A 144,179-nucleotide genomic window follows, 5' to 3' on the forward strand; every position below is an offset into this window, starting at 1 on the left:
ATTAACCAAAAAGCCTCCATAAAGGGAGGGGCGGTGTTCCCAGGCTTTATGACCCCATAAAGCCCTCATAAAGCCTCCACCACGGATGATCTTGATTTGATAGGTGAAGTATCCCCTTTATAAACATGTTATCCATGATCTATTTATTAAATGTGTTAAACATGACAATTCAAAATTTGATTATTTTCGTGTCTTATTCTATTCGTGTCGAAAATTACCACCCATAAATCCGTAATGAATATAAAATACATCCAACCTAAAGAGAGAAAAAGCACAGTAAAAACATATAAACTGTGAATTTGTGTGTTTATATTTATAAATTACATGCTGTAATAAAAACTGATTCACTTTTCTTCAAGATCATTATCTGAAGACCTCAAAAACAACACAAAGATTATCATAACATCTTTGATTAATTAAGAATGAAAGAATAAACATCCTTCCACTTCCATTCAACCACCACCCGACTCGACTCGACTCCAACTACCGCTAAACCATTCTTTATCGCTCTTAATTTACAAACATTAACAGCAGGCTACAACTTGTTGCTGTGTGGTAATCCTCGGCTTCCTTCGGGTGCTCAACAAAAAGCACCTTCCTTCGGGTGCTCGCTCAAACAGCAGGCTACAACTTGTTGCTGTGTGGTAATCCTCGGCTTCCTTTTATTGATAGAACCGAACCATGTGCAGATGCCCGGTTTGTTATTGGCGGGTCTAGAAACATGACGACTACAGTGATGTCGTCATGGAAATGTCTTCTAACTCCCCTGTCAATTTTCTTCAAATCTGAGTATCTCATTTCTCGTTTCTTGGCTGCTATTTTAAGTGTGGCTTTAACTAGTCTTCTAGCAATCCCCTACACAAAATTAAAAGGTTCCGATTAATTATAGTTCTCAGCAAAGTTGCAAAAGTCGCTAGGCGGCCGACTGGGGAGTTGGGTGTACTCGGAATACTCATGGAGTACTCGGAGAGTACTCGGACATGGAAAATATAAAGAAAATTACTTTTTGGATATTATATATATGTCAAATATCATTAGTTTACTAATATTTATAAAAATATATGTGAATATCAATATAAATAATATAACTACATTTTTAAATAATAAATTATTATTAAAATTGCTAATCATTAATTAAAAAAAATTATATTTTTTCTTTAACATTATATAAATACGAATTATGCATTTTTTTTAAGTCAAAACCGGCTCAAGTTCACGGACTAGATGCGATTCTGGCTGAAGTTAACCACCTTTTATTGAGTCTTAGTAACTAGGTGGAGTAAAAGAAACTCCCCTCGGTGACATACCTTGTAGCGAGTACTCGCGGAGTACTCGGCCTTGTAAACCTACTTTTACAACATTGGTTCTCAGTGTTTAAAACCAAAGATAAGATACCCAAACACGTCTAACGTGTGTTTTAGATACATGTATAATAATTAGTTTTAGTGTTTGAATAATATATTATATGCCAAATTATTGGTTGTAAAGAAAGGTAACATAAAATTATCAATTTGTGTGATCTTTCAAGTTTCAACTAATTATTTATTTATGATTATTACATATATTATATGTTTTTACATCTGATATGGCATACTGACTTGATCATCGGAGTGTCTATTGTCTACGTGGCCTATGTCGTCTACACAACCTAACTTGAGATACTTTTACTCCAATTTTGCCAAAAAAAAAACAAAAAAAACTTTCACAGTAAAAAAATATATTCTTTTTGGTTACTTAATAATATATTATTTCTTTACTATTAAGAATAAAGCAAAAAGAATGAATATATGATAATGGATAATAAACTTACACTACGAGGATAATTATGGACGATATCAACTGCTTCCTCGTTTGTAAGATGCTCCCATAAACCATCAGATGCAAATATTAGAAACTGATCCTTAGGATTTAGTTTGTGTATTAATATTGACGGTTCAGCGTTAAGAATCGGCATTGAAAAGGGTTGGGGCAGCCTAAATTTCGATAATAAAGGCTCTCTGTTGAACTCCGCCTTCTTTAGATATGCGTCACCAATGGATCTTGAAACCTGAAAACCAAAACAAGTATTCACATAGAGTTCATGGTTGAAACAGTCAAAGCTAGATTGTTACTTATAAGTCAACAGAATTGACTTTCTAAAGTCTAAACTAACAGTTTCTGAAAGTCAAACGAACTTTTTTCATATCTAGTCTAGGATATTAAAACAGTCAACAAGAAGTAACGCTTGTTCTAAATTGATTTAAAGTTGAAGACCAAATCTTTTTTCAAAGAACGAAAAGACATATTCACAAAGAAAGAGTTCACAGTTGACTTTTCAGAGTCAAATGAGCTACATTATATCTTCAAAACTGACAAAAACAATTATGATTATTGAAAAGCTAAAAAATGGTATTGAACTTACAAGAAAGTTACTGTAACTATGAAAGAATCGGACCCAAAAAACATCAACTAATTTTTCATTTGAAAAGTACCATGTTTGACTTTCTAAAAATCAAACTAACCTGTATGATGCCCTTAACACGCCACACATTATGTCTCAACACAACAATCTTTGGATCATCAGGATGCAAAGAATGAAGTTCATCTCTTACAGAAGCATAACTTGCATTATGCTCGGTTGATAACTGTATAGCAGAAACGCCTCTAACACCTCTGTCAGCTCTTCCTAACACCACTCGCGAGTCTCCAGCGTTAGCAACATAAATCAACCCGTTGCAAATAACACCGACCAAACAACATGTCCCCACAGAAGCTATTTGCGGGCACATACGCCATTGTTCTCTTACAACCGAAAGAAACTCATCTTCTGTCGCTAAAAATGCTTTCTTGATAACATTTGCAGACATTTCTTGATCTTCCGATGCAAATTCTGAACCGAAACAAACAAAGAGTTTATAAAGTTCCATAATTGAAAGAATTCAAAAGAACCGAAAAACCAGTGGCGAAGCTTGGACACGAATGTCGGGGTGGGGGGGACTCAAAATGTATTATAAAAATCATAAACGAGGGGGGCTGGGCTCAAACTTTTGGCCGAAAACAGGTCAAATTACACTACGTATAAAAATTTCCAGGCAAAAAACAACTAAATTTACACTAATGAGAGAAAAAACAGGGGGGGGGGGGGCACCCCTGGCCCTTATATCCTGCGCCCCTGCGAAAAACTGTATTCGTGAATAATATTCAAAACCGGATCTTTTTATAGATTACTAAAAAAAAGTATTATCATAAAGTTAACTAACTAATGATATAAATCAAATAATAATAACTATTATAAATAACAAACTTGGCTAACATCAAATCGAAATCTTGAAATGACATTTGCAGAAAAATCTTGAATTCTTGATCTTCAAAAAAAATTATAAAGTTACATAAATATAGAATTCAAAAGAACTGAAAAACTGTATTGATGAATAATATCTTCTATACCGAATAACCAAAACCAGATCTTTATATAAGCTAATTAGTAATATGAATCAAATAACAATAACTTACTCTTAAGATTAGCGAAAAGATTTTGATTCACGAATCTTGAAGTCTCCGGTCCACCATGCCCATCATAGACGCCGATAAACGTTCCAAACGGGCCCGAACTCAAAGAACTCAGCGGTCCCGATTCAACCTGACTCTGATCTTCCAACAAATTATTTGCTTGAATCACAGCCATCGAAAACTCACCACTAACATGAGCTCCTAAATCTTTATACCATAACAACCCATCTGTTCTTCCTATTTGATCTGCAGATTTTCTACCACAACCTTCATCGCCTTCAACCGAAGCCTTCCAACACGGTTTGACCATGTTTAAGTAATTATTCCCAGACAACATTGATCAACTTCCCACCAAAATCACACCAATTCATCACCTCATAAACACCATACTCATCAAAATTCCAAAAATCAAGAACCAAGGGTCAAAACTCAATAAAGCCCTAAACTTTGACCTTAATCTAAGTCAAAACACTCAAGATTCTTGAAATTATGAACACCCAACAAAAAATAAACCCTAAACACCATTAATATCAAGTGGGTATGTGTAAAGATTGGTGAAAAGCTAATGAATAGACAAAAAAGATAGTTTTTTTTTTTTTTTTTTTTTTGGAGTTAAGAGAATAATAATAATAATAATAATAATAATATGGAGGTGTGCATACCTTGAACTTAATTCATGTGGACCTTCCTATTGTGCCAACTTACAAGAACAGTATTAGCTGTAAAAGCCCATATAGATTTGATTGTGACAGAGTTTGTTCATAGATCAGAGGAAGATGGCAATGGATAATAAGAAAATAATAATAAATAAATAAAGGGTTTTGGAATTTTTTGGGCAGGAGATCTTTTAAATTGGTGTCAGATTGGGATCTTAGAGGTTTAAAAAAGAAAGAAAAGGCTACTCATTAACTTATCAAACAACGGCTTTGGTTTTCATATTCCAATTTTCTTTCCTTCTGTATTTGTTTGTTTTACGTGAAAACTAATGAATTGACTGATAATAATAATTCTATATTTTATTGTATTTATTTCCAACGGTCCATGACTAACTAAATGTTTACTTTGTTAGTTTCATGTCGCCGGAAAAACATTTTTGAGCAAAAAACTCAATATTTTCGTCACAAACATCTTTGAAACCTTAGATCGAATATTTAAGAACTTTTTTATAGTAAAAGTCTTAACTATTGAGGACATCGAAATCCTGGAACCATCGTTAGAATCGGTTGGTGCTCAAGTGGTGGTGAGTCAATTGGTTGTGGTCATGGTTTTCATGTTGAGTTTTCTGGCAAAAAAAATGTGACTTTTCCTGTCAAAAGTGTTTTTTCGGCGACATGCAACTAACGGCGTTAGTGTTCTGTTAGTTGTGGGCCATTGAGAACATTATCAGCCAATTTGTTAGTTGGGACCGGCAACGACCAAAAGATGATAGTTGATAATAAAAACCAATTCGTTAGTTGGCCAATGAGCTGATGGCGGAGTAGTATGGGAGAGACTTGACGTTTCATGCGACCCAAATTTGATTCATGCCTCCATTGTTTAGTTTCGGTGGCACCATGTGATGATGGAAGACTAGGCGAGTATGCGGTCGTTCACTAGTTGAATCCTTGAACTGAACTAGTTTTATATCATTTTCGGGCGAATGTTTACGGACGTTGGCATTAGATAAGGGTTTTCTCGAAATCGAAAGACGAGTATACCTCGATATTATAATAAATTTAACTAATAATCCATTTGAATGATTCGTGGGACGTTCAAAAATAAACTATACTATTTTTTTAAAAAAGGTACAAATATTGTTTTTGTTTTTTTTTTATATTTTTGTTTGCTTTTGATACTTTGTTTTGATATATGTGATATGTCAACTCAACTTTATTATTTTAATTGAAGAAATGAAATATTAAATTGAATCTTGTTTTGTATTTCAATCCATCCTCTTCGAGCTAGTCCCACCAGCCACCAACTTCTATCTGCCATCGCATACGGGTCAACACCACCACCATTGGCATCAGCCAAAAACCCGAATAAACACGTTTTGTAAACTTATAAGAGCATCTGCAGTCTAGAAAGTCAACATCCGTAAACTTTTCCCAAACAATTCTTTCATCCACAAACATCCTTACATTTTCACGTTATTACTATACTGGTGAAATTAGCCAAAGAATGCATGATCATGACATGCTCGCATGTACAAGTCGTTAAAGTCAATCAGCCACCGTAATTGTTAGAAGTTTAAGATAGCATCCATACTTTCTTAAAAGTTAGGACTAAATGTAAAATATAGAAATAACATATGGATCATTTGTGTAATTAATCGTAATGTTATTCGGGTTTTTGCTTTTATTTTATAGCTTATTTGTTCCTTTTATTTTCGGTATGGGGGGTGTTAAGGCCTTAAGCAGGGGGGCGTAGGCAGCTTTAGGGGAACGGGTTCGGTCGAACCCGTACAAAATTTTGTTTTAATGTTATATATTAGTGTATTTTGACATCGAACCCGTAGAAATTTCAACATCGAATCCGTAGAAAATCCAAATCTAAGTGATAAACAATTGGTCGTTCGTCCCTCAAAATTTTCTGGACCCGTAGGAAAAAATCTCTGACTACGCCATAAAAGTCGTAAACTAGTAATTTCCTCTTGAGACTAGCTTTTATTCTTATAGTAATCCGTACACATGAAAATCATGACTAATTCTTTAATAAATAACTTGGTTTTGGTGTAATTTTATAATTAGCTAGATAAGTTGAATCTAGTCACCCAAATTATACATGAGTCAAAATGAATCACTCATATAAATTAGTTAACTTAGATCTAATCACTATACAGACTCAATAACCTTTTTAAAATGCGAAAAATAGGTTCTAAATTTTGGACACAAAAACAACCAAAAATTGTTTTCATTACCAAAACATAACTATCATTTCATTTACAAAGCATTATAACTAGTATGATTAGCTTCATAAAACATTATTAAGTGACACCTAAGGACAATCCATACGATACTTTAAGATGTGTCGTTCGTGTTCTAACCTGAGCACTTGATCTTTGCACCATCTAATAAGTGACTTTAACTAAGGCATTTACAATAAAATGGTTAGTATAAATATGTATAAACATCATTAAATAACGGGAATACATATAACAAATCGAACTACACAAATTTGAAACAATACAACATAACTAGACGTACGATACGCCAACCTGGTTCTTTTCGGTGTATGATCTTTATGTTGGCAACCCATTTAGGAGTATCGGCTAAGTAGGTTAGCGAATAATATGCCAAACTTCAAATCTGAAATTTATATTAATGAACCAATCTAATTTCGTACGACTTGTTAACTCTTTTAATCATTGTCCCAACATATATACCAAACATGTTTATAACTAAAATCTAACCAATTTCTTTGGCATAACTTGACTTTCTCAAATCTCATAATCAATTAATCAAATAGGTCACAATTAAAAAGTCTTTGACACCATACCTTAATTGGTCTTTCAACCACCTTATGACTCTAAAAATCTATCTATTAGTGATTACTCATCTTTTACCACCCCTTGAGTTTAATTAAAAATTAATGTGCAATAAAATCTTTATTTAAACATGTTACTACAATCTATAAATTTAGTAAAATTCGTGATGCTACAACCGTCGCCATTGGCGTAACTTTCATCCATGCCACCAAATATGTTGGCCTAGGCTTTGTTGCGTTTGGAAAACAGGATATTGAAACATTTTGGTTAAACAAAAACAAACAACACATAATATGGCATTGTAACACACTATGGGAGCTAGAAATTAGCATATTGAAATAAAAAGTTATAGCTATATGGGAGATATTTTATATTTAATATTTAATATTTTAATATAAATAGTCTAAATGTGCACGCGAGTTTCTACACCATCGATTTTAAAAAACACGCGAACCTCTGCTCCCATCAACTCTGATCCACTGCTCCATCGATTCCGTACACTTTCGCCTTCACCTTCACTGTCACCGTCCAATGATTGCATCCACCGTCGCGACCGTCGAGGTACCGTCGTGAACACCATCTTCCTCGTCACGCCTTTTTCATATGTCAGTTGATAAAATTGACCAATTGAAATTGAAATTGTTGCACTAATTGATCAATTAAACTTTGAAATTGGTCCAATTAATCATCAATTTGAAGTTTCAATTGATCAATTTTGAGTTTTGCAGAAACCCAGTTGTAAACGTTCACTATTTTGTTCATATGATCGAATCAATGATCAAATTAACGGTCGATTGACGATTGTTTTATGATTATGAGATTATATGAAGTGATTTCAGTGTTCAATTTCATGTTTACAGGTGTTTAATTTTTTTTGTTAGTTTTAGAAGTCTGAACACCCAGAACTTCTTAGAACTCCTAAACTTTATCAGAACTTCTAAACCTTTTTGAACACCTAGAACTTCTAAACTTTATCAGAATATTTAAACTTTTTTAAACAACCTGAACTTCTTAGAACGTATTAGATTGTTTAAAGATTTTTTGAACACCCAGAACATCTGTGAACGTATTAGAATGTTTAAAGATGTTCTTTTTTGGCCAGAATGTTTAAAGATCTTCAGTTTTGTTTCAGAACGTTTAAACATAATATTTTGAACCCTAGTCAGAGCTCTATTGAGTGCGTTATTTCTGCAATTCCATAATCGATTGATGTTTTTGTTAGAACTTCTAAACTTGAACGTTTAAAGGTGTTCGTTTTTTGTCAGAACGTTTAAATGTACAGTGTCTTCAGTTTTGTTTGACATCTAAAATAAGTTGCAACTGCAAAATTGAAGGCTCAAATTTGTATGATTAGGCGAAAAATTGAAAAACAAACAACAATCGTTTGTTTAATTGCAAAAAAAAAATTGACCCATTGTGTTTGAAGTTTATCAGCAGGTAACGAACATTTTTTAGGTTTAGATAACTCAATTTAGTTTGATGTCAATCTGTAGATTAGTTTGTTATGGATTGACGATTGAATTATACTGATATGGATGGACGTCTGATGAATCAATTGATGAATTAGATTGTAGAATTAGATTGTAGAATTATTCACGATTATGCCACAGCGTAAAAATTAAATCGACGTTTATAAAGCTCGCGTACCTAATGTACGATAACTGACCCACCTATATATATATGTGTGTGTTTTTAATTATATTACAAATTCAATGAAATTTTTGATTTGATACAATCATTATATCAACGGAAAAAATACGTTAATTTGACCCCTCAAGTTGCAAGCATGGTCGGGTCAAAAATTATTATAAGTGGGTATATTCACATTAACTACTTGGGGCCAGATAATTAGATTGGATTTTTTTAGACAATAACTTTAAATCTAAAAAAAGTTGCTATTAAATCAATGCGTTACGACTTACGGCGTGAGATAACGAGAATTCGGTCGATACATTCAAGTTTGTAATGAGTTTAATAAAATTATTAAAAAACTGCCATCTAATTCAATTAAATTTGTCTAGTCAGACAATTTGGTTTTATCCGATTGAACATTTTTATATTAGCCGGCACCTCCATTAACACTATTAAATATATAACAGAAAAATGACATATCCATTTAACCATGTGATTAATCTTTCTCCAAACAACCCAAAACTTTATTATGCACCAATAAATATAACTATAGACGGTTATCCACTATGAGATGCATGAAAACTTGTAGAAAATAAAAGCTATGTGTATTAAAAAGCTATGTGTAGTTTGGTTTGTGTAATGTGAGTACTTAATAAACAATAAAAAAAAAGCATTAACTAGTGTTCTTTCTTTCCATATACAATTATACTATCTTTTCATAAAAAGATAAAAAGTTCAAGCTACAATATAGTCTTTTGACATGACAAATGTTTCAAAATCATATTCGGAAAATGTGCTTAAATGTGTACGGTTCCTATTCACTCTTGCGTATCCTTTGGGAGTGCTTTAAATTCGGCAGCGCTAGCACTATTTCTCGTTTCTCAGTTATCAGGAGTTTGGCCACTTCCCTAACGAGTGTTATGAGTCCATGATATCAAAAACTAGTTATCCACATAAGCAGAATGATAGGGTTGGTACTTGAGGATTCGAAGACGCTCAAATGAAACTAGATGGAGCAAATTCGAGCATTTGAGTAGTTTTGCAATGTCAATGTCACATTGTCACAATGTCAAAAGTTTCTAAAAGTGGTTGAACAAATGGTAGGGAAAGAAGCTAAATTTAATAGGCATGTGACAACAAGTGATGCTAGTGGACAAAGTTATTTACTCCCTAGAGTGTTATAAACGGCAACATGATGCCACATGGGGTTGGGATGAACTATCGAAAAAGACAACCCCCCCCCCCCTCCTCAAATCAGCCTTGAAGAAAGGAACCTCACGCAAAAAGGGTTTGGCTGATGCACTGCGTCCCAACAATCGTTGGTTGAGTCATCCACTCGAGTTTTAGAACTTGAAAATGGATGTCGAAAAAAGTAATCAACCAACCTAAGGGAGGGATTTTGTTTGTGGTGGTCGAACTGTCGAAGGGAGTTTTGGCATAACGGATTCCAAGGAGAAAAGACCACACCATGTTAGGAGCAAGTGTTTATCGAGCATCCCACTAGCCAATGCAAACATGAGTTTATGAGGTGTTGACGCAGACAAGCAATGATGCATGATGACGTGGATGTTTTGGTGATGAGAGAATCTGACAAGCCAAATGTTTAAAAGTTGTATTTAATAAAAACATGCTTAAATCGTATATTCCAAGTCACTCATGTACATCATTCGGGAATACCTCAACGATTCATTTAAGATGCTTATCAAAAGCACATGCACAGCTTCTTGTATCCCATAGATCGGGAGTTGGGGCCATTCTACTGATGAGACTATGATCGAAGAAAATTAGTGATTCATGATCATAAAAGGGACAAAAAAAAACATTGTCCTCACTGATCTACGGATGTTCACAACTCTCACAAAACAATTTGTAACACCATGGTGAGATACATTGATAAATATTCAACTTGACAAGAAACAAGACTTACAAATTTGTTGTGAGTTGAGCAAAGAAACATTTGGGAGATTAAAGAGTTTTGCAACCCCATTCAAAAAAAATAAACATTTTCAAGGTATGTAATGCATTTTTACTTAAAAAAATGTAAGCTTAGCACATATTACTCATGAAGGCGTGCAACATTATTTCAAGTGGTTTTGTAAACATAATTTTATAAATTTGACTTATTTATTCCAACGATTTAAATGTTTTGTGTGTGTGTGTGTGTCAAAATTGTTAGTATTTTCAATGTTGATAGTGATTTGTTAGTGACTTTTTCGTTAATCTTGGATGTAATCCTTTGATAATAAGTAGTTTGACAATTTAAATCTGTTGACATGTATGATTGATATATAACACAATTTGTCTAACGTTGACAATTAATAAATTGCGTCTATGTGACACAAGTTAATAATATGGTTATCAATTAGCTATATTTATGAATTCCTTTTTTTTATAATCAAGGTAACACTATAGTACTATGCATAAATTTTGTTAAATTTTGCATCACATACCTATTCTACATGACTTTGTAGGAAAATTGGATTTTAATAATCCCAATTTAACGCAGTTGGCCGATAATAATCTCAACTTTGAAAATAGCTGTCACTGGTCCCAACTTTCATACTATTTGTTTTCATTGGACCTCCGTTAAAATAAAATTGACGACGTTAAGTTTTTTCCAAATTTCAAACAGATATTTTAAGGCTTTTGATCGGAATGAGAACACGAGTCGATTGATGTAAAACTTACCTCTAAAAGGTGGTCCAAACGACCAAAGGATGCTTCAATTCTGGTGTTTAAACTTCTAATTAACAAAACTCAAGTTGTTTGAAGCGTCATTTCGAGTTAAGTTTTACAGCAATCGATTCGTATTATCATTCCGATCAAAAGCCCTAAAACATCATTTTGAAATTTGAGAAAAGGTTAACGTCGTTAAAAAATTTTTAACGGAGGTTCAATGAAAACAAATAGTGTGAAAGTTGGGACCAGTGACAGCTATTTTCAAAGTTGGGATTATTATCGGCCAACTGCATTAAATTGAGATTATTAAAATCCAATTTTCCGTAATATGTTTTAATTATTTTTAGATCAAATTTTTAGTGTGGCTAACGCATCACAATTTGTTTCACAAAAATAATAAAACATCTGAAAGACATTAAAAAGGAGTCCCATGAGGGAGGTGAGAGTGTTCTCAAGGTTGGGCTTAGGATGCCCTCGGGACACCGGCAACACCAACCCGAGTCCATGAGAACCCATAGAAAACATCAACTCGGGAAGGATACAAAGAAGAAAAGGGGGGTAGGCGGGAACGTCACCCCGGGATGGTCGGGACTGAACGGGCTTTGGGGAATCGGTTAAACCACTCCCACCACCGTGATATGTACTCAAGATCGGTTTAAAAAACTTAAATGGCGCACAACGACTCATCAATTAATTTCCGTTGGTGTGTGCCTAGTTAAAATGAATTAGATCAACAAGTAAATTTTGTTCTTTTAAACTCACTAATAAAAATTCTAAAAGCTATTACAGAATAATTTAAAACAATACTTTTCGCTAAGAAATCAAAATAAAATAGATATTTCCATCTCACTTGACTTAAAATCTACATATAAACTTATAACACATTACGTGAAAGAAAATGATCTTTAAATGTTTGGTCCTACACCACCATTATAAATTTATAATGACTCAGACGTCTCTCTAATTTTTGTCCACTCTGCTAAGAAATACAACATGGGCTTGATTTTGACATTTAAATCCAAAAATATGCATATATTTAGAAAGTAATCACTGTGTTTATATATAAACTAGTATTAACACCACCCGCGTTGCGGCGGGGTGTAAAACCGTGTGTTTACATATCCACTCACACCACCGCTGCATTCGGTCACCTTCCCATCACCAACGGCGAGTAACTTTCATTAACCATTAAGAAAAACGAACAAAAAGTAGACGTAAAGAATGTTAAAGCACACACGCTCATTTGCTTCGTAAAATTAGACTAAAGCATAATATATAGAAAAAAATAACCAAGTCAACTTAACATCTACGCGTTGTGGCGGGACCGTTAAACTGGAAAATGGACATAAAAACGATGAACCACACACACGCGTTGCAACGTGTTAACTAGTTAAATTTAGATCAAAATGTTAACAAAAAATTGTAAAAGATGAAAAGTATATGAGAACAAAGTTGAAAGTGAAAAATATTAAGGATTAAAACTAAAAAATATTGTGACATATTTGTAAACTATGAAAATTGTTGGTGCTAAAAATATAAAACCAAAAAAAAAAAAAATCACAACAAAGAGGGTACAACAATGTAAGCATGAGGAACAAATTTAAAAACACAATACTCTCACTTTTATTATTATATAAATATTACCAAAGAAAATGATATATACATGTAGAATTTTATATACAAATATAATTAGTGACGGTAATTTTGTTAAATATAAAATGTATACATGAATAGATAGACAGTGACGATGCCAGAAAATTTTAATCATGGAAGGCAGAAATTCAGAGGTCGTTTATCTATATAATAATATTTGTTGTCTGGTTCAGATCGGATCGGTCAAGTTATATTAAAATAGATAAACATAATTAACAAAAGTACTTCAAATGTCATTACAAATGCATAATGAAAACTTAAAATCTAATATATCTAAACTTGTGTACTCATACAAACAATGTATAAATCAAAAGTTCATAACTTGTATAATTTTTTAAAACCCAATCCATATTCACCAGTCAAATAAATTAAAACAATAAAACAAATCATCAAATGAGTGATTCACTTAATAAATTACCTAAAGTCAGAAGTCTGTCTGCCAGTCGGTAAGCGAATGGGGCACTCTCTGTCGCTACTCGTTGTTCTTTTACTTTGCAATTGCGGCTAGATTTTTTTAATTATTTTAATAAGGACTAAACTTCTTAAATCGTGGGCTAAGACATAAGGGTAAAGGGCCTAAGCTTACGGCCATAGGGATATTAAGTTTAAACCATTTTGTGGCTTAAATTACAATGGTTTTAACATTTGGATATTGGTAACAATATTAATAACTAGTGTTTATGTTAAAATTATATTTAAAGTTTTAACATTTCTAACTTGTTTTTTCTTAACGTTGGTTTCTAAATTTCGTGACGGTTGGTTTTAAAAGTTTAAGAGTGACGATTGCAAAATTTAACGAAGAGCTCTCAGGATTTTCGGGTAACTATATTACTAAAAATAAAAAAATTAAGCTTTTTATCTCACTAGGTACACCATTTTAGATATATTGCAATGTGTTAATTGCCAAAATTTTGCACATGAAAGAACCTTAATGGAGTAATCTAGACATGAGCGTTCTGGCACTAGGTTTGGCAAGAAGCCTAAAGAGATTATTTTTTTATGCGTCCTAACATGTGTAAAGGTCACAACAAATCGGTCACTAGTGATATGTCGCAGATGATACCATCGACCGATGAAATTAAGTTAAATTTTTTGTGATTGGGGTCTTGAAAGTTAATGTTTGTTTTACCCGTCTATTTTCTAACTGTTGAAATTGTATTACTATTTTTAACTAACGACAGGTATTTAGTAGAACTTTAAACACCATAACGTGTAATTTATAAAACAATAAACATATGATGTTCTTTTGAGTATTTTAATATAAATCACTAAAATCGAAAATTATTGACAAGAGAATGTAATGTACTATTGCAAAGACTACAATATTATCAACATTATATTATATTATTTTTATTTTATATTAATACATTGTTAAGCTAATTTTATTCATAATCTTACTATCATATAGATTAGGTATCTTCATCAGAATAATGCTAATCACGAATTCTATAGTATAAACACTTTTATGGTATCAAAGCCAAAACCATATACCTAGCCTTCGTCATCGAACTACTCTGAGCCGCCAACGACGACCTTCTTCTGCCTATTTTCTTTGTTCCATTTATACCATGGTAGCCAAATATGATAATGATGCTACAACGTACATCCATCGCAAAACTAACGGCTCTTCTACCTACTTACATAGTAGCCAACATCCATAACAAGGTTTGAATCCTTGACGACACTATAATAGCATATTCATCCAAGGTTAACTTCCCAAAGAAAGCATGAGGCTACAAGGTACTTGATCATATTGATGACACACCATCACCAACTAACACTCACGTGACTCACAACTAAGCCACGAGTGAAATCTATGCTATTCTTCTAAAACGGATATATGACACACTCTCTGATGATTTATTAGTTCGTGATCTTGAAACCGTCACTACCGCTAGAAATGCATGGACCACGATTCACGACAGTTTTTTTTAATAACAAAGGATCATTCGTCGTAACAATGGAACATGAGTTCATCAATCTCACTTGCTTTACGTGTTCATATGTGCATGAATATTGTTAGAAATTGAAAGACCTCACTGACCAACTATTGGATGTCGACAATCCGACCAGTTCCTCTTAGTTGTTTCATTAACTGGTGTGAGGTCTCCCTGTTAAATTCGGCACAATGACATTAGGGGTTTTAATTAGTGGCACGACATGAAAACACGACATTAGCCTAACATGAAATTTGTGGGTTTGGGTTTGCTATAAATGAGTCCAGGTCAATTTTGGATCAAACTAACAAACTCGTTTAGCTCAATGAGTCATGTTCAGGATAACCTGATGGTTAGCGGGTTGACTAATTTAATACGTTAAATTTTTATTTATTTTATAAAATATGTTTTATGTAATTAATTGAATTTGTTGGGTACGCCAAAATCTATTACTAACAAGGGAATTGACATAAGATTTTATAACTAGAAAAAATTATATATATTTTTGCTAAAAAAATTGTAAGTTTGTAAAGTCTTAACATGTGCAAACAATAAGAAAAAAAAACCTAAAAAAAATACATTCAGGTCAAATGAGCCGTGATCAAGTTAACCCGCAAATATGTGTATCGTGTTTGGGTTCACGAGTCTAACACGATTTGCAGGTTCAGGCGTCGAGTTAGACCCGTCAATCCACAAACACAACTCGTTTAACACGCTAAGTAGCATCCTTATTAATGAGAGTTCCCTGACTTGAGATACAGACGATTCCTCCTATATCACGGACAGCTGATCCATATAAGATTCAAACACCTTGATTAATTATTAGATATAGACTTATAAATAACAAAAGTAAATTATAAATACATGCCTTGATACAAAACGCCAAGATGATTAAGATGATGTGTAAGATATACATGTTACGGTTTTAATTTTTGTTAGACCATGTGTAGTCATAACGCCCTACCCATGGGCATTATGCGTCATGTGGCGTCCGGTCAGAGTTATGACTTTTTGCGAAAAGAGGGTGTAGTCATAATGCCCCAACCCTAGGCATTATGCGTCAAGTGGCGCCCAGTCACTTTTACATTTTTTTAATTTTTATTTTTTTACAACTCATCTCCATCGTCACCGTCGTCGTCGTTACAAACTCAATAGGTTTCATTAAAAGTAAAACTGTGTGTCAAGACGGCGAGTCTATTCAACTCAACCGCTTTCACTGCGGTACCGAAACTAAAACAAAACAAAACAGAAGCAAAATTGGCATTTGATCGGTCTCTGACACGTTTGTTACGATATCGAAACAAAAACAAAATTGACATTCGATCGGGTTTTCGTTAACCACCAAGACTGTAACATCCCCAAAATTTCGATCCAAATTTGACAACTTAGAAAAGTTGGAGGATCAAAAAATAATTTCAAGATAAGTAATGGAAAAATATTAATAAATAAGAAAATATAAGAAAAATAAGGAAATAAAAATATTTCCTAATGTTAAGTTTACTTACATGAAAGAAATTCCATCTCACATTGGAAGATGTAAGAAAGTGGAAGCATTCCACTAAGGTATAAATAAGGAAGATGTAATCCATTCCACATGGAAAGTGGTAAAGAAATGAAAGCTCTTTATAAGGAAGAGATTTTCTGTAGTAATATTCTTTAATTAATATCATGCACCAAGTAGTCTTAGCGGAGGGTGCGTAGCACCCGACGCGCACGCGCTCGCGCTCGGGCTCGGGAGAGGACGATGGCGACGGCGACAAAACTGAAAAAAATAATATATAGGGACCCATCGCGCTACGCGATGAGTCCAAGGAGACGGCCATCGCGTACCGTGATAGGCCGTGATGACGCATCAGACACGTGTCACACTCTGGCGACACGTGGCAACACACCAGGACACGTGGCAGAACGTGTCGGGCCACGTGGCAAGATCTCAGAACTGTGGGTATCGCGATACGCTACGGAGTCAGGGAAGAGCCCATCGCGTACCGCGATGGGACACAAATTCAGCTATAAATAGGGAGGGGATCGGCTTATTTCACACACACCTCCCATACTCTCTCTCTAAGTTATTTTCTCTCTCTACCTCGGTTTGCGTGCCGAACATCATTTTGCGTGCCACCGACCCGAAAATATCACCTCGAAATCCGTGCTAAATACCGACGTTTCCTTGAAGTGCGTGCCACCCAAATAACCCACATTCTGTCTTGAAGTACGTGCATGACCCGGCGACATCTGAACATTGCCTCGATTTGCGTGCCAAAAAAGAGTTGATCAAGAACGCCTCGATAGACGTGCATATAGTAGAAGTGCGGGTCGTATAAACTTAGGATTATCTAACTCCGAATGCCCGTGCGAGGTAAGGGGTTCTGCCTAAGTTATTATTAATATTATAAATGGCTTAGACCATAGTTGGAAGTATAGCCGAACCTTGATTACAATTAAGAATAATGTAACTTTTCTTAAGATAAGGTTATAGTTAAAATAGAATTTCTTTATGATTAAGAAATATAATATTCATATAGAAAGAATATAAAGTTAATGTTTCTTCTTGAAGAAGAAATATAGTATGAAAATGATAAACAAACAAAAGGACTAAAGGTCCAAATGTTTTAAATAAACAAATGTTTTTATCAAGGATTAAGCTATACAAAACGGACTGAAGGTCTGAAGCTAGGTCGTTGATCTAGGTTATTCTCGTATTATAGGTCCGAGGTAACAAAACAAGAAGAAGGAAACAGAAAACAGGAATCAGTAAGAGAAACTGATTATAAACAGAAAAGGTGAATACGCCCCAAAACTTTTATAATGAGTCCGAATGTTTAAAACTTTGTGTTACAAATACTTACAATAATAAGAAACGGACACTCTGATTAAGAGTATACATGTGTCTGGATCCAAACATACATGGTGACACGGCATTTCCCCGAGGCCTTGCATATCATCAATATGCCTCTGAAGGTCTACGGGACTGTTCAGAGAAATGATATTGTGTATATAATTAATTGTACATGGTACTTAGGGTAATTTGATCCCAATTTAGTTGGGTGCCTAATGAGTAGTCACAAAGGTATTATTGTTGGTTTCATAAAGGTATTGAAAAGAGATTTTAGAGTCAGCGTTATTCACCAGCTTTGTGCTGACGTATTTTCCCACCCATGTTACAGGGAAACAAGAAAGGTTAGAACATACAAGCAAAAAGGAATAGAAGATTGGAGTTATAGTCATTAGATGCTATCTGATGGCTAAAATATTTTATTTCAAAATATTACAAAGAGTTATGTTTTTCAAAGAAATGTATTTGAAACATTGAACAAGTATTTTAACCCGAGAGTTAATAAGTTTTCAATATAATATTTTATTTAAAGACTTCCGCTAAAATAAAACCCGCAACTCTGATGTATTTACAAAATTGGTACTAACTATTGGTCACACGCCTAGGCCCTAAGTCGGGGTGTGACAAAGACACCAACCCAACACCCATCCAAAGAGTTTCCGTTAACCACCAAGACACCAACCTAACACCAATCCCAAAGGTTTCCGTTAACATCCATCTTTCTTTCATTCAATTATGTCATCCCCAAACCAAATCTTTCTTTCGTTAACATCCTCCTCCTGGTAAAACACACACAAGCCAAAACTCTTCCATTTCATTCCAATGATTCTACTACCGTAGTCGCCTCCTCCTCCGCTGCAAGCTCAAAGCCAAATCAGAAAACAAGGTCTCCTTCCACCACCGCAGCCGCCGCCGGAATTACTCACCGCAGGTGTCCAAAAATACCCATCTCCAGAAACCCTTCCACGGCTCCCAACGGTAACCTCCCCCAACGGATACTTTTTCTGATTTTTGAGCCATATCTCGCGTTATATGCAAAACGCTCAAAAAAAAAAAACAAATACCCCAAAACGCGGGGGGGGGGGGGGGGGAGGGGGGTGCCCTCGGCCTTATGCACCAAAATAGCGGCGATAACGAGTCATTACGAATGGTCTTATCAACACTTCTCTCAAGTACCCTAAGACCATTTTTCTTTTTTCTTTTTTTAAATTAAAATTAAACATATAAAATAAAAAGTATCATTCCATTAAAACTTAAAGCATTTAATTCAAATATGATACATTAAATTAAAAAAAGAAACAAACAATTACGAAAAGTTTAAAACTCACAAAGCCAACCATATTTCTCCCTCATTTGACGTTTTCGTGTTCGAACGGCCTCTACTAGCACCTGAACTAGCTCCTGGTCCGGTTGAACCACCTCCTACGGCTTTAGAGGATTTTTTGGTTGCTTGGTTTCGTGAATTTTCCATGGAGACTGTAGGTTGTGTGCAAACTGATTCGTGTGTGTAAAATGTTACAAAAAGAGGTGGGATTTATATAGGATTTTTTTTAATAATTATTCCACTCCCAACGGCTATTTCAACGTTCACTAACCCGATTTTTGATACCCGACTTTGGCTTCCAAGGGCGGCGGCAATGTTCAATAAACCGGGTACCATACCCGATGGTGGGTACTCGCAAGCGCCTCTTCTCCCCTTAACAAGCATGAAACAAACAAACAAACAAAGTAAATAGATATTCTAGACAGTGTATATATGTGTGAACCCTCGGGTGGGCAAAAGTAAAATTGCACTAATTTTGACGTTATTTTACTAATCTCATGAAAATAACGTTAAAAGTGGCGGAAGGTTAATCAGGCATCATGTGGTGGTGTTGATAGCCGAAAGACAAGGGCACATGCACCAATCAGCCGGTGTCCCGATGATTGAGTGCTATATGCCTTATGTCCAAGGCTTGATGCAAAACTACTATCGAGTCGGGGGGTCTCACCGGAAGCAGCCTCTCTATCCCTATGGGATAGAGGTAAGACTGTCTACATCTTACCCTTCTCAGACCCTACCATAGCATTGCTATTGGTGGGATATACTGAGTACGATGATGATGATGATGATGAGACAGTGTTTTAAATACCGGTTCAAACCGGCCGGTTGAACCGGTTAAACCGGATTTCACACAGCAGACCGGTATTTTGAGTCTGGTATTTTTCACCGGTTTGCTAGAACATCGTACCGGCGGTTTTTGTCTAAAATACCAGTTTTTACCGGCAAACCGGTTTTAAATCCAGGAAACTTTTGATTTTTGCGGCCTATATTTTTTCAAAATTACTTTAAAAAAAATTACTTTTAACCCAACAATTAACATTCAAACGTGTAAACTTTAGGACAATTTTTTTTAAAGTTGAGTGCCTTTGCATTATTTTTTTAATATAGATTAACTTTTAAATTATTTTTTGTTATGGAATCATTTAATTTTGGGTTATTTTTGGATTAAAGTTACATTTATATGAAATTTATAATGTAAACTGTTCAATCGGTTGAACCTCCCGGTATAACCCGGTTCAACCAGTTGTATCATTTTTTAGCCCAATTCAATACAAGTAAAATACCGGTTTTTAAAACATTGATTCTAGACACTGAAATTGAGTAAGCATAACATGTTACGGGGTTGAATGGCGAGTTGTAACTTAAAGAAAGTCATAGACTAAAATAAATGTTGGGCTCAGAAGTTGTTCTTCACGTTGCTAGACACAACAAAACATGTCTTTTCCAAAATAAAGAGATCTGATTATTTTCATTTAGCATAGTTTTTTTTAACTTTTTTTAATCTTAAATAGACAGAATGTTTCTTTTATGTTTCTAAAATGAAGGTCCAGTTAGAAATATGCATCCAAGGTTTTTTTTATAGGTGTTGGGCTTTTAATATTGAAAGCATTGTGGCCTTGTGGGGGTTATTCAATAATAGAATACAAATTAAACAAAATTTAGAACCATAAGAAGCAATTAAGAGGTATCGTTAGACCGGGTGTATTGGAGCAACGTCCCTTGGCAGATCACCAGGCATGGACACTAAATAGTAAACACCATTACGTGATGGTAAAGATGGTAAGTTTTTCACTTTTAGTTAAACTATAATACATGGTCTTATATTGCATCAAGACCAGAATTTTTTCAGTGCAACAAAAAGATTCTTTAAAAATAATAAAACATCAAACGATCCCAATTTTACATTTGAAATATAAAATAAATGATAATGTTACTGAAATAGAGTAGTAATATCAAAATTCATAGCTTCTATACGAATATAAGTTACGACAAATTTATTGAAGAAATCCAATAAAATTATGTTTTTAAGACATAAAAGGCACGTGTGCACACACACAATTTGAAAGTTTAGAAACTGAATTTGATATTGTAATTCAAGTTCAGTTCCAATCGAATTTAAATTTTTTCGATATCGATTTAAACACTAAACACCCCTACACATATGTTTATGGGTTGAGGTGGAAGAGAGAGGCAGTCAAGTGGAGGAGAGAGGGAGAAAATTCCCAAGTGATTAAGGCACATCGATGCATAATTGATGCTTGGTCAAGTGACCATGCACGCTTTTAACTTTTAAGTATTAGTATATTGATGATCATATGGTCTAACGAGCAAGAAGAATTTGTAAAAAAGACTAAGTTAGAATATCCTGTCTTTGCGCGCAAATTATAAAAGAAATTCATTTCGAATACTAGATATACGTACAAAGGTTATTAACCAGAAGCACCAGAGAAAGCTTAGACTTGTAGTGCCCAACAGTTTAAAGGAACAGGTGAAGTCTCGGGATCCGCTCTAGTCGAGTAAGAGATTTCCCCTGTAGATTAGTCTCCGTATCAGTCCATGGGCTAAGGCGCAATTGCAGTCTAGCAAAGGGTGAAATCTTGATTCTTGAAGTGCATTCACATATAAGCAAACATTCAAGTTGTACATATTCGTGTAGAGGGCACCAATTATATTTATTATTGGGCAAGGAAAGTTGCAGTAGTATACGTACGTAAAACTGTGATGTAATAGACATATAAATTACCTAGGTTTAAAATGTGTACGTACGGATAAAATGTGATATATTCATATCATGATAAAATGTGATATAACTTGCATGCTTTGAGCTCTTACAGATCAATGGAAATTAAGATGCTTATATTTATAATAGAACTCCTATTTTATGTAATACAAGCTTTTATCCTCGTATTACGAGATTGTTTTATATTATTTGTTTCGAATATTTATATATTTTTTAGAATTTTAATTTTATTTATTGTACAAAAGTTAATAATATGCTTAAGATTTGATGATGAAAGGGTTTCACAAATAAATAAGATGTTATGACCCAGTATAAAAGCTATCTGAGTTTGATAAGACCCATGACCCGCTTTTTTTTTACTATATATAAAATTGTTTCTTAATTATGAACAATATTAATTTTTAGTATATTCTTATTTTATAGGATTTTTCGTATCAAATATTTGATGAGATTAATTTTTTAATATAATGAGATGATATAACCAGTTTAAGAGTTATTTGGGTTTGGTGACCCATACCCGTGAATTCAGGTCAAATGCATGACACGCCTTCATTTAAAATAAAACAATTTGTTGACTTAAGAGAATTTAAGAATGTTTCAGTTATATATATTTAAGAATTTTTAAGAATATATAGTAACACACTTTTACTTTTACATGATATTTCAAATAATGTAAAGAACAAAATAAATTCCGTATTAATAAAAGATAATATACATATTTTTGTATCTTAATTAGTTAGTGTTTTGCATAAAAAAAGTGAGGGTGAAATAAGTAGTATTGACTTTGCTATTAAAAAAAAACAAGAATAGCTTTTTATATGACGGAGAAAATACATTAATTAAACTAAAATAGGTTTGAGACCTGAAATTAAAAAATACATTATACACGATAAGTTTTGTGAGGTGTGTATACACAAGGATTATCATTTGCTCATCCATTGGCATCCAATATCATGTCACTTGCAATCAATACTTGTAAATTTGATTTGTATGAGTGAGAATGGTTTGTATACCACCAAATGTCCAAATTATAAGACACGTCCCTACACTTAACTTAATAACATTTGGTCTAATACATTCAAACGTAAATAAGTCTATCAAAATTCTAAATCTATACGTAACGAAACTTAAACACGACTTATTTAACTTAAAAAAACTAAAATTCAAATCAATGAACTTAACTTTAAAAGTATGTGTATATACTTCTATATATACCGTATTATACATACGTAAAAATATACACATATTGATTATATGTTACATTATATTTAGACAAGTAACATGTTCATTTAGAATCGATCACCTGTGAAATCAAACTCTAATATTATATAAGTTACAATTTAGGCTTGAGTTTGACTCGAGCTTTTTAATTTGAGCTTGGTTGCACCTTGATCTATATACAACGTTGTCATCTAACGATTAGTGAGAAAATACTCGATAAACGACCTATGTATCTTTTTAGATGTGGCCATTTTAACATACATACCGCATTAATGAGTTGATATAATTATATAACATATACATCATACACGGACTAGAAAAACTAAAGTTAAACAAGTTGATAAATATTAGGATCATACTATACGCACACTACTGATAGATTATACGACCCGTATAACATTTTCAACATAGTACATGTAATATAAGTATTTTTACGGACCCTTATAAAAATATAATAAGATTCTACTCAACACGTATAACTTTATTGAAACTGACTGATGTGATAATAGTATGCGGTATAAAAAGTAATATAACCTCATATGACCATTCTAGAAAAGTCATACGACCCGTATGATGTGACAGACATGCTATTGTGTAGATTTTGGAGTGGTGTATGCAACTATGCATAGTATCACTTTATGTATGCAACCAATATGATTGTATTTAACATATTAGGCTATAACGATGGAGACACTAAGGAAAACATATTAAACATATAAAGTTTATCATACAACTAAAAATAACTACCACCTATCTTGACAAGAACCTCCCACTGCCGCTCAATCTCACCGTAAACATCATCCGTAGGCAGCCGGTGGCGGCAACAAGGACATGTGTTCCGTTTAACCACCCATGGCAATATGCACATCCAATGAAACTTATGTTCACAAGGCAGTTCACACACATCTCTCCCTTGCTTCATCTCTTCCTTACATATAGCACACTCCTTCCCTTGTTTCACCTCAACCGACGGCAACGCCACCACTGCTGCCACAGATGCCGCCACCTCTTTCCGTTCCTTCCCATCTCTACACCCCATCACATCAACAAACTTCTTGCACCTTGTCACCATGTCAATGTACTTCAATAGTATTTCACTATTGGAAAAACCAATGCCAGAGAGAGTCAACGTGGCGGCTGAGACATGGCGGGAAAGGGATTCCCGCCAATGTGTTGGTGATAACGTTTTTAACGAATTGGGATCATGTTGGTGGAGTTCACATAGTAGTAGAAGTAGTAGAACCGAGTCAAGATCACGGTCTTTAAGAATGGTGGTGGTGTATGGCAACGTTCGGGTGGTTGTCGGGTGGATGAAGTTAATAAGTTGAGAGAGGATCGATAAAAGATGGCGTACGATGAGAAGGGATTTTTGGTGGAGGGAGAGGGAGTGAAGGTGGTGGAGGGAGAGGGAGAAGATGGTGTGTGAGGATAAGAGGGTGGAGAGACGGTGGCGGTGGCGGTGGAAGAGGGTGTTGATTGTGGTGGTGAGGGTGGAGATTTGTGGTGGTGTGAGGGTGGAGAGGGCTGCCATGAGGGTGGTTTTGGTGGTGTTTTCTTCCATTATGGGATCATGTGCCAAGAAATGAGATAAGGGGTTTTATTCTTGTAGTTAAGTGTGTGGGGATGGGTGTTTCTAAATTTGTGGTGGGATCTAATTGAGGATATATAGTCAAGTGTTGACTAAAAACAATATGCTTTTGTAAACTTTTGTAAATAGAGTAGGTTTATAAAATCTAAACTTTAGTGAATTAGGATAATTTGTTGTGCTTGTGGGGTCTAAGGTTTGACACATTTGTTGTGCACATCACATGGCATAAAATCGAGTATGAGACATGATTTTACAATAACGTATGAAATTGAGACGATCAGTATCTGTTGCATTACCATCCTTACTGTAACACAACCCAAATTGATCGATTAAAATTATGAGACGAATGAAAAGGCGTTTTAATAAAGCAAATAATGCAATGATGTTGTAACACAAAATCATGGTACATTTGGAAATTATGAGATGGTCATTGGATACCATTTAGCAATTAAAGGAAGGATGTGAAATAATATATATGAAAAGTGAAAGGTCATGAATTAATATATATGAAAAGTGAAAGGACAAAAAAATAATATATGAAATTTGTACATATATTATGCTTTTGAACATATGGTTGTAGTATTTTAGATGATCCTTGCTTGTTAAGTGATCCTATATCAAGTGAGTCACTGAGTTGATGTGGAAACTTAACAAGATTCATGACCCCACTAAGCTTATTAAATACATATATTGATTTATATGTATATCATATGTTATATTTTGGACCTTACAAAGTTGCACAATCACAAAACTGTACTTCTAAAGTTTATCATGCTCTTAGACTTGAATAATTTTAACTAGGGGCGTTCATAAACAGTTGAAAATTTTTACATTTCGGTGTTTCAGTTCACGGTTTGAAACTTGAAACCCGCCATTACCTTTGTTATCATTATTTTTCCTTTTTGGAATATGTAATTATGACGTCATATTCGTGTACAATATTCACTTACGGTATACATGTACAATATTCATGAACCATATGTAACATTTTGTAAGGCTTTTAATACAAACTAATAACTATGAAAATAACCAAAAAACTTATTCAAACCGAACCGGTTAGGCCAACCCTACCAACCCGACCGGACTAGTTTGGCCCTTTTCAAAACCTTAGTTGATGGTTCCACCTAAAATTTTTGTAGGTAGCAATGTCCAACTACAAAATTTCATAAAATGATATAAAAATATACAAAAAACATCAAAGAAAAATATTAATTTGACATGTTAAATAATAAATCAACATTTTCAATTGTTTAAATCAAGCTTAAAAAAATAAGGGTAAAATGATAAAAAGTTGAGCTCATACACCCTTGATGCTAAGAACATAATCAATCATGTATAGTTAGTAGATAAACTAGAAAACATAAAGTCACATCAAGGAAAATGAGAATGGAAACATGCTAATCAATTTATTGTAAGCAGAGGTGCAAATGAGCCAAACTGCTCGCGAGTTACTCGAGATCGGCTCGTTAAAAAGGTCGATCGAGCCTAAAAATAAGCTCGTATAATAAACGAGCCCGAGCCCAAGCTTCACTTATTGAGCTCGAGCTGGCTCGCGAGCCTAAACGAGCCTGCCATCTATATAATTTTTTTAAAATATATATTTATTCATATATATAATGTAAAGAAAAAATAAATAAAAATAACTAAATAATATATATTATTTTATACATAAAATTATAATAAAAAAAAATATATAAAATAATTATAATTATATAAAAAATAATTGATAAATAGTAATTGAGCCGAGCCCGAGCTGAGCCCGAGCTTCAAAATCCATTCGCGAGCCGAGCTTGAGCTTTGAAATTAGAGCTCGAACCGGCCGAGCTCGAGCTCTGTGTAAGTTAAACGAGCCGAGCTCGAGCTTGGTCGAGCTCGGGCTCGGCTCGTTTTCACCCCTAGTTGTAAGGTTATGCGTAGTGGGGCGACACTGGAGGGTGATGGGGCCGACAAAATAGAGGAACCCCCCCCCCCCCCCCCCCCCCGATAATGAGTGGGGGATGAATATTTATCGCCTGGTTTGTGTTTTGTGTATATTATTATGTGTGTGTTATATATATACATATATATATATATGGGCCACAACACCATTACACCCCTAAAACAAAAGCCACCCTTTGCTGACTGGGCGCCACATGGCGCAAGTCGTCCCATTTTGTAGCCCCTCCACTACAGCCTAACTTTGTATAACTAGAAGTCAGTAAGAGGGCAAATATGTCATATCCAGAATCAATCATCCTCCTACTCTTGATTCAGAGAAACTAAAACTTAGTATATGTTTGTGTGTGTAAATGAGACCTTTCAGAGTATGAATGGAATGGAGTTGCTGGAAATGTTGGAAACTTGTCCATAAGTGTATGTTTGTGTTCTACTTTAATTAATTTATATTTCTAATCACTAATAAGGCAAGCAGAAGTGAATAAAAAACAATTTGGCCCATTCATGCATCTCTTTACATCCTACAGCAGGTCTTAATAATGGGAACATGTGTAATTGTCAATTGTAAAATTTACTATTAAACTATAAGTTGGTATTTGTGCAAGCTGCATATCCCTATTTAATCTCTCAATTATGCATAGGTAATTGTAATCGAGAAAATCGAGAATAATAATTTTTTTAGAATATTTATACGGGAGACGTATGTCATACAAGATTTTACATCTAAACAAACGAGTATCTACTTTATATTCACGTATCATCAAAAATGTTTTGGAATGTGTAAGCCTGACCCACGTTTGTAGAAAATAAAGTAGATGCGTGAAAAAGCAGACACTTGACGACTATTTGACGTACAATAAAAGAAAGTAAAAAGCGGGCCACGTTATATTCCAAGGCACTTATGATGATACGTAGTCATAAAGTAGATAGACGAAATAATTTTCCATATATCATTGCTTTAGCGGTAAAAAAACTCATCTCACATGATACTTGTATATATTCCCAAAAAATGACTATTGTGGTTTTCTCATTGTATAATTAGTAAACTATGCATCACTAGTTGTGCCAAGTATTTTGAGGGTAGTTTTGTCATTTATAATATGTAATTTTTTGATTACACATATGTAATCACAAGTTTACATATATGTGTAGTAACCAATTAACATATGTGTAATCATGAGATTACACATAATAAATGATAAAACTACCCTCAAATACTATTAAACATATACATTAAGTACATATAACAATTGTTGTTAAAAGTCCTTATAGTTCTTAAACTATTCGGAAGTACATAAATGATCCTGATCTATATATATATATATATGCGTAAGGATCCTAAGAGAACCCTTTGAAATTAAGAACTTTGAGAACCATTTTGAGCCAAAAAAAACATCTAAAAAAATTATTTAAAAAATCATAAAACGAAAAAAAACAAAAATTTTTAAAAAGTAAAAAACCAAAATTCTTATATTTCATTCCGGTTTCATAAAAAAAAAACTTTGTATTATACAAATGTGTATAATTACATAAAATCTTTAGTTACGTAATGTACACATATGTACATTATCATTTACCTTAAATTGTACATATGTGTATAAAAAAACGTGTATAAAATTTAAAAAATAAGTATTATACATATGTGTATAATTTTGTTAAACCGATATTTTTTTTTTCATTTTTTTTTATTTTTTTTATAAAGCCGGGATGAAAAATAAAAATTTTTGTTTTTTTTACTTTTTTTTTATTTTCGAGTTTTTTATTTTGTTTGATATTATTTTAAATTTTTTTGTTAAAAAAAGTGTTTTTTGTGGTTTGAAATGGTTCTCAAAGTTCTCAATTTCAAAATAGTTCTCACATTATCCTATTCCTATATATATATATAAAGTGGTTTTGTTAAAACAAACAATGCCATGAACAGATGTACAATAATTTGCCAAATGAAAGTGATTATTTTTTCTTTTTTCATTTTCTTGAGATGCAGGAAGCAACTACCAAGAATTTCAAGATGATGCCACAAGCTAATTAATTTTAATATCAATAATCTAACAGAAAATATAATACAAGAAAGATGAAAACCTTACCTCTACAGCCGGATTGAATGATTTCGTTATAAACTTATCATCAACATACAATTTCTTCATGAAAATCTTCACTTACAGCATATTTTTCATCTCTCATCAAATTAAACAATCCTCCTAATGTGGCATATATTTCCTCTGTTTTCCCATTCGATACATCCTTCGCTATAAAACTTTGCATACCACCTGGCGTTTCAATCCAACTACAACCCGCAATCTTCTTCAACCCGACATTATTCAACATCACCCTAACATTTTCAGCCTCTTCCCATCTTCCCGCTTGTGAATACAAATTAGCCATTATAACATAATTCCCCGTGTTTTCAGGCTCAATCTCAACCAAATGATCAAACGCAAATTTCCCAATTTCCACATCACAAGAAACCGACGCTCCATTCAGCAACGCGCCCCAAACTCTTGCACTCGGTTCAAAAGGCATTTCCTTTATGAAATCTATAGCTTCTTTAAGCTTTAACGCTCGACTTAACACACCTACCATACAAGCATAATGCTCCATTAACGGATGAATATTATACACTTTTAACATACTGTTAAATATCCTCCACGCTTCATCCACTAATCCAGAATGAGCACAAGCCGACAAAACTGATGTGAATGTAACAGGATCCGGCAGTATGCGTTCGTTAATCATGTTATGAAACAAATCAAGAGCTGAATTTACCTCACCGTGAGCAGAATATGCAGATATTAACGACGTATATATAACAACACTCTTCTTATTCGATCGGTTAAAAACTATTTGTGCACCTTTAAGATAACCTAACTTAGCATACGTATCGATAATTGAGTCGCTACATAAATATTTTTGTCATATATGTTTCTGATCGCATACGCGTGCATCTCTTTTCCTCCTTTTAAGTTTGACAAATGTGAAAGTGTAGGAAAAATATTCGAAAGCGTTACCGTATCCGGTTTGAACGACCCGTTCATCTGCATTTCATGAAATAAATCGAGCACTTCTTCATAGTTTCGGTTTTGAAATTGGCCCGATATCACAGCATTCCAAGTACTTAAACTCGGTTTATCCATTTCTCTAAACAGATTCATCGCTTTATCCACAAAACCATGAAGCATGTATCCGTATATCAACGATCCATAACTAATCTCATCTTTCTCACTCATTTCATCGAAAATTTGTTTAGCGTAATCCAAACTACCGCATTTCGCATACATTGCGATGAACGCATTACAAACCGCGAGATCTAATTTAACTTCATTATCCAACACATACTTATCAACCTTCATTCCCAAATCAAGATCGTTCGACTGCGCACACGCTTGCAGAACACTAATAACAGTGATCTCGTTCGGTTTCACATTATCCAAACACATCATCTCGAAATACAACTCTTTACATTCATCAAAAAACCCCGCTTTCGCATACCCCGCCACCATCGAATTCCATGACACGAGATCTTTACACTGCGTACAATCAAACAACTGTCTCGCCAAAACAATCTCATCGCACCGACAATAAAACGTTATCAACGCGTTCACAACAAAAACATCGTAATCCAACCCGTTCCGGACGATATAACAATGCAACACTTTACCAATAGTAAATTTATAACCTAAACAAGACAAAGCCTTTAACACACAAGTAACAGTAAAATTATCGGGTTTAACCCACATCGAGGAACAAGATAAGAACCCCGAAAAGAGGTTTAATGTATCGGTATACCGGGTATTCATCGAGTAGCCCATGATCAATGCGTTCCAAGAGAATGTGTTTCTGTTGGGAATTTGGTCGAACACATGGTGTGCGTAATAAAGATTGTGGGTTTTTGAGTAACAAGTGATGAGCTTTGAAGCTAAGAAGTTGTCTAATGTGACGCCGGAGATGATGAGCTTGGCGTGGAGGGGAGGTGACGGTGGTCGGTGCAGTGTTGGATTAAACGGCCGTATGCAGTGTAGTTGAAGCTCATTGGCGTGTGAATTGGGTTGTGGCGGGTGGGATTTGAATTTGCTAAAGTTTTGTATATCGGGTGTGGCATAAAACCCAAAAAAAACGATCTGAAATAAAAAAACCCCGAAAATTCCAAATCAGAAAAAGAGAATTGATATAAAAACCAACGTCAATTAACGGTTTGATTTCCGTTTTGGTTTTGCATGCAATAAAAACCGAAAAAACCGATCGAACCAGATTTTTAGATTTTTATTTTTTATTTTAAGCAATTTATAAGAATTTAATAAATATGCAACTCAAGTACTTTTAGTCAAATGTATAACAGTCTATTAGTTAGCAATTAACAAAATTATTTATATTTATAATTCATTGTTATTGGCCTGACTTTCTCTACGGCCTAAAATTTCACGCTCAAATGGTAAAAAACGAAAAAACTGAATCCGAACCGAAATCAAAACGAAAACCGAAAAACCGAAGCCGAACGGTTTCAAAAATCCAAAAACCGAAGTTTTGGTTTTCGGTTTCGTTTTAACACAAAACCGCACCACGCACACCTGTACCCATTGATGCCAAGAATAAAGCTTTTAACTTGCATCCATTGATTTAGTTTCTATAATATTTTTCATTTTAAGCTTTTGTATTAAGTAATTATACTATACGTCTATACCTTTGACATGTTAATCATAAGCTATGTGTTATTGGGGTTGAGAACGACGGGGTGTGAACAACGTCACACACCGGGTGTAGGGAGGCGTGCGGGGACAAGCTGCGAAGCGTGTCACGGGTGACCTGTTTTTTGGGATGATATTGTAACGAATCAAACTGATATACATCACGTCTCCGCCGCAAGGTGCCAATTTAACACAACTATAGAGAAATGGTTTGGATCCTTTCGGGTTTCCGACGAGATAACTGACGAAGGCGTTAGTGTTTCTTTGCGAATCAAGTTTGAGCTGCAGCAACACGCGACATCTCCAACTTAAACTTTTGTTTTTTATGCTTTGATTACAAACTTACTTTTGTCTTTTATACTTTGACTACCAAACTTATAAAAACCAACTTCAAAAATTTCTTCTTTTATGTTTTGAACACCAAACTTTTGACTTTTGTCTCAAGCCACCAAAGTCTCTTCTCTTTCATATTTAGGCTACCAAAAATCATTAATTTTTTTTTAAATAATTTTCAAATATTAGTCGGCAAACTATTTTTTTAATTTTTATTATTATCTGTTAAAATTTGTATATAATTTCACTTTTAAAACTCGATCGGTTATTAATCCGATGTTGTGTCACCAATGTATTTCGATTAAGCATACTGATTTGTTTCATACACAGGGGCGGACCCACATAGGTCCGATCGGGGTCCCGGGACACCGATGTTTTTTAAAAATTACTTAGAGACGGTATATTAAATTTTGTAAGGACCCCATAAAAATTAATACTTGGAACCCATACTATTAAGATTGAATTGGTACAGTGGAAAGTCCCATGTTTTACTTGTGAGAGGTTGTAGGTTCAAGCTCCACCATACTCCTTTTTTGTTGTTTTTTTAATATCCTAGTCTTAGTTATTTAGTTAGGGTATTTGTGCTTTTTGTTAGTTTCTCTCATATAGTCATTATCACCATACAACATATATAATGTTAACATGGATTTTGCATATTCTTTTATTATTTACCTTGTGTATGTATTATAATTAATCATTTATTTGTGTTAGAGTTATTTTTTCATGTTTTGGTCAATTATGTAAGACCATTTATATAGATTACGTTCATGTTTTTCGGGTATGAATTAAAAGTGTATGTTTCATCTAGTTTGTAATTTAGATTCTTTCTACTTACTCGTTTCCAATGACACCATAGTTCCTTGTTTTATTATGTTCCTCGCCTCGACCCGACCCGAATAACGACCGACCCGAAAAATTTTGTAAACCGAAAAAATTGGGACCCCATTGACAAAAAATCCTGGGTCCGCTACTATTCATAAAGCTACTCAACTTACATAACTAAAAAGTAGTCACAAGTTAAACAACTTCAACAAACTTAGTATATTAAAATGTGATAAATTACAAAGACAACTGCTCCAACTCCATTACAATATATAAGTTATTATGGGATGCTCTCTACCATCTTATTTTATAAATAAAGTTTCACTTATGATGAAAGAAACACATTTTCTTGATTATTTTGTCATTTAGATTGGATTAAAAAGCAATGATGATAAGTAAGATCCGGTTATTTCAGGACGAGCATGCCCATCTCCTTCGCCATACAGGAATTGTGCCGTCCTAGCCATGTTTGATGCATATTCAATGTACTCTCGTGAAAACTGAGTATTAGCATGCGCCCGTTCTTTATTAAGTTTCTTCCATGCGTCCCCAATCAATTCGTTGATGTACCTTCTAGCTTCTTGTTCCGTAGCACCACACTCGTGCATGTAACACTGGATTGATTTTGGTGTGTCGCCTCTTGCCAGTTCATCCTAAAGGGATTAGAGATTATATAAGTTTATTTGATTGTATATATATTTGAGGAAAAATTAACTTACAAATGAAATTAATGTGTTAATTGTGATAATCAAATATAGTTTTTATATATACAAGCAGTGTAATTATGTAATTACATCATAGAGTAATTATGTAATTACTCTATGATGTAATTACATAATTACTCTGCTTGTATACTTAATTACTCTACTTGATTCTTGTAAGGCCCCGTTATCGGTAGCCCTACATTTGGTGTTGGATTTACTCATAAACACAGTTCTAAATATCAGAGTTAATTAAAACTTTCACGGAACATTAAAACTTCAACCATATGATGTTACATAACCTTCAAATCTTGTCTTATAAAACATTCATAGTCAATTAAATAAAACATAGTCTTTAAAACATCACAACATTTCTTCGAGATACCAGTATCTTCGATTCCATGCCATGTGTCTTCAATCACGCGAGCTGCCTCAACCTATTTTCCTGCGTGCATACTAAAAGTCAGCTACGCTGAGTGAGTTCTAGTTAATCACATAACTTACTTTACATACACATACACGTGCCCGTAGGTACGCATTACATACTTAACCTGTCCATCAATCTTTCATACACATACATATCTTCATACCTCGGATATTATTAGGGTCCGGTGCCCTCCATCCTCGGATATTATTAGGGTCCGGTGCCCTTCATCCTCGGATATTATTAGGGTCCGGTGCCCTTCATCCTCGGATATTATTAGGGTCCGGTACCCTTTCTTCCATACCTTTTTAACATACTTTTCTATATACATAATCATAAATTACATACATACATCATTCATTCTTCATCTTACAACATACATATAACATCAACCATTTCTTGGCAATACATGCAATTCCGAAGATCGTTCATGTATCGACAAGAAACCATTCATACATTTCACATAATACATATATGGCATACACTTATCACTTAGGATAAGTGTATTAACTAATCACATCGAGTATGCACACAGCCCCGAAAACATAACAAGGAATGGGGCTAGAAACTCACCTGAAGTCGGTTACATTCACCGTTAATAGTTATTCCTTTCTTCAGTTGGGCACGGCTAACTGTATAACAATTACTCGTATCAATTATCTATCACTAGCCATATCACGCTTCTATTCTAATTATAACCCTCAACGGACGGGGTCCAGGGGCAGCGCCCCTGGCAGCGGGGTCTAGGGGCGGCAACCCCTAGCAGGGTCCAAGGGGCAGAGCCCCTGGCTGGGGTCGAGCTGCCAGGTTAGCTTGGAAAAATTTTATTTCTATTAACTGTCATAACACATTTTCCATTAGGATTTTAACCCATTATTTAATTCGCTAACTTGAAAATCCAAGGGTTTCTTTGTAATTAATTAAATCTTTTTCTAAGTCCAGGGACTGTTCTGACATTATATTAAACTTCCAGTTCGTTACTTGGTTCTTAACGAATTGGTTTGTCTTAACGAACTGGTCATTTGTAACGGACTGAACCCTCTAACGAACTGGACCTCTGACGAATCCGTCCATGTAACGAACCAGCCCACATAGCGAATCAGTTCAGATAACGAATTGGACCTTCTAATTCGTTATTTCCTTTAACAAATGACTATAACGAAATGGGGGTTAATTCGTTATCTTTTCCTTAACGAATCTGGACACGAGCTAAGGCTAGTTCGTTATCTTTCCTCAGCGAATCAACTTAACGAATTACCCCTAGTTCGTTAAATCTCCTTTAACGAATTAGGGTTAGGTCAGACATTCTCTGACATTCCCTTCCTCGTACACGCCGCCTTTCCGGCGCCGCCGCCGGAAAACCGCGAACACGCCGGAAAACGAGTTTTAACTCGTTTTTCACCGTTTTTCGTCCCGTTCGATCCAGATCTGAGCTAGGGTGACCCCTAAGCTCATCATAGGTTCGGTTTATACCCGATTCCACCCGGATCTCGTGACTTAAACGGTTTAACGGTGTCGGCTCGTCGTTTCGTGACTATATCTAACGGGTTTAAGCTAAGACAACATCATACTATCATTACCTCGGGTCGGAATCGATTCTTCCTTCTTGGTTCGGCTAGAGAAAGGAGAGAACTAGAGAGAGATCTTAAGTTTGTGTTTTGGGTGGTGTATGGAATATGTGTGAATGAGGATTAAATGGATATTAAGGGTTTATATATTTATGGATCATGGGCTTAATCCCATGGTCTTTCCTTCTTTCTTTCCTAACCCAAGTCCATAACCCATATTCATTTACCCAACACTAGCCCAACTCGTATTCTATTTATCTAAACCGATAACGACCCACTATAAAATAACGAAATGTATTTTATTATAATAACCAAAAGTAGGATGTTACAATTCTCACAATTAGTACATTAATTTCATTTGTATTTGATCCAAACCCTATATATATATATATATGAAAATATTTTTTATTAACATTTTCAAAACTAAAATATGTTTTGGCATAGTTAGATACTGATTAATAAAAATGCATACTGTGGATGTCCGTAAGTCATCAGCCAGTCGTAAGATTAGTGACGAGTAGCGATCTAATGCCTCAAATTCTTCCATGCGTTACAAGATTTCTTTGGTTGCACCAAGCGATGTTGCAAATTTAAAATGCATGAGTAATGTTGGACCAGATATTGATATATAACCATTATCCAAGTACTCTTTGAGTGTTGGTGTGTATCCGCTATAGTGCCACCGTGCTTCGACAAGGTAAGTCTTGCATAAATCCGCCCACTACAATATTGCCATTCCGAAAATAAGACAGAGATAAAAAAATCAAAGATTACAATATTTTTATAGTTTGAGATCAAAGATGGTTTAATTACTGCTTTCTTAAGGTATGGAAGGATGAGGATTCCCGTGTTTGTCAATGTGTCGTATGAGATCTCATTAATCGTGTTGTAGAATCCGAGGAAAGCTATCTTCATATACTCCGGAAGTTTCTCAATAGCATTGATATCCCATCTATTGATAGATGTTTAATAATCATTCATAACATTTGTGAATAAACACAAAACACAAAATTAATTCTAGTCAAGTGAGTTATCGTTTACCTGTCTATAATATCAGTAAACTGTTAGAAGTTCATCCAACGTGCCATACACGTCGTATATATCATCTATAGTGGTAATCATCGCAGCAGCCCGTGCTAGTGATCTCCTACCATGGCTATACTGAGGCTGGTAACCAAAACCGATAGTCCATAGAAAAATCGGCACCAAGCCGTCTCGAATGAAGCTGAGCTTCTTAACCCATTTTGTATTTCTCCACCACCTATTCATAGTATTTTACTTGTATTTTCAAAAGGTTCTCAGATATGTTAAAACTAATATATGTGTATATATAGTACCGAGTTAGTGTCACGTGCAACATACGGGTGAAAAATATAGAAAACGTCAAATATACATATATGAATTACATAATGAGCATTATAAATTTATAAAGAAAACGTCAAAACGTCAAATTACATAATGAATATTAATGAATAAGTAATTGCATATTTCCTAAATACATAGATTAGTAAGAACAATTTGTATTCGTATTTTGAAAGAAATAAAATGGAAGGTTGTAAATTTGTACATATTAAGGAAAAAAGAATGTTAGCTTCAAATCATCTTAGGGGCTGTTTGTTTACATCTGAATATAACCATTTAGATGTAAACATCTGATTCAATCAGACTTCAGACTGTTTGGTTCCAAACAGAAAAACATCTTAATGGTTAAAATTAGGTCTGAATCATTCAGACTTGTTGTTGTTGCTGAATGGGACATAGGTTCATTCAGACCTGACTCATAATGAACCAAACAACCCCTTAGTTGAGTTGACAAGCCATAAACATTTTAAAAACAAGGTAGTGATCGAGTTTGTTTCCCATCAACATATTTTTCATTTTAACAATTTTAATTAAACCAAAATACGTAATGAAGTGAAATTTGTTAAACTGAAAACTTGTATACTTGACATTATATGTGGAGGACCTAGCTGAATGTCAAGTGGATGAAAGGTCTTCTTTAAATAGTACAGTTAGATTATATTAGATTAGATAGATGTGTTATAGCTTGGACCATATTAGAATGATACCTTGATGCCTCTTTTAGATCTTCAATATGGATAGCCTGGACCATATTAAAATCTAATTTGGCAAACTCCAACAATGCGGGTTTCATGTCGCTTCTTTTCTCGTATACTCTGATAAACCATTCAGACTCTACTCTTGGCACTCTCCAGTGTAGTGGAAGCTCTAAAGCATGGCTTACTAATGATGATATACTTTCATCGTCCAATATGCTTTCCTCCTCGAATGAGTGATAACAAGCCTCATACAAGTTCAACATTCCCATCGTATCCTCGAGTGAGCGTGGATTAAGATTTTGATCCATGTCTTTAAAGTTGTCAAATATCTCTAAATAAACATAGACCAAAGTTAAATAAGCATTATTCAAATTAGCCAAACTTTATGTACGGAAAAACAATCAACTATTTAAATTAGTAGGCAGTAGGGCCGGTTTAATGATTTTGGAGGCATAAATCAAAATGAGATGTTAAAAAACTAAGAAACACACAAGTTTACCACCAAATCAATACATAACATTGTTTTTAATTTGCTCATTATAATATATCTATGTTAAAATTTTATTTTTAGATTTGGAGGCCTTAATTAAGTGTGAGCTTAAAGCCTTGCTTGGTTTCGTTGGCCCACGGGCCGACCATGGTAGGCAGTAAGTACCTTGAGGAACCAGATAACCATGTTGTCTCAGTAGTCTAAATCCAAGGGCTTTAAGGTTCAAATCCATTGTGTTCCACTTGTCATGAGTTTTGTAGTAATCATTGTAAATCACCTCCAATAGATTTCTTATTTCATCCTCAAAATGATACGATATTCCGAGTCTTTGCAAATCATCAACCAACTCTAGGGTACTAAGCGGGCTTCCCACCTTGCGTATCATCATCTTCACCGCATCCTTCAATGTATCGGCTCGTGCCTTGCAATCTTCTCCCTAAATGATGAGTATATGCATACAACTGATCATGTTGATTATAATGCTATAAATTGATGGCAGGGGAGGCTCGTGTGCCAGTGATTTGAAGATATGGCTTTAGAATCACACTTAGTTAATGCCTTTAAATTATATTAAAAAAAACATTATGTGTAGATATAATCGGAAGTATAAAAACAAATATGTCTATTGGTATGGTGGTAAACTTGCAACTCATGAGTTCTAGACTCACTATTAGCCTTTTTTGTTTTTTGTTTTTTTAAAACAATTGCCGTAAAAGGCCACAAAATCTTATTTTGATTTATGCCTTCAAAATTGTTGAGCCGAACCTGATTAATAGAACATGCAGATAAAAATAAATTTGCATTAAATCTTACTGTGAATTCATTAGAAAGTGATTGAACATAATCAAATGACCATAACGATGGCGCATAGTTTGCTGATCTTCTAGTGATGGGTTCAACCGCCGTGACAGCCTTCGCGCTGACATGTGCCTTTGATGTTGATTGTAATAGCCTTCGGGGCGACGTCTTGCGAATGTTAAATTGGCTTACTCTGTCATGTTGATTTTTGTAATGGAGAATTGAACAAGAAAAAGAGCACATTGAAGCCATCTTGCAAGAGAGATGCTATAAAAGTAATAAACTGCTATAAGAATATATGTGTGATTATTGTTATTATGCATGCATGTGTGTATATATAGAGGAAGACAATGGTGGTTGCACTATATTTTAATTACATAACTTTAGGTTTCATGGACCCATGCATGGCGGACCAATTGTTTAAACACTTTAAAGAGGCAAGGCAGCCACCCCTTATTATCTTTAGTTAATCTTTACATAATGCATTTGTGCATAACTTGTTTTTCTTTTGAATTAACATTAAAATATAAATTTTGATTAAAAACCGAGTTCATTAATAAAACAATACAACTTGAAAGAGTGAGAATTCTCAATCCATCTATCATATTATGTGAGTGAGGTTTTTATAATATAGAGAGTGATATATCGTGTTATGAGTGAAAGAGAGAGAAATTTTGTGATTTATCTGTAAATTTGAAAAGTTTCTGTAATAACCTATAAAAATTTTAATATTTTTTGAAAGTGATTGTGGGTAGAGAAAAGAGAAAATGTAATGATAAAGATATAAAAAATATTAATAAATTGCAGTATAATTATGAATTTAAAGATAGGGAAAGCGATGCGAATGCTCTAATAATAAGTATTGTTTGGTGAATTATGAGCTCCAACGAGCATATTCATGTGTCGGGTCGCTAGTGAATGGATCAAAATAAAAATCTCAATCTTCACAAAATTAAGATCACTAACAAACGTACTCACGTGCTGTGACACTACTTTGTTTGGTGTTGATTCAGTTTGTGATGCGGCGGGAGTTAATTTGTTCAGTGTTGGTTTAGTTTGTTAAGTACCGTAAATGATTTGGTACCATAAATACCGTACCAAAACCTTGAACGAAATATATATAACATGAAACTTCAAATAATCCTGAAACTTGACAATTTCATGAGCTGCAAAAAACCTTGATTTTAAGACTATGGCTTTTTTTGTAATTATAATCGAATTTGAGATTTAATCATTTAGACATTAAAAGACAAAAAATGGCTAATCTATGAAGGTTCCAAAAAACAATATTATGTAAGCCAAATCCATTGATGTATATATAGCAGCCATAGCAGGATGTGTGCCATAAAGTTGTAGTCCAAATAAGCACACTAATATGAACAAGGTACTCTGCATCACAGCATCTGTTAATAAAAAACATTTCTAGAATAGGCACTTGCACTCTTAAAATACGGTTAGCTGGACCGACCCAATACGTATATCCGATATTGTATATGATAAAATACTATACTTACACATTCTTTCTATAACATTTCACCAAATAAGTGAAGTGTAACATTCCTGATTCCTCAATCTATAACTTCATGACTTAGAAAGATGACAAAAACATTAACTTCATATAATCAATTTACAGATTTGAACATTTAATGAGCATATGGAGTCCCCCATAGCATCCATTTAATCTACTTTCAGAATTTAGATTATAATAGATTAACTAGATAAAGCCTGACGCGTTGCGGCGGAACAGCGAAACGAATTTGGTCGATATCGTTTAAGTTCGTTACGGCGTCAACATTAAATTAAAATCGATTACGTTTGTTTCGGTACGAGAAATAAAAAATGGTTACATAATTTCATAAAAAAACATTAAATAAAACGAACAATTAAACCCGGGTGTTGCGTCGGGAAGTTGACTCCTCGGTTGGTTTCAGTTAGTTTGAGATATAAATTTTTACATAACTGAACAAAAAAAACATGAAAAAAAAGGTTCTCAAAATGCTTGCAAAAAACAGTGTAACAAATGGGGATAGAACCTATGCAAGCAACCGGATGGAGAAAGTGTTGTGTAAAGCACCAAAACCACCAGACCAACATTCTACAATCGTTAGTGTTCTGGAATAATTTAATTTAATCAACAGATACAATCTAAAAAGCAATTTAAAGAGGCAAATTGTGGCACCGACATTTTGATTTTAATCTTATGTATAATTTATGACTCTAAATTCATTTTTTTAAAGAAAAAGTATAAATAATTAAGTACTTGCAAACCTTCCACTCATAAGGAGGACCATAGTTGATAGTTGCAAACTTTACTATTTAGAAACCTGTATCAAACCAACAACACATGCTAATTACATGCCAAATACATAAGTTGATTATCAGATTCTTGGGCTCTCAAAAGTATTAGTTCATTGTATTTCTAAATGTTTAGGATATAACAGCTACCTGTTTTAGAATTTATGTTTTTTGAATTTAAGTGGAAACAATACAACATGAACCTGCGATATATGTCTCACTTGTATTACTTTTACGGACATTTTGGTGAAATGCATTTACTGATTTGAAAATTACATAATCGTGTTCATTGCTCATTACAGTTTTTAAACTTATTTGTTGCTATCCGGAGCTATTGATATGTCTTCGCCATATCTGATTGTGATAACAGATCGATTCACGTGAAAATCTTCAACGGAGTAAGATATGTTCTTGCACATGAAAGTTGATTCTGTTAGACACACAAGTTGGCCGTTACACGCAAAAGTTCTTGTTATTTCGCTCAAAGATTCATTTTTCAGCCAAAAGCTGTGATCTTTCGTCATAAAGGTTTAGCCGAAACCTATCGATATATTCATACTTTCATTTTTGGGTGAGAACTCAAAACATAACAGATCTTTCACCTAAAAGTTTCAGTTTTGCACGAAAGTCTGTTATGTTTTGAGCTCTCACCCATAAATTCTGTTTTACCCGAAAGTTAGTTTACTTTCGCTTACGTTCAGTTTCGTGTGACCCTCAAAGTTTCGTGTTACTACTTATTCTTGAACCTTGTTTCGTAAACTTTTCTAAGCTTCAAAAGTTTTGCATAAACTTTCTGTTTGATTCAAAGTTTTGCTTGAAATGGAAATCAAGTGAACTAAGACAATGGTATTAGACCACCAAGACTTTAGTCCATTGAGGCTTATTCTGCTGGAAGACTCAGATGGAGTCTTTTATCAGCTATCCGAATTACTGTTTAAAATTCATTCTTTTGTTTTAAACTCATATTTCGTTTAATTGTTCCTACTTGAAAATGTATATATAAAATTAATTAGTAAAACAATTCACAAACCCGGTTTTAAAAAAGGAATACAAAACAAGCTTGACACAACGGCAAGTGTACGGATCATGTAATAGGACAGTCAGTAGTCATAATATCGAATTCGTGAACATGTAACGCGGCTTTCGATACTGAACCTCTATAGAGTCTAACTAATAATTAAATTGATTTGATTGATTTTTTAAAAACTAAATTTCTAATAACTTTAAATAAATAAGTAAACAAGAAAACTAGAAATACTAGACGGAAACTCAAACTAAGTTCAAAACGATAAACGAAGACATCCGAATGAGAAAACAACTACCCAGACTCGGATCCTATTAACAATTGACTATTCTCGGGATCTAAGGACTCGTATGGCACCGACAATCTATGAACGCACACACTCAGGAATGCTAAGGATGATCAAATTTATGGTTAGTCTCACCGTTTTCTCCTACACACACCTAATGGTCAGAATATGTATACCAGGATAAGGTTTACTAAGGTATCCAAAAGATGAATCTACGGTTAGTTTCATTCTCTAAGGTTAGTACTACCAACTCTAGAGACAAATAGATAAATCTATCTAAATCAATCTATAACTCTAAATCACAAGAAATCCAAACTGACCTCGTGGCCACGCAACAAATATGTAGACTTCCTATATCCGGTCAATCTGAAGGAAGACATACTAATGACAAGAATCTGTTAGGATCGACAACACCCGTTGAACACGAATTGCGGAATACACATGAACAACTGAACACTCGGACCACACTCTCTCACTCTCTGCCACTCAAGAACACAAGATGAACACAAAGATTTAATGTGGTTCGGTCGCTACACTGCAACCTACGTCCACCAGGTAACTAGGAGTTTTTATTACTTGTGATGGTGCAAGATTTACAAATACAAAGATATCTTATATAGAGATTGAGAAAAAACAAGAACCATGGAACATGCCGTAAACCATGGAACGAGGCTTGAATTTAGAGGAGTCACAAATGTGTTTGTTCTCTGCTGCCTACTTTCTGCCACAATCTTTGACAAACCTCAAAGTGGCTTCACACATAACAATCTCCCACTTAAAGCCACAGAACAATCTTCACCTGTGCTTCAACTGTGCATCTGTATTTCTGTAAGAAACTTTTCATCTTCAGTATCTTCCTAGTTACTCCGGCCTTCTCTACAATTAACCTGAAAGCCCGTTGAAGCTCCCACTGAGCTTCAACCCATCAGTCATGACTGAAACTGTCACTGGCTCATTTTCTGTCCCTATCGGCTCCCACTGACACGAACTGCCCGATCCTGGAACATCCTGAGAATAAACACTCTCCGAATAGAGCAGATAATCAACTGGAGAGACTTTGACAGCTGGAATGCTGGTTCTCTTAACCCACTGTCGTCCGGTAACTTTGACTGAAGCACGTCCCGTGCTCGCACTGCCACGAATGCCCCTGACTGGTTTCCTTGAACCTTTCTTAGCACGTTCAACCTGAATCTGACCTGTGACTCTGGGTTTGCCATCTGCAAAGCAAACCTTCTTCTGCCCACGAGATTCTGTGAACCGGATCTTGGTCTTCTTCTGAACTGGGACGGTTACTCTCTTAGACGGTAGACTGACCATATACAGCGATCCTCGTTTCTTTCCTCGAGCTACGACTAAATTTCCCTTTAGAACCTTCCACTGCCCGTTCCTGAACTTAACCTCGTGCCCCTGTTCATCCAGCTGCCCAACACAAATCAACTGTTTCTTCAGATTTGGAATTACCCGGACATCCTTCAAAGTCAATGAACCGACTGGAGTCTTCAGATCTAAGTCACCCATGCTCATCACCTCAAGAACCTCATTGTTCGCTAGTCTTATCTTACCAAAATCACCTTCTTTCAGATTTCGCAGTGCTGCACTGCTGTGGGTAGCGTGAAATGAAGCACCCGAATCCATAACCCAGGAATCCACACTGCTCTCCACACTAAAGATCAAAACATCGTCATCTAAGTGGTCTACTGCAGCGTTAACTTCTTTCCTCTCATTTGTACATTGATTCCTAAAATGTCCAACTTCTTTACAGTTCCAACAGGTCACATCATTTCGAGTCCTCGACTGACTCCTTTTCCTATTCCCGCTCCTACTACCTCTGTTATTTCTTCTTCCTCTGTCAACATGCAATAGTCCACTAGAAGACTCACCTGAATTTCTTTGTCTGATGTCTTCACCCAGAATGAGATCCCGAATCCCATCAAAAGTGAACTTGCTGGTAGAATTAGTAATCCCTGTAACAGTTCCCGACCAGGCAAGGACGATAACAGTATTGGAGCCTGAAACTCATCCTCGAATTTTATACCAACTGACCCAAGTCTTGACACAATCGAGTTCATATTGTTGATGTGTACAGTTACTGAACTTCCTTCTTTTAACCTTGTGTTAACTAACTCACGAATCAAGAAAACTTTATTTGCTGCCGAAGGCTTCTCGTACATATTAGAAAGCGCATCCATAATCCCACGCGCTGTGGTCTCCTTCAGAATGTTGAACGCAACATCCTTCGTCAGCGATAATCTAATAACTGCCTTGGCCTTTTTATCCAAAGTTTCCCATTCGTCTTCTACCACCTTCTCTGGTCTATCACCCAAGACCACGTCCAAATCCTTTTGAACGAGCAAATCCTCCATTTGCATTTTCCACCAACCAAAATCTTTACCATCAAACTTCTCAATCTGAAGTTTACTACTTTCTGCCATTTATCAAACTTGAGGGGTCTCTTGCGTCAAATGACTAAATTAGTGGACTTGACTTTGCTTAAACAAACTAGTCAACCTAACTAGTTATTAGGCACCACTAAAATAGCACAAGAGAGGACCCACACAATTATAATGGCTTACTGCCTTTTGCTTTACGTCAACTACTAAAACCAAAAAAGAAAGTAAAGGTGTGGTCCATGAATAAAGTTACCAATCATGTTCACCCCCTTCAGCCGGATAATCGAAAAAACACAAATCACATACAATGATCTTCGATGAACGACGATGAGTCCAGCGGTGGTTTTTTATCTTTGATTTTGTCGGCTAGAATCTGCCCGAAAAAATAAACACATGACCGAGACTAGTGGCCGGCTTGAGTAGCGGTCAAACGGTGGTGATGCTTTGTTCAACTACTTTCAAACAGAACCAAACAACTACAACGAGCGCGCGGCGGCGAGATTCGTACGACTCAGCGGGGGAACCCTAGCGCAGTAGGGTGGCGGCGGCGAAAGGTTTGGCGGCGACTCGGCTGGTTCTCGTGTTCTTCGTGTGATCCGAACCTAAGCTCTGATACCAGTTGTTAGGATCGACAACACCCGTTGAACACGAATTGCGGAATACACACAAACAACTGAACACTCGGACCACACTCTCTCACTCTCTGCCACTCAAGAACACAAGATGAACACAAAGATTTAACGTGGTTCGGTTGCTACACTGCAACCTACGTTCACCAGGTAACTAGGAGTTTTTATTACTTGTGGTGGTGCAAGATTTACAGATACAAAGATATCTTATATAGAGATTGAGAAAAAACAAGAATCATCGAACATGCCGTAAACCATGGAACGAGGCTTGAATTTAGAGGAGTCACAAATGTGTTTGTTCTCTGCTGCCTACTTTCTGCCACAATCTTTGACAAACCTCAAAGTGGCTTCACACATAACAGAATCCTATAATGCGTCTACCACAAATAAACCAAGAATACCAAGTACGTACTCGATTCTAATGTGCAATCATAATTGAAGATTTTCTCACATTTATAACCAGAATATCAAATCATCTTAATATAAAGAATTATTAGAAATAATGATGAAAGGAAAAAATAAACTAAATGAGCAAACTTGGTGCACGAGGTCCTCGCTTGCAGTGAGTCGGACCACCTTGGGGGCTTGAGGTATGCATCTAATCTGCATATCTATAAGAGTTGTGTTCATGACTCAAACCCATGCCATTCTGGTCACATAACAACTTATATGGTGACTCCAAAGTCAGCCCCTATATAGATTATTAATTGATGCGTTTTGATCAAGATCCACCGGTTACACATCCATTAAAGATCTCAACGACATCACCTTGTCCGACTCGATGCCATCTAAACGAGTGATCTTCTTCCATCACATTTTGTTTATATATGAAGAAATATCCTTCTTCTGGTAACCTAAACCCCACCCCTTGATGTCTTACCTTCTCTAGCTCCTTTCTCAACTCGCCCACATTACTCGACGGATTCACATCCAACCCGATCTTTTCCCCACATTTTGACATCACATACACCTTCATTTTCTTCATGTTTAACCCACAAAGAGGTGGTGCTTGTGGCGGTGGCGTTGGTGGCTTAAGTGTCATATCCACTTCCGAACCATCAACAAGTTGGCACTCATGCAAACTCTTGTGATCATGCAATTCATTCCCATTTGCATAAACAACTATTCTGCTTAATGGGATCCCTTCCAATTCATTCATCTTCTCTTTAATCTTTAGAACCGAATCATTCATGTCCATTTCTAATAACACGCCAGACGGGTTCACAATGATTTTCATCTTCTGGGACGAAGATGGCGAATGAGTTTCTTCAGTTTTGACCTTGGTGGTGGCTTGTGGCGGCTGCTGAACATCATTGGTTGTGGTGGTGGTGGTGATTAGCTTGAGACGTGAGCCGTCTAAGATATTGGACGTGTGGATGTTGAGATCGTCGGGTAAGGGTTTTCCATCAAATTTTAGGGTTTGTTCTTGAACAGGAATGCCATGGTACTTTGTCACCTTTTCTTTTATTTCTTGAATGGTATCAAAGTAGCCAACTTCGACTGTGAACGATACGCCTTTGTCCACATCAAAAAACAGATCCATAAGGAAAAGATATTAAAAAACAAAGTGTTAGAAGATGTAGACTTAAGAACAAATCTAGTGTGTGTTTTGCTTGTGCATGTGTGTTTGAGAGAGTTTTACTGATTCATATGGTTTGGATATGGAGAAAATGCATGAAATTGTGGTCATTATTTTCTTTCTACTTGTAGCACATGCCACTAGTGTATATTTTAGGCGAAAATACGATGGATCTGTGGCTCTCCTGATTTTCAGATTTAAATACAACAATATAATTGTTAGAATTCTACTTTCATGCTAAATCATACTACTAAAGTGGAGGAATGGCAAGAGAAATAATTTTATTAGAATGTGTATCTTTTTTTAGTTATTTTATTTATTATATATGTTAGTTCCCGAAAACGTTTTGTGTTATGATTGTATAATTTTGATGTTTGTACATTTTTTAATTCAAAGTTCGAATATGGTTTTAACTATTTTTTTTCCTAATCTTAGTTAGCTTTAGAAGTTCTCGCGTTGAATTTTTCATAAAGAGTTGGGATTAAACATAAAAGTATTGCAATATCTTTAGTCAACAAATAATCATGTTTGGGTAATATATATTTAAGTGTTAGTTGTAAAATTAATTATTATTATTATTATTATTATTATTATTATTATTATTATTATTACCGTAGACCGTCGTACGAAGGTCATCATATAATAATCACTTTTTTTTTTAAATATTTTCACAGGCAAACATGGTTTGAAAGAGATGTTACTGTGTACCTTATAGCCTTAACGTCGAGGCCTGAGTGGTGATTAAAGCCCATGAAGGGTTCACATCAGCATTAATGTCCCAAAGATTGGAGTAAACTATACGGCCCATGTGACTAGGGGTGTGCAGAATTAGGATCGACCCGAAAAAACCTGAAGAACCGGACCGGATATACCTAACCCGGCCAACCTTATATCGTAGATGTTTGAATTCCGTCCCTGAATCCTTGGCATTTCGGTCTCGGGTCGGGTTCGGGTATTAACCCGTGAAAACAAATGCTGAACCGAAAGACCGATTCTTATTAACAAACAGATAGATATTCACACCGCGCTACCCTAAATCAAATAAAATACTATGACGGCTGTTTGTTTCATGATTTCATCCATTCCTGTAAGGCCAAAAAGTGTGACTTGCGATATCAAATTACGAAACCCGTTATATATTAATGGTCAAGTGAATAATTTAAGCAGACGAGGAAACTGGACACGAAACGAGAGCTTCGGAACGCACGTTTAGTTTTAACGGATGAAAGCTTCTAGAATGTTAGTTGTTTAGCTATAAATATAGCCTTATGTATTTCATTTTGTATGTGTTTCAATGGTGTAAATCATCCACCCAAGGGGAGCTCACCTTGGGTGGGTCGGTTCTTGTTTTATGTTATGAATCTTTTAGCCGACAACGAGATCATTCATATATTTTATCTTTATGTTATTTATGTTTGGTCGTTTGATTTACCGCACCCGTCTCGAGAACCGTATCTAGAGCAAAACCGTTTGGTGGTCGTTTTGGGACCTACAATTGGTATCAGAACGGGTCGAATCAAGTAAACCAATCACTGGATTTCGTTTGCACAAGATGTAATTGAACATGGACATGCTATAATATTAGATTACTTAGCTTGGGCCTCAAGTTTCTTGATTTGAGGTCATTTAAGGAAGGATTTAGTATTAAACGAGAATCAAAAATGAATTTGGCCGAAACAGCGCTGGTTCAAGCTACGCGAAGGAATAAAGGGGGTTTCCTTCGCGCTACGTGAAGGGATCCTTCAAAGTGGTCCTTCGAGCTATGAGAAGTGACAAAGAGAGTTTCCTTCGAGCTAGACGAAGGGATGAGTTTCTATCAGATTTTGATTCTTGGTAGTTTTAGTTCCTGAAGTCCCAAAAATGTGTTTTTTAACAATTTTTAATGATTTAAAGAGTTTCTAAGCATTGTTTGACGAGTTTGGAAGCTAAGAAAATATAAATTAAGTTTAACCAAGTTAAAAACTAATAAATACAAAATTTAAATAATTTGAAAGATCCGAATTACATACCGAGTTGAGTTAAACATAAACGAATATGAAAAATCTGAGATAATACAATACACGACATGAACTAATTTTTTCGGTTGGAATGATATCAAGGTACATGCACAAACCAGCCCATGTCACTATGGTGCTGCAAGGAGAGTGCTAAGGTATGTTGCATGTACAATTGGTTATGGTTTTTGGTATGAACAAGGGATGAAAGTACATTTAGAAGGTTATGCAATAATAGTGATTGGGCAAGCTCCATTGATGATAGGAAGAGTATCTCAGCATATGTGTTCTCAGTTGGGGCACGAGCAGTTTCTTGGAGTTCAATAAAGTGGACTATTGTTGCACTTTCATCTACTGAGGCTGAGTTTGTAGCAGCAAATGAGGCAGCGTGTCAAGCAGTGTGGCTAAGAAAGTTGTTAAGTGAGCTCGGTTATGCACAAGAAGAAGCTAACCACAATTTATCATGACAATTTCAACAATTTATTTCTCAAAAAACGCAGCCTTGCATAAGAGACCGAAGTAAGCATATTGATTTCAAATATCATTTCATCAGAAGTTTAGTTGATACAAAGTAGGTTGAACTCAAAGCATGTGATACTGGAGAACAATTTGCAGATATTATAACAAAGGCGATTGCAGCTGAACAGTTCTACTATTTACGAGAGAGGTTGGGAGTTAAGAAGTTTGAATTAGGGGAGGATGTTGGAAATAATTCAAACTCTAGTGAACATTTAAGATGCTACCATTGGTGTTGTTATGGATGAGTCAAGTATAATGCGAGTTTAATGCAAGTTATTAGCTGCACGTTTCTGTTTCCTATTTAGTATGATACTAGGGTATATACCCGCGTGACACGCGGGTGGAATAACATGTCACTAAACATAATCAACCTAAATATCAATTTAAACAAACATAATATTTATTTAACAATTAAAACTTGATAGATTTACATTGTCACTAAACACATCACTATACCAACCAAAAAGTAACAAAATTAACATTGTCTTAATATTAAAACTTCCAAATCAGGAAGTTAATTTGAATATAACAATCAAAACACATTAACAAAATAACTAATAATGTTCTTTGCTATTAAACAATCATCAACATCTTGAAAACTTCAACAAAAAAAAATCCATTTTCCTAATACACCTGAAAATTGTTACAACACAATAGCAGATTATCTTTACTATATATAATACACAAAATGAGGGTAAATTAAGACACATCTTTTTAAGTAATTTACAAGTAATGAAGCACATAGTACTAGCATAAATAAGGACAAAAAGGTCATTGCAATATCAAAACTCACGTGTTTTTAAATTCTTTAAAATACTTACAACTTTTACTCCTCAAGTATAATCAGTTTTTTTGTAAATTTAATATATATATACAATTATTACCCTTAGTCTTTTACTAATGTTTATTTATATTTTCACTTTTAACCCAACTTCCCCCATGATTTTTAAACGTTAATAACTTTTTCGTACGTTAATATTTTTTAAAAAAATTTTACCATAAAAACAAACATATTTTTCTCTTTAATTTGAGTATGATATTGTTATAGTTAAAAAAATAACATTTTGTGTAGGGGTGTTTGCGGTATGGTTTTGATGGCTTTCAAGTTAAACCATGAACCAAACTGTTAGTAACAATTTTTTGTCCAAAGCTAAAGAAAAAATCAACCGTGAAATCATACCAATGACCGATTTCAACAGTTTTACGGCTTCAAATCAAACAATAAACACGCATAAACTTGTTACGTGATTACCATGTCTATGTTTCCCGCTGCATCGCGCGGGCACCCGTCTAGTATAAAATATAAACCAAAACAAAACAACATGTATAATAATTAGTAACATATAAACATTACTAAAGTTGTTATATGGAACCAATAAAACTTAACTTCCAAATTATAGTTATTAGAAAGTGTAAAGAGTTGTTGACCATATACTACTTGTATTAAATCTAACAACAATATCTAAAAAAATTATATTTTACCTTAAAGTTCATCATCAGACTCAAAATTGTCTAGAAAATTTTCATAAATCACTTTCATTGTTACAACATTGTTCTAACCATTTGACATTCAAACTCACTTCCGATTCCAAATCGAGATGTGCAACTTCTTTTCTTGCATTAGATAACTTCAACAGGTCAAACTCTCTCAACATGATCAAATCATCACATGACAATAGTTGTTTAGGCTTAAAATTCTTATACTGTCCATTCTCAAACCTGATAACAACCTTGTTTTGATAAGGGCAAAAAAAAACCACTCCCTTACATGTTCATAAGGTATAGCCCGTGTTACACATGGGTGGAAAACATGTCAACAAACATAATAAATTTAAACAACAAATTCAAGCAACACAATATTTCTTCAAACTTTCGGACCAAAACATTAACCATTTACATTGTCTAGATCTTAAAAGTTAAAAGTTACAATAAGTTAATGTACATTGAACAACTAAAAAACAACAACAAAATACATAAACATGTTCTTTCATATTAAACCACCATCAACTTCTTCAAATATTCTACGAAAATAAACTCATTTTGCTTCACCACCTGAAAATATAATAAAACAATAGAATCCAAATTAAATATACCATAATAACATATTTAATAATGAGTAACATTTAAACATTAATAAAGTTGTTTTTATTAAAACAAAATAACATACAACAACAAACAAAGTAAAATGACAACATAAAGCATATTTCTAACTTTGTAACATCCTAAAATTCTAATGATGAATAAAGGAAGTTATGTTTAGTGATTTCGCGTAATTAATTAATATCGGGTAAGGAGCGGGTCTTGGACTTGGATTAATTGAGAGGGGTTAAATGAGAATGGGATTTCAGGGATATAAATACCCCCAAAATCCCAAAATATCTTCATTTTTCACCAAACTCCCTAATACTCCAAAAACACACACATACCACACTAACTTCGCCGCCGGACCGAAGGCAGATCCGGGCAGATCCGGCAGACCCGAGTGAGAGAGAGAGCGATTAGTGGTGATAAACAAGTAAACGAGATCCAAACAAGCCCAAAAAGGTATGATTCTTGATCTTTGAAGTTTAAAGATCCAAGATTTTTAGTGTATAAACGACCAAAAATGGTCGGGTAGCGTAGTGGGTGATATTGAACCATAGCAAGGGTGTTAAAATCGCTCGAAATGCCGATCAGAAACTAAAACAGCGGCTGTCTGGGCAACTTCGCCTTCATCTGGGCAACTTCGCCTTCAAAGCGACGAACTTAGCCTGCAAGCTAAGTTCGCCTGATGAACTTCGCCTGCAAGCTAAGTTCGCCTGATGGCAACTTCGCTGTAAAGTTAAGTTCGCCTAACTGGTAACTTCGCCTGAGGCCAAGTTCGCCTGATGAACTTCGCCTGCAAGCTAAGTTCGCCTGATGGCAACTTCGCTGTAAAGTTAAGTTCGCCTAACTGGTAACTTGGCCTGAGGCCAAGTTCGCCTGATGAACTTCGCCTGCAAGCTAAGTTCGCCTGATGGCAACTTCGCTGTAAAGTTAAGTTCGCCTAACTGGTAACTTCGCCTGAGGCCAAGTTCGCCTGATGACAACTTCGCCTGAAGCCAAGTTCGCCTGATGGCAACTTCGCTGTAAAGCTAAGTTCGCCTAGCTGGTAACTTCGCCTAAAGCTAAGTTCGCCTAAGGTTAACTTCGCCTAAAGTCAAGTTCGATTAGAAAATAAATTAAAAATCTAATGAAAAATGTGTTAAGACAGTTAATGGAAATAAAATTTTTCCAAGCTGACCTGGCAGCTCGACCCCAGCCAGGGGCTCTGCCCCTTGGACCCTGCTAGGGGCTGCCGCCCCTAGACCCCGCTGCCAGGGGCGCTGCCCCCGGACCCCCGTTCGTTGTGGGTAGTAATTAAGACTAGAAAGATGTTATAAGTAGTGATAGTTAAATTGATATGTACACTTGTTATACAGTCAGCCGTGCACAACTGAAGAAAGGGATTACGATCAACGGAGAACGTAACCGTGTTCAGGTGAGTTTCTAGCCCCATTTATGTGTTACGTTTTCGGGGCTGTGTGCATACTCAATATGTTTGTTAATACGCTTATCCTAAGAGATAAGTGTATGCCTTATGTGGATAATGTGAAATGTATGAATGATTGCTTGATAGTACGTGAACGATCTTCGGATATTGCACGTACTGTTAGGTTGTAACGCTATGTATAAGGTAAGTATGTTATGTATGTTTATGTGTATGAACATGATAGAGATAATAGAAGAAAGAAATGATAATGTATGGTTACGAAAAGGGTACCGAGCCCTAATAATACTCGAGGTATGATGTATGGTTGTATGGTTACGAAAAGGGTACCGAGCCCTAATAATACTCGAGGTATGATGTATGGTTGTATGGTTACGAAAAGGGTACCGAGCCCTACTAATACTCGAGGTATGATGTATGGTCGTATGGTAACGAAGAGGGAATCGAACCCTTCTAATATTCGAAAACTAGGGACCAGACCCTTATAATATCTGTGATGATAGAGACCAGACCCTTATAATATCTGTGATGTTAGGGAATCGAACCCTTCTAATATTCGAAAACTAGGGACCAGACCCTTATAATATCTGTGATGATAGGGACCAGACCCTTATAATATCTGTGATGTTAGGGAATCAAACCCTTCTAATATTCGAAAACTAGGGACCAGACCCTTATAATATCTGTGATGATGGGGACCAGACCCTTATAATATCTGTGATGTTAGGGAATCGAACCCTTCTAATATTCGAAAACTAGGGACCAGACCCTTATAATATCTGTGAGGTTATAGGGCGAAAGGCTCTTTAAAAAGTATGATTATGTATGTAAGGAAAGCATGAAGGTAAAAATGAACGTATAATTATGAATGTAAAGAAAGTATGAAAGTAAAAATGAAAGTAAAAGCACTTAGGTGTATATGAAAGAAAGTTAAGAGATTAAGTATGAAGCGTAAGAATGTATTGTATGATTATGTGATTAACTAGAACTCACTCAGCGTAGCTGACTTTTAGTATGTACGCAGATGAGTAGGATGAGGCAGCTCGCTTGAGGAGACACATGGCACTGAACAAGAATCTGGCATCTGAAGACTTATGATGTTTTAATTTTAATGCTTTAATGTTGAAAGACAAAAGATGTTTTGAGACAAGTTATGAATTATGTAAAGTTTTATGAAAGTTTTATATTCCGCGTAAATGTTTTAATTAACTCTGATATTTAGAACTGTGTTTATGAGTAAATCCAACACGAAAGTAGGGCTACCGGTAACGGGGCCTTACAAACTTAAACCATTAAACAAAAAGATATATCAATAAAAACATTTTTTGGCCGTCATTTTATACCTAACAAATTTGATACTCTTTTTAAACAACCCGTTTTGAAATATTTTTAAAATAGTTACAAAATATAAAAATTGGAATTAGTAACTTCAAAAAAATTATGAAATATTTTTTTATTTTTGACCAATCTTGCAACAAACTTTTAAATCACTGACATTAATATTTTGTTAAACTTGGAAAAATTAAATACGTTTTACAATAAATGAATTTTCAAATAACTTTGGAAATATTAAAAAATTTTATGTTGACTTTGAAAATAATTAAAGGTGAAAAAATATGACACAAAATCAATGAAAACAAAATATAAATGTATATGAAATAAATTATCAAATATTTTTAATATTCTTTGAAAACATTTTGAAGAGTTAGACTATCAAATTGTTTGGATGTTATAATTATAAGACTTATATTATGTTTAAAAAACTTTTTAGTTGAAATGGATAAAAATATAATCATTGAATTATGTTTCAGGTGTGAAATCTCATAATCAATTAAATTTACTATAAATATTAACAATAAGAAATTAATATGTGATTAATTTAATTTTTGTAAAACAAAGTGAAATGTATATTAATAATTCATTGAAAAAATTACATGGTTGAAGTGAAAATATTGAAATTTGGATGTAGTTATGATGGAATATCAATGAGGAATACGATATCGAATGGTAAACTTATAAGTGACCGAAATTTATGTTTAAATTTGGTATTCCATGTAAAGCTAGAAATAATTTGAAATATATTGATTCATAGGAATAATAATATTAATAAATTATGAAAAGTTGTCATGTTTAACAATATTAACTAAATCATATATGCCAAATAATATTTATAAATGATGATAAAACGGTTATATAATTTATGATATATTAAGTATTGATTATTAGAAATTATGTCAATTTAAATATTGTGTTCTAAAATAACGTGGTTATTATTTTAGTATTAATTAATAATTAATATTCACGTAAATTAAAGTAAGATTACATTATAATTATGACAGGTATTTTTAGTTTGACAATCAGTTTTTTAAATATTAAAATGATAACTTATTCTAGTTTATTAAATAAGTTAAATATGCGGTAAGTTAAACACATATAATTAAAAATATATATAAACTGAAAAAGTAAAATTTTTTTATGAAAACTATACACAATTAAAACAAATTAAATTATAAAGTTAATGCCAAATCACAAGTATTAAAATTATCAAATCGTTTGTAATTTTATCAATATGACTAATTAATTTAGAAGTAATTACAAAAATGAAAATCAAATCGGTTAATTTAAAAACTTCAAAAACTTATGAAAAAATTTTGAAATGAGTTTAAAATTATGAAGTGTATTAAAACTTTTAAAACTTTGTTGAAAGATTGGTCAAATTGAAAATTTAAAAGGAGTTTAATATGTTAATTAAATTTTGGAGTTAAATATATTAATAAATACAAAGCAGATCGTTTTGTAAATTATGAAAATACGGTTGTTAATAATACAGTCAAAGTTTAAATGTTTAAAATTTATTTTGTAAAGTTATTATTACGCAATTATATTTGTAAAGTTAAATATTAATATAAAATGTATTAACATAATTAAAAATGGTAGTAAGAAAGTACTACAAATATGTAAATGTTATTTAATATTTAAAATGATTTACCTTAATGAATGATCAAAAACGATTTAATATAAATAGTCAAATAGTAAATGAGGTGGCAAAATGTAGTTAATTTTTTCAGTAGGTTTCTTTATAAAATAAGGAAAGTCAAAGTATACAAATTGTAATAATGGAATAATTAAACTATATAAATTACAATATATATGTAAATGTAATTTAAATTTAAAAACTTATTTTTAGAAATGGTCGGAAAACTATTTAAGTTGGAAAGCTAATTAAGTTGTTAATTCGTTATTTAAACAAATAAGGATAGTCAAACTCAATAAATTGTATTAATGAGATACTTAAATGTGTAATTTATGTATACTAAGGCATGCCGGAAAAAAATATGCATCAAGGTATCTCCGATGTACATCAATATATTATTTTATCTACAAATAATGAATATAATTGAATATTCAAAAAAGAAATATACATCAATATAAAAAAATACATCTTATAAAGTAATGCTCAATCCATGAATATTAGCTTGTATCAGTCGGGACATTAACCTGAAATTATAAAGTAGAATATTAATATTGATATTATGGAAAATTTAATATTTAATTTATAACCGAAAAAATTGAATGTCTTACCGGAAAAAAACAATATAATGATAATAACCATGGTATCTCAGATTTAGATTTAGAAGGTAAACTGAAATATTCCGTAAATCAATCGGGTTAACAACCTGAAATAATAAAGTTTTGTTATAATATTGATATTATGAAAGATTAGAATTATAATTTATAACCGGCTAATTTAAATGTGTCTTACCGGAAAAAACGAAATAATGATATTGTCCACGGATGAAGCTGATTTTTTATTTAGAACCTAGAAGAACAACATGTAAAACAAAAAAACAGGAAAAATATAAAATGCCAAAAAATTTAAATGTGCCTTTTAGTCCTCAATTCCTAGCACATTTAGTCTCGAGCCAATCTCGTGCATACACGAAAAAAACCTATAGAAAATCAAACCCGATAGAGGTAACAAAATAAAATGCCAAGTGGATCCAACAACATGTCAACATATTATGTATGTCACATAGTGATTGGACAACAGGTTATTCTTAGAAGTTTATAAACATGGAAATTGTTATAGATGTAATTAAATAGTAACCATAACATATGTATAAATCAAAGCAATTTAAAAGTCAACATTGAATTGCAATTTTGGCAACGATTTTTTATTTTAGAAATCGGTTGGCAATAGTAAAGTCAATATTATTGCAATTTTGGTATTGATTTATATTTAAACACAGGTTGTTAAAATTCAATGTCTTGCACCATCTTTATTTTGTTAGAATTTGAATTTAAAAGAAGTTTAAATATGTTAATTAAATTGTATTAAAACCATTAATCCAATCTATTGAGTTTGACTATCCTTATTAGTTATTTAAACAAATAAGGATAGTCAAACTCAATAAATTGTATTAATGAGATACTTAAATAGATAATTTAAATGTGTCTTACCAGAAAAAACGAAATAATAAACGTGATTTTTATTTAGATCCTAGAAGAACAACATGTAAAACAAAAAAAAAAAAAAACAGGAAAGAAAAATATAAAACTTCAAAAAAATATAAAACAACCATTGTTATAGGTATAACACATAACCGGAAAAACTTACCGGAAAAACGTAAATACGTCCACATATTAGCTTCATCGCCATTTATGATTTGCAACCTAAACTGATTTTAATAAAATTAGTTAACAATGAAAATAAAGATAAAAAGGTTAGAGGAAACAATAATCGGAAGAAAATATAAAGTTGCCGGAAATACATGTATCAACAATCGGAAGTTTATTATAAAATATAAACTTAACGGAAAATGATTAATACAAATCTAGATCTAGATTAGCCGGAATATATGAGAGGAAAGAAAAATATAAAACTTCAAATAAATATAAAACAACCATTGTTTTAAGTATAACACATAACCGGAAAAACTCAACGGAAAATTTACCGGAAAAACGTAAATACGTCAATATATTAGCTTCATCGCCGTCTTTTATTACAACCTAAACTGATTTTAATAAAATCAGTTAACAATGAAAATAAAGATAAGATTAGAGGAAACAATAAAATCAGTTAACAATGAAAATAAAGATAAAAAAGGTTAGATCTACAATAACCTGAAGAAAATATGATGTTGCCGGAAAAAGATATAACATTGCCAGAAAATCATATAACATTGTTGGCCATTAGAGTATAATATATAATCTTACCGGAAAACGATTAATCTCGATCTACATTATCAGAATATAGAAGATGGTGGATGGTGAAGTTAGTAAGCCGAGAGAGAGATTAAAATACTTACGGTGGAAAAATCTTAAGGTTTAAATAAGTTTTTTGGATGTTTGGTCAACATGACACGTGGCAGCATAATAGACAATATGAGATTGGATACTTGGTGACTTGGATGCATAGGTGGACATGCTAGTAGATGACATGTGTACAATTGTATTGCTTTAATAGTATTTAAAGATTTTGGTTATTTTTGATTTAGTCATTTGTTTACGTTGTACGTTGTACGTTGTTGTCTATTTAAGGTTGTTTTATTATTCAATAGACTCATCCAGTTATTTGGAAAAACCTAATTATTATTATTATTATCAATCTCTTATCAGTCTGATCCAACATTATTAACGAAGTTCAACTCCAATCTAAGTGTAAGATACATAAAGATGATTGGCAATTATAACCCTTAAACAGGATTAAACAATAATGATAACATGAGATTTAGTCATGTTTGGACGACCATGCCCATCTCCTTTAACATACATGAACTGTGTGATCCTACAACCATTCATTGCATTGTCAATAAACTCGTGTAAAAGTTGAGATCTAGCACTCTCTCGTTCTTTGTTAAGTTTCTTCCATGTTTTCATAATTAACTTGTTAATATACCTTCTAGCTTCATCTTCAGTAGCACCACTCTCATTCATGTAACACTGGATCGACTTTGGGTTATCCCCTCTTTCCATTTCATCCTTAAACAAACAAGCGAATAAAGAGTTGAAGCTATTAATTTAATTTACATTGTAAATTTCAAAAAATAAATATGTGTGTGGGATCGAGCAAACCGGAATATAATCATAAAGTTATATATTAGTTTATAAATTTTCTTACCGAGGTTGTCCCCAAGTCATCAGCAAGTCGGCAGATGAGCGATGCATGACAAAGTATATTATGAGATTCTTCAAACCACTGCAGGATCTCTTGGGTTGAACTAAATGATGTTGAAAACCTAATATGAGTGAATACTAAAGGAGCTCCTACTGAAACCCAAGCATTGTCCAAGTACTCTTGGAGTGTTGGCACATGTCCACTATTGTACCACCTTGCTTCAAATCCTTCCACTAGGATATTACCATCCATAAGTACCCATAAGAATATTAATATAAAAAAAAGAGATGGATTAATTACTGTTTTCTTTAGGTATGGAAGGATGAGGATTCCTGAGTTTATCATTGTGTCATATGTGATCTGGTTTATAGTGTTGTAAAGTCCAAGGAAACATATCTTCATATACTCTGGCAACTCTTGGATCTCGTTGACATCCCATCTAAGAATTAAAAACCTTTTAGTTCTGATAAATTTGTGCAAGGATAGTAACATCTGTGTAGTGGGCTGTTTTTACCCCCTAAAATGATAACATAGAAGTTCTTGAGAATTCTTATTGTGACACACGAAAACCGACTTGTGGTGGGCTCTACATGTACTATAGGTATATAATATTATATATTAGTTTGAGATCCGTGTACTACACGGATAGTTCTTTATAATACAACATTTAATAAACAATCAGTATACAGGAAACAATAAACCCGTTAAACACTATTAATACAGTCGCTGTACAATAGTCTTTAAAACAATTTTAAAGTAAGAGATAATTATAAATATCAAATTTTTGAAAAAAAAAAATATCAAGTAAATATTAAATTAACAGATTTTGAAGTATAAATTTTAAGAATGGTAACTATTATTAGACTATTATAAATTTGATAAAAATGGTGGGTTTAATGTGAGAGTGATAAGTGACAAAACTTGTAGGTTTTATTAGTGAGTATAGATGAGAGAGAATGAGGGTAAGCCATTACGCCCCACACGGCCATACATGAGAAAGAGATGACTAAATAAAAAAAGATGGCGATGTCAATTAACTATTTAAGTGAATGGTCTAAGAATATATATATATATATAGGGGATGGATCATGCGAGAAATGATTTTAGAGTGAGAAGTGCGAGAAGTAGATCTGGACCATTGATGGTGTTTAATCAACGGTGTACAATCCAAATAGCATATTTGTAATTAATTACACATTATTGCAACATATATTTAATTCAAAAGGGTATAATGTATTTAGTGTTTTAGAATCATTAAATCAGACTTCATTGTCTCCATCCATTACCACCATTTACGCCTTATTAATTAAATCGTAACAACAATTATCTTGTACTTTGGAGCTCTTATTCAAGAAATTTTAAATCTTTAAGACATTCAACCACTCACTACATTATAAGTTATATTTTTGAGGTGGACTTTTAATCAATTTTTAACCTCATCTCAGTTATTATACCTACACACATACATACGTACATACCAATGTACATACATACATATATACTTACGTACATACCTACACATACCACGTACATACCTACATACCAACGTACATACATACATACATACATATATACTTACGTACGTACCTACACTACCACATACATACAAATGTACGTACGTACATGCATACATACATACATACATACGTACGTACGTACGTACGTACGTACATACATACATACATACATACATACATACATACATACATACATACATACATACATACGTTCGTACATATACATACTTACATTCCTACACATATATGCATACCTACATACTTACGTACTTACCTACACACCTACACATACTTGCGTACCTACATACATTCGTGTGTACATACCTACATGCGTACAAAACATCGAATTGACGAATATCTAAATCAATTTAGGATTCAAATTATTCTAGCAGTGCAAAAATCCTTGAAATATTAAATTTTAGGTTTGATGGTGAATTATTGATGCTTGAAGTAAGTGATAAACAAATAAAGAAGAAATAGTATTGTTTGTAACCTCCTGCAATCAATAGTTACCAAAATTAAACATATGTTGAGATTACTAATAAACCCTTATACATTATTTAAGATAAAATAAAAAGAAAAATTATGATTGGTTGTAATGACTTCTCGCACTAGGAATACTTCTGAAATGAACCTAATCCTATATATATATATATATATATATATATATATATATATTAGCATGCATTTTAACTATTTAAGTACCTGTTAATAACATCCGTAAATTGTTCAATTTCATTTAAAGTACCATACACATCATAGACATCATTAATGGTAGTAACCATGGCTGCGATCTTTGCAATATTTCTCCTTCCATAACTAAACTGCGGTAGGTAATTAAAACCTACACTCCACAGAAAACACTCCACCATTCTGTCACGAGCAAAGGTTAACTTCGTATCCCAAGATATATTTCTCCACCACCTATCATCAATTCACATTTAGAAGTACATATTTTGGTGATTCTCATCACCAACGTAAGTAACCAGCAGCGGGTAGAAATGATACCTTGATGCGTGTTTTAGATCATCAATATAAACAGCCTGAACCATATTAAAATATAGTTTTGCAAGCTCAATCAAGATGGGATTCATGTCAGTTTTATTCTCATATGCATTGATAAACCACTTTGTCTCTACTCTTGGCACTCTCCAATGTAGTGGAACCTCCAAAGCATGACTTACTAATGATGATATACTCTCATCAATCTTGTCTGATTTTCTTTGAGGTATTTTGGTGTGAAGTCTCTAGCATCGTCCAATATGCTTTCATCCTCGAATGAATGATAAGAAGCCTCATACAAATTCAACACTCCCATCATATCCTTGATTAAGTTTGGCTTAAGATCTTTAGTCTCGTCCTTAAAATTTGGAAATATATCTAAACACAGGACAAAATAATTCAAATTATAACTTGTGTCGTTTTAACACATCGTCAATCAAACTTCATGCGCGGAACAAGGCCCGGCATGGGCCAATCAAATAAGGCAATGGGTTTGGACCTCCAATATTTTAGGCCTCCAATTTTATATGGGTTATGACTACATTTTTTTAAAACTGGTGAAGAAACACTAATCGACCCCGGGCAGATTACAGATAATCTGGGGGTTAAATAGATGTTTCCCACGAGGGGTTAGATCCGGCAAAGATGGTTCTTCTGATAACCTGCAAAACAGACACCGTGAGCTCGTCACTGAGAAGGGGGGGGGTACCTCCTTGTGACCACCCTCCGGCGAGAATCAGACTAGATTGCATCTTGAATATAAGTGTATATTAAGATATTGCTAGAGCAGATATCAGGTATAAGATACAAGATAAGATAAGATGATCATACCATTTGGGGTATTTATAGCCGAAGGTAGGTTTCCAAGAAGGTGTAGCCGGCTGAATAGTATTCCTGTTCTACCAACTGTGGCCTACGCACGTGCCATGCTGGTAGTTGGTGGATAGGCAGCGGCTGACAGTGACCAGGCCTGCTGTGTACTATTCCTTTTCCACCAACTGCAGGCTATGCACGTGGTATGACAGGAGTTGGTGAGTAGGCAGCGGCTAATAGTGACATACAGTACAAGAACATGTTTGCTCGCCATACTGTTGTCAATGAGCTGTCGTATCTCTGGTCAGATCTTTTGCCCATACCTCGTCAGATACAGTACAAAAGATCCTCTAGTATCGTACGGACTGGCTCATTTGGGCGGGAGTATTCCCCCTCCCGCCTTTGTGCGGGATTATTCCCGGCTTTGCTCATTCCTTCTTCAGGTGACTACTGAATTATTTGAGAGCTAAGTGCCTTGTGCGTGTAGCCTTGCTGCGCGGGTGGCCTTCCTGATGGCTTGTATCCGCAGTTGCGGGAACAGGCGGAGTACTTCATTGGGAGGCATTTCCTGCGGGAACAGCTTGCGTACTGCGCGTAAGGACGGTCACGTCTCTGAGCATGATGGGTCCTGCGGATCCAGTTGGTTTCCGCGCAGACGTCTCTTCAAGGTGAGTCTGTGGGTCCAACTGGGCTCTGCTGGGACCTACCTCTTCAAGTCCCCCAAGTCCAATGTTCTTCTCATGAATGTTTAATAAGTGAGGTGAACTTTTGGACTTAAGCAAAGGGTTTTGAAAAGGGTTTAGTTTTAAGGTTTTCCATGGGGATTCTTCCCGCGGAAGTCCTAATGTCACTTGCAGAAATTCCCGACTTTCCTGCTTGATCTTTGGGTATGATGCGGGTAGGTCTGTAACCTCCTCGCAAGTCAGAGCGTTGAGTCCCACTTGTGTAGATTCTTCATGAGGTTTTGGTAGTTTTGAACATAGTGATCAATTATGTTAAAACCACCAAATCCATCTTGGAGCTTCAAACAATATAGTTCTCGACGTTCCGCTATGCGGGATGTTATTCCCGTTTCCGCAAGCATTGCCCAGAAGATCCTTCTTGGTTTCAATTCCCTGCGAAGCGCTAGGTATGTGAAGGGTTTTGCCTTGACACTGTACCCGCACTCGTCTTACGGTTACTTTACTTCCAATGTATTCCTGGCGTCCATTCCCAGCGGGTGTTCAGTATGTGAAGGGTTTTGCCTTGACACTGTACCCGCACCCGTCTTATGGTTACTTGGTTGCCGAGGTATTATTGGCTTCAATTCCCTGCAAGTGCTAAGTATGTGAAAGGTTTTGCCTTAACACTGTACTCGCACCTGTCTTATAGTTACTTGGTTGCCAAGGTAAGGGGTATATTCCCGCTTACTTTTGAATCTTTTTGAAATTTTGAAATTCGAAGAGTTGGTGAAAGGATAAGAACAGTCCAAACTGTTGAAACGTCGTCCGACGGTTTCTTCTGACTGTGTCAGGACGTGCAGGAAGTTACGGTGACGTGACAGTACATGGTCATTCCAGACGCTTTTTCAGGCGCGTGGGCGCGATTTTTCGGGCGCGTGGCCGCGAAATTAATGGCACGCGTCCTTTCAACAGCTGTTGCCAGCTTGCACTTTGCCACGTGTCATAGTTTCATTGCACCTGCGATTTCTCTCTCTTCCGCATTAAATTCATCGCATTAATTGCGATGAGTATATAAAGGGGGAGAGGGTCCATTGCAATCCACACTTTTACTTTTCTCTTCATCTTCACTATTCCGTCGAGCATTCTTCTGAAATTGTTTCTGTTCATCCAAACATGTCTTCTTTTACCGAGGAGTCTGACGTGTTCGTCGAGAATCCGTCGTCCACTTCTGATAAGGACGATAAGAGCACTGCTGGCGAGTGGCAGTGCGCTCTTCCTGCCGAGCTTTTTCAGTACATCATCCGGAAGTTCATGCTCGAGCCGTTCGAGCCTGAGATTCCGGAACCACACCAGACGGTGTACGATGCCCCGAAGGGCAAGATAGGGGTGTACGCTGCATTCTTCGTTTATGGGAATCTCAGGTTCCCATTGACGAAGTTTGTATACCGTGTCTTGGAGAGGCACGGTGTACATCTGACGGAGGTACACCCGATGGCGATCGCCAAGATCCGCCACTTTGAGTGGGTGTGCCTCGTTCTGGGCGTGGAGCCCCATGTTGACCGGTTGATGACCTTCTATTCTTGGAGGTGCATCCAGGGGTGGTACATTTTGGTCAACCGGATCAAGGGGCTGAAGATCTGCGCAACCGAGCGCAGTCTTCGGTCGTGGAAGAGGGAGTTTTTTTATATCTCCGCTCGCGTCGTCCCGATAGCGATGACGTTTAAGAATGGGATAGCACTCCCCGCCCTTCACGCCCCGAACTACCAGGAGGCGGAATGGTTCGCCAAGATCTCCCAGATCCAGACTCCGGTGTACCGCTTTGCGGAGTCTGGGATGGTGATGCTTGGGATGAGCCGGGTGTGGAAGGAGGCGTCACAGGTTCCCATCGTCCTTGAATACGGTTTGAACTGTGTCCCTTATGGTATGCTTTGTCTTATTTGTTTATATAGGTTTGTCTTCTAACTGTTTCTTTTATTTCAGAGGGGAACGACTTGCAGTCTCTCCTGCAGCCGCGGGAGAGTGATGGTCCCGCTCGGATGGGTACTCGTGCTCTCGATGAGAACGAGTTGCCCATCTTGGAGCAAACGAGGGATCGGTTTGTGGAGGTCTACCCGCCAGGCCACCCTATTCTGAGCGCCACGCGGCCAGGTAAGGCGTTATTCAACCCTCGACCTCTCAATGCTGAAACCTCTGCTGGAATTCCTCTAATCTTGTCATCTTCTGATGAGGAATCCGCAGATGGTCCTCCGTTGGTGCGGAAGAAGAAGGCTGCCGGCGGGAAGGGGAAGGCGAAGGTTGCCTCCACTGCCGATCCGGTGCATCGGTCTGATTCAGAGACCGAAAGCGAGGAGGTGGCGGGGAACCTTGGTGGTGCTAAGACCACTGCTCCGGAAGCTGAGACGACCGTCACCTCCGAGCAGCCCAGGACAACGACGGTGAGCGGCGTGAAGAGGCCGGCTCCATCGGGTTCGTCCCCGCCTGTTCGCACTTTTAGGCTCAAGAAAACCCGTAAGTACAAACTTTACTTTTTAACTTCATATCTTTCCGCCATTATACTTATATCTTCTTTGTGCAGGCGTGGATGCTACTGCATTCCAGGGTGGAGCGGGGAGGAGCACCTCCGGACCCATGATGGTAGGCTTGGTCAACCTACCTGAGGCGATGACCCAGGCGGCTGCGCCTGCTTCAGTTGGTTCAATTGCTCACCCAGTTGAGCCAACTGTTCCAACTGTAATGACATCTCCGCCGGCTGTCAGTGCCATATTTACTGAATCTTTCACTGAGCCGGCGGTGACTATTTCTGCGGGTACTTCCGCAGCGGCGACCACGGCTGTGAGTTCACCTCCGTTGGTTTCTACCGCAGCGGCCTCTATGCCTCCTCCGACGTCGGCAGCTACGGCCGATCCTTCAGGTATGCTTGGGGCTTCTCGCCAACCTCTGCCTCCTTCCCATCTGCATGACCTCTTGGATAGATTTCCCTTGGGTTCAGGTGATGGGTTTGGCGGCTATCGGCCTGTTGTCGAACCTACAGGTGTGTAGGGTTCTTTTGGCCTTTTTATATATAATCATCTTTTCCTAACTGCTTTTTTTTTTTTTGCAGTGTCGGATTCCAATGAAGTGTATGTTCCACGATGGAACATCCGCCGAGGAACAACCCTTCGCACGCCTGTGGAGTGCGTGGAGTGGGCTCGTCACGCAGCTCCCAGTGGTGCGTTGGGGGAAGCAATGGCTAGCTACCAGGAGGGTAGGCTAACCAACGAGCTTCGGATTCTCCTGGCCCAGATGCAGCCGCGCGTCGAGCTGCTCTGTCGTGAAAACGACAAGTTAAAAGCAGCTCGTATTCAAGAAGTAGCTCAGGCGCGGGCTGTCCGGGAGGAGAACAAGAGGCTTACCGCAGTGGCTGCGGAAAAGGAGAAGGCCTTCAAGGCCCTCGAGGTTGAAGTTCAGGCTCGGCTCGAGGCCCGTTCCAAGGCTGCCCAAGCTGTTAACGAACAGCTTCGGCTGGCTAAGGAAACTGCACGGATCGCAACTGAGAGGGCCACCAAGGCTGAAGCTGTTGCTGAGCCTCTACGCCTCGAGAATGAGGAACTTAAAGCCAAACTAGAGGCGCTCCAACAGGCTCATGATGCCTTGGCGATGGAAGACGCCAAGAAGCTCCAATAGATCTTGGACCAGAGGGGGGTGCTTGACCACACTGAGCGGAAGCTAAAGGGCGTTGAAGAGGCTGCGGCTAAAGAAGTGTTGCTTGCCAACCTCAACAAAAGTGAAGCCGAACGCGCCCGTAACCAAGCTCAAGCTGCCCTCCAGGAGGCTCTGGTTGCCAAGGAATGGCTTCTTCGAGAAGCGTTGTCTCAGGTACGTTTAATTTCATTATATCTTTACGCTTTTCTTTGTAAATAGAAAAGGTTTTGATACTTGAATTTTTTCTTGTAGGTTGTGCATCGAGTCTTCACGGACACATCATACGACGATGCCATGAGCGCAGCCCTCAACGCTTCTCACGAGGATGGGGAAAAGGCCGGCTTTCTGCTTGGTCTAGGGTTCGTTGAGAAAGGCATCCCGCCTTCCAACTTCCCTTTATATGATGTTGATACTGAAGCTGTATATGACCAAGCAGTGAATCAGTATGCCGCCTTCCCGCATCCGGTGGTGGAGAAGGTGAACGAAGTTGCTGTTGCTGATGATGGGCTAGCTATCCTTAAAGCTTTCCTTGAACCGCCACGTTCTACTGATGGTGCGGGTCCAAGTGGAAGTGGTCCTGAAGCCTGATCCTGAAGATCCCTTTCCACCATTATAGATTTTTATTTTTGTATAGCTTCTTTTGTATGCGGGTATGTACCCAGCAATCTGTAATATTTGAATTTCGATGGAATAAAGATTATTTGCCAATTCCTTGCCTTGTTTATTTCACGCATATTTTGTTTTAACTTAGCAATTTCTTTAGTACTTAGATAAGTTAACTTTTCAACGTGGTAGATAAAAAGTTTTGCGTCCTTTATCATGATTGTGCGGATAAGACCGTCACTTGCACTTAGTAGGATGGCTAAATTTTACCTATATCTGACCTGCGTGGAAGTTTTCCTCATCTTTTCCTTTGAAATTTTCTAAGTGTTTAGAATAAGTTAACCTTTGAACGTGGTAGATAACAGGTTGAACTTTTGCTTCCTCGTTTGTGATTGTGCGGGTAAGACCGTCACTTGCACTTGGTAGGATGGCTAAACTTTGCCTACATCTGACCTGCGTGGAGGTTTTCCTCATCCTTCTGTTAGAAATTTTCTAAGTATTTTGAATAAGTTAACCGTTCGACGCGCGGTTGTCAATAGGTTAGTTCGGTTTCCTGTATCATGATTTGTGCGGTTAGGACCGACACTTTCATTTAGTGGGATGACCAACGTTTACCTATGACTGACCTGCGTGAATGTTTGCCGTTTTTTGGGTTTATGCGGGTTTTGCCGCCTTCCCCACGCAACGACTTTCCACGTAATTATGCGGTGAATACCGGCATATCTGTGTTGAATAAATTAACCGTTCGACGCGCGGTTGTTAATAGGTTAGTGTTCAGTTTCCTCTATCATGATTCGTGCGGTTAGGACCGGCACTTTCATTTAGTGGGATGACTGGACTTTACCTTTAACTGACCTGCGTGAAGGTTTGCCGTTTTTTGGGTTTATGCGGGTTTTGCCGCCTTCCCCACGCAACGACTTTCCACGTAATTATGCGGTGAATACCGGCATCAGTGTTGAATAAATTAACCGTTCGACGCGCGGTTGTTAATAGGTTAGTGTTCAGTTTCCTCTATCATGATTCGTGCGGATAGACCGGCACTTTCATTTAGTGGGATGACTGAACTTTACCTTTAACTGACCTGCGTGAAGGTTTGCCGTTTTTTGGGTTTATGAGGGTTTTGACGCCTTCCCCACGCAACGACTTTCACACTTATGTATGCGGTGAAGACCGGCATATCCGTGTGGAAAGTTCATAAGTATAAATGTAAAATCATCAGCGTCAATGTGATAAGGAGAATCATTTCCATTAGAAGTGCTCTGGGCCTTTTCTTTACAAGTTTTGAATTGATCTACATGCACTGTGTAATTGAGCTCCCTTCCATGTTGTTGTGTTGGGAGTGCCATCGAGCCGATATGCACCTGGTTCGGGATCTCGTTGTTTACGCAGTATGTAGTCTCCAACATTGAAGCTGCAGTTTTATTCGTGTTTTCCCAAACTGGGGTTCTACACGCATCAGCCTGCTCAGCGCTTGTTACGCCACGAGGTGCGCGAGCGTCCCATCTCTGACAAATGCTTCGACGATGTCCTTTACGTCTGTGCATTCTTCAGTGTTGTGGCCTTTTGTCCTGTGAAAGTCACAGTATTTGCTCCGATCAGCATTGTGACGATGTCGGATTATTGGAGCATTTGGCCATGGGAGCTCCTTAGTGGCGAATATCTCGGTGACGCTTTTGGTGAGTGGCGTCCATCTGGAGTTCTATTTCGACTTTACGTTATCCCTTCCGCCTAACCGATGTTGCAAGCCGGATGAGGTGTCAAAGTTTACCCTTGACTGCCAAATGCCTAGCTTCCGCTTTTTGTTTAGTCGGGCGGTAATGACATTGTCTTCTCTTGTTTTCTGGGTGTAGAGGTTTGTGCTCTGGGGAGATCTCTACCCAGTTGCTTCTCCGTTTCCGCAAAGCGTTTAGCCGCTGTCATGATGGCATCCCATGTGGATGGCATGCCATCTTTACCCGTTAAGGTGCGGATGAGCTCTGGGTCGTTCGCGCCCTGGATAAAAGCAGCTGCGAACAAGATCTTCGCTAATATTACCCAGACTTAGCTTCTTTGAGTTGAAGCGAGTGATGAAGTCTGGCAAAGATTCATCTTTTTCTCGAATGCAGTTGAGGATTGTCCATTGCTCCTCGGTATACTTTCTTTGTTGGCTGAAGTGTTGGCTAAACTTCTGCTGGAAGTCTTCCCAATCGTAGATGTGGTGGACCGGTAGACGATCGAACCACGCTCTAGCTGCCCCAACAAGCGTCATTTGGAACATGTAACACCACGTAGGTTCCGTCCAACTACTGACGGTTGCCCCCGCTATGAACCTGTTCAAATGATCGTCTGGATCAGATATACCATCGTAAGTGCCGATGTTGGACATCTGTTTGGCACTTTTCGGGACGATTGCTTCCGCAATGTCCCTTGCAAATTTGGACGTTCCCGCCTTTGCAGCAGTTGGTGTAAATGTTTTGGAGAAGTCACGTGGGTTTCCACCTGCGTTTTTTGGTTTGAAGGTTTCTCCAAAACGCCTTCTCGGTTGGGAGTCCGTTTCCTTACGTTTCCCTTTCGCCCTATGACGAGGGTTTGCGTCACTATCGGATTCCTCCGAATCATCGTCCAAGTATTCGAATTCCTCAGGCTGTTGGAGTGAACGTAAGCGTTCATCCAACACAGCTTGGAATTCTTTTTGACGTGCTTCCGCCCACGCTTTAACTTCATCTAGTGTTTGGCGGGGGAACCTCGTTCGTTGTCTCTCTAACCGGGTATCGGTGAATCCCAGTGAGCGATTATTTACTGCACTTGCCCCAGCTTGGGTAACTGGGGTAGTGTTCGTAAAATTTACTGCACTTGCCCCGGCTTGGGTAACCGGGGTAGTGTTCGTAAAAACTGTGTAGTCGCCGGTATTCCCCCCAGTAGCTGGGATTGTGGTTACCGGCGTTTCTTTAAGCATCTTTCCAGAAGTTTTGAGAAAACTGAAAAAGATTTAAGTTCTAGCTTTTATGCACGGATGGCGTCAATGAAGAAACACTAATCGACCCCGGGCAGATTACAGATAATCTGGGGGTTAAATAGATGTTTCCCACGAGGGGTTAGATCCGGCAAAGATGGTTCTTCTGATAACCTGCAAAACAGACACCGTGAGCTCGTCACTGAGAAGGGGGGGGGTACCTCCTTGTGACCACCCTCCGGCGTGAGAATCAGACTAGATTGCTCTTGAATATAAGTGTATATTAAGAGATTGCTAGAGCAGATATCAGGTATAAGATACAAGATACAAGATAAGATAAGATGATCATACCATTTGGGGTATTTATAGCCGAAGGTAGGTTTCCAAGAAGGTGTAGCCGGCTGAATAGTATTCCTGTTCTACCAACTGTGGCCTACGCACGTGCCATGCTGGTAGTTGGTGGGTAGGCAGCGGCTGACAGTGACCAGGCCTGCTGTGTACTATTCCTTTTCCACCAACTGCAGGCTGCACGTGGTATGACAGGAGTTGGTGAGTAGGCAGCGGCTAATAGTGACATACAGTACAAGAACATGCTGCTCGCCATACTGTTGTCAATGAGCTGTCGTATCTCTGGTCAGATCTTTTGCCCATACCTCGTCAGGTACAGTACAAAAGATCCTCCAGTATCGTACGGGCTGGCTCATTTGGGCGGGAGTATTCCCCCTCCCGCCTTTGTGCGGGATTGTTCCCGGCTTTGCTCATTCCTTCTTCAGGTGACTACTGAATTATTTGAGAGCTAAGTGCCTTGTGCGTGTAGCCTTGCTGCGCGGGTGGCCTTCCCTGATGGCTTGTATCCGCAGCTGCGGGAACAGGCGGAGTACTTCATTGGGAGGCATTTCCTGCGGGAACAGCTTGCGTACTGCGCGTAAGGACGTCACGTCTCTGAGCATGGTGGGTCCTGCGGATCCAGTTGGTTTCCGCGCAGACGTCTCTTCAAGGTGAGTCATGTGGGTCCAACTGGGCTCTGCTGGGACCTACCTCTTCAACTGGGCTTTTTTATTAGAAACTTGTTGATGGGCCACAAGGTAAGAGTGAGGCCCATACCCATGTAGTTGTGGTTCATCCTTGTATCATGGTATCCATAGTAGAAAAAATAAAATAAAAATGACGGAAGCTAATGGCGGTCGATGGCTAAATCTTAGATTATTTATAGTTAGATATTTTTATAATGTCAAATACAATTCGAAAGTTTGAATCGGGTCAATCTAAAAGGTTAAGAAAACATAAAAATTTTGACTCCGCCAACCATAAACTTATTAGTTTAGTATATATTGCCGGTCCCAAGCCCGGGAAAAGGAGGAGGTTTTACATCAAATGGATTTTTCAAAAAGGCCTCAACAGTTTAGTTCGATTTAGGCCTCCATGAACGTTGTGACGACCCTGCACGAAACACAAATCAATACCTTGAGGAATCAGATAACCACGTTGTCTTAATAGACGAAATCCAAGTGCTTTAAGGTTCAAACCATTTTATGCCACTCGACATGAGTTTTGTAGTAATTGAAGTATATCTTATCTAAGAGATTGCTTATTTCATCCTCAAAAGATATGATATTCCGAGTCTGTGCAAGTCATCAACCAGCTCTAGGGTACTCAATGGACCTTCCACTTTGTGTATCATCATTTTCACCACCTGCTTCAACGTATCCGCTCTTGCCTTGTAAGCTTCCCCCTACATGGTTAAATATTGACACAACTATTCATCATATATACTATTACAAATTAAACTAGTACAACTGTAAGTAGAGATGCAAATGAAACTGCAAAATCATACCGCGTATTCACTAGAAAGTGATTGAATATCATCAAATGACCACAAGGATGGTGCATAGTTAGATGATCGTTTAGAGAGAGGTTCAACCGCGTTGACGGCCTTTTCGATGACAACCTTTGATATTGGAGCCATCTTTAAAACGATTGCAAAAATAGTAATAAATCATATAAGGTTTGTGTAAGTTATGGTTGTTATGCAAGGGCATATATAGATAAGAGGAAGACATGCATTTCATGAATCCTATTATTTATCACGCCCGGAAAAAAATATAAAATATTATGTCATGCATGAATTAATAAAATATTTATTAATTGTAGGAAAAATCAAATATTACATTACAACCACAAATTAGAGAAAACTTTAAATAATCAAAAGATTGTTACTTGAGTGACATCCTTTGATGTGGATTGTGATGAATGTATTGGGGCCATCTTGAAAGAGATTGCAAAAAAAAGTAATAAATTGTATTAGGTTATATACAGATAAAAGAATACATTATGCCATGGATCCTATTATATTATCCCACTTTAAAAAAATAAATACATTTATTATGTCATGCATGAATAAATATATATTAATTAATTATTGAAAAAAATAATTAATAGGTTTAATATCTATCATGCATGTTTTCTATTGCTTACATGAAGAATTGCTTACATGAAGAACGGATCAACAACACAGCTCATCAATTAGTTTTTGTTGGTGTGTGCCTAGTTAAAATGAATTAGATCAACAAAGTAAACTTTGTTCTTTAAAACTCACTAATAATAATTTTAATTTTTTTTTACAGAGTTATTGAGAAAAATAACAATCTATTCCCCATGTAAAATGTTCATTAACATATTTCTGGCATTGATCCATACCCCTCTGTATTCGTACACGGTACAATTTTCTAAGGTCGATCATATGCTAGATAAGTGCCATGATGCTATATAAGTGATGTGGGTTCAAGTGTATAAGATCAAGCCATGATATTTTTTGAGGCTTAAGATCGCACTTCCAGAGATGCTGCATGAATATGGGCATAACTTGGGCTACGGGCCTCCGTTTCAAGCGTATTATCAGTCAAAACGACCGTTGGAACGTGGGCCACATTGTGATAACCGGCCACAGGCAGGTTATCCCGTTTATTTTTCCGAAATAAGCCTTCTAAATAGACTTTTGAGCCACTTTTATGTTTTTTGTCTAGTTTTTGGGTTTTCTTTAGGGCTGTCGTTTGGCTTGTGGTTATTTTTGTTGGCCCAAACTCATTTTAGATGTTTTATTAATATGTTGATAAACCTTGTGACGGATCATTAGTCAAATTTGAATAAAAACAACTTGGTTTTCCAAATTCCTGTCTTTTGGGGTCGAATTTGGAGGGTTTAGGGAATGATCATCACGGGTGTTTAAAGAATTTACGTGATTAGCCTTTGTTTACTATTAGTATGCTAAATCACTGAGCTTATAAGTTTGAAATGCCCTATCACGTATAGCTAATGCCACATCATTTTACGCCACAATGACGGTTTGGGGCCATCCTTATCGGGTAATTATAATAAATGAAGTGTTTGTGCTTATAATAATAATAATAATAATAATAATAATAATAATAATAATAATAATATGTTATATAAAATTGTAAACTTATGAATTCGTAACATACAAACATGTAATCTTAACATAACATATAAACGAAACAGGTTTAGACAATCTGTACTTTCAATCAAGGGTCACAAAACTGTGTGAACAAATTTTCTAGATAACCAAAAACTTCTCCAATATCACGATAAAATAAAATTAGTTGATCATGTGCCGTGGTTAAAGGGCATAGTGCCCACACCTCCCATACAATTCGTTGGAAGAACTTTTTGTCATAAAAGAAGAATTCGTTAGGATTAAACGTGCACACGAATCGAACACAAACATGAAAGCAATAAACGACACGAGGATTTAACGTGGTTCGGTCTAAACTGACCTACGTCCACGGGTGGAAACTAGGTATTTCTTTTATTGAGTGACAAAAGATTACAAATACATAACGTCAAATATATAGAGATACGACTAGGGTTTGTATTTTATTAAACAAGAAACCTAAACTGGGACGGGCTTCGGTCTGGCCATCCCACACCCGTCTGCCCTTTGAACTTCAAATAATAAACCGGGCCAACAAGGCCTACGAACCCAACAATCTCCCACTCGGAGGCCTTGAGTATTCTCGTCTTCACTCCCATTGTACTTCTGTAATCTAAACATTTAACTTCTAGTTGCCACCGTCTTCTTATCAATTAACCTGAAGGCTTGTTGAAGCTCCTCGGAGCTCCAACACATCAGTCACGGCTAAAAATACCCCTGACCCGTTCTCTGTCCCTACCGGCTCCCTCTGAAACAAACTACTGGATCTTGAGATACCCTGAGAACAAACACTTTCCATATTCAGCAAGTAATCCACTGAAGAGACTTTTACAGTTGGAATACTGGTTTTCTTAATCCACTGTCGACCTGGAACTGTAATTGAAACACGACATGTGCTCCCGCTGTCACTGTCACACCCCAACCAAAGGCAGCGGAACATGCCGGGTGCAACCAATTGCCCAAAAACACAAGACACTATTTAAAGTGACAATATTTAATCAACTCATTTATTTCATAAATCAATAATCAACACATCTCGTTCACACAAACAAACTGAATACAAGTAACATTTATATTGTTCATTTTACTAATATCCTAATGGTCTTTGTAACGTTTTTCGTCAAGTCCTCGAGTCAACAAAAGTCAAACCTGTAACATTTCATAAAATAAAGTTTGTCAACACAAAGGTTGGTGAGCAATTCATAAGTTTGAGCATATAAGTATATAGTAATAAAAAGCCACAAAACTTTTATACGAAACGATTAATAAAAGCAACAACATGGATAAATTGACAATCGCTAATAGAATTACGTTAGCGCCACCTAGCTACAAGGGCTTGCCAAGTAGTCTAGGATTTAATAGAATATCGTTAATTGCATTACGTTAACAACACCTTACTACAAGGGGATGCCAAGTAGTCTAGGATTTATAGATTCAACCAACCGATAGTGATAAACACATAGACATATAGCATAGAACACCGAATTAAGCAAATATTTAAGTAATGTATACAATCACGCTTGTAGGTTTAAGATTCAAGTAAATAAAGCATTTAGTTTGATAAGTATGAAATGCCACCCCAAAACGAAAGATGGAAAAAGGGGTATGAAAGTACTCACCTCGATTGACGAATCGGGAAATAATTAATGATCGACATATAGAAAGCTTGTGAATGAAACGAACGAATCCGACTTGAAAGCTAATTAAAAACGAATAATTAAAATATATTAATAAACTTGAACTTTAGTTGAACCTACATTTGAAAACGTTGAACGAGAAGGTTCGGTTGTAAATCGGATTACCGGTTAATTTGTTAACGATTAGGGACCCGTACTTAATTTATAATTTAAAATAAAATAACATTATTTTATTGAGGCTTTTAAATAACTAAACCAATATTAAATGGAAACAAGACGGGTTTTAAATCAAGAGTTCGGTTTTCATAAAAATGAATTGATAATAAAGTTTATAATAATATTATTAATGATAAGATAGAAATGATAATAATGACTTTAAAAATATGTTATATATATATGTATATATATATATATATATGTATAAGATAATAATGTTAATAATAATAACAATAATTATTATTAATAATACTAATATAGTATAATACTAATAATAATAGTTAAAGAATAAAGATCTTAGTTTTAATTAAAATGTGGTTGATAAAAAAAATAATAATAATAAATAATATTGATAGTAAATAATGATACCATACTCGATGTTGGTTCGATTCCTAAACGAATTCATAAAATAGATATAATAATATTATTGTTAATAATAAATGATAAAAATATGATTTTACTAAATAATAATAATAATAATAACTTTAATATTTATAAAAATAATGATAATAATAACAATGTTAATCATGAATACCTATAATAGTAAGTTAACCATAATAATACTAATAATAATTCTTATGTGGTAATTTTAGTACTAATAGTAACCATTTGTTAAGCATAAAAATAATACCAAAACCGGTCTAGGATGAGACTCGAACCCGTGACCTCTAGTTCAACAACTTATGTACAAACCGACCGTACTAAAATAACAATTGTTAATTTAAACCCATAAAAAATAACATATCCATTTCACGGGTGTTCATCTTTTCCCAAATCAAAACAATCCAATACCCATCCAATTCATTTCAAAGAATATGACCAAAGATAAAACCGATTATTAACAAGTTTAATTCTGAAATTCGATATATGAAAGTCAATAACACCAACACCCAAATTATATACCTTTTTCATGTTCACGAGTAGTGGCTCTATACCGAGAAGGAACCGAGCCGAAACCCGCTGGAGACGAAGCAACAGCAGCCGCCGGAAAACAAAGACAGAGAGAAAGAGCGGCAAGAGAGAGATAACACAGAGAGAGAGAGAGAGAGAGAGACGTAGAGAGCAGAGAGAGAGAGAGATAGAAAGATAGAGAGAGAGAGATACGGGAAAAAGAGAGAGAGAGAGAGAGTGGCAGTGATGATGGGTGGTGCTCGTCGGAAAATGGAAATCGGCGACGGAAAATCGGCAGAGGAAGAAGGGAGCGGCTGGGGTTATAGTTGTTAGGGTTAGGGTTACAGGGAGGGAGTAAGGTGGTGTGCGGTGCGTCGGATATGGTGGTCGGCAGGAGTGGCGGCGGCGGCGGCCGGAAATCGGCGCACGAGAGAAGGGAAAGAGATGGAGGGGGCGGCTGGATGAAATGGTTTAGGTTTAGGGTTTTTTTTGTTTAAGTTTATATATATATATATTACATATTTACACAAACAACCCCTTAAGTTTCAATCCAAGTTAATACGAGATTTAAAGATTTCCAACGCTTATAACGACTTTACGAAAATTAGTTTGAATCCCTTATGTTCTTTAACGACACTATAATATGAAAAAACATCGATTTATTTTATTGGTGATCGAAATATATAATATAATATTGTATAATAAATAAATAAAGTTCTAAAAATGTTGAGTCGGGTTCACGTAATAAAAGTTTAAAAAACGAAAACAACTCGAGACTCGAATTTGACGAATGTCACAGTCACGATGTCCTCTGACTGATTTAACATTCCTCGCTCGTTCATCCTGAATCTTCACTTTGGCTCTGGGTTGTTACATGCAAAACGAACCTTCTTCTGCCCACGAGATTCTGTGAACCGGACTTTGTCTTTCACCAAAACTGAATTCACTCCTTTCGGTGACGTATCGACCATATACAACGAACCCATTTTCTTGCCACGAGCAACCACGAGATTCCCTTTGACTACCTTCCACTGCCCATTCCCGAACTTAACATCGTGCCCCTTGTCATCCAACTGCCCAACTGAAATCAAACGTTTCTTTAAACTTGGAATAACCCTCACGTCTTTCAAAGTTCAAGAATTACCGGCTGAAGTGATTAAATCAAAATCTCCCATACCCGTAACCTCTAAAATATCATCGTTCGCAAGTCGAACCTTTTCCAAAATCCCCAAACTTTAGATTTTTCATCGTTTCACTACAGTGAGTGGCATGAAACGATGCACCAGAATCCATCACCCAAGAGTCAACGTTATTCTCAACACTAAGAACTAAAAACTCATCACTACTGACTCCGTCATCTGTGTCGTCTTCTGTAACGTTCACCTCTTTCTTACCATTCGGACACTTATTCCTAAAGTGTCCCTTCTCTTTACAACCCCAACATTCAATATCTTTACGAGTCTTAGACGGACTCCCCTTCCTGCTCCCACTTCCTCATTGTTTTCCCTACCTCTACCTTCTGTAACTAATATATCACTTGTTGATTTACTTGAATTTCTGCGTCTTGAATCTTCTCCAAGAATCAAATCCCGAATCCCATCAAAAGTAATTTTTGTAGACGAACTACAAACTGCAGTCACTGTTTGTGACCAAATGTCGGGCAAAGAGGATAAAAACAAAAGACCTTGAACTTCATCATCAAACTTAATGCCGACTGACACTAAGCGGGAGAGATTCGAGTTAAGATTATTAATATGCGTTGTAACTGATCCACCCTCTTTCATTCTTGTTGTCACTAGCTCTCGAATAAGATAGACCTTATTCGCTGCCGAAGGTTTATCGTACATGTTGGATAGTGCCTCCATCATACCACGGGCTGTGGTTTCTTTCATGACGTTAAACGCCACATCTTCCGACAACGAAAGTGTAATACAAGCCCTAGATTTCTTGTCTAACTTCTTCCACTCTGCTTCTGACAACTTTTCTGGTTTTTCATCCTCAAACACTACATCCAAGTCTTTTTGACAAAGTAGCGCTTCAATCTGCATCTTCCACCAACCAAACTTCTTTCCGTCAAACTTCTGTATCGAAACATTTCCGTCTTCTGCCATGACAATGCCTAAAGCAAAAAACTGGATAAAAACAGAGACAGAAACAGCAACACGAGCCCTAACTTAACAGTTGTTCTACTGAACTCTGTTAAACAATCAACCTATTTAAACGCAACGGTATAACGAACTGAAAATCAAAAACTGAAACTTTTAACTTAAACGAGAAAACCTGACAAACGCGATTGACGCTGGTTCTTGGTTTCTTTAATTTTCAATCTGATTAACAACAGTTCTTCACAAAATAGGATCTTGATTCAACGTTCCAGCCTTTCACTTCTGCTCGAACCCTTACGGCTAAGTGGCGACACACGGTGGTTATACTGGTGGTATTAAACAGAATCCTGGCATGACGGATGCCTACCAGCGGCGGCGACGTAGACTGCCGGCTTCTTCAGCTTTCGAAACAGAACCTCCACGAGACGAACGTCGGTGGCTGGGAACAATCCCTAACTGACCGTAACGGCGACTAACCGAATATGACGGAACCCTAACTCCGACTTCAGGTGCGGTGGCGACGAGCGGAACTGGTTCAAAGTGTTCTCGCGTGATCCAAACCTAAGCTCTAGATACCACTTGTTAGGATTAAACGCGCACACGAACCGAACACAAATATGAAAGCAATAAACGACACGAGGATTTAACGTGGTTTGGTCTAAACTGACCTACGTCCGCGAGTGGTAACTAGGTATTTCTTTTATTGAGTGACAAAAGATTACAAATACATAACTCAAATATATATAGATACGACTAGGGTTTGTATCTTATTAAACACGAAACCCAAACCGGACCGGGCTTCGGTCTGGCCATCACACACCCGTCTGCCCTTTGGACTTCAAATAATAAACCAGGCCAACAAGGCCTAAGAACCCAACAGAATTAAGGGGCGCTTCACATATAGCGCCAACACTAAATTTGCCCCCAAAAGCCCACATAACGCCGGACACACCAGTCCCCGAGATGCTATGGGGCGCTTTGAGCCCATAAAGACGCCCGCTACGTTAGGTCTTAGGCGCCTATTCTTGATTTCGTTGCTTGATTCATTAGAATTTTTGGCCATGTAGTTTCCCATATTAATTGATTGTTATGTAATCAGTCTTAATTCACCATACAATTAACTGTTATTTTTTTAACGGTCAACGAATCTTTCAAATGGGTTACTGGCTGAATTCACCACATCGGGATACACTCGTCCTACGATCCGGAAAAAAACCCTAACCTAAGGCTAGGGGTGTCGAATCCTGACACGACCCGAAACCCGGACACGAACTCGACACGAAAATATATAGGTTTTGGGTCGGTTAACACGCCCATTTTCTTAAACAGGTCAACTCGAACCCGACATGTTTAAAAAATAGGTCAACCAAACCCGACCTGTTATTAAATGGATTGACTTGTTAACCCGTTAACAATTTTAGAGAAGTTAATATTTTTATTTTAGAGATAAGCTGTTTTAAATTTAAAGTTAAATACTTAATTTGTTAACTTTTCATATATCAATTAACTTTTAAAAGTAAAACTAATTTCTTTTTACGCTACTTTTATCTACTTTTTACTTCTAATAGTTACATTCTATTAGTTCTAATTATATATCCTCTGGTTATTTCGTTCGTTCTTATCTTAAGCTAACTATGTAAACCTAATTTTGTTGATTGAGAAAGACATATAGATACACCAAAACAATTAGATTTATCGCAAATAATTAACAAGTTTTATATGAATAAGGGTAGTTAATTGTTTAATTTATTACTAAGTCAATAGATATTACTCATATTTGTATATGAACGTAAAATGGGTTTACCCGATACACAACCCGAGCACGACACAAATTTAAATAGGTCGACACGACCCGGCACGAATAAAAATATGGGTTGGGTTAGGTTTGAAGAATCTCAACACGCTAACCCGCCAACCCGACACGATAGACACCCTGCCAAAGGCCTACGCCTGTGAACACTTGCTCGAAGGCACGACAGTGTGGCGAGATAAAACTCATTTAGTTCAAGAATTCAACTTATGAAGGCCACCTACTCGCCTAATCTCCCATCATCGTTGTGCCTCTAAAACTAAATGATGAAAGCATGAATCGAACCTGGATCACATGAAACACCAAGTCTCTCAATTACCACTCCTCACTAGCTTATTGACTAACTCTCATTTTGTTAATATCGTCAGTATATTTATTTAGTTAAGTTATAAAATAAAAATTCATATTCATAATAACTTATCGTTTCAACACGTTTAAAACGATATAGTTAATATCAGTATGATGTTTTTATTAAATTTTCTTTACACTTTAATGATTACTTTTATTAAATTTATTACTTCAAAATCTTATTTGCAGTCAAATCTTTATACAGCTTAATTTAAAGTTTAAAGAGAATATACATATATATTTCTAAACATTTTAGCCAGAGATGGGCTATAAATATATTTATCGATAATATTATTAGAAGTAAAAGTCGTTCAATTTTGTACCACTATAAAAACGATTTTAACATGTCTGAAAAGTAACTTAAAATACCTTACTGGTTTATCTTTGAATATTATTTTTAAATGATAGCTTCACTATTTGAAAATAGCTAGTAGCGAAACTTTTTACGTGCCTTTCATTTCAAGGTAAATAATATTTATTAATGAACAGATGGTTTACTAGAAAAAAAAATAAAGTGACTAAAGTACATTTCTTCATCTTCTTCACAAACCCATCAGGAAAATGAGGCTCCTACCGAGTGAGGGGCATGCGGACGTCTAAATATGAAATCTTGTTTTGGGTATCTCGTGAGTTATGTGTTGAGGCGGAGAGGTCTCAAATCCGGTTTAGGGGAGTTTGGTTCATGAGGAGGTGACACTTATTAACTATTTAAATTACATTGAAATAGAAAGCAATTGAGTAGCAATTAAGTTACAGCGTTAGTCTCTTTTGGATTGCAAAACCAAGTCTTTTATAAACTGCATGAGTTGATCTTAGAGTCATAACATTGCTATGCATAAGTGCATAACGCGTTGAGCCTGGTTCAGTAGCTCCATCTATGCCCACTCTTCTATGATAATTAACTAAAGCACTTCTAATAGGGTTAAGTGATAAATCATCCTAATATTAGCAACTGCAAAACCAGCCCGAGACTCTTGGAATTTATGGCTCTGCCTTGTTCTGGCAACCATAGATCTAAATGCACGGATGAGACACATGTATCTAGGAGTTCAATTATATATCAGCTCAAGTGTCCTAATAAAATGGTTTATATGTTTACCAAATAAAAACACAATCACAGGTTTAGGGCTTGAATCACAACACAATCCAAAACAAATGGATCACGAGATATTAGCACGGTCTCCATTCACATAGTCCAAAATTCGTATCCCTCACCTTTTATGGTACATTTGATGTATTGCTTGCCCTTGAACATGATGGTTTGCCGAACCAGAATACTCTTCAAACTTGCAAAAACTAGAAGCTCTAATACCAGGAATGTTGGATCAGGTTTACACACTTATTTAATGTGGGAACAAGATGCTTATATTCATCACATACCGATGTTTCATATAACCAATTACAATACAAAGGAAAGAAATTAATAAACGAAACAATAAAATAATGAACTTTAACTAACTCATGGAAGAAACTTCACTCTTTGACTCGCACACCCATAAGATTCGGACAATCTAAGTGGTAAATCCACAAAGATTATTGACAATTATATCCGTTGTATAGGATTAAAAAACAATGATAACACATGAGATTTAGTCACGTTCGGACGACCATGTCCATCTCCTTTAACGTACATGAAGAGTGTGATCCTAACACTATTCATTGCTTTATCAATAAAGTTCTGTAGAACCTGAGATTTAGTACTCACTCGTTCTTTGTTATGTTTCTTCCATGTTTTCATGTTTAACTTATAGATGTAGCTTTTAGCTTCGTCTTCGGTAGCACCACTCTCATTCATGTAACACTGAATCGACTTTGGAATGTCCCCTCTTTCCATTTCGTCCTTAAACACACAAAAGGATGAGGAATTGGAGGTATAAGTTTCTACATTGTAAAATTTAACTATAAGATTATAACAAAACATACCGAGGATGTCCCCAAGTCATCAGAAAGTCTGCATATGAGCGATGTGTAGTAAAGTATATTCTTAGATTCATCAAACCACTGTAGGATCTCTTGGGTTGAACTAAAGTTTGTTGAAAACTTAATATGAATGAGTACTAAAGAAGTTGTTATTGAAACACAAGCATTGTCCAAGTACTCTTCAAGTGTTGGTGCATGTCCACTATGGTACCACCTTGCTTCAGTAAGTTAGGCCTTGCATAAATCTTGTAAGTGCCGAATCTGGATCACTACAACTATGATATCAACCCGAACACGATGTTAGTGCGGAATCCTAACAAAGTGGTGATTCAAGAACGAGATACGAAATAATATAAAATGATGAACACGATGTAATACTCCAAATGCACATGATTATATTATTAAACCGTCTGGTACACGAGATTACACAAATCGGTATTGCTCTCTAGATGGTGGCTCTCAAAGTGTTCAACAACTACTCACCAACTGATCAACCTAAACCCTATACATGCATGTTCTATATATAGGGAACCAAACAACTAGCCCAATAGCTAACCAAAAGCCCACCGAGATCCATAAGGATCTCTGTTTACATACATAGTCCAAAAGTAAACCCAACATACACAGAACTAAGTACAAACCACCAAATATGGACCCAACAATCTCCCCCTTGGTTTGTAGCTTCGTTCTTGTTTATTTTACTTCAAACTAGCCTAACCGAAATCCATAGGGATTTTGGTATTACACCAATGTAATTCTTCAACTCGTCTTCATTTGCATCACTTTAGTCTTGATCATGTCGTGGCCTTTTGATGTGCGTCAGTCTAACCAATTTATGACCCAACAATCTTGCCCTTAGATTGATGCTTTCAAGATCTTCAAAATCTTTACTAGAACATAATCAGCAACTTCAGCATCTGCATCCAATACTCTACCATCTCCCCTTGAACATGATAGCATCATCCAATTTGAGTCTCAGATACTTCATATGCTTCCGTTGCAAGAAATCAGTCTTGAAAGACCAATCAACTTTGATAGAAAGATCAACCAAAATATTTTGAAAACAATTAAATAAGACAGACATATTTTTGTAATTTTATTTTTTCTGTTTTTTTTTTTAATTTTCTTAAAAAATACATGAAATGAGATCATACCAGCTAAACCAACTATAACACAATAACCGATATCAGATTTCATGAGCTGAAAACTTCCAAACAATTTCTTAACAAATTTGTTTCGACAAGAGTAATCAAGAAGTAAAAATAAAATAAACCAAAAACAACAAATAAAACAAATTTAATCACCCGGTCTTCTTGTAACTTAGCAAAATTAGGGATCAAATTTCAGTTTTGATGAAAACGCCGCCTTTTATGAAAAGATCCGAACATGGAATCATATTGTTTAAGGTGCTGTCACAAGGATTCATGTTCAACGTTATTATGACATAAAGAGACAGTTTGATAGCGTGTATCCCATACTTAGCATGATTTTTCATCGCATCAGTGATATGATTAAGGTTCAGTTCGGCATAAAGCTTAGATGGACATCAATCATGGACCTGTGATGCCTCCTATCTCTTCTCAAAGCGTATTTGGCTTTCCCCAGATCACCTTGATTTGACTTTGACCCACTGGATTTGGTTTTAAAAACTTTTAATGACAGAACTTATTTATTTGATTTTTCTTTTCAAATTTGCAAACATATTTGAGGTTGAACGTTGGACCTACAGTTTAAATTAACAAGCCTTTCATTCGGGATGTTAAAGGACTTATATTATTGGCTCCACCACTGTAGTTCTGTTATTAACCCTCATGTTTGTGTTTTTCTTAAAAGCTTGTGAACAGTTATCAACTTTTGGTTGATTATATATATATTTAAAGTAATTTTGTTCACATTTGTTCTTTGTCATTCTCAATGAGATACTTCATTGTGGGGACCAAATACCAACGGGCTCGTGTATGACTGAGTAATTGCTTGTCTGCCTATCACTCGGAGAGATTTATATGGAGACATGCACATGTCTTCAAAATGACTCTCCACAGTAAGTTTAGTTTATATCACTTTAACTTTTACGCATCGTGGAAAGTGCCATACACATCAATGACTGTTCTAGAGCCTTTTAAGCTTAATAACTTCACCCGTTAGGCACACAGAAACAATTTACCTATAATTTTCCAAAGGTTGGATCAATTTACATTTGAAAATATTTTGAAGCTTCTAAAAAGCTGTTAACTGAATAAATATATCACTTCCCAAAAAACATTACAGAAGACACACATGTTAAGAACTCAGTCACCCCGGTCACTCTTCAATTTTCAGGTAAATGGCTATCCCGTATAACCACTAGTGGTTAACAGGACCAAAACACATATGAGAATACGTGTCCCTCCAACTTGGAATTCCCGACATAATTTTAAGTGAAAGAATTCAAAACACAAAAACACATCACAATCGTTCCGGATGCTTTCAGTCTTTAGACAAATGGCTATCCTTGTGAATCTACAAGTAGATCACCGGACCAAACATATACAAGTATATGTTCTTCAAACTTTAGCAACCGACATGATTTTAACCGAGAGTGAAGTTTGAAAGATATAGACAAAACTTTTATAACTTAAAATTTTTATTTTTATTATTTTTATTAACACACACACACTCTTTTTGAATTTTTTTTTAATTTTCTCCCCCTAAATTTGTGCAAATTAAACAAATATGTACAAATTTATCTTCAAAAAGACTCAATCGTCGAAATGAAGTATTTAATAAAAATGAAGTGTGATAGTCAGCCAACTGATGTACTATCATTTCTCATGTACGGTCAAGTCATTTTCTCATTTTTTGAGAAACAAAATACACAATACTTTTAAAACTATACGTGAACATATTTTTTGAATTTTTAAATTTAAAATTTTAAAATCTTTTTGATTGATCAATCTTTCATACAAAGTGATACGGTTACCTTTTATCTTCAAGACATCATTTTTCATTTGTGAGAATCTCCCCCCTAGGAATAAGTTTGTTTTGAGATTCTGCATCTTTGCTAGTTGAATGTCTGGAACAAGCCTTTTAATATGCAATGTATTCCCTGATTTGTTCCTACACACTTAGAGAGTAGATTAAAAACGTTCTATCACCCTAACATCCCGTCCAGGTCAACAAATAATCCATTTCATGGTTTAAAGATTTAAAAACAATGGATATTTGCCATGTCATGTGCCTGGAACAACCCATTTAATAAACAATGAATTTGTGGTTGTTCCTACACGCATAGCGGGATCTAGAGGTGCACAAATCGGTTTTTTAAAAAAAACCGGTTCGGTTATTAACCGGACCGGTTTTTTTTGCCCGAAAAAAACCGGTTCGGTTAATAACCGGACCGGTTAATAACCGGTTTTTGTATGTCAAAACCCTAACCGGTCTAACCGGTTAGGACCGGTTTAGAAACCGGTTAGAACCGGTTAATAACCGGTTAAACCGGTTTTTTTTTAAAATAACCGGTTAATAACCGGTTTTTTTTCATAATAACCGGTTTTAAAAAAAAACCGGTTTTTCCATTAACCGGTTTGTTAACCGGTTTTGGCTCTAAAACTTGTAACCGAAATACGAACCGGCGGTTTGTAAACCGGTCAAACCGGTTTTTAAAAAACCGGTTTTCGTAAAAACCGGTTTCCGGTTTAAACCGGCAAACCGGTTCCCGGACCGGTTTTTTTGACCATCTCTAGCGGGATCAGTTGGACATAGGAACCCAAGTCATAAATGTCTTGGGGTTCCCTTGAGCATTAGCATATGTGACCTCTTGCCAACTTATATCTTTCCCATCTTTAACATAATCATTTGTTAATACAGATTCTGTTTGCTGAGTTTTGAGTTTCCAAATTTGTCTTGGTTTAGTGAAATTTGAAAGAACAGACTTTGGAGTGGAGCAATCCAAATTCGAATTCTTAGAACTCTCAACACTCTTTGATTTCTGAAAATTTATTCTTCTTTTAACAGTTTCGAAATCATTTAAGTGCAAACCTGTCACATTAACTTTGGATCCTTGAGTATCTGTGACCCGTTGTATAGATACACGTGGTTTTCTAAAATAAGCATTTTGTTTAACCACTGGATTCTGTTGAAACCTGTTACCTTTCACCTGAGGGGCTTGTCTATTAACAACACGGTAGTGACACTCCTGTGCCAAATGCCCGCCTTTCCCACAGACTAAACACGCCTTCATCCTTCTTCTAAAGTCGACAGAAGCACTTGCCTCATGTTGGAATTCCTTCTTAGGAAAGGTTTTTCCATTCTTCTCGCCCCTTGGTACAGCCTTCTGATTTTGCTTGTAGTAAGGAACATATAGACGATGAACACAATTTCTGGCTATATGTCCTGGCGTGCCACAGTGGTAGCAGGTTTGTCTCTTGATATAAAAAGCACCCATTGATTTATCAACACATGGAGATCCGTAGGATCTGTGAAGACGAGACTGTCCTTGTTGTGTTGATTTCGTACGTACCTTCCCTTTGTTTCCACAACTCTGTGTATTATTATTAGTACAACTTTGAGTTGTGGTGTTGGGTCCATATTTGGTGGTTTGTACTTAGTTCTGTGTATGTTGGGTTTACTTTTGGACTATGTATGTAAACAGAGATCCTTATGGATCTCGGTGGGCTTTTGGTTATCTATTGGGCTAGTTGTTTGGTTCCCTATATATAGAACATGCATGTATAGGGTTTAGGTTGATCAGTTGGTGAGTAGTTGTTGAACAATTTGAGAGCCACCATCTAGAGAGCAATACCGATTTGTGTAATCTCGTGTACCAGACGGTTTAATAATATAATCGTGTGCATTTGGAGTATTACATCGTGTTCATCATTTTATATTATTTCGTATCTCGTTCTTGAATCACCACTTTGTTAGGATTCCGCACTAACATCGTGTTCGGGTTGATATCATAGTTGTAGTGATCCAGATTCGGGACTTACAATTGGTATTGGAGCCTTAGACGAATTCAGGCTCGTTATTGTGATATCAACGGATTCAAGAATAGTGTTCTTGGTGGTTTGATTATTTTTACGGTGATTAAAGTGACCGGAGAAGAAACAATAAGGTTTTTGGGAAGGAGTTGATTTTAGTTTGGAAATAAATCAAAATCCCTTAATTCTCGGGAGTTTGTTACTGAAGTTGTTTGATTTTGGGGATTTCGGTCAAAGATACCAACTAGCTGGTCAAATAGTCATTGTTTTCGGCCAATCAGGACAGAAAAACCATTGTTCTCGGCCATTTTTAAGGATCTCGGCCAAAATTGGGGTGTTCTAGGTCAACAACTATAGTTTTCGGTCAACACCTATAGTTCTCGGTCAATCATAAAGGGTATTCGGTTAGAGACTGAGTTCTCGGTCAAAATATCAGGTTCTCGGTCAAACTCTTGACTTCTTGGTCAAAGTCTTGAGTTCTCGGTCAAAGGAAGGGTTCTCGGTCAAGGAGTAAAAAAAAAATTCCAGAATACTCCTTATAAGTAAAAATTCATTCTTGAAAACTTTGGCAAAAACAATTTTTTCGGGGTGATTTTCGGCGGGAAATTCGAAAAGTTTTTGTCTAGAACGAAATTTTTCCTGGACGCCTCTTTTGAGCGGGATATCTTTCTTGCGAATTTTGGCGATCATATTTTTTGAGAAATTTTGGCGGGAAAATCATTTTAATCTGATTAATTACTCAATGGATTCTTCACAACTCGTTTTTCAACCATGCTCTTTAAATTGTGGTGAGAAAATAGAAATGTATAAGCTTCATAATGACAGTCTAAGTAGAGATATGGAAAGAATAAAATCAGAGAAATTTAAACTTAAGAAAAATGAAAAGGGTTTTCTAGACAAAATAGAAGCTCAAAACAAGGATATTAAAAAACTTAAGTCTGATCTTAGTATAAAAGGCTGTCATTATCTAGATGCCCAACAAGAAATTGCTGAGTTAACTGCTAAGCTGGAAGCTTCCAAGTTAGAAATCTTAAATCTAACTAGTAAGTTTGAAAAAGTTGAACTTGATTTTAAAAAATTTGATGGTTCCAGTAAAGTAGTTAACTCAATGATTGAAAACCAATTGTGGTGGAAGGAAAATGAAGGTGAGGGAATAGGATACGGTCAAGTTCCCCCACCTTACAACCATAATTATGTCCCTACCCCTGTCACCAAAGAACAAGAGGAAAAGATAAAAGACATGAAGTATGGTAAACAGGTTCAATCTGAAACTGTTGGATCAAGATCCCTAGAAGAAATCAAGCCTGTTTATAAATGTGTGAACAATTTGATGATTCTACTTCATGTGTAGATATAGTAAATGATGTTGCTTATGATAGTAAAGGGGTTCAGGCTAGCTAGTGAAAATAAATCTCATTCTAATGTGTCATCAAACTCAGATGACACCACATGTAACTCCCGAATCTGGATCACTACAACTATGATATCAACCCGAACACGATGTTAGTGCGGAATCCTAACAAAGTGGTGATTCAAGAACGAGATACGAAATAATATAAAATGATGAACACGATGTAATACTCCAAATGAACACGATTATATTATTAATCCGTAAAAAGTATTTTAATTAGTATTTACGTGTCGATAACATCAGTAAACAATTCAAGTTCATCCAAAGTACCATACACATCAGAGACATCATCAATAGTAGTAACCATGGCTATGATCTTTGCTACATTTCTCCTTCCAAGACTAAGGTGAGGCAAGTAATTAAAACCAATAGTCCACAAAAAACACTCCACCAATCTGTCACGAGCAAAGGTTAACTTCTTATCCCAGCCTATATTTCTCCACCACCTATCATCAATTTCGTGTTTAGTGTATGCAAATAGATTGAATATATCCTAATTACCACTTAAGTTACTGAATTTAATCTATCGCCTAAGTATGTATCAAGCAGTCGTAGAATTGATACCTTGATGCGTGTTTTAGATCTTCAATATAAACAGCTTGAACCATATCAAAATCTAATTTTGCAAGCTCGATCAAGATCGGGTTCATGTCACCTCTATTCTCATATGCATGAATAAACCACTTTGTCTTTATCCTTGGCACTGTCAAGTGTAGTGGAACCTCCAAGGCATGACTTACTAATGATGATATACTCTCATCCATCTTGTCTTGATTTTCTTTGAGATATTTTGTCGTGAAGTCTCTAGCATCGTCCAATATGCTTTCATCCTCGAATGAATGATAAGAAGCCTCATACAAATTCAACACTCCCATCATATCGTTGATTAAGTGCGGCTTAAGATCTTGAGTCTCGTCCTTAAAATTTTGAAATATCTCTAAACATAGGGCAAAGTCAAATATCAATAAAACTTCATGCAAGGAATACAAATTCAATATAATACCTTGGGGAATCAGATAACCACATTGCCTCAGTAGACGAAATCCAAGTGCTTTAAGGTTCAAATCCATTTTATGCCACTCGACATGAGTTTTGTAGTAATTGCGGTAAATCATTTGTAAGAGATTGCTAATTTCATCTTCAAAATGATATGATATTCCGAGTCTCTGCAAATCATCAACCAGTTCTAGCGTACTCAATGGACTTCTCACTTTGTGTATCATCATCTTCACCTCGTCCTTTAGTGTATCTGCTCTTGCCTTGTAAGCTTCACCCTATATGCATGGTTAAATATTATCTAGCACAACTCTTTTACTACAAATTAAATTAGTGAAAATGTAACTAGATTAAAATACTATTGAAATCATTCTGTGTATTCACTAGAAAGTGATTGAATATCATCAAATGACCATATCGATGGCGCGTAGTTTGCTGATCGTCTACGGAGAGGTTCAACCGCATTGACGACTTTTGTAGTAGCAACATTAAGTGCGGACTGTGTTAAATATATTTGGGCCATCTTCAAAAGAGTTGCTAGAAACAAATAACTTGATGTTATATATGGTATAATTAGGTTTGTGTAAGTTACTGTTATCATGCATGGGTATATATAGATAGAGGAATACATGGATCCTTTGATATTATATATCCCACCCTCTAAAGTACAATATGTAATTCATTAATAAGAAAAAATAAAATATTTCTTGATGACCACCAATTAGAGAAAACTTCAAAATATTTAAATACTTAAAGGCCTGCTATATTTTTCGATGTAAGTTGTTAGATTAATGGGGAATGAATTGATAAAAAATGATTCGTATAACAGAAAATGTTGTATCCACTTTAAACAAGTGATATTTGATAATATTATTAGGAAAAATGATCAAAATAGTCATTTTAACCACCCATACTTCAAAACCTTTTTTTCTCGAAAATTCCGAAATGGGCAAAAACAATCGTCCGACGGTTTAATACTTGCATATGCCGGATTAACAACCATCATCATCTAGTAGCCATGTGTCCTAATAAAAAGGCGGGTCCAACCAAATTTGAAAAAAACGACGGTTTTTTACTGTTTCCGACAAGATATTATAAGGACATCGAAAAGTGAATGCCCCGAAGGTATTTCAAAGTGCTTCCGTTAGACCGACGGTTTAGGTTGTGAAGGCGCCGGTTTAGGTTGTGAGAACACCAAAAGAATCCAAAACACCATTACTTTTTTTTTTAAATACCAACCAAAGAATATTATTATAAAAAAAACACAACTCAAGAGGAATAGTAAGGAACTATCTCCAACCATGTGCAGAACAAAAATGTAAAAAGGATCCAAAAGACAGAACACCAAAAAAACACTCAAACAAATTACAAGTTAAATCATATCCACTCTTCCCAAGTCACCGATGCTGATCTCGATATGTTCCGAATCCACAAAAACCCAAGTACTTTTACTTTTTCGGCCACCAAGTCTGCCAAAGAGGCGGTTTTCTTTCAAACACCAATGCCTTCCTCGCATTCCAAAGACACCTAACAGACACCAAAACAATCCCATAGAAAATTTTCTCCATTTTTTCCAAACCTGGTATATTTGTATTAATCCAATATATCCCGAAAACCAAACGCGTAGATACTCGGTATCTTACACCACAAATATATAATTTGCCACAACTCTTGAGCGAAATCACAGTCACAAAGAAATACTAGCTAGGCTCTTCAGTATCGCCACAAATCGGACAAAGAAGAAGACTACTAAATTTAAAACACAATGTCTACATAGATTTTTTTAACACTTTTTAGTTCGGATCTTTTTATTCTAATTCCTCCATTAGAAAATATATTAATTCTTTAGATGCCAACTGCAAACAATGGCAAGTCTTTGATCCCTTTCGTCCGTTTGACAGTGGCGAAACTTGGACTAAGATACTGGGGGCTGGACTCAAAATGTATAAAAAAAAATCAAAAACGGAGGGGGCCGGACTCAAATTTTCGGCCGAAAACGGCTAAATTTACATTACGTATAAAAAATTTCAGACGAAAACAGGTAAATTTACACTATTACGCAAAAAAAACCGAGGTCCCTCATTAACCTTCGCCCCCTGCCGTTTGTGTACATCTAGATCCTGACTTTGCCAAATAATTAAGCATGGTTGTGGATCCTCTTAGCATCTTGTCAATTAAAACAGGACGGTTTATTCCCAATCTAAAGATTATATATTAATTAGTTATATTAAAATAACGGGGCAATCAGTTGGTAAACGCCTTTTTGTTATTAGTTGCCTGGGAATAATCCAATTTTGGTCAAACGATTATTCGCTCTTTAATTATAAAAACCACTATTAACCCCTAGTTTTTTAAGTCCCTAGATGAATCTTAACAGAACTGATACGTATGATCAAAGGCGCGGAATCCCTTTGATTAATGAAGACAAATGATTCTTTTATTTGTATTGATTATAAATAAGTTACAATCATTTCAAGACTCCAAAACACGGACACACTTAGTTTGGTTAACACGGAGAATGGACAGAATGGCTAACGTGGCAAACCTAAAACCCTATGGGACACTTGTCTTATATGCTCGACAAGTTCATTCTGGCCCATGTCAAGCGGCAAGTCCGTTAAATACAAAAATAATGATTACATAATAAACAAATACGACCTATTTGTTAAGTTGTTGTCAATTGTTACCATAAATGCACCAACATATTTCACATTTTTCGGTCCTTCGTTTATAAATCATGTAAATATACAAAGTGATGAGAAATTTCATTATGAATATAGTCTTTGAATTCATATACGAACAAGAATTAAAGGAAAAAGAACTCAAAATTTTGATTCTTATTGATTATATAGATTTAGGTTTATAAGATCATTTAAATAAACGTAGGAAACTTGACAACAATAAAATCCTATTTAAAAAAACTTGAGAACAAACTAATTCAATAAGATCCTATTTAAAAAAACTAATAAGCAATCCAATATTTCAATAAAATCCTATTTAAAAAAAGACTTTAACCGTTATTTTTATTTTTATTTTTTTAGAAATTTGCAATCCAATATATTAAGATTTTTCAAGTCCACTACTCACAAATTTCCAGCTTTTTACTTTATGATTTAAATTTCGTACATCATTTCGATTTTTTAACTTCAATCTTTTAACACCTAAATTCCCTCGTTATCTGGCACTTGCATCATTATAAACTTTGATTTCAACATTAAGAGTCATAATAATATTAGTTTTGTTACACCATATAGAGATGGATACATAATCAGGTTAAAATAAAGTTTAAGGTTAAAATTGTATATGTTTCAAAGTTAATTATATATATTAAATGAATATAATAAACAAATAAAAATAATATAATAATTTGATAAACGCGATATTTTATTGATAAAATTTCCCGAACATGAAACGGGTCGGGTAACGGATATAAAATATTATATTAAAAGTCCGAGTTGTTACAAGATAATGGTTTGTCCATCGCGATACGCAATGTGTTCTCCACGGTCAACGGGCATGTGGTGTACCACATGGCAACACGTTGCACAATATGATAGGCCACGTGGCAAGCCTTTGACGACAAGGTAGGGCCACTGCCCTACGTCGCTCTACGCAACGGAATAAGGAATACGTCTGTCGCGATACGCGACAGATTATAATATTAAAGGTTGTATAATTGGACCCACAACGCTACACGATGGTCCCCAAAATTTTCCCCTATAAATAAGGGGTTCGGGTTCTGCATTGTGGCAACCCAATGAGTCCTCTCATTATTATAACAAACACACACACCTCAGGAAACGTGCCATGGTTTCGATGATCCGATGGGTTTAGTTCTCGAAGTACGTGCAAGTGTTCTTGTTGTTTTCTTTCAAATATCCGATGACTAGTAGAAGTGCCACCCGCTTGAAACTTAGACATTTCATTCATAATATCCGTATATGGTAGGGGTCTGTCCGAATATTTTATTATTATAATGGCTTAAACATAGTCGGAGGGATAATTCTTACCTTGATCAAATATAAAGTAAATATAAGCTTTCATAAACTGAAGGGTATAGCTAAAATATTATTTTGTTATATCTTAAACATGTAAAGTTGTTATGCCGGAGGTATAGGTAAAATTAATATTTCTTTTTAAAGAAAAAATGTAGCTCAAGCGTTTCTTCTTGAAGAAGAAATGTTCCATGTTCTAAAAAGGGACTAAAGGTTTAAACAAACAAATAATTATCAAGGTAATGATTATGCAAAACAGACAAAATGTCTGAAACTAGATCTTTTGATCTAGACATTTATACAAGGTTATTCTCGTACTATAGGTCTGAGGTAACTTTAAATCATAATAAGTGAAAGCGCTGATCATATCAAAGGCGAATACGGTCATATCTATAAAACTCTTTAATCGAGTCATTTACCTAGAAACCAAAGTTTACATGGGGTATTGTATCCCTACAACTTTAGTATCTGCTGGCAATTGAGCTAGTTATACTTGTGTTTGGATCTTTGCATATGTGGTAGAGGGTAGGCATACCCTTCCACGCATGGTACCATGCCAGATCCCTGTCTCATTAAGCCAGTCTATAGGGCTGTGAGGGTTGGGCTAATGTGTTATAATTGGTACTCCAGTCTATAGGGTCGCTAATTGTCTCGAGTATGAACTAAAGACTTTCATAAATATTTTTAAAGTCAACATATTCACCAACATTTGTTCCAGACATATTTTATATAATTGTTTTACATGCAATTAGGAATAGGATGTTGGGAGATGGTAGCTAGCCATTAGATTATCGGATGGCTCTTTTGAGGTCTTATATTATAAAATAATGTAAATTATGGTTTTGTAATCTAAAATCCTTTGTAACCGGAACGGGTGTTTAATTCCCGACTTTGAAACACAATATATATAAAATAAATACTTCCGCTTTCAACACCTTAAACTCTGATAACTTTACAAAACTGATACCAACTTATGGTCACACTCCTAAGCCCTGATCAGTTAGGCTGTTACATGATAGAGCCTATAAAGTTCTAGTTGCTGTAAACTCGATTTGAATTTCGGAGGACGTGACATAGGGTCCCTAGCATATGGGGAGAATGTGAGATATACAACATAAATCAAATAAAGGGCGCCTAACAATAGTGAACTCACGAAATGATATTTACTTGTACAAATATGAGTTGAATTATAAATGAACATGAACTAGTACCGGTCCTTACTTACCTAGGAATAATGGTTAAAACTAGCCGAAAAAGATACAATTGTCTTTAGCTTAATGTCTCATTTGTTTATTGCGTAAGTGTTGCATGGTTTAAATATTTAATTTCACACCATAGGTTATAGCTATGGCTTTAAATATGTTTCAAACTTTTTTTTTAAAGCCAATATATTAAAGGAAAAAGAAAGCAACTCACGAGACGCAAGAAACCTAAACATGAGCCCCAAACATGTGTTTACATGCACAATTGTACTTCTTAATTAATTTCATGTCTACTGATCTTAGTTTAATTAAACTTTTCATTTTGCCTTTTTATTATATTGTTCAGTGTAAACTTAAAGGTTGGATTTAAACTAAACAATCTAATTCAAAGTGCTTAAAACATTGGTAAAAAAAGGGTGGGTTGATGGCTTTGCATGTTATATCACTTATAGTCAAACCAACATCATAAATTAGGGATTTTCATATTCAATCATGATCTCACGTATTTTGACAATAGATATTTACATAATTAGCACGAGGTGATTTTTCATTGATTTGTACGATTTAATTGTTTTCTAGGCTAACCATATACACATTGATCAACGTGATTAATCTTAATGGTGATATTGTAAGACCCAAGATAAGTTAACCTTTTTTTTTCCTGAAAGCTAGGCATTTGTCGCACTGGTGACGGTGTCTCTCATAAAGAGTCATAAGTCAAAATATGTTTCATTCCTATTACTTGAGCTCGAATCTCTATGACACTGGTGATACTCAGATTTTAGAGCGTGCACATAAACAGGAAATACAACCTGAGACCTCTTTTAAAAGAAATCCTAAAAAAAATCTCCTAACCACCCATTATGGTGATAGCCCAAGATAAATAACCATGTATTTTGTATAGTGAGAACGTTATAAATAAAGCTTTACCAGAGTACTTTGTATAGTGAGTAATTTTGATGGTTTGAAAATCCTATTTATAATGTTCTCAATGATCTACAATCAAGTGATCTATTTTTGCTATTCCCACTTATCTATAATCTAGAATAATTTATACTTAATCCATATAAGATTCTAAAGACTCCTCATTAGTTTTTCTTTTTGAACAGGCAACTTTCAATAGAAGGCAAAAATTAGCAAGGCATACTAAAAGAAGAAAAATTACGTCAGTCAGTTTAAAGTAAAGACTTGAACGTAGACCTATTTTATCCAGAGAAAGGCTAAAGATTTAATGTCCTTCACTACCTTTGAGATCAGTGTCGGTTTGTTGGAGAAAATTGCCTCATTTCTCGCATTCAAATACACCATGCGGTCATAACTAAAGCTTGAAGAACCTTTTTCTTTTTATTACAAATTGGAGCCATTTTGTGAATTAAGATAAAAAATTATCCTTCATCGAGAACGCGTAAATAGGGAGAACGTGACACCATTCACTAATCGAATGCCAAACATTGTTGGCTAAGTGGCAGCCGGTTAGCAAATGGGTCACGTTCTCAATATTATTTATGCAAACTCCACACTTGATCGATGCCACCTGTATATGCCGGTCGTGAACAAGAGCTTCCCGAGTCATTAATCTATCCATCTACACTTTCCAAACAAGTACTATATTAACTTCTTTAGCAACACAATTGTTTCGAGACCCCAGAAACTGTGCACTCTAGCCATAAGCATTGAACAAGGTTTTTTTTTTCATTGAAGCAACCGAAAAATTACCAGATGGATCGTCGAGCCAAACCCATGTGTCTTTAGCATTCGAAAGGATGTCTATGTTACTCCAATCCTTTCCCATAAAGTTTTAAATCCCGTAATTAAAGAAATTAAGCTCAGTTTGTTTTAACAAAAATTAAAAATAAAGGCCTCATGAACTCACAATTTTTTTTATTTTTCTTTTAATTTATTTACGTACAACTAAATGCTAAATAAGAAACAAACATAGACTCTGGTCTTTGCATTGCAATAATTGTTAAAAAAAAGAATCAATAAAGATGAAATTATCTTTAGCTTCGAATGTTTGATTTATTTATTGCGCCTGTGGCATGGTTTAATATTATTTTTTCTCACCTTTGCTATCGATTAAACTATGTGTTTCAATACTTTATTAAGCCTATGTTTAGAGACATCATCATACTTACATTTCACCCATCACAACATATATTTGTGGTGTTAAATTTGAAACCATGTACTACACATGTAACACAGTAACAGCTATATAAAGTCACTTTTTTTTTATAAATTTCACATTACAACAAACAGAGCCGGTCATGAGGGGAGGCAGGGTAGTCGACGACCATAGGTCCGACAATCCGCTAGGTCCGATTTTTTTTTTAAATTATATATATTTTTATGAAAAAAATATGTATAATCAATGTTTCAACATAATAACATAACTACTAGCTTGGTCTAGTGGCAAAGAGGTAGGACATCTAACCAAGAGGTTGTGGGTTATAGTCTCATTTGAGACATTTTTAAGTTTATTTTTATACAAAAGTTTTTTAAACAACTCAAATCATAACCAAGTAAGCACATTTAAAATTAAATTGTTTAAACTCAATAAAATGTTCCTTTCACTTAAGGCCTAAAAAATTTTCGTCTTTAACCTAAAAAAATTTGAGTTTAATATTTATAAAAAATAATAGACATAGTAAAGGAAATTATAAATATCGAATCAAATAAAGTGATAAAGTAATAAACGTATTGTGGGAAGATATTTAATAAAAAAATGAAAAAAGTTCCACTACGTACAAACAAAATGATTAAAGTTAAATATAAAATAGTTTTGAACTTTTTGTACAATTGATATATTTGACAAAGTTCCATTGTGAATTCTCGTAAACTCGTACACCATTTATCACCAAACAAGGGTAAAAGATATTAAATATTAGTTCTTTCTAAAACGTTAGCTTGGGTCCAGTTGCAGCATCATCCGCCTATGTTACTTTGCCGGAAGTTTTTCAGGATCACGTTTTAATATAAATACTCTTAACAACGATATTTTAAAGGGTATATACGGTTCATATTTCAACTCTTCTTTTTCAATATAAATACTCAACAACGATATTTTAAAGGGTATAACAAAAAAACATAACCACGCGGTACATATTTCTATTAGAGTAAAGTGTCATTTTCGTTCTTTTAGTTTAACAAATAATGCGAATTTAGTCCAAAAAGGGTATTTTTTGCATATGGACCATACGCGTTTCTCAGTTCTTGCTAATTACATCCAAATCACTAACCCAGTTAAATTTAATCGTTAAGATTTGGGTAGACACGTCTTTTCACTATTTCTTTATTATAATACTTATTTCAGTGAACTGCGGTTTTCGTTCTTGTGATTTGTTCAAATATGCGGTTTTAGTCCAATAGTTTCGAGTTTGCAATTTTCGTTATTGTGATTTCATTTCACTTCATTAAATCTGAATTTATTAACCTCGTTAAGTCTGGTCGTTAACCCATTTGCGTGCCTCTCACGTGACTTATTAATCTCTTTTTTGTCAGATTTTTTACTATATTTTTTGTTTCCTCAATCATGCCTCCTTCGCCACGTACTTTTCCCCGGCAACACATCACTTATATTATCTCTTAATTTCAATCCAAAAGGACACCTCTACCTATTTTCCTGCGGCACATAAGGCGCAACATCAGTGGTGAAGCTAGCTTGAACGAAAATGCTGGGATTCGGATGAAAATACATATAAAATGTACTGCATGGTTGTTCTTGTTCTGGTTATTTTCCCTAAATTTTACTGCATGGGCTATTGATTTATGTTTCATGTGGCGTATGTTAGTCACATGTGATTCTATTGTTGGTTTTCATTCCATGCACTTTCGTTTTCCATGATTGAGGAAACAAAAATATAGTAAAAAATCTGACAAAAAAAGAGATTCTTTGTAGGGAAAATTCTTAAAATAAGCATTTATGAAAACTATTTTCAAGTTTTAGGTACCATTTGCAAGAAATTCTAAAAATAGGTATTATAACCTAGCTTTGACGAGTAGTTTGTAGAATCAATTAAAACTTTCCACTTGGCCATAAACTAATCGTAACGAGCGCGCTCACTAATTATTTACTCTCAACTCAACGAATAAAGAAGTTGCAAGACTCGTAAGCAACGTCCACGGATAATTCATAAGTCCTTTAATCACGACGAGTAGATCTTAAAACATTTCAAGACACGAGTAATTTAACAAACTAACTATGACAAGTTGTTTGTTTACCAAATACATCGAACCAGTTAGTTCTACAAAAGACTAATTGGAAAGGTTTGTTTGAAAGCTCAATTGGTCGTTACGAGTAGATCTTGGTTAACGACTAGTTTTTCGGTTTACATTCCTAATACAAGTAGTTTATTAGCAGTTAACTTGTTGCGACTAGTTTAACCTTACAATCTACTCGTGGCGACTCGTTTTAGTGGTGATCCGATATAATTCAATAATATTTAAAAATATATAAAAATATTATTTAATCCTTTATGTTTATGTCACTTTTAAAAAAATATATATTATGTCATGTCTTTATAATATGTGATTCCTTATTTTTATGTCATCTTTATAAAAATTATTATGTCATCTTTATTTTATCCTCAATTCTGGTTCGATGTTGATAACTGTCACTGGTGCCGGAAAACTCACCGGAGTTCAGGAGGAGAGCTGAGAAGATTTATGTAATTAATTTTTTATTTATATAAAAAGTAAAAAAGGTTTATCCCTGTTTTAAGGAAAATTGGATTTAAATAATCCCACTTTTAATGGATTGGCTAATAATAATCCCACCTCTGGTATTTCCCGCTGACAGTCCCACCTTTTCAAGATTTTTTGTTTTATGATCCCCCGTTAAAAATAATTAACGGGGTTAAGTTTTTGCTGATGTGGCTAGTGAGTTGGCCTTTTCATTATCCTACATGGCATTTTCCTTTTTTTTGTTTAGGATTTGTGAATTGTAATTGTAGAACAATAACTAATAAATTAATAAACTATAAACACAAAAAGAATTATACTTTCTTTACCTGTGACAAAAACCCATTATTCTTAGCACCATTACACACCTCGCCGGACTTTCCAACTTCAGGCGGCTACAACCGCCATGTAAGGCCCCGTTACCGGTAGCCCTACTTTCGTGTTGGATTTACTCATAAACACAGTTCTAAATATCAGAGTTAATTAAAACATTTACGCGGAATATAAAACTTTCATAAAACATTACATAATTCATAACTTGTCTCAAAACATCCTTTGTCTTATTAAAGCATTAAAATTAAAACATCATAAGTCTTCAGATGCCAGACTCTTATTCAGTGCCACGTGTCTCCTCAAGCGAGCTGCCTCATCCTACTCACCTGCGTGCATACTAAAAGTCAGCTACGCTGAGTGAGTTCTAGTTAATCATACACTATACCATACACATAAACTTATATTCTTTCATTCATACTTTCTTACTTTCATACTTTCTTTTGTATTAACTTACTTTCATATCTTACGTTATAAAGAGCATTACGCCCTACATTCCTCGAGTATTATTAGGGCTCGGTACCCTCCTTCCTCGAGTATTATTAGGGCTCGGTACCCTCTTTCCTCGAGTATTATTAGGGCTCGGTACCTTCTTATCTCGAGTATTAGTAGGGTTCGGTTCCCTAGTTCTCGAATATTAGTAGGGTTCGATTCCGTCTTCGTTACCATTCAACCATCCTTTCCTTCTTTTATTAACTTTATCACATTCATACACATAAGCATACATATCATACTTACCTTATACTTAGCGTTACAACCTGACAGTACGTGCAATATCCGAAGATCGTTCACGTACCATCAAGCAATCATTCATACATATCACATCATCCACATAAAGCATACACTTATCTCTTAGGATAAGCGTATTAACAAACATATTGAGTATGCACACAGCCCCGAAAACATAACACATAAATAGGGCTAGAAACTCACCTGAACACGGTTACGTTCACCGTTAATCGTAATCCCTTTCTTCAGTTGTGCACGGCTGACTGTATAACAAGTATACGTATCAAACAACTATCACTACTCATATCATCTTTCTAGTCTTAACTACTACCCACAACGAACGGGGGTCCGGGGGCAGCGCCCCTGGCAGCGGGGTCTAGGGGCGGCAGCCCCTAGCAGGGTCCAAGGGGCAGAGCCCCTGGCTGGGGTCGAGCTGCCAGGTCAGCTTGGAAAAATTTTATTTCCATTAACTGTCTTAACACATTTTTCATTAGGTTTTTAATTTATTTCCTAATCGAACTTGGCTTTAGGCGAAGTTAAACCTTAGGCGAACTTAGCTTTAGGCGAAGTTGTCATCAGGCGAACTTGGCTTTAGGCGAAGTTAAGCCTCAGGCGAACTTAGCTTTAGGCGAAGTTAAACCTTAGGCGAACTTAGCTTTAGGCGAAGTTGTCATCAGGCGAACTTGGCTTTAGGCGAAGTTAAGCCTCAGGCGAACTTAGCTCTAGGCGAAGTTGTCATCAGGCGAACTTAGCCGTAAGCGAAGTTATCAATTAGGCGAACTTGGCCTCAGGCGAAGTTATCGCTTTGAAGGCGAAGTTGCCCAGTTGCAGGCGAAGTTGCCCAGATCAGCCGCTGTTTTGGTTTTTATTGAGCATTTTGGCGATTTTAACACCCTTGTTAAGATTCGACATCTCCCACTCGCTTCCCGACCATTTTCGGTCGTATCTACACTATAAAACTTGGATCTTTAAACTTCAAAGATCAAGAATCATACCTTTTTGAGCTTGTTTGGATCTCGTTTACTTGTTTAATCACAACCAACGCTCTCTCTCTCTCTCTCCCGGATCTGTCCGTTCCTCTCCTCGGCCGGTCAGCGGTGTTTGGTGTGTGTCTTGGAGTGTTAGAAAATAGATGGAATGAATGATGGTTTGGGGTTTTAGGGGATATTTATATCCCTTAAATCCCATGGACCTAAGGCCCATTCTCATTTAACCCATCTCAATTAATCCAAGTCCATGATCCGCTCCTTACTCGATATCCAATAATTAACGCGAAATCACTAAACATAACTTTTTTATTCAACATTAAAATTTTAGGATGTTACACGCCACATTCCGGCAGCCAACTGCCTCGCCGTCATCATTTTCCGACCATCTTTTCCCTCCAAATCCTCCTCTTTACCCTCACCAAACTTCCACCGGAGCAAAGGTGTCTCCGGCCGTGACACCCTTTTTCCGGCCGCCGTAACGCCGTCGCATCTTGGCCGTACGCCGCCGACGGAGATCCGAACCCGGGTTTAAAGTTTGAATCATGGTTGATGTAGTGGCCGGTAGGTCTGGTTTTCCGGTTATCTTCATGTTTTCCGGCAAGATTTAGTCATTTGTAAATACCCTTTAAAACTTCTATATGAACGATCTTCATGTTTCTCCTTCATCAATCAAACCCAGATTCAAGAAAGCAACCATGAATGACCTGCTGACCATCGGACTCGACCCCCACCATGAACGGCGGTGGATTCAACCTTCATACACCGTAGAGGGCTTTCTTGAGATCGACGTAGCTGGTGAAGGATTTAGTCAGTAGGTCGTTCATTGTGTGATTGGAATTGGAATATGAATCTGGCTTTGATTGATGAAGGAGAAAGAAATATTGAAATTGGAAAGTGGGTAAAAGCCATGTAGGAAAATAAAAAAAAGAGAAAATGCCATGTAGGATAATGAGGCCAACTCACTAGCCACATCAGCAAAAACTTAACCCCGTTAATTATTTTTAATGAGGGATCATAAAACAAAAAACCTTGAAAAAGTGGGACTGCCAGCGGGAAATACCGGATGTGAGATTATTATTGGCCAATCCATTGAAGGTGAGATTATTTAAATCCAATTTTCCCTGTTTTGATAAATAGTTTTGAAAATTCCTATTTTGATAAATAATTTCTCTAGAATTCCCATATTAGTAAAAACTCCACTTATAGCTACTTTTTTTCTTTTTTCTTTTTAGTTTTATTTTATTTTTATTTTTATTCTTATTCTTTTTAGTTTTAAATTTAGACTAATAACTCAATAAATTATAGTTAGATACTTTAGTAATCATAATACTAAAAAAAACGAAAATAAATTATAGTTAGATACTTTTAGTAATCATAATACTAAAAAAACGAAAACAACTAATGTAACAGGTTAAAAAGTTACAAAGAAAAACTCTAAATGTCATTGCTTTTTATATTTCCTAGTCTTTAACGGGTTTAACATGTCAGAAACGACGCGCTTAACATAAACATGAATACGACTCGTTTAGCTACTCTATATATATCATAACTATAAAACAGTTTTAAGCTCATTTATCAATAAGGGAAAATAATGAAGTTTACCCTAAGATGGTCGGTTAATTTGTATATGTTTTAGTTCATTTGTTGTTTAGTTTTAATTGTTTATTCTTGAACTTTCGGTACTTCATACGTGCTTTTGTATTTCAGGTCATTGATCGTTAAAGATGCTAAATTGGAGACTTGTACGAGCATGGAATGATATCTCGGGAAGATCGGAACCACTATACAAGTTGGTTGAAAGTCAGCTCCCAGAGCATGATGAGATAGAGGATGAAATTACGAGAACGTGGGCGAAAAACGGCGAAGAAAACGGAGTTGAAACGAGAAAAATATGAAGAAAACAAGATTTTGGGAAAGTGTCCCACCGTGGCCCACGGTCAACCCAGCCCAAAATCGGACAGAAGCCACCGTACCGTGGCCTCTAACCCACGGTGAAGCCACCGTGACCCACGGTTGGACCGTGGGCCACGGTCCAGTATGGCCCGGCAGCCACCGTGACCCACGGTGGAGGCCGTGGGCCACGGTCCGGAGTTCGTAACAACATTTTTAAAAGGGTTTTTGTCTGCATTTTGACCTATTTTTCATTCCATCTCATTGTTGGCGGCTAAAGGCGATTAATAGCAGCTCCAAGAGGCGATTTCCACCACCATAGCCCGTGCCAAGACCCTACATATGATTCATATCATCTGTATTGAGGACCCAATGATGTCAAGGCTCGGCTAATCTCCTAGAATCGCACCCGGGATATATAGTTTGTAACCTTTTACAGTTTTTCTCATGTGATTAAGAATACTTGTGTATTGTTATTGATGATTGATATATGATTATTGATGTTTAGTATTTCTGTGTGTTCGGTCGGTTTAGGTTTACGTTGGTCTGAACGATCTGTTACCAGTTGCTAGATAATTAGTCATATAACTGTTTGGTTAGATTGAATACGATAAAACGTACACTTACCCTTAACTGAGTCACACTGGCAAGGACTGTTTGATAACCAGTGCCGTGTGTAAAGTAATTGTTGATGTCTAAGGTTTTGTCTGATTGATCAGTTTTCAGTTAATGTTTGATAATTAATCTGTTAGGTTGCATGAGATACTGTTGGTTGCTTACTTGAATTCCTGAGTGTGATTTGCTTTGTTAATTGTTTACAACTCGTTTATTTGTTCGTTGCTTAGTTCTCTACTTTTACTAAAATTGCTTGTGTGATCAGCACTAAAAAAACAGTCACTTCATAATTAGAAATCTTTTACACGAATACATTGATCACATACTCCTTGTGATACTATACCCTACTTGCTCTAACTATTTAGAATAATTAGGTTTTTGATTGACTCAAACGACGGTCATTACTAATTTTAATTATTTAAGAAAATAAAAAAAATCACATACCACACTTTTTTATTATTTGTAACATGTCGTAACCAGATGTTCAACTTCCCTATTTTCTTCAAAATATTTATGGGTGTATGGATGTTGTCCCTGTATTTGTGTGTTGGATACGTGCCTTTTTATATGGGAAGTATGCTTGAAAGAGATGGATTTGTATGCTACTAGCAGGGTGACCCGCTGCGATGTGACGGGGTATTGATAACCATTAACGAAGGTAGTTACATGTTTATGGCTTGCATAATTCATACAACCTTTAATCTTTTTAATAAGACATAGCTATGTATTTATATAATCATATCAGTGTGTATAACAAAGCTATGCATAATTCACCAACTCAACCTACATTTCCCACACCCCACGTTACCAAGACAACCCCTTACCCCATTTTCCTACCATTACCTCTGTTAAACTTTTAGTGGGTGAATCAAGAAAACAAGCACGAGTTGATCAACACACGATCAACTCTTTTATTAAGAAAACGACTAACAAGAAAAACTTAATAATTATGATACAATGTATGGCTTATATAGAGCTCATACATGACTAATCCTATACTAACTCAAATACACAATTTGAATCTAAAACAAATAGGATTAAATAAAATAAGACTAACTTATTCTATAATAATAAACTAATTATTATATTAAATATTCTCTGAGATATTAGGAATGTCACACCCCGACCAAAGGCGACGGAACATGCCGGGGTGCAACGTGATTGGAAAAATACACAAGACACTATTTAAAGTGACAATATTTATTTAACTCATTTTATTTCAACAAATCAAATAATCAACAAGTCTCGTCCACACAAACAAGTTGAATACAAGTAACAATTATATTGTTCGTTTTACTAATATCCTAATGGTATTGGTAACATTTTCGTCAAGTCCTCGAGTCAACAAAAGTCAAACCTGTAACATTTCATAAAATAAAGTTTGTCAACACAAATGTTGGTGAGCAATTCATAAGTTTGAGCATATAAGTATATAGTAATAAAAAGCCACAAAACTTGTATACGAAACGATAAATAAAAGCAACAACTTGGATAAATTGACAATCGCTAATAGAATTACGTTAGCGCCACCTAGCTACAAGGGGTTGCCAAGTAGTCTAGGATTTAATAGAATATCTTTAATTGCATTACGTTAACGACACCTTGCTACAAGGGGATGCCAAGTAGTCGATGATTTATAGACTTCCACCAACCAAAAGCGATAATCACATAGACAAATAAGCATAGAACACCAAATCGAGCAATTATTCAAGTAAGGTATACAATCACGTTTGTGGGTTTAAGATTCAAGTAAATAAAGCATTTAGTTTGATAAGTATGAAATGTCACCCCAAAACAGAAGATGGAAAAAGGGGTATGAAAGTACTCACCTCGATTGATGAATTGAGAACTAATTAATGATGGACATATAGAAAGCTTGTGAACAAAACGAACGAATCCGACTTGAAAGGATAAATACCTTAGCTAAAAATAATTAATGTAATATATTAATGAACTTGGAACCATGAAGAAACTATATTGGAAACAATGAACGATGAGGTTCGGTTATAAATCGGATTACCGGTTAGTTTGTAAATGATTAGTGACTCGTACTTAATTTATAATTAGATCAAAAATAATATTATTTTATTGGGCTTTTAAATAGCTAAACTATTATTAAAAGAGACAAGACGAGTTTTAAATCAAGGGTTCGGTTTTATAAAAATGAATTGATAATAAAGTATATAATAATATTGTTAATGATAAGATAGTAATGATAATAGTAATTCTAAAAAGATATGTTATATATATATATATACTTATATATATATATATATGTATATATATATATAAGATAATAATAATAACAATAACTATTTCTAATAATACTAATATAGTATAATAATTATAACAATAATTATTATTAATAATACTAATATTGATAGTTATAGAATAAAATCTTAGTATTAAATTTTAATGTGTTGTTGGTAAAAAAAATAGTAATAATAGTAACTAATATTGATAATAAATAATGATATCATAACCGCTGTTGGTTCGAGTTCTAAACGAGTTCACAAAATAAATATAATAATATTATTGCTAATAATAAATGATAAAAAAATATAATATTAATAAATAACAATAATATGATCTTTTAATAATATTAATAACCACTTTAATATTCATAATAATGATAATAATAATAACATTAATAATGAATATATATATATATATTAGTAAGTTTAATATAATAATACTAATAATAATTTTTATGTAATAATATTAGTACTAATAGTAACCGAAATTTGTTAAGTATAAAAACAACACTAAAACCGGTTTAGGATGAGACTCGAACCTGAGGCCTCTAGTTTAAATCACTAATGTACAACTCAACTGAAACCAAGGAAAACAATTGTTAATTTAAACCCGTAAGAAAATAATATAACCATTTCTCGGGTGTTCGTCTTTTACCCAAATCAAAAACAACACTATCCAAACCAACTCGTTTCAAAATATATAACCAAACAATATATCCGATTATTAACAATTTAAATCCGACAATTGATATATGAAAAATTAATAATACCAAAACCCCAAGTTATTTACCTATTAACTGTTCCCGAGTCGTGGATCTATACCGGGAAGTAAACGAACGAACCCGCTGGAGACGAAGCAACAGCAGTCGCCGGAAAAACGAAGGCCGAGAGAGAGAGAGCTGCGAGAGAGAGAGATAACACGAAAAGAGAGGGAGAGAGAGATAGATAGAGTGAGCCGAGAGAGATATAGAGAGAGAGAAATCCGAGAGAGATAGAGAGAGAGAGAGAAAGCCAAGAGAGACAAAGAGGTAGAGGCACGGCGGCCGGCTCTCCGGTCGCCGGAAAATCGACCCGGAGAGGAAGGGGAGTGGTGGTGGTGGCTGTGGGTGATGGTTTGCGGACCAGAGGGGAAGAAAAGGACGCCGGAGGTGGTGGTGCGGGTGTGGTGGCCGGAGCCGGAGGTGGCTGATGGTGGTGTGCTCGCCAGAGGTCGTGGCCGGCAAAGGGGCGGCGACGGCAACTGGTATAAGAGAGAAAGAGATGGAGGTGACGGTTTTAAGGCTAGGGTTTGGTTTAAGTTTATATATTACATATTTATACGAAAGGTCCTCCAAGTTCTAAATGTTTTATGAAAGGGTTTTAAAACTTAAGAAATGATAATGTAGATTCAGAAATGATAAGTATTACCCCTTATGTTTTTCTTAACGACATTATAACATGACAAACATCGATTTATTGATGATCGAGGTATATAATAATATTTTATAATAATTAAATAAGGGTCTAAAAATGTTGAATCGGTTTTTACAAAAATAGAAGTTTACAAAACTAATACAACTCGAGACTCGAATTTGACGGATGTCACAAGGAACCTTCAATATGATTTGGTGTTGGACACGTTTAACACTTCCTCTCAACACCAAACTTCTTCTAACCGTGACACACACGAAGCACCTTGTCTCGAAACAACCCGTGACTCAACACAGTCACGTCTTCCGGCTTCGACTTCAATTGAATTTCAAAACTCCCTCTAGATTCATACTTGTTCCTCCAAGGTCTTTCACGGCCCGCAACACTCTTCTCTTTGGACTTGATTCTTGGACTCGTCACACGCCTTCACCCGAAGTTGCGTCTCATTCGGTTACTCCTTAATCCACACAAGATCTAGGACATCATTCAACTCACCTTCAAACACATATGCTGCATGCCTTATCTTCGGTGGTCTCCTACGAAACAACTATTCGTACAAACCGAAACCAAAACCATCGAGCCCACTGTCTTCACTTTGACAGCTCCAAAACCGTAACTATGTGGCCATTTTTAGCCACCGGTTCCAGCTCCAAAATTCATCCCTCGTTGTTGTCAACATCGCGAACCACTGTTGCCCTTTACATTACAATTTGGTCCCGAAACCAAACCCCGAGCATATGATGATGTTGCCTCGTTTAAACAGCTTGATAACCCTACCACTCGGATTGTTGGGTCATCGATTCAGCCCACTAAACTACCCGACACACGGAGATTTTATCATCCCGACACACGGAGATTTAACCATACCGACACACGATCATGGCACAACATCATTGCTCGACACACGGAGAGTTAACCATCCTGACAGACAGTGATGGCACATCATCACTGTAACCTTCAACGTGACGAACACCAAAACAAAGTTGACACACAACCTCGTTGCACTCCGTTATACCGGCGGACCTAAACCACCTTGTAACCACTATTAACACCCATAGACAACATTTATCGGTTAGCCACTAAACCGCTATGAATTCGGGCCATCCTAATAGTAACGGATAAAACACATATATGCCACATTTACGCCATGAATTAGTGGGATTATACATGCAACAACAACTTTGCCTTATCCATGCAAAAATCAGTCAAAAAAACACTACTCCAATTATTGAATTCACTTTTAGACAAATTACCTAATTGCCATCCATGAACTTTGATACCACTTGTTAAACTTTTAGCGGGTGAATCAAGAAAACAAGCACGAGATTTGATCAACACACGATCAACTCTTTTATTAAGAAAACAACTAACAAGAAAAACTTAATAATTATGATACAATGTATGGCTTATATATAGCTCATACATGACTAATTCTATACTAACTCAAATACACAATTTGAATCTAAAACAAATAGGATTAAATAAAATAAGACTAACTTATTCTATAATAAAACTAATTATTATATTAAATATTCTCCGAGATACTAGGAGCCTTCAATATGATTTGGTGTTGGACACGTTTAACGTTACCTCTTCACTAACACAACCACCATCCCTATCATTCTCTTTATCTGCACTTCCCACCATGGTTTCACCTTGACCATCATTCCCTTTATCTGCATAATAATTATGAATGAACAATTGATGAAAACATGAAGACAACACAAAAAACCAAATTACATAGCAGTAACATAACAATCTAGCTATATAAAAATGAAAAAAAAATTCTAGTTATATAAAACTAAAAGAACACATATAAGTCTCAAACAATAACTTAGATGGATAGTATTAAACATCCACAATAATGAGCCTTTGTAGTATTTGAAAAATCCAAAACAACAATTTAATGAACAGCGAAAGATTTATCAACCAGATCGGCTTGATCGTTCATTGTACTTTATGGGGTTTGAACTCTTGATTTCCTATTTCACACCCTAATCACACTACAAACATCACAATGGGAATTACAAAAAAATGGATCTTATTAATGCCACATTTTTTAGGTTGGTCGATAATAAACTCACTTCAGAAAATAGTTGTTACCGGTCATACCTTTCACATTATTTATTTTCATTGGACCCCATTAAGTTGGAAGTTTAAACACCCGAAATGAAGCATCATTTTGAGATAAGTTTTACATCAATCAACTTGTATCATTCTACCGATCAAAAGTCATAAAACATCAGTTTAAAATTTCAAAAAAAAAACTTAACGGAGTACGTTTTCTTTAACAGGGACCAATGAAAACAAATAATATGAAAGCTATAATACTGATAACAATTTTATGAGATGACAATATTATCGGCCAACCTAAAAAATTTGAGATTGATAAAATCTATTGTTTCTAAAATATATGAATATTGTAGTCTTGACTATTTGCTGATTAAAACTTGACTTACATGATCTACACTTAATGTGTCGTTTGATGTGATTAACAAATTTTGCCTATTATTTTGTTTGTAAGTCATAATCAATTTATATAAATATACTAAATAAAGTAAATATCTATAGTTCAATTAGTCAGAGTGACGCACATAAATACTTCATTTTAAAATAGGTAGGTCTGGATTCAAGTTCAATTTAAGGCAAAAAAAAAAAATAGGTGGTTCAAGTTGGACTAAGATCATCCGTAGTGGTGGCTTTATGGTGGCGTTCTCACCGTCCCTGTAGGCATTATGGATGGCTTTTTGAACAAGGCGTTTCCTACATAACGCGCGTTTTGAGGGTTATGTTATTTTAATTTAATTTTATGTTTAAAAATGTAATGAATTATTATTTAAAAAATAAAAATGTGTAAAAGTGATTGGGCGCCACGTGGCGTATAACGCCCAGAGATGGGCCATTATTACTACACATTCTTTTTGTAAAAAAAACATAACTCTGACTGGACGCCATGTGACGCATAACGCTCAGGGGTGGGGTATTATGACTACACATAAGGAATTTCTCATTTATAAGAGGGGAATGAGAACTCATGGGTACTACCAATGTACCACCCAATCCTGCATTGTCATCTCATTTCTACTCTCAAGTACCCGTAAACTACAAAATCACTGGCAACACCTAACTACACGTACCCCTAGAACTTTTTGTTTGTTTTTTTAGTTTTCTAAGTGCAATAAATTTCAAAATGAATCCATTTTATGTGGCAAATATTTTTCATGGAATGAAACCATGCACCCTACCCACATGGGGTGGCGGCGGTGTTGCCATGTGGTTTAAAAACTATATACCCTACCCATATTGTTGCCCCGTCCTCTCTAAGTGGGTCTCCTGAGACTGAAATGAAAATAATCGGACGGACGGGCCAGGTCTGTCAGTGATCCGAATTGACCGGTTTAAAAAAATACACTAATAGTTAATAAAATTATACTTATTTTTATGTAAATGTGCATATAGTAAGCAACATGACATGAAATTAGAAAATGAAATAAAAAAATCACATATCATACGTCCTTCATGTCACTTTTCAAGCCTGCATTTGATTGATTAAGATAATATAACACAAGTTTTAGTAAGGACATATGTAGTGTAGGGGCTACAAAATGGAGCGATTTATGACATATGACAAAAATGGGCAACATGTAGCCCACGTGCGGTGTTCTCGCCCATAAATCGCCCCACCCTCCTTTAACTGATCACCACCTCATCATCTCTCCACCCGGTGACAAACTCCTATCGCCCCCTCCACAATACCCATAGTAGTTTTTTTAGGTCAATATTCTTACACTCTATAACATCTCAAATGATACAAAATTATAAGTTTTGTTCTTTACACATAATGAATTTATAGAACGGGTTATTTAAAGAGTTTACTTTCACTCGTTGTTCTTTATATGGTAAAGTGTCTCGTTTTTAGTTCTTTACACTAGCGCCCATCTATTTTTACCATACGTTTATATCTTTCCTGTCTATATATATCTCGTTAGCATATGCATGATCACAATAACTCAAACAAACATAGATATATAACTCTTTCAGTATGGTGTCAATTTGCTCCTTTTCTTGTTCAATTCTCTATTGCAAAAATCATCATGAAACATTAAGAAAATTTGAAATTCGGAAGCCACCATACTCATCAAAATCCACGTCAAAGGTGAATGTCATTGCAAAGGCTATTACAGCGGTTGAACCTGTCACTAGACGATCAGCAAACTATGCGCCGTCGTTATGGTCGTTCGACTATGTTCAGTCACTTTCTAGTGAATACACAGTAAGATTGTGCCTATATTATTATTTACGTGTTCTTTTAATTCATATCGGTATTTATGATGAACAATTCTTCTAACTTGACTATTTAGGGAGAAGATTGCAAGGCAAGAGCGGATACTTTGAAGGATGCGGTGAAGATGATGACACACAAGGTGGGAAGCCCATTGAGTACCCTAGAGTTGGTTGATGATTTGCAAAGACTCGGAATTTCGTATCAATTTGAGGATGAAATTAGAAATCTGTTAGAGGTTATTTACAACAATTACTACAAAACTCATGACAAGTGGAATACAATGGATTTGAACCTTAAAGCCCTTGGATTTAGACTACTTAGACAACATGGTTTTCAGATTCCTCAAGGTATGTACAAAGTTAAGAAACCTACTTAATGATTTAACGTGACCAAAAAAGGTAACCAAATGGAAACTAATTATAAGTTGTATATTTATATCGGTTTTCGGTGCTTGCAGTTATGCTAACTATATCTAAACTTAGACTAATCCTAATGCTTATTTAGATATATTTCAAAACTTTAAGGACAAGACTCAAAATCTTAACCCACACTCGTCCGAGGATATGAGGGGAATGCTGAATTTATACGAGGCTTCATATCATTCATTCGATGATGAAAGCATACTGGACGATATGAGAGACTTCACCACAAAATATCTCGAAGAAAATAAAGACAAGATGGACGAGATTATATCATCATTAGTAAGCCATGCTTTGGAGCTTCCACTTCATTTGAGAGTGCCAAGAGTAGAGTCAGAATGGTATATCAGAGTATTTGAGAAAACAAGCGACATGAATCCCACATTGTTGGAGCTTGCCAAATTAGATTTTAATATGGTCCAAGCCGTCCATATTGAAGATCTAAAAGAGGCTTCAAGGTATCATTTACTCATTTAGTATGGCCCAGGCGGTTACACATACTACATTTTAAAATATATATATGGACCTTTAATAAATAAGAGTAACATAATAATATGATCGATCAATAGGTGGTGGAGAAATACAAAATGGGTTGAGAAGTTCCGCTTCATTCGAGACAGTGTGGTGCCGAGTTTTCTGTGGACTATTGGTTTTGGGTACCAACCTCACTATAGCCATGGTAGGAGGTCACTAGCAAGGGCTGCTGCCATGATTACAACTATAGACGATATTTATGATGTGTATGGCACATTGGATGAACTTCAACAGTTTACTGATATTATAGATAGGTAAATGATAACTCACTTGATAGAATTAAGTTTGTGTTTATTAACAAATGTTATGAATGATTATAAAACATCTAATTAATAGATGGGATATCAATGCAATTGAGAAACTCCCGGAGTATATGAAGATAGCTTTCCTCGGATTCTACAACACGATTAATGAGATCTCATACGACACATTGACAAACACAGGAATCCTCATCCTTCCATACCTCAAGAAAGCAGTAATAATTATATTACACCATCTTTGAGCTCAATCTATAAAAATATTGTAATGTTTGATTTTTTATCTCTGTCTTATTTTTCGGAATGGTAATATTGTAGTGGGCGGATTTATGCAAGACTTACCTTGTCGAAGCAAGGTGGAACTATAGTGGATATACACCCACACTCAAAGAGTACTTGGATAATGGCTATATATCAATATCTGGTCCAACATTACTCATGCATTTTAAATTTGCTACATCGGTTGGTGCAACCCAAGAAATCTTGCAACACATGGAAGAATTTGAGGCATTAGATCGCTACTCATCACTAATCTTACGACTGGCTGATGACTTAGGGACATCCACAGTATGCATTTCCTTTTAATTGTATCTATTCTTAGTATTAGTAAATTTTGGGAAGACAACATCATTCATACTTTGTTTACCAAAACTTATTTCAGAATTTGAAAATGTTGATTATATCAAATATAGAATGAAAATGAATAAACTTACACATTCTCTAATATCTTAAAGGATGAACTAGCAAGAGGCGACACTCCAAAATCAATCCAATGTTACATGAATGAGAGTGGTGCTACGGAAGAAGAAGCTAGAAGGTACATCAAAGAATTGATTGGGGACACATGGAAGAAACTTAACAAAGAACGGGCGCGTGCTAATACTCAATTTTCTCAAGAGTACATCGAGTATGCATCAAACATGGCTAGGACGGCACAATTCATGTATGGGCAAGGAGATGGGCATGCTCGTCCTGAAATAACTAAATCTCACTTATCATCATTGCTTTTTAGTCCAATCTAAGGGACAAAGTAATCAACAAGGTGTGTGGCGAAGGAGATTGGCATGCTCTTTTATTGGATGTTAAGCTTTATTTATAAAATAAGATGCTAGAGAGCATCCCATTAACGCACTTGCTTATATATTGTAATGGAGTTGGAGCAGTTGTCTTTGTGTTTTCATCGCATTTTAATATATATACCAAGTTTGTTGAAGTTTTTTTTAGCTTTAACTACTTACTGAAGAGTTGGGGACATCCTGTGTATGAAGAAGAACCCAGAAGGGATATCAGAAACTTAATCACTATCAAAAAATGAGTGCAAGTAAACCGTAAACCGTCGGTTATCCTACTGTAAAGCGTCGGAAATCAAAATGCAGTTAATCTGATTTGTACAAGATTATCGATAGTCGATAGATACAACCAGCGCATCACCTATCGACCTTTTAGCGACGGACTTATTGACAAACTTTAAAGAAATTAAAAATGCTATCTTACCGACGAATATTTAAAAAGTAATAAAACAAAAAAAGTCAAGAAAAACCATCAGTAAGTCATTCATGAAAAGATATTCATGATTGGCATGCACTAAATGTAACACCCCGGTTCGGAAGGTTTGATGTGCCACAATAATATAATTCCTGGCAGCGGGGTTTTAGGGGCGGCAACTCCTAGCCGGGTCCAAGGGGCAGAGCCCCTGGCTGGTTTGAGCTGTCAGGTCAGCTTGGAAAAATTTTATTTTCATTAACTATCTTAACACATTCTCCATTAGGATTTTAAGTTATTATTTAATTTGCTAACTTAAAAAGTTCGAAGGCTTCTTTGTAATTAAATCATTCTTTTCTAAGTCCAGGGACCATTCTATCATTTTATTAAACTTCTAGTTCGTTACTCAATTGGGGTTCGTTCGTTACTTCTGCTTTTCATAGCCAATTGGCTAATTCGTTACTTCATAACGATTTGTCCTTCATAGCCAATTGGCCTTTATAACGAATTGGCCTTTAAGACGAACTGAACCTTTTATAACGAACCGGTCATCATAACGAATTGGACTTTAGCGAATGGGCACAACGTATTGGGGTTAATTTGTTATCTTTTCCTTAACGAATTTGAATACGAACTAAGGCTAGTTCGTAATTCTTTCTTTAACGAATCAACATACGAATTAGGCTAGTTCGTTAAACTTCCGTTAACGAATTAGGGTTAGGTCAAAGATTGTCAGAAACATTCTCTGACACGCTTAACCTCGTACGCCGTTTTCCGGCGTAGCCTTTCCGGTGCCGTCGTCGCCGAAAAACCGCGATTTCGCCGGAAAAACGATGTCTCACTCGTTTTCGACCGTTTTTCACCGTTTTTCGTCCCGTTCAATCCAGATCTGAGCCAGGGTGACCCCTAAGCTCATCTTTTTTTCGGTTTTTACCCGATTCCACCCGGATCTCACTTTAGCGGTTTAAGAGTGTCGGCTCGTCGTTTCGCAACTAAATCTAGCGGGTTTTGATCCATACAACATCATACTATCATTACCTCGGGTCGGGATCGGTTTTCCTTCTTGGTTCGGCTAGAGAAAAGAGAAACTAGAGAGAGCTTAAGTGTGTGTTTTGGATGGTGTAAGGAATATGTGTAAATGAATAGATTAAGGGTGAATTATTGTTTATATATGATGGGTCATGGGCTCAAGCCCATGATATTTTCTTCTTCCTTTTTAACTCAAGTTCATAACTCATATCTATTTAACCCAACACAAGCCCGACTCATAATAACTCATAATTTATTTTATTAAATGAAACGAAAAAACGGGATGTTACACGTCGAAATGCCGCTCTCCAGATGACATGGCAAGCGGTGTCATCGGCAAACACCGCCCCGGCACCACTGGTGCCGCCCATCGGCGAAAATGTTGTGGCAAGTTTACTGATCAAAACGTCGCTAACATCCACCTTTTTCAATAAATAATTCCCACTTTTTTAGTATGCTCTTCAATGTTATTATTCAAGATAAGAAGAAAAAATTAAAAAAAAAAACCCGAAGCCATTCAAACAAAACCAGACGAAGAGGAAGATAATAGAATAAGATACTAATTTTAGGGTTATATTTTTTTAAAGCCCAATTTTATATTTTGGGCCAACCTTAAACAATTTAGCAGCCCCCTTTTCAAGTACAAATTTAGTTTTGAAACCCAAATTTAGGTATAATTAAGTTTAGTGAATGTAATTATATTTTTATTTTATTTATAGTAAATTAATTTAAGTTATATTAAATTAATTAGTTTTAGCTGTATAAAAATTACTTTATTTGAAAAAGAAGGAAAGTGGTGAGTTGATGACCATTTCCATGATATTATAGTAGATAGTTGAGTGGAGTGTGGTATGATGTGGCGCTGACGTGTCATTGCAAAGTGGGAAGCAAAATGGCATCCACACCCTTTAGTCTAAGCAAGATCACACTTTCCACCCAAATTTGCATCATCTTCCTTTAAAGTGTGATAAAGGTCGTAATATCACCCAAAATACACATTCTTTCTTCATTACTAAAATCATTCAGATACATCTAAGAAAATGACGCTATATTAGACATGCAAAACTAAGAAAACGAATCACAAGGATTTAAAACAAACATATTTTCTAACAAACAAGTTGAGACCTCACAAAATCTGTCACACCCCAACCTACGGCGGAAATGTCGGGGCGTGAGCAGATTACCACAGCTCACAAGGTACTATCATGCAATTGTAAAGCGACAATATCTAATTAATTTATTAATTGTCAACGAACATTTAAGTACAACAAAAATAGAGAAAATTACAATACAAAACCAACTATTCTTGTTTATGTTTAACATCCTAAGGTCATCTCTACGTGAGTTTCAGTTCGATAAGTAATCCAAATCTATAACCTACAAATGCGTACAAAATATATGTTTGTCAACAACACATGTTGAGTGAGTAGATCACCAGTTTTGACACAAACAAAAGTGGTAATAATATATAATGATATAAATGAATAAAAATAGGCAAAACTGTTATCTGTGAGCATAAACAATTAAACCATAGCACATACATAAACAATCAACCATAAAGAAAGGGCTAAACCGTTGCCATGCGAATGGGCATTGGTTACCAAAAATGAGGTGTCGGTGAAACCATTGCCAATGCGATCGGGCTCCGGCCACTATGACGGTCGTATGATCATACTATAATGAGATTATGTTGGACCTCTCCGAATGCGATTCAAGTAAGCAAATAAGCAAATAGCAAGTAACAGGCAATCATTCAATTGATACACAACACAAAGATCACAGTTTGCGTTTGAGAAATAATAAGATAAATAATATAATAGATGGTACACAAGTGTCCTCAAAACATTTGAAAACAAGTAAAATAGGGGAGTGATTACTCACTTGATTTGATGAACGAAATACAAATAAGGATGATGAGAAAAGTAAACCCTTCGGGATATACCTTCAAGAAATTCCTAGTTAAATAATATTAATATGAATTAATTATAAATGATATAACATACTTTAATGGATTAAGATTTCGATGTGATTTGAGTTATGTTTGAAATTAAGGTGTTTATCAATTGATCAATTAATCTCTATGGTCATTGTTATTAATAGTCTTATTAATTAAAAATTTCCCAATAATTACTCAAAACATAATATTAAATTGGAGCAAAATATACTATTCATGATATTGGACCAAAATAGAATATTTGTGAGATATGATTCAGGTCGTTTCAAATTTATAAATATATATTTATTATTGTGTAATATAACTTAATCCTAGGCTATTTCTATTTAAAAAAAAAGAGAAAAACAAACGTAGTATATATGGCTAATTAGTGGGCTATATAATTATTTCACCATTAACATTAACTTTATTACCATTGCAAATAAATGATTATGTGCCCAAATCTCATTCAAGATTCCAAATCTCATTCAACATTGGAGTAATTCCTTTCTCCTAAACTGTAATCCCGCTCAAATCAAGATCAAATGAGCCCGCTCATTCTTTTCTCATAAATTGGAAACCCTAATCAACCCAAAGCCTGCGCATTTTTATTTACCACGCATTCTCTCCTCAAAACAACCACCACGGTGATGAAGCACTAACTGAGCCCTAGTCGGACTAATCGGATTCTTCCCCACGCATTCTATCCTCAATCGGACTATCTTATACAACCCTAATCGAACTCCTATTAGTCGAAGGTAATATCTCTTGTTCTTTATCATTGAGTTTGTTTGTTTTTTGTAATAAACCTTTATTCTATAGTAGACAAATCATTTGTGTTTGAAACTGTTACGGATTTCATCTTCATGTTCTTGTGTAGAATAGCTTTATATTGCAATTTAAAAAAGGAGAAATTGCTTAGAATGTATTGCCTTAAGCGTGAATCAGCAAATCTGCAATAATAATTCTTTTTTTCCAAAAATTTTTGGCCCGATTAGCAAAACTGAAAAAACCGCATCCAAAACCAAACCGAACCCAAAAATCGAAAACCAAAACACCGAAACCAAACAGTTTTAAAAATCAAAAACCAAAGTTTGGTTTTTGTTTCGGTTTTAGCCCAAAACCGCACCACGCACACCCCTACTAAAACGGGAAAATGAGAAATTGCTTGAAATGTATTGCAAATGAATATATGAATGTTTTGTGAAAAAAAAACAAACAGTACTGCATATTGTATTTTTATATATGATTTTTATAATTTCATCTTCATGTGTATATTGTAGAATAAATATGCCTTTTTTTAGATAATATGAATTTTTGAATGCAAAAATTAAAGAGTATTGCATATTGTTGTAGTTTTTCATCTTCATGTTTTTGTGAAGAACTATGTTAAAATTTCCATGTTTGAGTTCTCGTAGTTTTTGGATACACATATGTGGATCTTTTAAATGTTATATATATATATATAATGTAGTTTGTATATTATTGAATGCTAGTTTTTTAACCTATTGTTGACATATATATACTTATTTGTATGTAAGGTGTATACATTATGAATGGTAGTAAGGATAACCCCGGTGGTGGTGGTGGTCGTCGTGGTGCTACTAATGGTCTCCGTGGTGGAAAGACAAAACAAGTTGCGCGGGGATGCAATGATCGTGGCATTAAGTCTTCGGAGCCTGATCCTAGTAGAGGTGCACATGATAAACCTACTGTCTGGAGGCATGGGAAGTATGTGATTGTACGACCTCCAAAAGGTCCTGGGCTTGCATCGCGTAGAGCTGGAACTAGTAGTCATAGCCGGGTGTACGGTGGTGATCAGGGGACTAGTTTAGCAAGGCCGTTAGATATGTCAAAGACATTACGAGACATGTCAAAGGATATCATCGAGGATGATAATGATGATTTCAATGAGGATTTCGAAGATGGTGACAATAGTGATGATGGTGAAAATAATGGTGGTGATGCTGGTGACGAAGACGGTAGGGACTTGATAGACCTCCAAGGAAAAAGGTATGTTTCTATTTTAAAATTTTAAGTTATGTTGTTTATTCATGCTATACATAACAGTCCTTGTTAATATTAATATTTATGTTTTGTTGTAAGAATTATGGCGCACAATGAAGGAGGAGGTGGTAGAGGTCGAGGTGGTGGTCCCAGTAGTAGGCGAGGTAATTGTCATGGTATTAACAACCTATAACCTTAAGTTTGTTTGTTTAATATAAATTTTATTTTTGCACTATAGAATTACTTTTCATTTATCACACTTTTACTTAGTGTTAGTCAGTCAAATAGTGTTCAGGAAGTTTGAACTGCTTGAACCGGTCGGCTCGGATTGAAGAACCGGATGACACTATAAACTATTTAGAATTGTCTTATTAATGCCTTTAAACTTATTTATAACTTAATTTTACATCTCTTTTAATACTAACAGACTTGTTTTTTTTTTCTTTAAGAAACTACGGCACATAGTTCAACCAGAGGGGGTAGGGGTCGAGATGGTGGTCGAGGTAGCAATCAAGTTAACGGTCATGGGAGTACAGACTATAGGGAACAACCAACTACAAAAGCATATCAACTTCTCCATGAGCCTAGTGATGATGAGGATGAACCCATTGCTATAGGCCGGGGAGCGGTCGTCCCACCTCCGATACCTACACCTGAAAATCGCATTTGGATTTGGGTTGAAAATGATGAGTAAGTGTGTGTTTGTGTCTATATGTGTCTCTCTCTCTCTCTCTATATATATATATATATATTAATATTAATATTCTCCTTTTAGTTGACTACAAAAGTATTATTATTGTTGATTGTGGTGTATTGTTTATATTTTCTAAGGTTTGGAGTACCGGTTCGTGGCAAGACAAGTCTTCTCAAAACAGCAAAAACAGAGAGAAAGTGACAGGTGGTAGACATACTGTTGGCTCAAAAAGCTTTATTACGGTTAGAAAAGAGATGGTAAGAAATATTAATATGTCATATTTAATACATCGTCCGTTAGTAATGGTTTTTGAACATCAAAAACCGAATCGAACCGTTACTAATGATTTGATTTAACATGTTAGAATTTGAAATACACACACAAACACACACTCATTTAATACATCACCAGCACTAATTTTTTTTACTAACTTATAAATATGTACTTTGTAGGACCACACATTCAAGCGGCGTGTTAAGTTTGGTGAATTCTGGTTACAAACACACGCAAAGAAGGGGTCAAGACCCTTAGATAAGTTGCCGGTTTGTAGTGAGTTGGCAGATGTTGATTTGGTGGAAGTCGATGATGTGGAAGACATTAATCAAGAGAAAAATGTGGATTGGGTTGACACAAGGGCGGGCGAAGCTTATGTAAGTTTCGTTTACTTTGTAAATCTATGTTTTTCACTAACTAATTATATAATGTTAACGTACTAATTTTTATGTTCTATCTTAGTAATCATATAAGAAACTCATTGTAAAGAAGTATGGAGATGACATTAGCTTACACCCGGAATTCGATATGGAATTGTGGTTAAGTGTTGCTGGGGGGACGAAAAAACGTCGGCTGTACGGGACTAGCAACATCACCGATCCGTATGTCGTGTTGACGGGTGCACCAGCAAAGCCAAATACAGATTTCTTTCCATCGGCGAGAAGTAATAAGGTTTGCATTTTATATTAGATAAAAATATACACAGAGTGTGCACTGTGTACAACCTGTAACTAGACCAGTTACATATGGGTACGTCCGGTGTTTGAAACAAGTTTTTTGGGAGAAGCTTGTGGGTTTCACTTGCTTGTGTATAAAACTAGACAAGAATGTAGAATATTATATAATTTATATGAGGTTTAATATTAAACGAAGTAGCTAACTTACAAACTGGTCACACATATTTACAAACTAGTAATTTTTTTATCTACAAGAAGAGTTTTTTTTTCTATAGAATATTGAGCGTTAATATAATTAATTACAGGTGCAACAATTGGAGGAAAAAATACTGAGTTAGAACGGGAAAAAGTAGCAGAGTTGGAACGAGGAAAAGTAGAAAAGCAGGCTATGTTGGAGAAAATTGAAGAAAATGCGAGACTGTTAGCAAAAATGAATGAGAAACTTTAGTTATTATCACAAAATCAGCAACAAAGCCTTCTACCAACTTAAGATATATGGAAATTTCAATTTTTATTCTATTTTATTTTGGATGATTGGATCTTGTATTACATTTGGATATTTTATGCTAAATTGGTTTAATTTGGATATTTATCTTTATCATGATATTTTATAAACTTTTATATAATGTTTACATGAAGAAAATAGATAAATATATTAAAAAAGAAAAGATTTTAAAACAATATACAAAATGCATAGAAAATATGTAGCTAATACCTCATATAATCCGTAGCTAAATGATGCAAATTTGTGTAGCTACATTTGTAGCAAAAATCAGTTAAAATTCATAGCTATATTTCATAGCAAAATCCGTAGCAAAAATACATAGTTATAAAATCGTAGCAAAATTCTATAGCTAAAAGTCCGTAGCTAAAAAAACGTAGCAAAATTCTGTAACAAATAATTTGTAGCTAAAACTTCGTAGCAAACAAATTTGTAGCAAAATCTGTGACTAATATAGCTAAAACGACGATGTTTCTTTTGATAGCTAAATTCGTAGCAAAATTCTGATTTCGTAGCAAAATTACGTAGCAAATAAGTTAGCTACGAGACTTGTACTTACGGACGAAATCCGTAGCAAATCCGTAGCAAACACCAGGTTTGCTACAGATTTGCTACAGATTTGGCCGTAACAAATAGCTCTTTTTGTAGTATATAAGATATGATTGTATAATAAGATATAAATAAATAATTTAATATACAAACTAAATAAAATAGTTTAAATTTAAATATACCTTTATTTATTTTAATAAATAAGTTACTAATATATAAATAAATAGATAATTAAAATAATGTGTAGATAATTGAATATAATTAGTACTAAGATATAAATAAATATTTTGTTTAAATCTTTTAACGAAAATCTATTTAATACGCTTATTAATATATCTATAAATAAGTTTATAAAGACGTTCAATGATGACGAAACGTGAATCAAAGTGTCGGGTTTTAAATAAAAAGAGTTAGATTTATTTTTATTATTAAAATGTACTTATAATACATATACACACACATATATATATGTATATGTATAAGTGTGTGTGTGTAAACGAGCTTTTAACGAGATTTAACAAGAACATATACTCCAAGATGTCGGTTTAAATAAAATAATATTTATCTAATAATTAATATAATTCACCATTTATTAAAATTAATTATAAGAGTTAAATCAAAACTAATAAAAGAAACTAACAGCTAAAAAATAAGGTTTCCAGATTCGAACCCGCAACCACTGGCTCTTAAGCCACGGACTCAAACCAACTGAACCAAGCTTACAACTGGTTAATGTATAAAAACTAATTATTATATACTGAATTTATATTTTTCCCCAAATAGTTATAAACCCTAAAATCCTAAATCGATCAATCGGTGTTATATGCGTTTGATTAAGGTTAGGATTAACGTTACTGATATAAAAATGAACATGTTGCTTAAATCAATTACCTCAAACGTTGTTGTATTGTGGGTGAACTATAACGAAACCCGACGGCCATATAGGGTCTTTAAACACCGTGCAGACGATGACGAAAATCTAATTAGATAAGGTGGATCAATATGCGCCGTCTAGGGTGTCCTATCTGCGAGGTTAATTGAATTATGGTGGTCGTTTTCGTGTATTATGATGAACGGGTTTCACAGCTAGGTACAATAAGCAATACGCGTTATAACAGCTCAGGTTTCCTAATTACAATTGTCGGTAAGGACGTTTTGGTATGAGAATCAAACACACTAATCAATTCCAAGTATAACGCGATAATTAAGGTCCAAGAAACAAAAAGGGTCACGGATTCGGGTCTTGGGTACGGGTTCCGGGTATGGGCTCCTGGTTGAACCATGTTTGAGTTATAAAATGATATATTTGCATCCAGGTCCTTACAGTTTATAAATGAAATCAGTTAAGGATAATAGTTTAGTCTAGGGTAATAATCGTAATATCTTGAAAGTTGTATATATATAATAAGTAATAATCAAAAATCATATTATAATTAAATAGCTCAATATTAATAATTGATAAGGTTTTCCCGAATATAAAAGTGGGTCCGGTAATTTAAAATAGAAAAACCAAGTTGTTACAAAATCTATTTCCAAGTTCTTGAATTTGCATATCCAAAACTGTATTAAAAACTTCAATATCAAAATGATGTCGATTAGAAATGACATTCTTTCGGTTTCTTTGATTATCATAACTTTCTGTCATATCTAACATTTTAATTTAGTTTATTTTTTTAAAAATGAAATGTCACTCTTGCTAACATCTTGTTAAACCTGTTTTGTCTTAGATTATTCAATGCTTGGGTTGTCCCACGTATAAATCTAGGCGCTTCTAACAAGTCTTGACTCTTTTTTGAAGAAGTTTTGATAGAGCATTTGTGAGGACGAAAATATCTTCTAACAAATGTATATAAAACACAAATTCAGGACTCTTAAAATATAATAGAATACCTTTCGCATTAGATCATTGTTGCACATTTTATTCATGTTTTGATAGAGCATTTATTGGGTTTTAATTGCTTTGGGCTTCAACCTTTATTTGGGTTTAATTTGTTTGAACTTTTAAATTGGTTGAGCTTTAAACATATAAGGGTAACGTAAATTTTTTTTCAAGGGTAGCGTAATATGAAAACCAACAAAAAAAAGAAAAAAATTTGCACTACTGACTAAAAGTTGAGGGGTAGCAGAGGTTATCCCGATTGTTATACAGGTCCGCCCCTGGGGTACAACATAATCAAACTTAGGAGTTAGACTACGAAGTATCTTCTCTACAATGCTTATATGAAGATTTTTATCAGCAGTGATTAGCGGTCTTACTTACTCGTACTAGTTTTAGGTATATATTTAAGCTTTCTAAATACTTGTTTTAGATTAGTGAATGACGTCTACATAAGCAAACATGAAATTTATGATATAAAAGTTGGAAATTTTAGAAGATGAAAATTTTAACCGGCCTTTGACAACTTTCTTCAAGTTGGGATACCATGCCAAAAAGTTCGTTTTGATCAATTTTATATCCATAAATGATCTTAGAGGGATGTCAAGGTTTGAATAATGAGACATCCATATGGAAAAGAAAACTTTAGTATTTTCTACGTTTGAAAAACCTTTGAAAAATAATGAACATTTTGAGAAAACATTATTTGCAAAAAGGACTGAGATCCTTGGTTCGTCATATTCATATTTTGGGAATGGCTTGGCACTATTCCAGAACATGATTATGTAGATAGGTAAACAATTACCATATGTACTCCTAGACAATTCTCTCATGGTTATGGGACTGCGGAGACAACGAGTGTCTAAGCATGATACATTTTCACTTTGGGTTTCATAATAATCTATTAAATTACATTAAAATATAAGGTAAACAAGCAACAAGTTGCATCGCTAATCACTTTTGTATTACAAAATCAAGTCTTTTATGAACTACATTGGTTGATCTTGAAGCCATAACATTTCTATGCAAAACGCGCTGAACTCGTATAAGTAGCTCCATCTTTGCCCACTCTCCTCTGATAATTTGCTAGATAAGCACTTCTAATAGGGTTAAGTGATAGATCATCTTAATAGTCTGAGACTCTCGGAATCATGGTCCCGCCTTGTTCGGGCGCCAACCGCAGATCTAAATGCACTGATAAGGCACGTGCATTTAGGAGTTCGATCAGATTATCAGCTGAAGTGTTCCAATAAAAGGGTGACATAGACTTATCAATTTAAGAAAGGAATTGGTTTATAAGTTTACCAAAATAAAAACACATTCATGGGTGCTTGAATTACAACAACACAGACAGTCCACAGCAAACGGATCACGAGATATTAGCAAGGTCGCCATTCACATAGTCCAAAATTCGTATCCCTCACCTTTAAAGACTAGAAGTGGGTTTTATGTTACATTTTATGTATTGTTTGCCCTTGAACATTATGATTTGCCGAACCAGAATACTCTTCAAACTTGCAAAAACTAGAAGCTCTAATACCAAGAATGTTGGACCAGGTTTACACACTTATTTAATGTGGGAACAAGATGCTTATATTCATCACATACCAATGTTTCATATAGCCAATTACAATACAAAGGAAAGAAATTAATAAACGAAATGGAAATATAATGAACTTTAACTAACTCATGGAAACTTCACTCTTTGACTCGCACACCGGCCCATAAGATTCGGACAATCTAAGTGGTAAATTCACAAAGATTATTGACAGTTATATCCCTTGTATAGGATTAAACAACAATGATAACACATGAGATTTAGTCACGTTCGGACGACCATGCCCATCTCCTTTAACATACATGAAGAGTGTGATCCTAACACTATTCATTGCTTTATCAATAAAGTGCTGTAGAACCTGAGATTTAGCACTCGCTCGTTCTTTGTTAAGTTTCTTCCATGTTTTCATGATTAACTTATAGATGTAGGTTCTAGCTTCGTCTTCGGTAGCACCACTCTCATTCATGTAACACTGAATCAACTTTGGAATGTCCCCTCTTTCCATTTCGTCCTTAGAACACACAAAAAAAATTGAATTGACAATTTTAGTTTCTACATTGTAAAATTTAAACAATAAATGCATGTGTGGTTGAAAACCAATATATAACCATAAGGTTACATTTATTAGTTATAGCCATAAGGTTACATTTATTAGTTATAACAAGACATACCGAGGATGTCCCCAAGTCATCAGAAAGTCTACATATGAGCGACGTGTAGTAAAGTATATTCTTAGATTCTTCAAACCACTGTAGGATCTCTTGGGTTGAACTAAAGTTTGTTGAAAACTCAATATGAATGAGTACTAAAGAAGTTGCTATTGAAACACAAGCATTGTCCAAGTACTCTTCGAGTGTTGGTGCATGTCCGCTATGGTGTCACCTTGCTTCAATAAGGTAGGCCTTGCATAAATCTGCCCACTACAATATTGTTATACTTAAATTGTTAATAATACCCAGAGTTAATAATATTGTTATACTTAAAAAAGATGGATTAAATATTACTGCTTTCTTTATGTATGGAAGGATGAGGATTCTTGTGTTTATCAATGTGTCATATGTGATCTCATTTATTGTGTTGTAGAGTCCAGGGAAACAAATCTTCATATAATCCGGGAGTTCTTCGACCGCATTGATATCCCATCTAAGAAATAGAAACCTTTTAGTTCTCATGAAATCTTTGCTATGGAGGCCGTAAAAAATATTTTAATTAGTATTTATCTGTCGATAACATCTGTATACAATTCAAGTTCATCCAAAGTACCATACACATCAGAGACATCATCAATAGTAGTAACCAAGGCTATGATCTTTGCTACATTTCTCCTTCCACGACTAAGGTGAGGCAAGTAATTAAAACCAATAGTCCACAAAAAGCACTCCACCAATCTGTCACGAGCAAAGGTTAACTTCTTATCCCAGCCTATATTTCTCCACCACCTATCATCAATTTTGTGTTTAGTGTATGCAAATAGATTGAATATATCCTAATTACCACTTAAGTTACTGAATTTAATCTATCGCCTAAGTATGTATCAAGCAGTCGTAGAATTGATACCTTGATGCGTGTTTTAGATCTTCAATATAAACAGCTTGAACCATATCAAAATCTAATTTTGCAAGCTCGATCAAGATCGGATTCATGTCAACTCTATTCTCATATGCATGAATAAACCACTTTGTCTTTATCCTTGGCACTGTCAAGTGTAGTGGAACCTCCAAGGCATGACTTACTAATGATGATATACTCTCATCCATCTTGTCTTGATTTTCTTTGAGATATTTTGTCGTGAAGTCTCTAGCATCGTCCAATATGCTTTCATCCTCGAATGAATGATAAGAAGCCTCATACAAATTCAACACTCCCATCATATCATTGATTAAGTGCGGCTTAAGATCTTGAGTCTCGTCCTTAAAATTTTGAAATATCTCTAAACATAGGGCAAAGTCAAATATCAATAAAACTTCATGCAAGGAATACAAATTCAATATAATACCTTGGGGAATCAGATAACCACATTGCCTCAGTAGACGAAATCCAAGTGCTTTAAGGTTCAAATCCATTTTATGCCACTCGACATGAGTTTTGTAGTAATTGCGGTGAATCATTTCTAAGAGATTGCTAATTTCATCTTCAAAATGATATGATATTCCGAGTCTATGCAAATCATCAACCAGTTCTAGCGTACTCAATGGACTTCTCACTTTGTGTATCATCATCTTCACCGCCTCCTTCAACGTATCTGCTCGTTCCTTGTAAGCTTCACCCTATATATATGGTTAAATATAAGCTAGCACAACTCTTATACTACAAATTAAATTAGTGCAAATGTAACTAAAATGAAATACTATTTCAATCATACTGTGTATTCACTAGAAAGTGATTGAATATCATCAAATGACCATATCGATGGCGCATAGTTTGCTGATCGTCTAGGGAGAGGTTCAACCGCATTGACGACCTTTGTAGTAGCAACATTAAGTGTGGAATGTGATGAATATATTTGGGCCATCTTCAAAAGAGATGCTAGAAAGAAATAAATTGATGTTATATATGGTATAATTAGGTTTGTATAAGTTACTATTATCATGCAAAGGTATATATAGATAGAGGAATACATGGATCCTCTGATATTATATATCCCATCCTCTAAAGTACAATATTTAATTAATTAATAAGAAAAAATAAAATATTTCCTGATGACAACCAATTAAAGAAGACTTCAAAATATTTAAATACTTAAATTGGCCTGCTATATTTTTCGATGTAAGTTGTTAGATTAATTAGGAATGAAATGATCAAAAGTGATTCGTATAACAGAAAGTGTTGTATCCACTTTAAACAAGTGATATTTGATAATATTATTAGGAAAAATGATCAAAATAGTCATTTTAACCACCCATACTTCAAAACTATTTTCTCAAAAATATCTGCGAAAAACAGTCGTCCGACGGTTTAATACCTGCCATATTCCAGATTAACAAACCATCAAGATCTAGTAGGCTGGCTGTTTTAAAAGCTCGAGGCTCGAAGCTCGGGCTCGTGGCTTTTTCGATAAAAGCTCGAATAAAACTAACTAAAATAACTTAATTTTAAACATCCTGAGCTGAGTTGGCTCATTTTTGTTATCAAGCCAAAATTGACCTAAGCTCGGCTCGTTGGCTCGATCTTAATCTCGTTTAACTTCAAAATCGAGCTAGAGCCTTAGTTGAGTTGCCCCATTTAATTTCGAGCCCGAGCTCGAAACCACCATGGCTCGACTCGGGCTCGACTCGTGAACATCACGTGTCCTAATAAAAAGGACTCGGGCTCGACTCGTGAACATCAAGTGTCCTAATAAAAAGGTGGGTCCGACCGAATTTTAAAAAAAACAACGGTTTGTTACTGTTTCCGACAAGATTTATGGAAATCGAAAAACGAATGCCCCGATAGTATTATAAAGTGCTTCCGTTAGACCGACGGTTTAGGTTGTGAGGGTGCCGGTTTAGTTTGTAAGGGTGCTAATTTAGGTTGAGGATCCCAAAAGAATCCAAAACACCATTACTAAATTTAAAACACAATGACAAGTACCTTTGATCCCCTTCCTTCGTCCGTTTGTGTCCGTCTAGATCCTGACTTTGCCAAATAATTAAGCATGGTTGTGGATCATCTTAGCAACTTGTTAATTAAAACAGGACGGTTTATTCCCAATATAAAGATTATATATTAATTAGTTATATTAAAATAACGGGACAATCAGTTGGTAAACGCCTTTTTGTTATTAGTTGCCTGGGAATAATCCAGTTTTGGTCAAACGATTATTCGCTCTTTAATTGTAAAACCACTATTGATCCCTTGTTTTTTCAGGTCCCTAGATGGATCTTAACCGAACTGAGAAGTATGATCAAAGGCGCGGAATCCCTTTGATTAATGAAGACAAGCAATTCAAGACTTTAAAACACGGACACACTTTGTTCGGTAAACACAATTTTACTTCAAATGATTCTTTTTATTTTTAATGATTATAAACAAGTTACAATCAATTTAAGACTCCAAAACACGGACGCACTTTGTTTGGTTAATTAACAAAGAGAATGGACGGAATGGCTAACATGGCAAACATAAAACCCTACGTGACACTTGTCTTGTATACTCGACAAGTTCGCTTCAGCCCATGTCAAGCGTCAAGTCAGCTAGGCCATCAAGTCCGTTAAATACAAATTTAAATAACGATTGCATAATAAATAAACGCGACCTATTTATTAAGTTGATGTCAGTTGTTACCATAAATGCACCAACATATTTCACATTTTCCGGTCCTTCATTTATAAATCTTACTATACTATTTAAACAATACAAGATATCCATATGACTTTCAAGTATCATGTCTACATAGGCTTTCAAGTTATCCAGTTTCTATTTTTAAAAAAAATTGTCATATAATTCACTATTAATATCTTCTATAATCATAATCTCACTAATTAATGTTTTCTATAATCATAACCAACTATTTTCTTTCAAACTATTTAAAAGCTGATTTTGACCACAATTAATTATTTATAACTGATTTTGTGTTCCCTTTTTTACTATGATTATTATTTTAGCAATTCAATGATTTGTATAGCAGTTTTTCATTCCACCATTTATACATATTTTTTATACATCTTATGTTTTGCTGAGAACAAGGTAAAGAATTCTTATGATATATATATATATATATATATATATATATATATATATATATATATATAACGTTTGTATATTTTACACTCGTATGTCACAAGGGTCAATATCTTATTCATGTCAATATACAAAGTGATGAGAAACTTTACTATGAATATAGTCTTTGAATTCATATACACTGAAAGATATTTAGCACCGAAACTTTACGAACAAGAATTAAAAGAAAAAGAACTCATAATTTTGATCTTATCTACCTATTTTAATGAAATAAAATAATTACGACAAATATCGGTTTATGGTTAAACCTTACAACTTTTTCCCCTTCAAAACTAATATATTAATTGACCCTAATATATGTTCATATTCACTTTTCTTTTACATTTTATTTTTATTATAATTATACATTTTTATAAAAATAAATATTAACATATTATTTTACTATATATTAATTCCAAAATACTTGGTGAAATCCAAAAATTAACAACAAACCATGTTTGTTAATCATTGAAAATAATATATAATTTCAAATGTTATCATTAACATATTTTACTATGTATGTTGTTGAATATTATAAAGAAAAACATAACTCGAAAATGCTATCATTTTACAAAGTAATTTTTTTAATTATTAAATCATAAATCTATGCTTAAAAGTTGATCATTTTTTTAAAATCAATCAATTTATCTATTATTAATATTATTGCAAATTTTCATACACATTTATATTTATAAAAATAATTATGCTTTAAATCTATCAATTCATTTTTTCAGTTAATTTAATAAATTGTATATTTTTCTGGTTAATTTAGTAATTATATACCAATCACTTTCATATATAACAAAGTTTATCGTATTTAATTTTTTTTATCAAGGACTGTTTCGGGTTTAGTGGAACTTAAATTTGGTTTTAAGAGTCAAAAATTGGTAAATAAAATGTTTGGTACAAGTTAATTACATCTGGGTCAAAATTTGTTATGGGTCAAAAATGAGAAATTTGAGTTCTTTTTAAAAGTTTTAGAATGCAAATAGATTTATCGTTAAATTTTTTACGGGTTCAACGTATTGGTTTGAAAATGTCAAACGGATGAAAGTTAGAATTTTAAACTTGATTTGGGTTTCAATTTTATTTTTGGGGACATTTTTGGAAAAAATCAAAACGTTCGCAATTTGGTAAATTGACTATTTTTCCTATGCGACTTGTCAGATATATTTGGTCATATGGGATTTCCCCGTTTTCTCCCCAATCGAGATATCCTCTGTTTCGCCCAGAAAGATTCATTTCATCATCAAAAATTTGGAGCGTGAAGTGCAATTAGATCCGTTTTGGGGGGATTCAGATTACTATTATCAATTAGAAGAATTTATGGTTGTCTTAGTTGTACTACTACATTGAAGTATCCAGGCTCCGTTAAAAAAACCAAGTGGTAATATATCTATTTCTATTTTATATCTTTATATCATAAAGTATTCCTTTTTTTAAAGAAATTATTTTTTCAAACTATTATGTTAATCAATTGAGTAATATGCATAAATCCGTCAACCAACGAAAGCCCTTCTACCTTTACTTTATCGCCTGCCGTTAAATGAAAGTGGATTAGAGTTCCCTATGATAATGGGGCTGGTGAAACAGGAGACCTCAAGCTGCCATACTTGACTATAACCGAAGGAAGATCTCTCACACCTATATTGAAATTCCTCATGGAGGGCGTCAAATGCATCAAACACACCTATCCATGAATCCCTTGCTCCGATCCGAAATAGCCAAGCAACAGAAGAGGCTACGGTAATGCTTCTACACCTTCAGCAAAAGGAGATGGGGCTATTCTCCCAACTAAGTGATACGCTACCTAAATGTCAACCATTATTTAGGATATCTCATTTTACTAGCTCGACTATAAAGAAAAGTTGTCCTCTAAAAAGAAATATTGAATGAATTGATCGTAAATTATCGGATTTCACTACCCCTTTCCTTTCTAGGGAAGATATTAATCGCAGTGACAATGGAATTTCCATAATGGTTGAAGAAACCTCTATATTAAAATTTAAGAATAGAGAGTGGACACTTACGACATGCCTCCCTCAGGCCTATCATTGCTTCTAACTTGTATCAAATTTGAAAGATTTGTGTCAACATTAATTTTTTCTTCAATGGTGATCAAAACGTGGTATGGGAAGCATGTAATGCAAAACTATGCTCAAATGAAGCAAAATGTTCACAAAACTGAATGAGTTAACATGTTATTTGTAAGGCCCCGTTCCCAGTGCCATACTTGACGTTGGATTTACTTATAAACACAGTTCTAAATATCATAGTTAATTAAAAACTTTCAAGGAAATAAATAAACTTCAATCATTTGTTACAAAACACTTAAACTTGTTTTAAAAATAAACATAACAAAACATCATGACAAATCTTCAGCAGATGCCAGCTTCTTCCGATCCTGCCATGTGTCCCCCTCAAGCTAGATGCCTCAGTCAATTGACCTGCGTGCATACTAAAAGTCAGCTACGCTGAGCGAGTTCTAGTTAATACAGTACGTATCCGAAGATACACATTACTTACTTAACCTGTTTATCATTCCTTCACACATGCATTCATTCTTTCATACTTTCTTCCTTTAACATATAGCTATCCTTACATTATAAAGAGCATTTCTCCCTACATACCTCGAATATTATTAGGGTCCGGCGCCCTTCATTCTCGGATATTATTAGGGTCCGATGCCCTTCATCCTCGGATATTATTAGGGTCTGGTGCCCTTCGTTCCATACAACCATACCATACAATTACACTTTGTTTTCATGATTTCATACATACTCATACTTTCATATATCATTCAAACATTATATCATACTATACTACACATTACATTCCCTGCTAATACGTGCAATATCCAAAGATCGTTCACGCACCGACAAGCATTCATTCATACATAATAACTATCACATCAATTATTATGACATACACTTACCACCTAAGGTAAGTGTATTAACATTCACATTGAGTATGCATACAGCCTTGTAAACAAAACAAGGAAATGGGGCTAGAAACTCACTTGCAAACGGTTCATCTCTGAATTTATTGTTATGCCCTTCTTGAGCTGTGCACGGCTAACTGTGTGTCAATCATAGTATCAATTAACTACTTCTAGCTATACCATACTTCTAAGTTATTGAAATCCCCTAACTACGGGGTCCGGGGGCAGAGCCCCTGGTAGCGGGGTTCTAGGGGCAGCGGCCCCTAGCAGGGTCCAAGGGGCAGAGCCCATGGCCGGGGTTAAGTTGCCAGGTTAACTTGGAAAATTTTATTTTCATTAATAAGTCTCTACTAAAAACCTCATTAGAAAAGAAAACTGAATTTCCATTATTTAATTAAATCAAATCTTCATTTTAAACATTACCTTTTATTATTAATTAATTACTTATTCTTACCCTAACCATCATATAAGTCCATATCAATCGTTTACGTACGTATACGCCGTTTATCTTTCGTTTACGTGGAAAACCATCTTTGGTCCGTATAAGTCCCCAACGTATAAGTTTTCCCCGTAAAAGTCACTTCCATCGTGTAATTCCTTCAGCGTATAAGTTAACTTATACGCCCACATACTTACACGTCATATACATACACGCTGCCATATACTTATACGTTGTATACTTATGCACCGCATACATATACATTGTATACTTACACATACAAGCTGCATATACATATACATCGCATATACTTATACGACGTATATGCTTATACGTTACGTATACATATACGACGTGTGTTCAGCTCAGCGTTCATTTCACGCGTTCTGGGGGTTTTTCTTCGATTCCGGCGTTGTCAGCCGCCGTTAACCACCATGGTTGATCGGGGTTTGATCGTTTATAGTCTAGGTAGCTTTGGGGTGTCCAGATCTGAGCTAAGGTGGCCCTTAAGCTCGTTTTTGGTTGATTAAACACCCGAACAAAGCTAGATCTAGATCCAAACGACTCATACGGCATCCCGGGGCTGCGGTGTCGGGTTCTATTATATTGGTATAGTTGAGATAAATCATTTCTTACCTTCGGTTGGTCTCGGATCGTTTAATATAGTAGATTAGAGAGTGTTTGGCTTAAGTGTGTGTTTTTGAAAGTGTAGGCTATGGTGTAGAGATGAATGGAAATGGAAAGCATTAGGGTTTAATGGGTATTTATACTCCCCTAAGCCCATTGACATAAGGTCCATCTTTCCATTTTGGTCCATTTAATTTCGTCTAATTAACCTACTTAACCTTCCACCTTTATTATTTTATTATTTCTTTACTAACTTAAGTAAACTTTTCCATCCTAATTAAATAATATATTAAATATTATATTTGGAAAATTTGGGATGTTACATTATATTTTATGTTGTTAAACTTAACAAAATATTTTTCATGGTTTAGCTCAAAAAAACATAGTTTTTGAATAACATCTGTCGTTATAATTTAATGTTCTCATTTCTTTTTATGGGTTGTAAATTGATAAATATACCAATAAATGTAACGCTCCTTCAGTATTTAGACTAAATGATCATAACTACTATCGTATGAGAAGTTTTCTTCCTGAATTCTTTAAATTATACATATATGATTATGACAATGAACGTTTCAATAAAAGGTGCGTTCACGGGTTTGCACGTGCATTTTTTTATTAAGTTCATTATAAAAAATCATCTTGTTATATACACATAGTATAGATACAACAGTAGATGCAATGCATTTTTTAATATACGTTATGTGGTTATTTTCTTTACTTGTAATTTTATGATTTGGATAATCTCGTGTGTTACACGGGCTCTAAAACTAATTGATTATAAAGATTAAGGTTTATAAGATCATTCAAATAAACCTGGGAAACTTAGACAACAATAAAATCCTATTTAAAACAAAACTTGATAAAAACTAATTCAAACTAATAATACCCTGACGCCACCCCGAGGCCCGTTTGGTATTTGGCCAGTATTGCCAAAGGGGCATGTTCACCGAGTCGGAGGAAAAATTGAGTATGGGTCGAACCACTGAATCAGATCAGAAATTCGGTCTTGGAGACTAACATACAATATTTTATTACCCTAAGAAAGAATCAGATCAATAATTATGCCCTGACGCCACCCGACGGCCCGTTCGAAATTTTTCCAGTACTGCCAAAGGGGTATGTTCACCGAGCATGAGGAAAAACTGAGTATGGGTCGAACCACCGAATCGGATCAGAAATTCGGTCTTGGAGACTTCCATACAATATTTTATGACCCTACGAAATAATCGGATCAATAATTATGCCCTGACGCCACCCCGAGGCCCGTTTAAAATTTTGCCAGTATTGCCAAAGGGGTATGTTCACCAAGCCGGAGGAAAAACTGATTATGGGTCGAACCACTGAATCGGATGAAAAATTCGGTCTTGGTGACTTACGTACAATATTTTATGACCCTAAGAAAGAATCAGATCAATAATTATGCCTTGACGCCACCCCGGGGACTGTTTGAAATTTTGCCAGTATTGCCAAAGGGGTATGTTCACCGAGGCGGAGGAACAACTGAGTATGGGTCCAACTACTGAATCATATCAGAAATTTTGTCTTGGTGACTTACATACAATATTTTATAACCCTACGAATGAATCGAATCAATAATTATGCCCTGACGCCACTTCGCGGCCCATTCAAAATTTTGCCAGTATTGCCAATGGGGTATGTTCACCGAGCCAAAGGAAAAGCTGAGTATGAGTTGAACCATTAATTCGGATCAGAAATTCGGTCTTGGAGACTTCCATACAAAATTTTACGACCCTACGAAAGAATCGGATCAATAATTATGCCTTGACGCCACCACGCAGCCCATTCGAAATTTTGCTAGTATTGCCAAAGGGGAATGTTCACCAAGACGGAGAAAAAACTCAGTATGGGTCGAACCACTAAATCTGATCAGAAATTCGGTCTTGGTGACTTCCATACAATATTTTACGACCCTACGAAAGAACGGATCAGTAATTATACCCTGATGCCACCCCGCGGCTCGTTCAAAACTTTGCCAGTATTGCCAAAGAGGTATTTTCACCGAGTCGGAGGAAAAACTGAGTATGGGTCGAATCACTGAATCGAATCAGAAATTTTATCTTGGACAATTCCATACAAAATTTTACGACCCTACGAAAGAATCAGATCAATAGTTATGCCCTGAAGCCACCTCGCGACACGATTGAAATTTTGCCAATATTGCCAAAGGGGTATGTTCATCGAGCCGGAGAAAAAACTGAGTATGGGTCGAACCACTGAATCGGATCAGAAATTCGGTCTTCGAGACTTCCATACAATATTTTAGGACCCTATGAAATAATCGGATCGATAATTATGCCCTGACGCCACCCTGCGGCCCGTTCAAAATTTTGCCAGTATTGCTAAAGGGGTATGTTCACGAGCCAGGGAAAAAACTGAGTATGGGTCGAACCACCGAATTGAATCAGATATTTGCTATTGGAGACTTTCATACAATATTTTATGACCCTGCGAATGAATCGGATCAATAATTATGTCCCCCGGGGCCCGTTTGAAATTTTGCCAGTATGTACACCGAGTCAGAAGAAAAACTGAGTATGGGTCGAACCACTGAATCGGATCAGAAATTCGGTCTTGGCGACTTACGTACAATATTTTATGACCCTACGAAAGAATCAGATCAATAATTATGCCCTGACGCCACCCCCGTGGCCACTTTCGAAATTTGCTAGTATTGCCAAAGGGGTATGTTCACCGAGGCGGAGGATCAACTGAGTATAGGTCCAACCACTGAATCAGATCATAAATTCGGTCTTGGTGACTTCCATACAATATTTTATGACCCTACGAAAGAATCGGATCAATAATTATGCCCTAATGCCACCCCGCGGCTCGTTCAAAAATTTTCCAGTATTGCCAAAGGGGTATTTTCACCGAGCCGGAGGAAAAACCGAGCCGGAGAAAAAACTGAGTATGGGTCGAATCACTGAATCAGATCAGAAATTCGGTCTTGGAGACTTCCATACGAAATTTTACGACCCTACAAAAGAATGTGATCAATAGTTATGCCCTGACGCCACCCCGCGGCCCATTCGGAATTTTGCCAGTATTGCCAAAGGAGTATTTTCACCGAGCCGGAGAAAAAAGTTAGTATGGGTCGAACCACTGAATTGGATCAGAAATTTGGTCGTGGAGACTTCCATACAATATTTTATAACCCTACGAAAGAATTGGCTCAATAATTATGCCCAGACGCCACCCCACGGCCCGCTCAAAAGTTTGTCAGCATTGTCAAAGAGGTATGTTCACGAGCCGGGGAAAAAACTGAGTATGGATCGAACCACAGAATCGGATCTGAAATTCGGTCTTGGAGACTTTCTTACAATATTTTATAACCGTGCGAATGAATCAGATCAATAATTATGCTCTGACGCTACCCCGTGGCCCGCTTGAAATTTTGCTAGTATGTTCACCGAGCCGTAAGAAAAACTGAGTGTGGGTTGAACCACTGAATCGGATCAGAAATTCGGTCTTGGCGACTTCCATACAATATTTTATGACTTTTCGAAAGAATCGGATCAATAATTATGCCTTGACGCCACCCCGCAGCCCGTTCGAAATTTTCCCAATATTGCCAAAGGGTTATGTTCACCGAGCCGGAGGAAAAACTGAGTATGGATTGAACCACTGAATCGAATCAGAAGTTCGGTTTTGTAGACTTCCATACAAAATTTTACGACCATACGAAGAATCGGATCAATAATTATGCCCTGACGCCACCACGCGGCCCATTTAAAATTTTGCCAGTATTGCCAAAGGGATATGTTCACCGAGCCGGAGAAAAAACTCAGTATTGCTCGAACCATTGAATCGGATCAGAAATTCGGTATTGGTGACTTCCATACAATGTTTTACGACCCTACGGAAGAATCGGATCAATAATTATGCCCTGACGCCACACCGCGACACGTTCAAAATTTTGCCAGTATTGTCAAAGGGGTATTTTCACCGAGCCGGAGGAAAAACTGAGTATGGGTCGAACCACTGAATCGGATCAGAAATTCGGTCTTGGAGACTTCCATACAAAATTTTACGACCATACGAAAGAATCAGATCAATAATTATGCCCTGATGCCACCATGCGGCCCGTTCGAAATTTTGCCAGTATTGCCAAAGGGGTATGTTCACCGAGCCGGAGAAAATACTGAGATTGGGTCAAACAACTGAATCGGATCAGAAATTCGGTCTTGGTGACTTCCATACAGTATTTTACGACCACAAGAAAGAATCGTATCAATAATTATGCCCTGACGCCACCCCGCGGCCTGTTCGGAATTTTGCCAGTATTGCCAAAGGGGTATGTTCACCGAGCCGGAGAAAATACAAAGTATGGGTCAAACCACTGAATCGGATCAGAAATTCGGTCTTAATGACTTCCATACAGTATTTTATGACCATAAGAAAGAATCGTATCAATAATTATGCCCTGACGCCAACCCGCGGCCTGTTCGGAATTTTGCCAGTATTGCCAGAGAGGTTTGTTCACCGAGCCGGAGAAAAAATTCAGTTTGGATCGAACCACTGAATCGGATCAGAAATTCTGTCTTGGAGACTTCCATACAATATTTTATGACTATACGAAAGAATCGGATCAATAGTTATGCCTTGACGCCACTCCGCGGCCCGTTTGAAATTTTCCCAGTATTGCCAAAGAGGTATGTTCACCGAGCCGGAGGAAAAACTGAGTATGGATTGAACCACTGAATCGGATCAGAAGTTCGGTTTTGTAGACTTCCATACAAAATTTTACGATCATACGAAAGAATCAGATCAATAATTATGCCTTGACGCCACACCGCGGCAATTACGAAATTTTGCCAGTATTGCCAAAGGGGTATGTTCACCGAGCCGGAGGAAAAACTGAGTATTGGTCGAACCACTGATTCGGAGCAGAATTTCGGTCTTGGTGACTTCCATACTATATTTTACGACCCTACGAACGAATCGGAACAATAATTATGCCCTAACGCCACCCTGCGGCACGTTCGAATTTTTGCCAGTATTGCAAATGAGGTAAGTTCACCGAGCCGGAGGAAAAACTGAGTATGGGTCAAACCACTGAATCGGAACAGAAATTTGGTCTTGGAGACATCCATACAATATTTTATTACCCTACGAATGAATTAGATCAATAATTATTCCTCGAAGCCACCCTGCGGCCCGTTAGGAATTTTGTCAGTATTGCAAATGGGGTATGTTCACCGAGCCGGAGAAATAACTGAGTATGGGTCGAACCACTTAATCTGATCAGAAATTCGGTCTTGGAGACTTCCATACAATATTTTACGACCCTACGAAAGAATTGAATCAATAATTATTCCCCAACGCCACCCCGCGGTCTGTTCGAAATTTTGGCAGTATTACAAAAGGGGTATGTTCACTGAGCCGAAGGAAAAGCTGAGTTCGGGTCGAACCACTGAATCGGATCAGAAATTCGGTCTTGGAGAATTCCATACAATATTTTATGATTCTACGAAAGAATCAAATCAATAATTATGCACGAACGCCACCCAACGGCACATGCGAAATTTTGCCTGTATCGCCAAAGGGGTATGTTCACCGAGCCGGAGAAAAAACAGAGTATGGGTCGAACCATTTAATCGGATCAGAAATTCGGTCTTGGAGACTTCCATACAATATTTTATTACCCTACGAAAGAATCGGATCAATAATAATGCCCTGACGACACCCCGCGGCACGTTCGAAATTTTGCCAGTATTGCCAAAGGGGTATGTTCACCAAGCCGGAGAAAAAACTAAGTATGGGTCGCACCACTAAATTGGATCAGAAATTCGGTCTTGGAGACCTCCATACAATATTTTATTACCCTACGAAAGAATTGGATAAATAATTATTCCACGAAGCCACCCCGCGGCCCGTTCGAAATTTTGCCAGTATTGCAAATAGGGTATGTTCACCGAGCCGGAGAAATAACTGAGTATGGGTCGAACCACTTAATCTGATCAGAAATTCGGTCTTGGAGACTTCCATACAATATTTTATGATTCTACGGAAAAATCGGATCAATAATTATTCCCCGACGCCACGCCGCGGCACGTTCGAAATTTTGCCAGTATTGCCAAAGGGGTATGTTCACCGAGCCGGAGAAAAAACTGAGTATGGGTCGAACAACTAAATCGAATCAGAAATTCGGTCTTGGAGACTTCCATACAATATTTTATGATTCTACGGAAAAATCGGATCAATAATTATTCCCCGACGCCACGCCGCGGCACGTTCGAATTTTTGCCAGTATTGCCAAAGGGGTATGTTCACCGAGCCGGAGGAAAAACTGAGTATGGGTCGAACCACTGATTCGGAGCAGAATTTCGGTCTTGGTGACTTCCATACTATATTTTACGACCCTACGAAAGAATCGGAACAATAATTATGCCCTGACGCCACCCTGCGGCCCGTTCGAATTTTTGTCATTATTGCAAATGGGGTAAGCTCACCGAGCCGGAGGAAAAACTGAGTATGGGTCGAACCACTGAATCGGATCAGAAATTCGGCCTTGGAGACTTCCATACAATATTTTATTACCCTACGAATGAATTAGATCAATAATTATTCCTCGAAGCCACCCTGCGGCCCGATAGAAATTTTGTCAGTATTGCAAATGGGGTATGTTCACCGAGACGGAGAAATAACTGAGTATGGGTCGAACCACTTAATCTGATCAGAAATTCGGTCTTGGAGACTTCCATACAATATTTTATGACCCTACGAAAGAATTGGATCAATAATTATTCCCCAACGCCACCCCGCGGTCTGTTCGAATTTTTGGCAGTATTACAAAAGGGGTATGTTCACCGAGCCGAAGGAAAAACTGAGTTCGGGTCGAACCACTGAATAGGATCAGAAATTCGGTCTTGGAGACTTCCATACAATATTTTATGACCCTACGAACGAATCAGATCAATAGTTATGCCCCGACGCCACCCCGCGACCCGTACGAATTTTTGCCACTATTACCAAAGGGGTATGTTCACCGATCCGAAGGAAAAACTGAGTTCGGGTCTAACCACTGAATCGGATCAGAAATTCGGTCTTGAAGACTTCCATACAATATTTTATGATCCTACGAAAAAATCGGATCAATAATTATGCCCTGACGCCAACCCGCGGCACGTACGAAATTTTGCCAGTATTGCCAAAGGGGTATGTTCATCGAGCCGGAGCAAAAACTGAGTATGGGTCGAACCACTGAATCAGAGTAGAATTTTGGTCTTGGTGACTTCCATACTAAATCTTACGACGCTACGAAAGAATCTGACCTATAATTATGCCCTGACGCCACCCCGTGGCCCGTTCGAATTTTTGCCAGTATTGCAAATAGGGTACACCGAGCCGGAGGAAAAACTGAGTATGGGTCGAACCACTGAATCGAATCAATAATTCGGTTTTGGAGACTTCCATATAATATTTTATTACCCTACGAAAGAATTAGATCAATAATTATTTCCTGAAGCCACCCCGCGGCCCGTTCGAAATTTTGCCAGTATTGCAAATGGGGTATGTTCACCGAGCCGGAGAAATAACTGAGCATGGGTCGAACCACTTAATCTGATCAGAAATTCGGTTTTGGAGATTTCCATACAATATTTTATGACCCTACGAAAGAATTGGATCAATAATTATTCCCCGACGCTACCCCGCGGTCCGTTCGAAATGTTGCCAGTATTGCCAAAAGGGTATGTTCACCGAGCCGAAGGAAAAACTGAGTATGGGTCGAACCACTGAATAGAATCAGAAATTCGGTCTTGGAGACTTCCTTACAATATTTTATGATCCTACGAAAAAATCGGATCAATAATTATGCCCTGATGCCACACCGCGGCAATTACGAAATTTTGCCAGTATTGCCAAAGGGGTATGTTCACCGAGCCGGAGGAAAAACTGAGTATGGGTCGAACCACTGAATCTGATCAGAAATTCGGTCTTTGAGACTTCCATACAATATTTTATGATCCTACGAAAAAATCGGATCAATAATTATGCCCTGACGCCACACCGCGGCAATTACGAAATTTTGCCAGTATTGCCAAAGGGGTATGTTCACCGAGCCGGAGGAAAAACTTAGTATGGGTCAAACCACTGAATCTGATCAGAAATTCGGTCTTGGAGATTTCCATACAATATTTTATGACCCTACGAAAGAATTGGATCAATAATTATTCCCCGACGCCACCCCGCGGTTCTTTCGAAATTTTGCCAGTATTGCCAAAGGGGTATGTTCACCGAGCCGAAGGAAAAACTGAGTATGGGTCGAACCACCGAATCGAATCAGAAATTTGGTCTTGGAGACTTCCATACAATATTTTATGATCCTACGAAAAAATCGGATCAATAATTATGCCCTGACGCCACACCGCGGCAATTACGAATTTTTGTCAGTATTGCCAAAGGGGTATGTTCACCGAGCCGGAGGAAAAACTGAGTATGGGTCGAACCACTGAATCGGATCAGAAATTCGATCTTGGAGACTTCCATACAATATTTTATTACCCTACGAAAGAATTAGATCAATAATTATTCTCCGAAGCCACCCCGCGGCCCGTTCGAACTTTTGCCGGTATTGCAAATGGGGTATTTTCACCGAGCCGAAGGAAAAACTGAGTATGGGTCGAACCGCTGAATATGATAAGAAATTCGGTCTTCGAGACTTCCATACAATATTTTATGACCCTACGAAAGAATTGGATCAATAATTATTCCCCGACGCCACCCCGCGGTTCTTTCGAAATTTTGCCAGTATTGCCAAAGGGGTATGTTCACCGAGCCGAAGGAAAAACTGAGTATGGGTCGAACCACCGAATCGAATCAGAAATTTGGTCTTGGAGACTTCCATACAATATTTTATGATCCTACGAAAAAATCGGATCAATAATTATGCCCTGACGCCACACCGCGGCAATTACGAATTTTTGCCAGTATTGCCAAAGGGGTATGTTCACCGAGCCGGAGGAAAAACTGAGTATGGGTCGAACCACTGAATCGGATCAGAAATTCGATCTTGGAGACTTCCATACAATATTTTATTACCCTACGAAAGAATTAGATCAATAATTATTCTCCGAAGCCACCCCGCGGCCCGTTCGAACTTTTGCCGGTATTGCAAATGGGGTATTTTCACCGAGCCGAAGGAAAAACTGAGTATGGGTCGAACCGCTGAATATGATAAGAAATTCGGTCTTCGAGACTTCCATACAATATTTTATGACCCTACGAAAGAATTGGATCAATAATTATTCCCCGACGCCACCCCGCGGTCCGTTCGAAATTTTGCCCGTATTGCCAAAGGGGTATGTTCATCGAGCCGAAGGAAAAACTGAGTATGGGTCGAACCACTGAATAGGATCAGAAATTCGGTCTTGGAGACTTCCATACAATATTTTATGATCCTACGAAAAAATCGGATCAATAATTATGCCCTGACGCCACACCGCGGCAATTACGAAATTTTGCCAGTATTGCCAAAGGGGTATGTTCACCGAGCCGGAGGAAAAACTGAGTATTGGTCGAACCACTGATTCGGAGCAGAATTTCGGTCTTGGTGACTTCCATACTATATTTTACGACCCTACGAAATAATCGGAACAATAATTATGCCCTGACG

The 144,179-nt window shown here is 35.8% G+C and overlaps 5 protein-coding genes and 5 pseudogenes across 10 annotated transcripts; 2 read left to right on the plus strand and 8 right to left on the minus strand.

Moving 5' to 3' along the window:
* Nucleotides 1-613: 613 nt before the first annotated feature.
* On the minus strand, nt 614-4,428 carry LOC143618973 (putative protein phosphatase 2C 38). 3 transcript variants are annotated; one of them, XM_077091027.1, is made up of 5 exons: nt 3,864-4,428; nt 3,493-3,833; nt 2,502-2,869; nt 1,811-2,047; nt 614-855 (listed from the first exon to the last, which is right to left on the minus strand). In XM_077091027.1, the coding sequence occupies exons 2-5, from the start codon at nt 3,824-3,826 to the stop codon at nt 625-627; spliced, it is 1,170 nt and encodes a 389-aa protein (XP_076947142.1). In that variant the 5' UTR covers nt 3,827-3,833; nt 3,864-4,428; the 3' UTR covers nt 614-624. The 3 variants fall into 3 exon arrangements, with proteins under 3 accessions (XP_076947142.1, XP_076947144.1, XP_076947143.1); XM_077091029.1 differs by having other exon boundaries at nt 3,493-3,969; nt 4,152-4,427; XM_077091028.1 differs by having other exon boundaries at nt 3,493-4,003; nt 4,152-4,427.
* Nucleotides 4,429-23,635: 19,207 nt separating this feature from the next.
* LOC143618910 (E3 ubiquitin-protein ligase SGR9, amyloplastic pseudogene) lies at nt 23,636-25,371 on the minus strand (annotated as a pseudogene).
* Nucleotides 25,372-28,522: 3,151 nt separating this feature from the next.
* Nucleotides 28,523-30,579, minus strand: LOC143618911 (pentatricopeptide repeat-containing protein At2g37310 pseudogene; annotated as a pseudogene).
* Nucleotides 30,580-32,531: 1,952 nt separating this feature from the next.
* LOC143618979 (R-linalool synthase QH5, chloroplastic-like) lies at nt 32,532-38,832 on the minus strand (annotated as a pseudogene). The gene is made up of 7 exons (XR_013151123.1): nt 38,391-38,832; nt 37,743-38,013; nt 37,097-37,418; nt 36,069-36,288; nt 35,841-35,979; nt 35,500-35,748; nt 32,532-32,987 (listed from the first exon to the last, which is right to left on the minus strand). The product of XR_013151123.1 is annotated as an R-linalool synthase QH5, chloroplastic-like (transcript).
* A 6,533-nt stretch (nt 38,833-45,365) lies between these two features.
* LOC143618977 (ubiquitin-like protein-NEDD8-like protein RUB3) lies at nt 45,366-46,542 on the minus strand. The gene has a single exon (XM_077091031.1). It carries the CDS (start codon nt 46,540-46,542, stop codon nt 45,721-45,723), a length of 822 nt encoding a protein of 273 aa, XP_076947146.1. The 3' UTR covers nt 45,366-45,720.
* An 11,744-nt stretch (nt 46,543-58,286) lies between these two features.
* LOC143618980 (R-linalool synthase QH1, chloroplastic-like) lies at nt 58,287-71,916 on the minus strand (annotated as a pseudogene). The gene is made up of 6 exons (XR_013151124.1): nt 71,762-71,916; nt 71,391-71,659; nt 61,243-61,614; nt 60,940-61,158; nt 58,721-59,156; nt 58,287-58,581 (listed from the first exon to the last, which is right to left on the minus strand). The product of XR_013151124.1 is annotated as an R-linalool synthase QH1, chloroplastic-like (transcript).
* Nucleotides 71,917-81,925: 10,009 nt separating this feature from the next.
* On the minus strand, nt 81,926-90,190 carry LOC143618845 (R-linalool synthase QH1, chloroplastic-like; annotated as a pseudogene). The gene is made up of 7 exons (XR_013151084.1): nt 90,014-90,190; nt 89,675-89,945; nt 89,236-89,608; nt 88,899-89,117; nt 82,859-82,887; nt 82,306-82,547; nt 81,926-82,222 (listed from the first exon to the last, which is right to left on the minus strand). The product of XR_013151084.1 is annotated as an R-linalool synthase QH1, chloroplastic-like (transcript).
* A 21,509-nt stretch (nt 90,191-111,699) lies between these two features.
* Nucleotides 111,700-113,449, plus strand: LOC143618912 (R-linalool synthase QH1, chloroplastic-like). The gene is made up of 4 exons (XM_077090961.1): nt 111,700-112,032; nt 112,121-112,391; nt 112,549-112,921; nt 113,033-113,449. Exons 1-4 carry the CDS (start codon nt 111,802-111,804, stop codon nt 113,253-113,255), a joined length of 1,098 nt encoding a protein of 365 aa, XP_076947076.1. The 5' UTR covers nt 111,700-111,801; the 3' UTR covers nt 113,256-113,449.
* Nucleotides 113,450-118,861: 5,412 nt separating this feature from the next.
* On the plus strand, nt 118,862-121,797 carry LOC143618846 (uncharacterized). Its single transcript, XM_077090922.1, has 7 exons — nt 118,862-119,711; nt 119,805-119,869; nt 120,155-120,395; nt 120,545-120,656; nt 120,852-121,049; nt 121,162-121,336; nt 121,655-121,797. The coding sequence occupies exons 1-7, from the start codon at nt 119,251-119,253 to the stop codon at nt 121,795-121,797; spliced, it is 1,395 nt and encodes a 464-aa protein (XP_076947037.1). The 5' UTR covers nt 118,862-119,250.
* A 4,251-nt stretch (nt 121,798-126,048) lies between these two features.
* On the minus strand, nt 126,049-128,505 carry LOC143618848 (R-linalool synthase QH1, chloroplastic-like). Its single transcript, XM_077090923.1, has 6 exons — nt 128,197-128,505; nt 127,831-128,101; nt 127,392-127,764; nt 127,076-127,273; nt 126,839-126,977; nt 126,049-126,345 (listed from the first exon to the last, which is right to left on the minus strand). The coding sequence occupies exons 1-6, from the start codon at nt 128,452-128,454 to the stop codon at nt 126,049-126,051; spliced, it is 1,536 nt and encodes a 511-aa protein (XP_076947038.1). The 5' UTR covers nt 128,455-128,505.
* Between the last annotated feature and the right edge of the window lie 15,674 nt (nt 128,506-144,179).

This window comes from Bidens hawaiensis, unplaced genomic scaffold (assembly GCF_021521415.1).
Source record: "Bidens hawaiensis isolate Kalapana, Puna unplaced genomic scaffold, B.hawaiensis_p1.1 tig00002343_1, whole genome shotgun sequence".
Taxonomy (NCBI): domain Eukaryota; kingdom Viridiplantae; phylum Streptophyta; class Magnoliopsida; order Asterales; family Asteraceae; genus Bidens; species Bidens hawaiensis.

Bases quoted from the DNA above. Each gene is read 5' to 3' on its own strand.
- LOC143618973 (XM_077091027.1), bottom strand. From the start codon at position 3,826: ATGTTGTCTGGGAATAATTACTTAAACATGGTCAAACCGTGTTGGAAG. The intron at 2,870-3,492 runs GTAAGTTATTGT...GTTTCGGTTCAG, and splicing joins TCTTTTCGCTAATCTTAAGA to AATTTGCATCGGAAGATCAA. The intron at 2,048-2,501 runs GTTAGTTTGATT...TTTGGTTTTCAG, and splicing joins GTGTTAAGGGCATCATACAG to GTTTCAAGATCCATTGGTGA.
- LOC143618977 (XM_077091031.1), bottom strand. From the start codon at position 46,542: ATGGATCTGTTTTTTGATGTGGACAAAGGCGTATCGTTCACAGTCGAA.
- LOC143618912 (XM_077090961.1), top strand. From the start codon at position 111,802: ATGGTGTCAATTTGCTCCTTTTCTTGTTCAATTCTCTATTGCAAAAAT. The intron at 112,033-112,120 runs GTAAGATTGTGC...TTGACTATTTAG, and splicing joins CACTTTCTAGTGAATACACA to GGAGAAGATTGCAAGGCAAG. The intron at 112,392-112,548 runs GTATGTACAAAG...ATGCTTATTTAG, and splicing joins TGGTTTTCAGATTCCTCAAG to ATATATTTCAAAACTTTAAG.
- LOC143618846 (XM_077090922.1), top strand. From the start codon at position 119,251: ATGAATGGTAGTAAGGATAACCCCGGTGGTGGTGGTGGTCGTCGTGGT. The intron at 119,870-120,154 runs GTAATTGTCATG...TTTTTCTTTAAG, and splicing joins TGGTCCCAGTAGTAGGCGAG to AAACTACGGCACATAGTTCA. The intron at 120,396-120,544 runs GTAAGTGTGTGT...TAAGGTTTGGAG, and splicing joins ATTTGGGTTGAAAATGATGA to TACCGGTTCGTGGCAAGACA.
- LOC143618848 (XM_077090923.1), bottom strand. From the start codon at position 128,454: ATGTATTCCTCTATCTATATATACCTTTGCATGATAATAGTAACTTAT. The intron at 127,765-127,830 runs GTATTATATTGA...CCCTATGTTTAG, and splicing joins TGGTTATCTGATTCCCCAAG to AGATATTTCAAAATTTTAAG. The intron at 126,346-126,838 runs GTAATATTTAAT...GTGTGTTCTAAG, and splicing joins TTCCATACATAAAGAAAGCA to GACGAAATGGAAAGAGGGGA.